Source organism: Camelina sativa, chromosome 9, assembly GCF_030686135.1.
Source record: "Camelina sativa cultivar CO46 ecotype springtype chromosome 9, ASM3068613v1".
Taxonomy (NCBI): Eukaryota; Viridiplantae; Streptophyta; class Magnoliopsida; order Brassicales; family Brassicaceae; genus Camelina; species Camelina sativa.
Window position 1 is genome coordinate 5101056 of NC_141888.1, and position 140885 is coordinate 5241940.

Sequence of the window (140885 nt, forward strand, 5' to 3'; positions counted from 1 at the left end):
ATAAGTTAATAAAATTAATATTTTTAAAAATATATAAATAGCTTTTTGTAAGTGAAATATATTTTTTGAAAATAAATAGATAAATATTTTTAGTTAGAGAGAAGTTTTTATTTTAATACACTAATTTATTTTTTATATTTAAAATTATTATTAAAAAAATTCTTACAATAAACTAAAGCTAAATTATCGACCACCAAAATATTTTTCAAAGATTAACCATTACGAATATTACTATTGTCAAATTTCAAAAATGTTCAACAATTTATTCACAGAATGTTTTATATGCAATCAACCGATCAAAACGTCATTTTATTAGCATCCACATACAATTTAACTTTAGGTTTTACCACTAATAATGTGTTCTTATGCCCTGAAATATTTTATTGTTAAAATATGCTCTTTATCACCACCTGTAAAATGTATATGTGAACAAATTAAACCAATTTTTGTCTCTTTACTTTCACTTTGACGTAATTTCTTTTCACTACCAAAATTTGTAGTGACAGTTTGTTTAACCACTAAATTATTTACACAAAAAATATTTTGGGTGAAAATAGAGGAAAAAATATCTACAAAATCGCAATGAGTTTATGAGCAATCCACTAAAATTTGAGAAATTAAAAAAGTTCAAAAAATAAAAAATTCTAACCACGATGATATAGGAGTCTTAGATAATTTATAGCTATAGTATATAAACTAAAATAATAAATCTAAAAATACTATAAGAAATTTAAAATACTTATTTTAAAAGGAATAAATAAATAAAGATCTTACATATCTTTAACTTAAAAAATAAAAACGAAACTTAAAATAATTGAAAAATCTTATTTTAAAATATCACGAATTTCTAATAAAAAAATCAAATTTAACTAAATAATATAACTAAAATCTAAAAATGCTAAAACATAATCAAATTAAAATATTAAAAAAAGGAATAAAAAAATATTGATAGTATGTAGATTCATTATCCAAAATTGTATAAGAGAAATAGAATAAAAGTCCTTACCATCATCTAAGTTGCGAAGTTGTAATTTGGGAACTCTGTATTTTGGTAAACTATGTTAGACAATAAAAATAAATAAAAATTTAAAATAATATGATGTCTCTTATTCATATATGTGAAAATAGTCAGATATGTGGAAGTAGTCGAAGATTTATGTCTAGCATTATATAAATATTGTACTTACACATTGATTTAGTTTGTCTACTCAAACAACCCGACCCGCTTTTTTAATATAAATAATAACTAGTGGTCTCACACCCATTAGCCTCCTAACCACATTTAAATCAAACAACAGAAAAATAACCAAAAGATACCATTAAATAAATAACCAATAAATAATAAAACCAATAAACCAATATCAATAATAACCAACTAACAGCAACATTAAACATTAAACCAGCAGCCTAGCAATGCTATAATAACTCATCTTTAACAACCTAACAGAAGTTAGACCACAAACAACGAGACACTAGAACATCCTCCTCTTTATCGCATTGATTCCACGATCACACTTTGCCTTTACCTGCACCACAACACATATGAGATGCGTGAGTATTTTATAAACACTCAGTGAGGCAATCCTCCCATCTACTGGGCCATACACACAAGCAATTGAGATAACTCTAACCATCAAACAATAATCAACAAATAAACAACAAACCAGGACCACTGCATCGACCAAAACCAACCCATGCATCGACCAACACCAAACGGGGTTGCATCGACCGACACAAGCTTGCATTGACCGACGCAAGACTCGCCTGCATCGACCGACACCAACACTGCATTGACCGACACATGCTCGGTATTTCACAAAATCCCTAATTGCATCGACCGACACCTCCACATGGCATCGACCGATGCTCCTAAGTCAAATCGCGCCGTCCTCGCATTGCATCAACCGACGCATAGAGTGCATGGATCAATGCATATGCCGAGCATCATTTTCCCCAAAACTCCTCGCCGGATCTCCGTCAAAAACACAATCCAATGCCACAAGGAAGCTTCCCAAAGCCCCTTGCGACTCAACAACGTTCTAACAAGCCAAATAATACATAAAAACAAGCAAATCAGAGAAATCTCAAGCTTAGATAAGCCATGGTCATGCACTCACCTTTGCCAAGGAGATTCTGACCCTAAAACGATAGATCTACACTCCTAGCACGTTCCTACAATGTTCCTAGCTTCAGATCTCGCAAGAACAACCACCAAACTCCCAAGAACTCTTTCTCTCTTTTTTTTTCTCCTGAAATGGCCAAACTCGGCAAAACTCACGAGTTCCAGCTTTTAAACCCGATTCCAACATTTAACTTACTCGTTTCTCCACCAAACCAGGATTCCGGTTCGTGGATGTTACAATTCTCCCCACCAACATAGTTTCGTCCTCGAATCTCGAACAACCATCAGCTGAGGACTCTCGTGCAATCGTCTCCATGGCCACTCCTCCAACCAATCTACGAAGGTCACCTCTATGCGAGAAACTCATGTTCCAAGCATTATTTGCTCTCGACTTTCCTTTACTCATAGACCTCAACCTTGAGTTTCTATTGGCTCCTCATCAGGCCGAAACATGCCTGCCATAATATTGGCTCCTCATCGGGCCTAAGACCGCATGCCATAATGTATAAAGAAGTCCAATTTTCGTTTCTTGGGTTGCCTCTCTATAGAGCGCCCCCGGATCGTCATCCGAAGTCGATATACCAACAATACTCTCAAGCCACAAAGTCTCAGAATATGGCAGTACTAGGAGAACTAAAGTTCCCCAAGAGTCATTAATGACCATCTGTCCTTTGAGCAAACAATTCAGAACACGTGTCCTACCAACCACATATTCCCTCACTAGAATACCTCATGACCACACAAGGATCATTTACATGCCACAAGGGCCGCCACAAAGGCCAAACAAATGTCCTAAACATGACCGTCACAAAGACTACTTGTCCCAAAGGACCGTCACGAAGACCACTTGTCCCGAAGTACCTTCACGAAGACCACTTGTCCCGAAGGACCGTCACAAAGACCATACATCCCGAAGGATTGCCTAAACAGGCCACACGTCCCAAAGGACCGTCACAAAGACCACACATCCCGAAGGACCGCCTAAATAGGAAACATTGGCTAAACAGCCCGTGACAAAGGCCACACAATTAGCTAAAAAGCCCGCCACAAAGGCCACACAATTGGCTAAACATACCGCCACAAAGGCCACACAATGTCTCAAAAGACCGCCACACACGGGCAAACAATGACTCAACAGTCCGTCACGAAGGCCACACAAGCCCCTCCAAGGCCCACAACCACTAAAAATGGAAAAATTCTAACTCCCATAAGACTTTCCATTTTTAGAACTTTCCACTTTTGAAAACTTTCATTTCAAGAAACTTTCCTTTTTAATACCAGCTTCGCGAAAACTCGTACCCCAAACAGCACCTCATCTTGTTACTTAGTCGCACAACCAACCACCCCTAAGCGACCAAGTAACAAGAGAGATGAGCTGAAATACTTCATTCCCGCTCCAGCCACAGACTAAAACTAGGACCAGGCTAGACGAGCTCAAGTCTCAGCCTGCTTCTCAAACCACTTATTAAACCTTGTCTTCATCCTCGCCTATGGATCCCAAGTCTACTCCTCAACACCATCACAGTCCCACAAGACTCTCATCAAAGGAATCTTCTTCTTCTGAAGTTTCTTGATCCTCCTCTCGAGAACCCTCATTGGTCTCGCCTCCAAAGTCATGTTAGGCTGAAGATCCTCTGGAATCTTAGCCAACAACCGATCATCTTTGCTGAGACACTTACGCAACATAGACACATGGAAAACCTTCTGGAACACACACATAACCTCAGGCAACTCCAGCCTATATGCTACTGGTCCCACCCGCTCAATCACTCTGAACGGGCCCATATATATGAGACACAACATAGTCTCTGTCAATGACATGGCCGTACCCCGCAACATGGCCATATTGAGGTACACTCTGTCTCCCACCTAAAACTCAAGATCTTTTCTCCTCCTATCAACATAACTCCTCTGCCGGTCCTGAGTTTCCTTCATGTTCAGCTTGAGAACCCGAATCTTCTCTAAGGTCTCCTGAACAAAATTCGCTCCATACATGCTCCTCTCCCTCACCTGCGTCCAGCATAACAGTGTGCGATATGGCCTCTCATACAATGCCTCATAAGGAGCCATCCCAATACTTGTCTGGTAACTGTTTTTGTAAGCAAACTCTACCAAGCTCAGGTGATCTGCCCAATGGCCACCCCAGATCTGAGGTGTCTGCTCAGTTTCTATCAATCAGAGAGGACAATCCAGTCGTTGGAGGATTTGCTGAGGATGTGTGTGTTGGATTGGGGTGACTATTAGGCAGATCACCTGAACTTGGTAGAGTTTGATTATAACAACAATTACCAGGAGAGTATTGGGATGGATCCTTACGAGGCATTGTATGGAAGGCCATGTCGTATACCGTTATGCTGGACTCAGGTGGGGGAGAGGAGCATGTACGGGGCGAGTTTTGTTCAGGAAACCTCAGAGAAGTTTTAGGTTCTCAAGCTGAACATGAAGGAAGCTCAGGATCAGCAGAGGAGTTATGCCGATAGGAGGAGGAGAGATCTTAAGTTTCAGGTGGGAGACAGAATGTACCTCATGATGGCCATGTTGCAGGGTCTAAAATTAGGTGTCATGTGGCAGTGTTGGTCGATGCCATGTGGAGGTGTCGTTCTATGCAATTAGGGATTTCGTGAAATGTCGAGTATGCATCGGTCGATGTAGTGTTGGTGTCGGTCGATGCAGGCGAGTCTTGCGTCGGTCGATGTAAGCTTGTGTCGGTCGATGCAACCCCAGTTAGTGTCGGTCAATGCATGGCTTGGTGTCGGTCGATGCAGTTGTCCTAGTTTGTTGTTTGTTTGCTGATTGTTGTTTGATGGTTAGAGTTATCTCAATTGCTTGTGTGTTGATAACATGATTTTCACCCAGGGTATCAATTCCCTATGCAGTTGTAGTACAAAGGGTTGTCAATCCAAATGGTTGTTATGCTAGCAGATAGGATGCAATCAGAAACAAGCAAGTCAAGCCAAGTAATAATGGGGGTTTTATCTATCAACCTAAGGTGAACAAAAGTAAGAAAACAAAAAGAACAAAAATCAAGAACAACTCGAAGTACTACATGATGCAGGTGATCAAGTACCAGATCGGGTTGGTGGTCGGGTTGATATAAAAACAGTAAACAATTAAGATGCGAAAGCTCCTAAGGATGGGGTAATCGGTTCATAAGTATTCTTAATCAACCTAGAATGTTTTACAGGCCTCAAGAAAATATTCCCTAGACAATGAGTCTCTAAACCTTGCTAAAACACTCTCGTGATAGAAACAATCAACCTTAGTCACTTCCCTACCCAACTCTTGTTGAAGAAACATGACTAAGCAGACATTAAAATCCGATTCATTATTGCCAATAAACTCCTTACACATCTAATCTCCTAGGCTAAATGAGTAAATCTCTGGCATTAGCTAATTCAGGCATTTCATCGAACACCTCTCGGGCGAAAATGCCTAGAATCTTATCTCAACCTCTCGGTCTGAAACTAGCACTAAGAACACTAATCCAGAAGGGAATTTTCATAAATACAATCAAGCTAAAACATCCTAACCGATTAAGAATACATACTATCCTATCCCATCCCTAGAAACTTTGATTCACTACTCAGATCTAATGGCAAAGAACATAAACCCATAAATAAATAAAAATTGATAAATGTTTTATTAGAAAGAAGCAATAGCAAAATGTAAATAAAATTCAAGTTGAAAGAATAACAAAAACTGGAGAATCTGCTTAAAGAAAAGTGTGAAAACGGCTCTCGCCTCTTGTCTCTAGAAAATATGGTTAAGAGGGGGTATTTATAAGGAAACTGGTTGACCTAGCCACGTCAGCAGGTATCCGACCATGCTACACGAGGTGGAACTCGAGCTCCACTTCGGGTGCATGATCGGATAGACGATCGGGTGGTTCTATTCTTCGATCTGGATGTATATATGCTCACTAAAACAGGAATAATTATTGAACTGCACATCCGATTGGCCTGAAATTACTACCATTGGAAAGAGAACTCGATTTATTATAACTTAGATGAAGAACGCAGAAGCTGAATCCCAACGTAAAATCTTCATTCGAGTCGATATTTTAAGGTCTCGTCATGAACTCGACCAGGTACTATTTGGCAATGATCGGGTGGTATGGTCGGGTGCCTCCTTTTTCCTTCTTGATGCTTCAGATCCTTTTTGGTCATTTTAAGGTTCGGACTGTTCTTCTCACACGATCACTCCATTGGATACATCTCGGGTTTTAGCTCATTCTTGTCCTTATTGGGCTCTAAAGCACCTGTTTACATCCAAAATGCACAAATGCAACAATACAACACCCTAAGTAACCTAAATGCAAATTCCTACGGCTAAGAACCTAAAAATGCTAAGGTTAGGGTATATATAATGCAAAATATGGACAAAAAAAAAGGTGTCTAAAAATGTAAATTAGAGAGTTATCACACCCCCAAACTTATCTTTTGCTAGTCCTCTAGCAAGAAAGTAAGAGGATGAGGTTTGAAAGTGGGGACTCATAACCTCAAAGTACTAATCGAAGGATTCAAGCTATAGTCCTTAAAGATAGTTTAACGGTGCTAAGATCAATCAACATACTTACAAATATTTTTCCATGCTCATTGCCATGCATCGATCTAGTTCATCCTCCAACTATCAGTAAAGACTTGTGATTCCAATGAACATCTCTTTTAAATTCATTAAAATGTTTGGCGAATTCTTGCAAATGGAAAGTGAATCAAGCTCAATCGGTTTCAAGAGTAAGGTTTTTTGGTAGGTGGGTTTCAAACAATATCTTTGGCTGGCTTACTCTCAAAAGAAGGAATGCTAGACAGTTGTGAAAACTATCTAAGATTGAGAACAATTGAGACATACAAAACTTGACTCTTGATGATCTACCCTTTTTCTCATTCACTTTCTTTTAATTAGACACCCTAGAGTAAAACTGCCCACAACCTTGATTTTAGCTCCCTTTTTTTATTTTCTTTACAACCCCTAAGGTTTTAACTTTAAGCATCTAGCTCTCTTTTACAAAACTTTTTTTTCTTTTTCTTTCTTTGCTAAACTCCTAATATACCTATATATTTTTTTCCTTTTTTTTTTCTAGGAGACTATAGCAAGATCTTTCTCTCTGTTTTTTTTTTATTTTTTACTTAGAGACTTAGAGCTAATTAAACTGAAATTTAGAGACTTTCTTCTTTAGCTAGTACGAATGATTCTAAACTTAGCTAAAACAAGAGCCAGTTCTTTGTCATTCTCAATACTCTCAAGGTTTCACAACCTATAGCACCATGAAAAGGCCTCACTCAACAATTCACAACAAGGCTTAAAAGAAAAGGTTTGGGTTTAAGGGTAGGGAAAAACAATTTCGGGTTAAGCGAAAAGACTGGCAAAAGTAGAGTGTTAACCCGAGTTTAGAGTTACCATGAGCAAGCATTCAAATTCCATAAGCAAGATAATTTAAGTTCAGGTTAAGTCCAATAATATAGAGATGATGCAATGTTCAAGCAAGTTTCACACAACTGGAAGAAGCTTTCAAAAGACACAAGGTTTTAAACAAAAAATTTTCATTTTTTTTTCAAAGATTGATCTAGCAACAATGAACTGTGATTAAGGGCTATAACTTCAATCCTAAGGTTGGACTTTAAACAAGGTGGTTTTAATCATTGTCCCCTAAAATGCATATGCAACAATCCAATATGAAGCAATCTAGACTCAATCCTAATATGTAAATTCAACTACATGAACATTCTTTTTTTTTTCAAATTTTTTCGGTTTTTTATGCAAATAGATGCAGACTCAAATGAATAAAACTAGTATGAAAAAATTTGAAATAAGAAAATAAGAAAATAAAACACAATGTTAAATACATTCTAAGACCCTCCTCCAAACTTAAATTACACAGTCCCTGTGTAAATAAAAGTTTGAAAAAGAATCCAAGAATTACAAAATGGAACAAACTTTAATGCAATGTTATTTACAAAGGTTGGATGAATGTGGTACCTCATGGGTTGGTGAAGAAAGACGTCACAACAGCTTCCATACTTCCCAATGTACACTCAGGCTTGTTCTCAGCTCTAGTGGTTGCTGGATTTGACTCATCAGTGAGCTCACTGATGTGTGCGGACCTGTTGCTCGGACCAACATTCGAGTCATGCATCAGGTAGGGCATCGAGTACCCCATCGGGTTAGGTATCGGATAGGCTCTAGCTCATTCAAATATCCCCTTAACACTTAATGTCTTTTATTCCTGGAATTCAAAACACTAAAGAAAAGATATCAAAACCACAAAAATGTAAGCCATATTTATTTACAAGGATACTTTTGGGACTTCCTCCCAAGTGAGCTTGTTTAAAGTCTCTAAGCTTGACTGTGCACACTTCTCATTCTTTGGAAGGATCATAGAGAGGTGATGAAGTCCTCTCTATTCCCTGAGATTTCATTTCTCCTCTTTTTCCAGGGTCAATGCTAAAAAAGTATTTCCTCCTCTGTATACTCAGCCTTTGCTTTGCTTTCGTTGAAGAAGAGCCACTGACTTTCCCTTGGAGTTTCTTGATTTTTCCACTCATCTTCTTCATTGTAGCTGTCAACTCCCTCATAGAATCTGTGAGAATATTAGTAGTTTAAAGTGCTGACAAGTCATCAGATGCAGGATTACTTGACTCTAGCTGTTGGGGAAGCTTGGAGATTAAATATGGGCATTCTCGGAGAGCTGAAGTATGATCCAACCATGGACCCAAAAATGAACCCGACCATGGGGTCGTGCTCTCCTTGGAGCTTCCTCACATGCTGCGAAAATCTCTGCTTTTGGCTTATTTACACCCTCAAAGATTTTAGACTCAGTTTCATGATCTTTCTCTTTAATCCAGAAAGTCTGCCCATAAATAGTTGACTTCTTCTGCTCAAGATCATTAACGTGTGGTTTATCCTTCATTTCAGCATGTTCTAACAAAGGTTCATGAATCAAGACCATCATTGCTGGCTTATCAATATAAGCCTTGTACTTTTTCAGCATTTGCTCTTTAAACCGTCTTTGAAATGGCAAAGGTGTCTGATAGGGAGGAGGAATGAACCGAACTGGATTATCAGGATCTTGAGCAATGACTCGATCAAGCACTCGACCATGTGTATGGTCGAATGGTGGCTTAAGCTCAGTTCTCTTCTCATTCTGCACTTTTGGTTGGAGAAAATCCTCCCCATCTTGGTTGTCACTGTCCATAGTGAGCTTTTTAGGTAGTTCTTTGAGAGATATAGCTTGGGCAGTGGCAAACTCTTTGAGATTGTTAATTGCTGTCCTATTGAATAGTCCAGAAGAAGGAGATGCACTCTTGCTCTCTAGGTGAAGCATTCTACAGGTTAAAGCTTCAATCTTGATATTAAGAGCACCATATGTGCAGTCTATCTTGTTATTCATCTCTTTGAGCTTTTTACTTGTTTCCATAGCTCCATTAGCTTGGCCTTGTAGGAGTTGCTGAAGCATACTCTTCATCTCCTCATCTTGAGCAGGAGCCTGCTTGGGTTGTTGTGGAGGATAGTTTGGGACCATAAACTGCTCATTTTCAGAAACAACATGTACTTACATCTGTTGGGTGAGAAGGAGTTTATCTAGCTTCTCAAGCTTCTCAAGCTTCTCATTTAAGGCTTTTAGTTCCTTTATATGCCCTTCCTCAGAATCAACACCTCCCTTTAAGCTGGGATCATATTCCTCACTGTAATTTTCATTGCACTGAGTAAGATTCTCTACTAATTCCCAACCTTCAGCTACATCTCTATTCATAAAGCTTCCATTAGAGGTTGTGTCTAGAAGTATTCTCATACTGGGAAGAACACCAATATACAAAGAACTCAACAAAGATTCATTGCTTAATCCATGATGTGACCTGTTATGGTGCAGGTAAAGGAAAAGTTTGATCGTGGAATCAATACGATGAAGAGGATGATGTTCTAGTGTCTCGTTGATTGTGTTATAACTTCTGTTAGGTTGTTAGAGGTGAGTTATTATAACATTGCTAGGCTACTGGTTTAATGTCTTATGTTGTTGTTAGTTGGATTATTATTATTATTGGTTTATTGGATTTATTATTTATTGGTTATTTATTTAATGGTATCTTTGAGTTATTTTCCGATGTTTGTGTGATTGTGGTTAGATGACTAGTGGGTATGAACCACTAGTTTAGTAAATAATAGTACGGGCCACTTTTGAAGAACTTCTAAAACTTACATTTTGACGAGCTTGGTGACCGTGCAAAGCTGGAAGAGTCCTCTTTCTCCTCGAAGTGGTATCAAGTCAATCCGTTCGCTCATCAGGAAGTTATGCCCGATTTACCGGGACGTGTTATAAACCAACGTAAAGAGAAGCATCTAGCCGATGGGCTTTTATTGAAGGCCTGGCCAGCAACCATTACGGTGGCCTAGTCGAAGCCTTCAAAACGTTCTAGAAATTTTCTACGCCGCCCCTTGTTCTGCACTCAACAAAAGATGTTTTTACCCTTACAAAACCTTAAACCTTCAAAAACCCTATAGATACTCATCTAAACCTAGAGTTCAGAGTGTGCACAATTTGGAGCAGCCAAGAGACACGACCAGAGGAGCAGCCGACGACCAGAAGCTCACTCTCTCGTCCCTCTCTCAAAGCTTTGAAGTTCACTAACTCTTTTCTATTCTGTTTGCTTTGTTCTTTGTTTCTAAAGGGAGAAGATCCTACAACTTTGTTTTACAATCATTGAAGTAATATCTAAAACACTTTTCTCTATTTATTCTTTTATGTTTATGAATTATTTAAACCTTGCCTTGATGATTCCCTTAAACGTGCTAGAGTAGTTTTCTAGTTGGGTTTTAAGGGATAATCAAAGGGGGAGATGATCTTAGTTTATAAGGCAATTTTTAGGGTTTGTTAGACTTATATTCTGTTTATTCAATGCTTCAATTCTAAGTCTTTGCTTAATGCTTTAAGTTAGCCTCATGAACTAACTATGATCTAAAGTGTGTGTGTGTGTCGTAAAAAACTTGCATGTGTGCTTGACCTAGCTTAGATGTGTGTTGTGTCATAGGAAGGACATACCACTTACCTATGGAACTTCATGGATTAGAATTGAACCTGTTTTAAATGCTTTGATCTATGCGTCGTTGCCTGCGACAGTTGAGTAACGGAGTATAGGGATCTTATCTAGGAAAGTTCGTAGTCCGAGTCTTAGATAAAAAAACTAACCCTAAACTTTCCTAGATAGATAGATCATTGATCCCCTACGATTTCCCTTGATTTCCAACGCTTTTCTTATTTATTTTACTTAATCTATTTACGTTTATTTGCTTACGTACGACCGTGACAACCAAAACCCCCATTTTATTGAGTCCTAGCCTTACATCTCTTCCGACGGATTCTCTAAACAACAACTCTCTCTCTGTGGGTTCAATCCTTAAATACTACTACCGATTAGCTATGCAATTTCAGCCGTCGTGTGGTCTTTTTAAGGTAAAAGTTTTTGAGTGAAAAACCACACACATCAACGCTTTTTGGCGCCGTTGCCGGGGAGAGATTGTTGTTTACAAGAGTCTAGGAACTAGAGTAACTGAAACGACCTGACCTTATTTTTTTTCTTTAATAATAAATAATAGTAATAAATATTCTAAACTAGTGGTCCCATACCCACTAGTCCTCCTAACCCAAATCAAACCAAACAGCGGAAAGTAATTAATACCATTAAACCAATAAACCAATAACCAATATAAATTCATAACAATAAATAAATAATCCAATCATCATAAAACCAAAGAACAAGCAATCCTAAACAACATTCTAGGACTCAACTCTAGCATCCTAACAGAAACCAGACAACAACCAATCGAGCCACTAGAACATCCTCCTCTTCATTGCCTTGATTCCACGATCACACTTTGCCTTTACCTGCACCACAAACACAAATTGAGATGCATGAGTATTTTAAAAACACTCAGTGAGGCAATCCTCTCATCTACTGGGCTATACACACAAACAATTGAGATACTCTAACCATCAAACAACAATCAACAAACAAACCAGGAACTGCATCGACAGACACCAACAGGGGTTGCATCGACCGACACAAGCTTGCATCGACCAATGCAAGGCTAGCCTGCATCGACCGACACTAACACTGCATCGATCCACGCATGCTCAAAATTTCACGAAAAACTCTAGTTGCATCGACCGATGCTCCTAGGTCAAATCGCACCGTCCTCGCATTGCATCGACAGACGTACAAAGTACATCGACCGATGCACATGACGAGCATCGTTTTTCCCCAAAGCTTCTTGCTGGATCTTCGTTCCTACAACCATCAAAATTGATCCCAAGCCACAAGAAACCTTCGCAAAGCCTCAAGTAACGTTCTAACAAGCCAAACAACACATAAACAAGCAGTTCAGAGAAATCTAAAGCTTAGATAAGCCATGGTCATGCACTCACCTTTGCCAAGAAGATTCTGAACCTCAAACAAGAAGATCTACGCTCCTAGGAAGCTCCTACAACGATCCCAGCTACAGATCTCGCAAGAACAACCACCAAACTCCAAGAATCTCACCAAGAACACTCAAAAACACTTCCACTCTTTCTTTTTCTCCAAAAACGGCCAAACTTGGCCAAACCCTCGAGTTTCTGCTTTTATAATCGATCCTAGGGTTTTCCCTAACCCCAAAACGCAACGTTTAACTTAAACTCGTCCGCGAAAAACCGATCATGCATCGACCGACGCACATGATGCATCGTTTGATGCATCCCCTAAACCGTGATTCCGGTTCGCGGATGTTACAGTAACGTCTAGGAAACCTTGCTTTTTATTTTTCTTTTTGATTTTCATTGTTTCAAGAAACATTGAGGATGAACCTCGACGCTCTCCCTGGAGATTTTCAGAATCTCACAATCGCACAGCTCATGTCACACTACCGAGCCACGGACAGATACTCATCCGGTCCGTAAGCTTACTCGCTGCATGGTCCATGCCTTGGTCACTCTCGACCAGTCGATGTATCACCACTTAGGCGCCCTTGTTGCCGCTCTACCATCTCAAGGCCGAGCACTCATTGGACCAGCTCAATCACCCTATGACCCAGCTGCCCATTCATACACGCCATACCACACAGACGTACCATGCTTTGCAACGGACCAATACCTTGATCCGCAAGAATTCATGAATGCTGATGTCAATGAAAACGTTTTCTATGACACTCGAAAACTGATCACTTCAAGAAGCTCTCACACTGAAGACAAGCTCATGAAGATGATGGAAGAACTTATATCAAGTCAAGAGGAGGCTGATAAAGTTCTACATGCTAAATTGGATAAGATGAGTATCGAATTTGGAGCTAAGATCACAACTATCACCAAGGACGTTACCCGCTTGGAGGAACAAATCAATACTGCCAACAATCAATTTTTAAACAACATGGAGTTTATTGATGATGATAGGACGAAGATTATCAACATGGGTTACACCATTGACACCATTGAGAGCCGCCTTGAATGGAAGGTTGAAGCCTTCCAACAACTATTCAACAACCCGGATGAACGCAACAACTGGAGTTATGTATTGATCTAAGTTGTGACCGTACCGTCCGTACTGTACGGACACCGGATCAGGCCTACCATCAGAAGGGCCAAGTATGGTGACTAGAAGAGAGGTGTATGTGCTCGGCCCATCAAGAGAGTCTAGAAATATCTATTCTAGCCGTTGGGATAGAAGAGGACGAAGAAGTCACATGTCTCACAAGACAAGGACATGTCGCTATCACCTTGGGCACCTATATCTCTCTCTTAATGTCGCTATCCTTAGTTTCTAATTTTAGTCTTAAGGGGTTGCCCTACTTCTATTCTCTATCTAAAGTTGTATGCATACATTTGTAAGATTCTATTCTAGTGGAACCGATTCTATCTTCTCATATTCTCTTTGTTCTTACTCTCTTTCTCTCTCTTTACTCTACCAAACTCTCAAGTCTTCCGCTAATTCTAACATGGTATCAGAGCCATTGTTTCGATTCTCTACTCTTGTGTGTTGAAAATCTCTCTTTCCTTGGTTCTAAATCTTTTCCTACTCTTTCAAGTCTATATCCTTACACACGCGCTGAATCTCACCATGGAAAACACTAAGCCGATTGTTACACCGGTTGTTCTTAAGGGAACAAACTATTTGCTGTGGACAAGAACCACAAGAACTGCTCTTGGAGGTCGAGGGCTTTGGAGTCATGTCAAAACCGGCTATGTTCCAAAGCAAAACCCCAAAGGAAAAGATAAAGGTGCTTCCAAGGCGGAAGTAGAAGAAGAGACGGAGAGGGAGTCGAAGTGGTTCCAAGCAGACCAAGTTGTCCTGTCCGTTCTCCAAAACTCCTTAGATGCTCTGATTCTTGAAGCCTACTCCTACTATGAGACGGCCAAGGAGCTTTGGGAGACACTTAAGAGTGTTTATGGTAATGTCTCGAACCTGACCAGAGTCTTCGAAGTCAAGAAAACCATCAACAGCTTGAGTCAAGATGACTTAGAGTTTACTAAGCATCTTGGTAAGTTTCGGGCCCTTTGGTTGGAACTCGAGGCTTTGCGGCCAAGTACCCTAGATCCCACGGTTCTAAATGAGAGAAAAGAACAAGATAAGATCTTTGGTCTCTTACTCACGCTCAACCCAACCTTTAACGATCTCTTAAAGCACATTCTAAGAGCGGACAAGCTTCCCAGCTTTGAAGAGGTGTGCTCACAAGTTCAAATGGAACAAGGGACACTCGACCTTTTTAGTGGTAAGGGGTAGCTGGTCACGACCAACAAGGGGGTGTACAAGCAAGAAGACAGAAAGGTATGGGTGTGTGACCACTGCAAGAAGAGAGGTCACATGAAAGACAAATGCTGGATCCTTCACCCTCATCTTAAACCAGCAAAGTTCAAAGCAAATCTCTCTAAGGAAGCGGTAGGTGAGAAAAGGGCCGGGTCATCAAGGCAAGGAGAAGAGACAGCCATGACTGCATCTTATGGTGAGGTGGTGAGGAAGTCTGACATAGAGGCACTCATTCGGTCCATTGCCTCACTCAAAGATTCTGGTACCTCTTTTCTTGCTTCTAAACCAAGTAGGTCTCTTGTTGTTGACTCGGGTTCTTCTCATCACATGATTAGTAACCCTAGTCTAATTAACAACATAAAACCGGCCTTAGGAAGTGTTATTATTGCTAATGGAGAACAGATACCAGTAAAAGGGATAGGGGACTTGAAACTTTTTGATAAAACCTCAAAAGCTTTCTTTATGCCTACTTTTACTTCCAACCTTTTATCGGTTAAGAGGGCCACTAATGATTTGAATTGTTATACTATATTTGGTCCTAATTGTGTTTGTTTTCAGGATATTGAGACTGGAAAGTTCTTGGAGAAGGACAAGCAAGTGGAGATCTCTATGTCCTAGAGAAAACCTCACCAAACCTATCTACTTCTTTAAAATCTTGTTTTGTTGTTAGTTCGAATATGGTGTGGCATGCTAGGCTAGGTCACCCACATTCTCGTGCTCTTCGTTTAATGTTGCCTAATATTTCTTTTGATAACTCAAGTTGTGAGTCTTGTATCCTTGAAAAAAATTGCAAGTCTATCTTTCCTAAATCGAATACTATCTATGAGCATTGCTTTGATTTAGTTCATTCTGATGTATGGACTTCACCATGCCTATCTAAGGATAATAACAAGTATTTTGTGACTTTTATTGACGAAAAATCAAAATATACTTGGGTTACCTTGCTTCCATCTAAAGATAGGGTATTTGATGCCTTTGTCAATTTTCGAAATTATGTTACTAATCATTTCAATGCCAAAATTAAGGTACTGAGATCTGACAATGGTGGAGAATATACAAGTTCAAAAAACACCTATCTAAGCATGACATACTACAACAAAATAGCTGCCCATATACGCCTCAACAAAATGGTGTGGCAGAGAGGAAGAACCGACACCTTATCGAGGTCGCGAGATCCATGATGTTCCATTCAAATGTTACCAAAAGATATTGGGGGTGATGCCGTAATGACTGCATGTTACTTGATCAACCGGACACCAACCAAAATTCTTCATAACTTATCTCCATTTGAAGTATTAAACAAATTTAAACCCTCTTTAGATCACTTACGCGTCTTTGGCTGTGTTTGTTTTGTGTTAGTCTCTGGAGAACAACGAAGCAAGCTTGATGCTAAGAGTACACAGTGCATGTTCATTGGTTATTCTACCACTCAAAAGGGGTACAAGTGCTATGACCCAACCACAAGTCGGTTATATGTCTCAAGAGATGTACAGTTCATGGAGAATGCTGGTTATTTCGACAAAAAGGATTGGAACAGCCTTAAGGATCTCTCCAGCTCACCTAACGACTGGGCCTCTAGCTTGAAGTTTCTCCCTAGACCATCTCGGTAACCCGTCTCTACCGACAAGTAATGTGCGGCCCGAGCCAAATCGAACACCTACCGAGGAGGGGCCAGAACATGATGGTGAGCCAGAGGATGCCTCATCCCCGGATAATGCTACTACTGAGCTTAGCCCTGCCAAGACTGGCGGCCATAGTGCCCCTCTGTTATCTACCGAGGAACACTTGGATGGAACCAACAAGGATGGAGACACTAGTGAGTTACAAGATGCGGTGCAGCCCACACAACCTACCCTGCGTCGGAGTGAACGTCTTAAATCTCAAAAGCGTGTCTACTACAATAGCCAAGCCGTCGCTCATCCTATCTAGGCTGTTTGTTCGCTTGAGCTGTTACCGACTGAACATCAAGCGTTCTTCGGCCAAGTTGATGCTAACTGGGTACCTCAGACCTCTGACGAGGCTAAAGACCACAAAGTGTGGTTAGATGCGGTCGATGACGAAACTGGTGCCATGATTCGAAATCACACGTGGGATGAAGCCGATCTTCCTAAAGGCAAGAAGGCGGTTAGCTCAAAATGGGTGTTCACTATCAAATACTTGAGCACAGGCGCTATTGAACGGCACAAAGCTCGACTGGTCGCACGAGGTTTCACCCAAACGTATGGCACCGATTATACGGAAACCTTTGCACCGGTGGCCAAACTTCACACGGTTCGGGTTGTGTTATCTCTCGTGGTCAACCTCACATGGTACTTGTGGCAGATGGACCTCAAGAATGCTTTTCTTCAAGGCGAACTGGACAAGGAAATATATATGACGCCTCCCCCGGGTCTTGAAAACATAGTGGCTCCCGGGAAAGTCTTGCGGCTTCGTAAGGCCATCTATGGTCTCAAACAGTCTCCACGCGCCTGGTATCATAAGCTGAGCTCCACACTTAAGGCTCATGGGTTTTGGCGGTCGGAGGCTGATCACACTCTCTTCACTCTTAAAACCTCCTGTGGCCTTGTTGTGGTGCTCATCTATGTCGACGACATCATTGTGATAGGGGATGACAAGGATGGTATTCATGACATTAAACAATCCCTCAAGTCTTTCTTTGACATTAAAGACCTTGGTGAACTCAAATATTTCCTAGGAATTGAGATCTGTCGTTCTCTGGAGGGCCTTTTCCTTTCCCAAAGGAAGTATACTATTGATCTCTTGGATGAAACAGGGAAGCTTGGTGTATCCCCGACTCCTACTCCACTCGATGAGGATTACCAGCTCAAGCGAAAGGGGGAGAGCATTCGGGCCAAAGAAGGCAAACCTCGAGATCCTATGGACGAGCCGTTCACCAATGTCACACGTTACCGTCGGCTTGTAGGTAAGTTAATATACCTTACAATTACATGACCTGACATATGTTATGCTGCGAATCAGGTTAGTCAACACATGAAGGCACCAACAAAGTATCAATGGAGCATGGTCGAGAGAATCCTTAGTTACCTCAAGGGAAGCCCGGGTCAAGGCATATGGATGGGCAAGAATGATCACACCGAGATAGTGGGCTATTGTGATGCTGACTATGCTGGAGATACCTTGGATAGGAAGTCAACTACTGGGTATTGTACGTTCGTTGGTGGAAACCTGGTCACATGGAAATCAAAGAAGCAAAAAGTGGTGTCTTGTTCAAGTGTCGAGGCTGAGTATCGGGCGATGAGGAAGCTAACACACGAATTGACTTGGCTAAAGGGATTGCTCAAGGATCTTGGCATCGACGCAAAGCAACCGATAACCATGCATTGCGACAACGAGGCTGCGATCCATATAGCCACAAACTCTGTCTTCCATGAAAGGACCAAGCACATCGACGTTGGTGGAAACCTGGTCACATGGAAATCAAAGAAGCAAAAAGTGGTGTCTTGTTCAAGTGTCGAGGCTGAGTATTGGGCGATGAGGAATCTAACAAACGAATTGACTTGGCTAAAGGGATTGCTCAAGGATCTTGGCATCGACTCAAAGCAACCGATAACCATGCATTGCGACAACGAGGCTGCGATCCATATAGCCACAAACTCTGTCTTCCATGAAAGGACCAAGCACATCGAAGTTGATTGTCACAAAGTTCGTGAGAAGATTGAAGAAGGAGTGGTATTGTCGTGTAACACTAGGAGTCAAGATCAATTGGCCGACATATTCACAAGTCTGCATGTCCCTATTGAGCAAGAGAACGTCGAGTGTGATCGGTCTTGTTCGTACAACCGTCCGTACGGTTATGAGTTGGACCGTCCAGACAAGTCCATGAGCCCGATCACCAAGACATGAATAAGAGGCCGAGTGTCTCCTCTACAAAGGCCCATGAGAAGAGAAGGATCGAGAAGAATTCTTGTAGCCGTTGGAGTCACATGTTTCCTTAAGGGAAACCTCGAGATGTCACTATCACTATAGGGAATTGTCCTCTCTCTCTCTCTCTTTGTGTCGTTATCAAGCTTGTAAAGGGTGTAGCCCTATTATTATTTTCTATTAAGGCTTCTAGCCGACATTGTAATACTACTATTCTAATAGAATCTCTTTTCTTCATTCTCTTTGTTCAACCTTATCTCTTCCCTACTCTCTCAATGATTTACTCTTACCATACTAAACTCACAGTTCTTCACTCTTGTTCCGCTTAAACAAACATGGTATCAGAGCAAGTTTTTCGATTCACCACTCTCTAAACTCACTCTTTCCATACTATGTTCGTTTACTCTCTAGAAAACTATATTCTCTCTCTCGCCATGGAAGCTGCAAAGCCGATAGTTACTCCGGTGGTCCTCAAAGGCGCTAACTATCTCTTGTGGAAAAGAACAACGAAGACCGCTCTTAGTGGCCGGGGACTCTGGATTCATGTTGAAACAAACCAACTCCCTAAGAAAGCCAATAAAGAAGACGGCAAAGAAGAAAAGGAAGAAGACAAGGAGGCTGAGCTCGAAAAGGAAATCAAATGGTTCCAAGAAGATCAGACCGTGCTTGCTATCCTCCAAAACTCGCTAGACGCGCCCATCTTAGAAGCCTACTCGTATTGTGAGACGGCGAAGGAACTATAGGACATGCTAGCTAAAGTGTACGGGAATGTTACAAACCTAACCCGTGTGTTTGAAGTTAAAAAGGCTATTAACAGCCTTCATCAAGAAGACTTGGAGTTTACCAAGCACTTTGGGAAGTTTCGGTCCTTATGGGCTGAACTCGAGATGTTCAGGCTGAGTACCATCGATCCGGCGACTTTGAACGAAAGGAAGGAGCAAGACAAAGTCTTTGGCTTGCTTCTCACCCTCAACCCTGCTTTCAACAATCTCATTAAGCACATACTCCGCGGTGACAAGCTTCCCACTCTCGATGACGTATGTGCTCAAGTTCAAAAAGAACAAGGGTCCCTCGGCCTCTTTAGTGGAAAGGGTGAGCTGATTACCGCTAACAAGGGAGTATACAGGCCGGATGAGAGGAAGACTGTGGTATGTGACCACTGTAAGAAGAAATGTCACGTGAAGGACAAGTGTTGGATCCTTCACCCACATCTCAAGCCGGCTAAGTTTAAGGCGAACCTATCGCATGAAGGTACAAGTGGTCAAGCACCCGGAATGGTGAACCAGGGAGAGACCATGGCTATGACCGCATCCTACGGAGACTTTGTGAGGAAGTCGGACTTGGAGGCTCTCATTAAATCCATCGCCGCACTCAAAGATTCCGATACCACCTTCTTTGCTTCTAAACCTAGTAAAATGCTTGTCATTGACTCGGGGGCTTCTCACCATATGATTAGCAACCCGAGTCTATTAGAGAATATTCAACTGGCTCTAGGTAATGTTGTTATTCTAATGGAGATAGAATTCATGTGAAAGGGGTCGGTAACTTGAAATTGTTTGAACAAAACTCTAAAGCGTTTTACATGCCAACCTTTACCTCTAATCTCCTATCGGTAAAGAAAGCAACTAATGATTTGAATTGCTATACTGTTTTTGGTCCTAATAGCGTTCATTTTCAGGATATTAAGACCGGAAATATACTTAGAGAAGACTTCACAAAGTCCCTCTAATTCAATCTCTTTTACCTCTTGTCTCTCGTCTAATAATAATAATGCACTGTGGCATGCTAGGCTAGGCCATCTCCACTCGTGCTCTTGAGTTGTTGTTGCCTAATGTTTCTTTTAATAGTTCTAGTTGTGAGTCGTGTATTCTTGGAAAACATTGTAGAACTGTGTTTCCTAAATCCTCTACTATTTATGAAAACTGTTTTGACTTAGTTCATTCAGATGTTTGGACATCTCCATGCTTGTCTAGAGATAACAACAAATATTTTGGGACATTTATTGATGAGAAGTCAAAAAATACTTGGTTAACGTTGTTGCCCTCTAAAGATCACGTGTATGATGCATTCATAAATTTCCAAACCTATGTTACTGATCATTTTAATGCCAAGATCAAAGTAATTAGGTCTGATAATGGAGGAGAATACACAAGTCACAAGCTCAAAGAACATTTATCTAGGCACGGCATTCTTCAACAAACGAGCTGTCCATACACTCCTCGACAAAACGGTGTGGCGGAAAGGAAGAATAGGCATCTTATGGAAGTGGCTAGGTCGATGATGTTCCATATGAATGTACCAAAGAGGTTTTGGGGAGACGCGGTCATGACAGCCTGCTACCTTATCAATAGGACGCCAACAAAAATCCTAAGCGAATTTACTCCATTTGAAGTTCTTACTAAGACTAAACCTTCATTAGACCATTTACGAGTATTTGGCTGTGTGTTTTGTCTTAATTCCAGGAGAACAGAGGAGCAAACTCGATGCAAAGAGTACCAAGAGTGTGTTTATTGGCTATTCCACTACACAAAAGGGCTACAAGTGCTATGATCCAGTCAACAGCCGCATGTATGTGTCTCGAGACGTCAAATTCATGGAGGATCAAGGTTACTAAGAGACGAAGGACTGGAATAGTCTCAAAGACCTCTCACATTCAACTACTGGTCGTGCAACAAACCTTCGGTTCCTCCTCGATCATCTTGGTGTCACCAAACCACCATATCCCGAGGTGTCTCTACCAAAACCACCATCCGATGGGCCTACAATATTACCGGAACCTCAGGGAACTCATGATGCTTCTCCTCCCCGTTCGGAGGAAACTATTCAAGAGCCAAGAGAGACACAATCCGAAGGAGCCTTGACTACACCTCCTGATCTATCACCTGACGATAGTACAGCTGAGACAGGCCAGCCCACACCATCTCCACCACCACTTCGGTGCAGTGAACGTTTAAAACAACCGCGGTGTAGTGAAAGGTTAAAGAATCAACGAGTCTACTACAACAATCAGGCTGTCGCCCACCCTATTCAGGCCGTGTGTTCGCTTGTGCTTATCTCCTCGGATCACGCTGCCTTCCTCGGTAAGCTTGATGAGCACTTTGTTCCTCAAACCTACGAGGAAGCTAAGCAATATAAGGAGTGGCTTGATGCGGTGGACGATGAAACGGCGGCTATGATCCGGAATCAAACTTGGGACGAGGCCTCCCTAAAGGTAAAAAGGCTGTCAGCTCCAAGTGGGTGTTCACTGTTAAATTCCTTAGCACTGGAGAAATCGAGCGCTACAATGCCCGCTTGGTTGCACGCGGCTTCACTCAAACCTATGGGCTTGACTATACGGACACCTTTTCTCCGGTGGCCAAACTCCACACAGTCCGGGTCGTCTTGTCCTTGGCCACTAACCTCTCTTGGGAGCTCTGTCAAATGGACGTCAAGAACGCCTTTCATCAGGGGGAGCTGACCGAGGAAGTCTACATGCATCCTCCACCGGGTTTAGAGCACATTGTTGCTCCAGGTAAAGTTCTCCGGCTCCACAAGGTGATCTACGGTCTCAAGCAATCTCCAAGGGCGTGGTACCACAAGCTCAGCTCTACCCTACGCACGAATGGTTTCAAGCGCTCTGAGGCTGATCTTACGCTGTTCACTCTCCGCACCAACGGTGGCCGAGTCATCGTTCTCGTCTATGTCGATGACATTATTATCACCGGTGATGATAAGGAGGGTATTTGTGCCACTAAGGCTCTTCTTAACTCTACCTTTGATATTAAAGATTTGGTGAACTTAAATACTTCCTTGGGATAGAAATCTCTCGCTCTCTGGAGGGATTGTTTCTTTCTCAAAGGAAGTATACACTTGACCTTTTACATGAGACATGTAAGATGGGAGCCAAACCGGTGTCAACGCCACTTGAGGAAGGTTACCAGGTCAAGCGAAAGGGGGAGAAGCCAACACCCGGTGCTCCAGTTAACAAGTCGCAAGAGCCATATGAAGATGTGGGACGCTATCGGAGGCTGGTGGGCAAGCTTATCTATCTACTGATCACAAGGCCGGACATATGCTATGCGGTGAACCAATTTAGTCAACACATGAAGGCTCCAACAAACTTTGACTGGCAAACACTCGAGCGGATCCTACGTTATCTCAAGGGTAGTCCAGGGCGAGGCATTTGGATGGGAAAGAACAACCACACGGAACTTGTCGGCTACTGTGACGTGGACTATGCTGGTGATACAATCGATAGGAGGTCAGGAAATTGTACGTTCGTTGGAGGGAACCTAGTAACCTGGAAGTCGAAGAAACAGAAAGTTGTATCTCATTCAAGTGCCGAGTCGGAATATAGGGCTATGAAGAAGCTAACCAATGAGCTCACATGGCTCAAAGGCCTTCTCAAGGATCTTGGAGTGGAGTTTGATCAACCAATCACTATGCATTGTGACAATAAGGCGGCGATACACATAGCAACCAACTCGGTCTTCCATGAAAGAACTAAACATATCGAGGTAGATTGTCATAAAGTGCAAGAAAAGATCGAGGAAGGTGTAGTCTTACCTTGTTACACGCCCAGCAAAGACCAATTGGCGGACATCTTCACAAAGGCCACTAGTCCTCAAATTTGCGAATACATCTCCAGCAAGCTTGGACTAGTAGATCCTACACACCCATGAGAAACTCCTCTAAACCGTAGGGATCATACTCTTTTCCTTAACATGGTTTTGTCCCACGTGGTTTTCTATGTTGAGATTTTTAATGAGGTGATCCTTTACGGGTTACAAGCTTAGCCATTTCACTTGGCTAAGCTTGAGGGGGAGTATTGAGCAAGAGAACGTCGAGTGTGATCGGTCTTGTCCGTACAACCGTCCGTACGGTTATGAGTTGGACCATCCGTACAAGTCCATGAGCCCGATCACCAAGACATGAATAAGAGGCCGAGTGTCTCCTCTACAAAGGCCATGAGAAGAGAAGGATCGAGAAGAATTCTTGTAGCCGTTGGAGTCACATGTTTCCTTAAGGCAAACCTCGAGATGTCACTATCACTATAGGGAATCGTCCTCTCTCTCTCTCTTAGTGTCGTTATCAAGCTTGTAAAGGGTGTAGCCCTAGTATTATTTTCTATTTAAGGCTTCTAGCCGACATTGTAATACTACTATTCTAATAGAATCTCTTTTCTTCATTCTCTTTGTTCAACCTTATGTCTTCCCTACTCTTTCAACGATTTACTCTTACCATACTAAACTCACAATTCTTCACTCTTGTTCCGCTTAAACTAACAGTCCCAAGGTTTGTAACTACATTCACAACAAACGTGGCCTTGTAGACATCACACGACCTTGATCGACCTCTAATCCGTAGACATCACACTCTTTTTCCCTTGACTTAGTTTTGTTCCATGAGGTTTTCTAAGCCAAGGTTTTTAATGAGGTGATGCATCACGGGTTCCAAGCCTAGCCATTTCATTCAGCTAAGCTTGAGGGGGAGTATTGATCAAAGTTGTGACCGTACCATCCATACTGTACAGACACCGGATCAGGCCTACCATCACAAGGGCCGAGTATGGTGACTAGAAGAGAGGTGTATGTGCTCGGCCCATCAAGAGAGTCTAGAAATATCTATTCTAGCCATTGGCATAGAAGAGGACGAAGAAGTCACATGTCTCACAAGACAAGGACATGTCGCTATCACCTTGGGCCCCTATATCTCTCTCTTAATGTCGCTATCCTTAGTTTCTAATTTTAGTCTTATTACCCTAATTCTATTCTCTATTTAAAGCTGTATGCATACATTTGTAAGATTCTATTCTAGTGGAACCGATTCTATCTTCTCATATTCTCTTTGTTCTTACTCTCTTTCTCTCTCTTTACTCTACCAAACTCTCAAGTCTTCCGCTAATTCTAACATTATGATCAAGTCTATCACCCTAGTGAAGCTGAAGAAGGATATAGAGTCTCACATGAGTAGCCAACTGATCCTAACAAGTCCAAGGAGTGGACTAAGGAAGAAAAACCAATTGATGGAGATGAAGAAAAAAAGGAAATCCTTGACGAAAAAGGAAAATTCTCTTTTACAAAAACACAAGGTAGCCCTATTCCTCCTTTACAAGATCACGATTTGGGAGAGGCCCTAGAAGCCATAGAAGAACTTGAAGAAGATTTGGTGGGAGACAAGCTACAAGTTTCCTTGGAAGCCGAAAGCTTCAACCATAACTCGCTCAACCACTCTCGAGAAGAAGATGAAGCAAACCTTACAAAGGATTGTTTTGCTACAACCACACTCTATGCTCCACCACCACGAGACCTAGAAGGTCTAGGAAAGGGAGAAGCGGAGCAGCCAACCGCGAATAGTACTGCTGAAACAAGAGAAGAAGATGAACTTAAGGAACCACTAGATGCCCACATTGGAGAAAGATCCAAGAAATCTTGGATAAGGACAACCGAATCTCCTCACCTTGCTTGAGAAAGAGAGCTAGCGTCGAGCCAACGACGTTAAACAAGCGCGCTACTTGGGAGGCAACCCATGTCTAGTAAGTTCAAACATAAGGGTTTCATATTTTTACATTTTAGTTTCAGGTTTTTTTTTAAACAAAAAAAAAGAAAATAGAAAAGCAAAAAATAAAGGGAGAAGAAGAAGAAGGTCCATGGATTGGCAACACACTATGACTAGTGGCAAGTACCACCTATTGACCGGCCATGTTCAACATGTCTGAAGCAATCCGATGGCAACGGATCAATCACAATTTTTATGTGATCGATGCCGAGAGTCCCCACTAGTTGTACCAACCGTAGCCGATGCCATGTCCCACGCACCACGACCGACGTACTGTGTACCATGTCCAATGTACCGTGTACCATGCCCCACCGTGCCAGCAGCTATCGTCCGCGACCATTCATCCGTGTACCACGAGACAACTCGAACCACCAGCATTCTCACCACCAACCATCACCATCATCATTATTATTGATGGTTTTAGCTTTTTGTTTCAAGGAGGATGCATTTAGAGATATATCAAAACACAATTCGAATGAAATTAGCCTAGTTCATACTCGATGTCAAGCACCAAAGGAAGTACAAAGGTTAGTCACCACATTTTCATACCACAGCCGACCTCTAAGACAAATTTTGGGTAACTTTAAAATTTCTAAGAGTCGACACAACATCATTCCATCAAGGTGACATTGTTCTTAAACCCTAAATGTTTCTTTATAATTTTTAATTCTCAACTCTTTCTTTTTTCCCACCGAGGACAGTGTGATTTAAGTCTGGGAGGAAGGATGTTCCATTCTATACTAATGCTACTTTCTATTTTGTTTACTTGAGACATTTTTCCACCTTTTACATCTATAATTTTGACACTTTTATTGAGTCACATTTTTTTTATTGAGTCAAAACTAGTAGGAGATTATGATCTTATTCTAACGGTTTATTTGATTTGGATTAACACTCTTATGACTCTTGATTATGCTTGACAACAGAACCAAAGTTTGGAGAGACTGTGAGCCGACTCAACAATCTCCAAAGTCCATATTCGATGGATATTCGGATGATCTAACGTTGTGTCTAACTTTTATAGGACCTAAACCGGACTTAATTATCAAGCCCTGGGATTTGGTATACATTAGACTAGATCTATACATTCAAGCCACACAAGACATTGCACTTCTTCAAAAGTATGTTCCCCTCTCTCTTCCCTTCGAAACTATAAAAAAACAAAAGAGAAAAGAAAAGAAAAGAAAAAAAGAGAGAAGAAAAGAATAAGGATATAGGTAGCAAAGAAGTGGACCAATGGATGTCGCGTAAACCCGTGCATACTTTGGATTTCATGGAAACCTGTCTAAGAAAAAAAAAAAAAAAAGAAGAGCAAGAGATCTATAAAAAAAAATGATACCTTAGAAAATTATGGAGAAATAGATTCCTTGGAAGTGAGAAAAGGGAGAGGAAAGGAAAGGAATCATACGATTAAAGTCTTGGCTTGAAGAGAGTCAACAAGCCATTGATCGATCTTCCCTTGGTAAGATTTCACTTTTTATCATTGCTTAATTTATGTGAAGAGATGACAATGGAGATTCTAGAAACTCCAAAGAATTGTGGGATTAAGGAGCATTGATGATTCTCATGGGAGATTAAATATGTAAGTTCCAAATATCAAGGCGAAGAAGAGTGAAAAGACAATATCCCCAAAGATAAGTGAATTCCCATTATTTTCAAAACCTCTTTTCGATGACTTTATTTTGATTATTTGCTTGAAGATAAGCAAAGTCTAAGTCTGGGGGAGTTGATAACATCATTATTTTACCCATTTTAGCTATAGTTTTAGTATGCATTTAGGAAGAGTTAGATATGATTTCAAGGCTTTAATGTCTATTATCAAATATTTTATGTTTCAATAAGGTTTTTACAGGTTTTATAGCAAAAAGGACCAAAATACAAGGAACATACGTTTCAGGACAGATTTAGAGCTTTACAGTACGGGCCGCTTTTGAAAAACTTCAAAACTCACATTTTGACGTGCTTGGTGTCTATGGAAATATGGAAGAGTCATCTTTCTCCTCGAAGTGAAATCAAGTCAATCCGTTCACTCAACAGGAATTTATGCCCGATTTACCGAGATGTATTATAAACCAACGTAAAGAGAAACATCTAGCCGATGAGCTTTTAGTGAAGGCCTGACCAGAAAACATCACGGCGGTACATTCCAAGCCTTCACCACGTTCCAGAACCTTCCTACGCTGCCTCTTGTTCTGCACTAAACAAGAAAAGACGTTTCTATCCTTACAAAACCCTAAGCCTTCAAAAACCCTATAAATACTCATCTAAACCTAGGGTTTAGAGTGTGCACAATTTGGACCAGCCAAGAGACACGACCAGAGGAGCAGCCAACGACCAGAATCTCTCTCTCGTCCCTCTCTCAAAGCTTTGAAGTTCACCAATGATTTTCTATTCTATTTGCTTTGTTCTTTGTTTCTAAAGGGAGAAGATCCTACAACTTTTTTTTACAATTATTGAAGTAATATCTAAAACCCTTTTCTCTATTTATTCTTCTATGTTTATGAATTATATAAACTTTGCTTTGATGATTCGCTTAAACATGCTAGAGTAGTTTTCTAGTTGGGTTTAAAGGGATAATCAAAGAAGGGAGATGATCTTAGTTTAGGTGGCAATTTTTAGGGTTTGTTAGATTTATATTATGTTTATTCAATGCTTTAATTCTAAGTCTTTGCTTAATGCTTTATGTTAGCCTCATGAACTAACTATGATCTAAAGTGTGTGTGCGTCGCCAAAAACTTGCATGTGTGCTTGACCTAGCTTAGATGTGTGTCGTGTCATAGGAAGCACATACCACTTACCTATGGAACATCATGGATTAGAATCGAACTTGTTTTAAATGCTTTGATCTACGCGTTGTTGCCTGCGACAGTTGAGTAACAGAGTATATGGATCTTAGACGGTTAGCTTGTGATCTATAAGTTAATGGTTCATTCGTGTTTTGTAGTCCGAGTCTTAGATAAACATACTAACTCTAAACTTTCTTAGATAGATAGATCATTGATCCCCTGCGATTTCCCCTTAGATAGATAGATCATTGATCCCCTACGATTTCTCTTGATGTCCAACGCTTTTCTTATTTATTTTACTTGTTCTATTTACGTATATTTGCTTACTTACGATTGTGACAACCAAAACCCCCATTTTATTGAGTCCTAGCCTTACATCTCTTCCGACGGATTCTCTAACCAACAACTCTCTTTCTCTGTGAGATCGATCCTTAAATACTACTACCGATTAGCTGTGCACTTTCAGCCGTCGTGTGGTTTTTTTAAGGTAAAAGATTTGGAGTGAAAAACACACACATCAAAATTGTTTTTATGTAATCCGCTGTTGTTTGATTGAGGCTATGTTGCTAGTGAGTATGGGATCACTAGATATTAGGATATATATAAAAATAAAAAAAAAACGGGTTGGATTGTTTGAAAAACTTAAATAAACAAACTAAAACTACTATAACATGATAAAATTAAAATATTTTTAAAATAAATAATAAACAACTATTGATCTTACATATCCTTAATTAAAAAAATAATTCAAACGACAATCTAAAATTTTTTAAAATCATCACAAATTTTTCTATTTTTTTTTTGACAATTGTCAAATTCTTTTCGACCTTGTCTAGATCATGTTAAAGTCTAACTTTGAGACAAAGATTTATATAATAACATGTTTCATGATCACGTTAATGATATATTTGGCACTTGTTAACATCTTAAATTAAGAACTTGACATGTGTCATGAACATTAATCACTAACTTTGAAAACAAAATTTAACAATTTTTATAATAAAATTGTTAATTTAATTTTTCTAAATTTTTTTGACATGTTTCAGAATCTTATCGATAGACTCAACATGTGTCGCGTTCATGGTGAGGACTAACTTTGAAACCAAAGTTTATGTATATCTTATTATATAAATACAAAAAAAAAAATCTAGTAGAATTAGCTTAATAATTAGAATTTAGATTTAATATTTTTTTGAATAAAAATAATTGTCACTTAGCATTGGCTAATTTGAGTTAATGTTCTATAGTTCTTGACAAAAAAAATATATATATATGTTGTTAGTTATGTATAAATTTCTTTTTTTTATTATAAATCTAAAACTTTTATAATTTTTATTATTATATATTTTAGTAAAATTAGAATTGACACGTATCGATATCTTAATCAATACAATTGACAAGTGTCATAATTTTGTTAATAAGTAATTTTAAAGCCAAGCTTTATAATATATATATATATATATATATATATATATATATATCCATATAATTTTGTTAATAAGTAATTTTAAAGCCAAGCTTTATAATATATATATATATATATATATATATATATATCCATTTATTTATTTCTTATTACTATATGTTTTATGTTTCCATTAGAGTTATTATTACGGTAGCATCATTTTAATTTTTCTTTTTATCCCGATTATTATTTGTTTTACAATAATTTTCACCATTTGAAAACGGCCTATGCTCGAGACCTACTTCCGGAAGCAGAGATGCAACCCTTTGCGAAGGGCATTAAGAACAAGGTTTGGTCTCTTCAAACAGTTCCTAAGATAAAAGCGTTCTTGTGGAGGGCAGTTAGTGATGTGCTACCAGTATCTGATTTGATATCTAAAAAAGGAATTAAGCTGGATTCCAGATGCCAAGTTTTTGGTAAAGAAGGAGAATCAATCAATCATGTCTTATTACCTGTGTGTTAGCAAGGCAGGTTTGGGCTTTAATGGCTGCCTGTCTCCTCTAGATGGTTTTGACGAGCTTTCAGTGCACTCAAACTTTCACTATCTCTACACATCATCAAAGACCACAAGCATTCCTATTGAGATCAGAAGGCTCTTCCCTTGGATACTCTGGCGGCTCTGGAAGAATAGAAATTCTTTCTTCTTTGAAACAAAAATGTTTGATCCTCTTGATACAGTGACAAAAATTAGAGAGGATGCAGAGCAATGGAGTTTATCCCAACAGGTTGATCTTGAATGTGAAATGATAGAAGAAGCTGAGGATCAAAGGGAAGTTACTAATGTCAGTATATTTTTACCATATTTAAGGCCTTGTTTAGTTCATATTTTGCATCATATAGAAGTGTTTCCTTAGGTTTTATAGCCATTTATGTCCAAATATGCATTTAGGATGTTTAGAAGTATGCATTGCATACATTTGTGCATTTGGAGTATTATTAGGTGTTATGGAGCTCTAAAAGGGTAAGGAAGGACTTGGTGTTATTTCTGGAGCTAAACAAGAGGATTGGAAGTATCAGGAAGGGAAAAGTAGGCACTCGACCATACCACTCGAGCAGGCACACGATTGAGTACATGGTCGGATTCATAACGAGCTTCTCAAAGATCCATTCGAATGAAAATCTTCCGTTGCGATTCAGCTTCAGCCTTCTTGGTTAAAGTTGTTGTAAATCGAGTTATATTTCCAATGTCGGTGGTCTCAGGTCAATCGGAGCTGTCGTTCAAGAGTTATTCTTGTTTTACTAAACCGATATCATTCCAGATCGAAGACTGGAGTTACTTGACGGACCAACCACTCGACCATGCACTCGACCGAGCATGGTCGAGCACTTCCAACTACTGATCATAAATCACCAAGAGGCCGAGTCGTGTCCGTACAGTCGTCCGTACAATGTTCGATAAGGCCGAATCCTACCAAGACATATTAAAGGGAGTAAAGGCCTGGTCATCTAAGGCCCATAAGAAGGATCTAGAAATCTCATTATAGCCGTTAGAAGATAAGGAGGGAGCATAGTCATGGGTTGGCTTCATCCTAGGAGACCATGACCGGTCACTATCACCGTTGGGATCACCCCTCTCTCTCTATTTATGTCCTTATCACCTAGTTGTCGACTAAATGTGTGTAGCCCTAGTTTTTGTTCCTCTATTTAAAGGTTGTAGCCGACATTGTAATCCTTACACTAATGGAATTCTATTCTACCATTATTCTCTTTGTTCTTCACTCATTCCACTCCTCTCAATCTCACATTTCTATCTTCACTTCCGCTTAAACTAACATCAGCCGCCTTTGTATTTTGGCCTCTAGCTATTTTAGGGTTACCCCTTCCCCCTATGTAAAGCCTTTTACCCTGCAGCCGTCCAAGACATGTCATAAATAGATTTTTGCCATTTTAGCTGCTTTTACTTTATTGCATCATCTCTTATCTTTTCTAGGATTTTCATAGATTTGTAACCTTCATAACTTTGAATCTATTGAGTATTTGCTTTCACTTCTTTGTATTAAATTGTTCATCTCTCTCTTATCTATATGATCATGTCTGTTTTAGAAATTTCTGGGTTTGTGTTCTTCATGATGATTTTAGATCTGATTAGTGGCTTAGGATCTTAGAGATGGGATTGGTTGGTAAAGAGTTATGTTTATCTAGTTTGTTTAAGCTTGATTGTTTATAGATCCTTTCTGGGTTAGATGTGCTCTATGCTGTTATTATATCTGAGAGGGTAAGAATAGATCTTAAGCTTCCTTGCATCATACCAATGTTTAGGTTGTTAGATAAAGCTAATGATAGAATTTATCATGCTTAACCTAAGAGATTGGATGTTTAAGGTGATTTTTGACATTTAATGATCTGGAGTTTATTGCCTGTTTAGTATGGTTTCACCAATGAGAGTTGGGTTAGGATGTTACTAAACTTGATTGCTATTGTTATGAGAATGGATTAACAAGTATTAGAAGATCATTGTCTAGGGATAGCTTTTATGAAGTTTGTTAAACAATCTGGGGAAGCTTAGCTTGATACCAACCAATTAACCCCATCTCTAGGACCTATTTGCTCATTGTTTGTTACTGCTTTCATATTTAATCATTTGTCATCATTTATTTTGCATCTCTGTTCTTTGTTTTGCTTCTGTTCTTATGTTATGCATCACTCGACCAAGTGTTCGACCTTGCACTCGACCGAGCACTTACTCGAGCGCCAATTTACTTCCTTGTTCATGTTCTGTTTCATTCCAGTTTGCTCTTAATTGCATTTGTTAGTATTTTTCTCTTGCTTAGCATAGTTTATTGCACTTGTTCTATAGTTTAATTCTGCATTAGTATTGTCTTAAGTTGCCTTAGTTCATTGCATTTACATTTCTGTCATTAGGTTGTTAGAAACAAACCAACTTGATATTTGGCTTAACTTGAATGCATTGATCACATCTTGACTGCTTGCATAATCACTCTTTATGGATTGACATCCTTTATGCTACAACATCATAAGGGTATTGAAACACCTTGCATACATTCTGATCATCCATACTTATGTCTGTTTGTTTGATTGCATCATCCATTTATTCATAAGTAAGCCTTTAAAAAGTTCATGTTTCAGTTACTAAATGGAAAGCTCCACCTGCTGGCTGGTTAAAATGTAACATCGGCATCTCTAGAGGCCAAAAGAACTCTCTTTCAGGTGCAGCCTGGTTCCTAAGAGATGAGCATGGTAAGGTTCTTATCTATAGCAGAAAAGCAATCATGGGATCTTTGAATAGAGAAGAAGCAGATATTCAGGGCTTCCTATGGGCGATTGAAAGTATGATCAGCCATAAACATAAGGAAATTATTTTTGTCTTTAAATCAGCTGAGCTTGTTGGTGGGATCTTAAGACCTAAAGCATGGCCTTCTTTCGCACACTAACAATCAGAAATGTTGCTGCGATTAACTAGAATACAAGACTGGAGAGTACAGCTAGAGAAACCATCCAAAAACAGAGGAGCTTCTCTCATAGCTTAAAGTGTTGCATATTATGCTTTATCGCAATCTTATGTAGCCACTGGTTTTCCAACCTGGTTACATGAGAAACTCTTTTCCTCTCTTTAGTATTTGGTTTTTGTCTTCCTTTTAGCTAAAAAGTGTTTAGAACTTACTTTTTCGAGGGATAAGTTAGTTTTTTTTAATCACTTTCCTTTAATAACTTTTGATCAGACTACAAAGTTACCTATTGTAATCCTTTCTTATATGAATAGAAAATCTAGAAGACAAAAAAAAGAAACGGCGGAAAAGAAGACAAAAGTGGCGAACAAATGCCCGCCCATTACGCATTTGTTGTTTGCGATGATAGTCTCTTCTTCTGTAAGGCAGACAGAGATCAATGCCGGGTTATTTTAGATATCCTCAAACAGTATGAATCTGTTTCGGGCCAACAAATAAATTTTTCAAAGTCTTCGGTCCAGTTTGGTCACAAGATTGAGGAGCAAACAAAGGCAGAGCTCCAGGAGGTTCTCGGGATTACAACGTTGGGTGGGATGGGGTCATATCTAGGGTTACCTGAAAGTTTGGGTGGGGCTAAAACCAAGGTCTTCTCTTTCGTCCGAGAACGGATCCAGAGTCGGACAAATGGTTGGACAGCAAATTTGCTTTCGAAAGGGGGAAGGGAAGTGATGATAAAATCAGTTGCTACTGCGGTTCCGACGTTTGTGATGTCATGTTTTCGGACAGCAAACTTACTAGTGCAGTTGCAAATTTTTGGTGGAGCACTAATGGTCAGTCGGGGGGCATGCATTGGCTGGCATGGGAAAAATTGTGTGTTAGTAAACAGTTGGGTGGACTCGGTTTTAGAAATGTGGATGATTTTAATTCGGCTTTACTGGCCAAGCAACTGTGGCGTCTGATCACTGTTTCGGACTCACTGTTTGCTAGGGTCTTTAAAAGTAGATACTATAGGAATACGCATCCTTTGGATCCTATGAGGTCATACTCTCCCTCCTATTGATGGAGGAGTATATGTTCCGCTCGCTCTCTGGTAAATAAAGGGCTAATTAAACGGGTTGGCTCCAGGGACACCATTTCCATATGGTCTGACCCTTGGGTACCGGCTCAATTCCCGAGACCAGCTTTAAGTAAGGGCCTGATAAAGGACCCTTCTCTTCAAATGAATCAGTTAATTGATCAACAGACAAATTCTTGGCGCATGGATATGCTTAATAAGCATTTTGATCCACTAGATGTTGCATTTATAGGGGCTATTCCTTTGGGTGGTAACCAGAAGGATGATCCCTTCGGTTGGCATTTCACGAAAACAGGGTTGTATACTGTTAAATCAGGATACCACACTCCACGGCATGATGTGATTGGGACTTTTGCGGCACCTGGCTCTGGCCCAGAAATAACCGCTCTCCTTGCTACTGTTTGGAGGGTCCGGTGTCCTCCTAAACTTCAACATTTTATGTGGCAAGTTTTATCTGGATGTATTTCGGTTTCAGCAAATTTGGGGCGACGGGGTATTGCTTGTGATATGGGTTGTGCAAGGTGTGGGGCGGATGCAGAAACAATAAATCATGCACTCTTTGTTTGTCCTCCGGCCCGTCAGGTTTGGGCTTTAGCACATGTGCCAGTGGGGCCTATTTCTTTCTCGACGGATTCAGTGTATACCAATGTTGACAATTTCTTAGGGAAGCAGAATCCAGGGGCTCAGATCACGGCTTTCCCTTGGATTATGTGGTACATTTGGAAAGCTAGGAATGCATGCGTTTTTGAGAATATTAAGGAGCGACCGGAGGAAACTGCTAGGATAGCTGAAAGCGAAGCTTCAGCGTGGCAGCTGGCTCAGGTAGAGGTCGATCAAGAGGCTTTGCCCTCTATCCCGGTCTTTCCAAGGATATTAGGCAGGGGGGCTTCTGCTTCCCTCCCAACGGCCTTTTCAGGATATCGATGCTTCATAGATGGATCTTGGAAAGCAGGGGATACGTTTGCAGGTGCTGGATGGTGCTGTACCTCGATACATACTCCATCGCCGTTTTTGGGAGCCAAGAATTTTCGTCGAAGCTTGTATCCTTTACACGCTGAAGTTGAAGCTTTCCTTTGGGCGATGCGCTGCATGATCGACCATGACTTCAGAGAGGTGGCTTTCTACACAGACTGCTCAGATTTGGTGAAGATGGTGTCTTCTCCTTCCGACTGGCCAGCGTTCTCGGCATATCTCGACGACATCAGGATTGATAGGGAGGAATTATCTTCTTTCTCTTTATCTTTAGTTTCTAGAAATGCTAATGTAAGTGCGGATTCATTGGCACGCCAAGCGCGTATATCTCCGCATCATGTTATGTTTGTAAATAATTTCCCCCCTAATTGGCTCGTTTGAGCTGATCTGTTGTTGACAAAAAAAAAAAAAAAAACGCTAATAAATAAGTATGGAATATATCAATTTTTGGTATTTATGTATAAATAAATCGAAAGACCTTTTATTATTAAATTGGTTTTGACTTTTAACAATTAAAAAGAAGAAGAAAATATCCATTTTTGAGAATAAGAGTTTTATTTATTTATTTATATATACAAAAAAAATCTCAGCTTACACGGATATAAAAAAGCCACGGGTAGTAAACTAGTAATAAGTAGTCGATACTAGTTGCTTCGATTGATGTCGGCTGGTACAATTGTGATGTTCACTTTGTTAAGTAATTTAATCAGTTTACAGATTTCGAACTTTGACTCATATAAGAATATTTGACTAGAAAGATTGTTTATTATATATTTCTTAGTTTGCAAAAGTCTCTATTAATTATTTAATAATTTCTGGGATTATGAACAGTGATATCGTTTCTTATTTTCCATGCATTATTTAAAATATAGATATTGATATTATAGGTCTTATTAGAGTTGGTTTGCATCCACAAAAAATAGATGGGATTCTCATAATGTTAATAAGGGTATTTTGGTTATTTCGGCGACGAACCGACATAATATTCTATAAATACGAGCATACGACATTTGAGAGAAGGGGGAGGAGAAACTGTTAGAGAAACGATAGAAAATTAACGGCTAACTCGTTGATTTAGTAAATTGGACGAACCACAGAGTTCGTTCGACTTTATCGAAATTAACTCGCGTCTTGTTAGCTCGTCGAGACACATTTTGTAGTTTGGTCTTTGACAAGCCTCGGCTTATATTTATAAAAAAAAAATGGTACTTTTTACTCAGACACTATACTTTAATTGTGACTCGATTTAGACATCAACAATTTGACATGTCAGGTAGGAGGAACCAAGTCCAAGTCTTCTTTGAAATTAAAAGACATACCTACAAATAACTCAGTAAGATGATTGGACAAACTAACAACAGCAGATCAACCATGGAAACAGGATTGGCCGGAGGAACGACCACGCCTACAACGGATTAGGATGGACTAACTCTCCTTCCAACCCTGACTGCTCCCAGGGAGACTGCGACCACGGAAAGCCCGGGAATTCATTCAACAAGCCTTGCAAGCCCATCGGAAACCAAGGCAACCCTCAACCCAGCACCACTTGCGTTGTTCCAAGGCTCGTCCATTTCCAGCATTGACGAACTGTTACGCGGGATAATAAGATGCCTCGATCAGCAAAAGCAGAGAGCCAACAACTGTCTAGACGCCCTAACTGCAGCTTAGGCCAATTCTCAAGAGGAAATTAATCATCTACATGCTGCCCGACGAGTCCCAATCGACCCAAGCACGTCGAAGTGACAGCAAGGCCGTAGTTGAGAGTTAATAGACCGGAAGACCGTCCATCCGCAAACATTGGTGGGATGGTGGGATGAACGAAGATCCAAAAGATAGAGAAATAAGGAAAATCAAACAATAGATGCGGGATATAACGACAACGTTTCATAAAGCGACGAGTAAAGCCCCATAATTGGACTTGGTACTCAAAGCCTCTCGGCAAACACCTTTCTCTCGAAGCATGGTAACTATGCTAGTGTGACAAACGATTAAACCCAGGTTGGGGTACTACGATGGAACAATTGACCCACGTGATTTCCTCTTGACCTTTGAAGTGACACTTGGCCCACTTCAGTTCAGTCCCAAAGAGTACGATGCCGGTTCATGTCAAGTGTTTGCCGAGCATCTAACAAGATTGACGTTAAGTTGTTTCTCTCTTTTACCGTCCAGGTCGATCGACAATACTCAAGACCTAATGACCACATTTCTGAATTAATTCTCCGTCCTAATGAAAAACAAGAATTTATACACCGACCTTTGGTCGTTAACCCTAAGAACCAAATAAGTCACTCTCATTGTTCATTGGGTGTTTCAAAGACATCGTCGTCCTTATCTCTATACCGGATGCAGCGAGAATCGTCGCAGTCAAAAATGTGTAGGGGTACAAGTCTCGGTTTAAAGAGGAATTGGCGGATGCTCAGTGCCAAGCCTGAAAGCATATCAAAGTTGAAAAGAAAAAGGTCGTCTTTGCCAAGAGGCACACATCAGCAAAGAGTATGGTTGCAAAGGAGCAAGTAGTACCGGTGGCCAAAAATGAACATGTTGAGCCTCGCCAACATTTCAACCAAAACTAAGATCGCACTCGGCGAATCTTCGCGGTAAGTGGAGGAGCTCAGTAGGCTCAGCCTTGGAATAAGTATGTCCAAAGTTAGGACGCAGAAGGTAACACCTCCCAGTACTGTGAGTACCACAAAAGCAACACACATGCAACCAAAGAATGTCTTTACAAAAACGACGGAATAACGATAGTCAGACATAAGCAAGCCAACCAGGCCAGGGACCAGAAGTCAGAATCAGACAGCCGAGAGCATCGCCCGAAAGTTCATTCAAGATCAAAGGCAGCTCGATGATCAAGTTGACAACGAGCCGGAAGAATCAGACGAAGAAGGACAGGGAAAAAGACCTCATACCTATCCTCAACAAGAACAACTCCGACCAGAATCCAGGCGACAAATCAACATGATTATGGGAGGTCAGACAGGATGCAACGACTCAGTTCATTCAATTAGGAATTATACCAAAAATGCCGAGATGACCAGATCATGGCCGCCCAAGAATACGTTCCCAGATACAGCAGTATCTTTCAGAAAAAACGATTTGGAGGGACTAGACTTACTGCACAGTGACCTGCAGGTCATTGAACTCCTCATCAGCGAAAGTCAAGTAACAAGGATCCTCGTCGACACTAGAAGATTCTGGAACAAATTGGCACAAATGGAAATTAGCGAGCATGACATCAAATCTGACTGCCACTCTTTGACCGAATTTGACGATTACTTTATCTTGACTATCAGAACGATTGAAGGAATGGCAAAATATTCAGGCTTCATTGTCATCGACAAGCCAACGATAAACAATGTCATCTTTGGCACCTCATTGATCCATAAGATGAACGCTGTCCCATCCACGTACTACCAGTGCGCCAAGTTCCCAACTCAAAAAGACATATGCACTGTGCGAGGCAATCAGCAGGTCGCACGATAGTGTTTCCTTATCGAGCATACCTCAAAGAAGTTATAGCAATAACAATGAGGGGCTGGAGTCGATAATGCCGCACCGACCTACGGAAAACCGATTAATCCCGCAGAGGTAAACATCAATGAGACTGATTAATCCCGCTGCATACATATTGGGACAGAAATAACCCCAGAAATGTGTAACGAATTGCCCTGTTTTTTAGAGTAAATTTGACAACCTTTGCATGGCAGTAGCCGATATGACGGCCATTGATCCGAAGATCACTACAGATGAACTGAACACTGATCCGACATATAAGCCAACTAAGCATAAAAGACGAAAGTTGGGTCTGGAATCATTGCAATCAGTAAACGACGTGGTGGAGAAACTGCTCGGTGCCGGGTCGATCGTGGAAGTCAATTATCCCAAGTGGTTAGCAAACCTAGTGGTTGGCAAACCTAGTCGTCGTCAAGAAAACGAATGGGAAGTGGAGGGTCTGCTTTGATTTTACGGACCAGAACAAGGCATGCCCAAAGGGTAGTTTCCCACTACCAAGAATCAGCTCGTCGAAGCAATCGCGGGCAATGAGTTTATTACCTTCATGGATGTGTTTTCTCACTATAACAAAATTCTTATGCATAAGGACGACCAGGAGAAGACCTCATTTATCACCAACCGGAGAACCTATTGTTACAAAGTCATGCCCTTTGGCCTAAAAAACGTATACGCCACTTATCAGTGATTGGTAAACAAGATGTTTACGGATCAACATGGCCGAACCATGGAAGTATATATCAACGACATGCTCTTCAAATCACTACACGCTGATGAGCACATTGCCCACCTTCGACAGTGCTTTAACGTGCTGAATAAATATAGTATGAAGTTGAACCCGACAAAGTGCACCTTTGCAGTAAAGTCAGGTGAATTCCTTGAATATCTGGTGACCCAGCGAGGCCTTGAGGCTAACCTAAAGCAAATTAAAGCCATTATTGATCTACCATCACCGAGAAATGCGAGGGAGGTTCAACGCCTGACCGACCAGATCGTTGCTCTGAATTGTTTCATTTCAAGATCGACCGACAAGTTTCTTCCGTTTTATCAAAGTCAGGTAAAGTTTGAATGTAGTGAAGCTTGTCAGGACGCGTTAAAATGACTAAAAAATTACCTCTCTACTCTGCCGATCCTCACGAAGCCCGATCACGGCGAGAAACTCTTCCTTAATATCGCGGTATCAACATCTACAGTCAGCGGGGTGCTAGTAAAAGACGACCGAGGAGAGAAACGACCAATTTTTTGAGTAAGCAAGTCATTCGAAGACGCCAAGACCCGTCACCCAACAGTCGAGAACGCTTAACATCACCTACCGGCAATTATATTTGAGCATTCGTTCCGCCTAAGGTTCCAAGCAAAAAACAATGTCCCCAGCTACAAAGCTCTCATCGCCGGACTTAAGCTTGCGAACAGAATACAAATTAAGCGACTCCATGCTTTTTGCAACTCCCACCTCGTTGCTCGCCAGCTTCGTGGAGAATACGACAGCAAAAGTGAACCAACGGTGGCTTACTTGGATCTCGTCAAGATCATGGCTAAACGATTCAACGAGTTTGAGCTGACAAAGATTCCTCGAGGAGACAACTTATTGGCAGACGCACTAGCCTCGACCTCTGATCCTGACCTCAAACGATTAATCCCAGTAGAAAGCATCGACACCCCAATTAAGAGGTTGAATCAACTAGTCAAAGCAGACAGTTTGAGCCACCTTCTTTCGATGATAAGACAGACTGGCGGGTCGTGAAAAATTCTACCTGGCAGATTGAGACCTACCAATGGAGAAGTTGGCCGCCTGGCGACAAAAAGCCAAAGCCGCCCACAATACCTTGATGAATAAATTCTTGCTTCGTTAAAGTGCTCAGGGGCCCTGTTAGCCTGCTTACATGACGATGACAAGATACGAGTAATGACGAAGACACACAAAGGAGCAGGCGGCAACCATTTTGAAGGACGAGCCTTGGTCCTGCGCATCAAGAAGGACTGCCACTATTGGCCGACTATGATCACCGACTTCGAGAAGTTCATCGTGAAATGCGAGAATTGTTAACGACATGTCCCATAAATCATCAACCAACCGAGTTGCTACGCACCAGAGCTGCCACGTATTCCTTTATGAGCTGGGTGATGGACATCATCAGCTCGTTGCCACCATCAAGCAATGTTACATCCTTGGCTTAATCGATAATTTCACAAAGGGGGTCGAAGCCTAGTCTTATACCAAAATCAAGGACAAGGACGTACATAACTTCGTCTGTAAATATATTCTCTACACTACGAGCTGCCTTACGAGATCGACACAAAGAACGGTTCACAGTTCATCTCTCTTCACTTCAAAGATTTATGTGCAAGGTGGCAATTCAGGTTAAGCAAGTCAATGCCGAGGTCTCGATGGTTTAAAAAAGCGGATGGATGCCAAGAAAGGCACTTGGGCCAACGAGTTGGATGGAGTGCTCTGGTCTTACTGCATGACTCTACAATGGACGACAAACAAAACCCCCGTTCTCGCTAGCTTACGGGATGGAAGCAATGAAATCCGCAGAGGTTGTTAGTTCCAGCTTGCGGTGATTGAAGTTTATAAAAGATGCAAACTTCTATAACCAAATTGGACGAGCTCAAAGAGAAACGTCACAAAGCATTGCTACAAATTCAAAACTATCAGCTCGCCGCAGCCAAGTACTACAACAAGAAAGTCCATAATCATCATTTTAATGAAGGTGACCTCGTTCTATGCAAGGTTTTTGAGAACATGTTCAAGCCAAATACCAGAAAATGGGAGCAAAATTAGGAGGGGCCACACCAAGTATCAAAGGTCTTCCACCCCGGTATATACAAATTGCTTACTATGCACGGCGATCCTGTCCCGAGATCATGGAATTTGATGCACTTAAAGGACGGTTTTCTTGAGCTCGGCCACCTACAGTCCTTTGCTCTTTTATTTTGCGAACTATGTAATCTAAAATACGAGCGGCTTGAACCCATCTGATTGGAGGGTATGTAGGCAGTACGAGTGGCTTGAAAAGTACATTGTTGCGAATAAATTCAGAAGTCGAGCCTTCGCTCACAAAAGATATCAGGAACTGAACGATAATTCGAGTCGTAGCTGGCATTTCAGATAGCCTACCTAAAACAGGGTAAGTCGATCACCGTGCGTCGCACCTAAAAACTTATGAGATATATAAAATTAAAAGCCAAGCTATCGCTCGCAAAGGCTCTCAGGAACCAAAAAATAAGCCGAGTCGCAGCTTGCAGTTTCAGACAACCTAAGGCCAATGTTATAATAAGCCGATCATCGCGCATCGCACCTAAAAATATACAGCCAGATAGAACGATCCCGCTCGGATAAAAAGACGAGCCTAGGTAGGAATAACCTTAAGGCAAAAAGAAATAATAAAACAAGCAATATGGAATAAGTGAAGTTAAAATGGGCTAAACAATTCGAGATCAGAGTTCAAAAAAATAATACTATAAGAGGAGTCGACCCCCAATACAACATAATTAATCAAAACGAACGACATATCATTCCACAAGTCCCTGGGTCGGAGAGTTCTGCTCGGCAGCTGAAGGTTCATCCCGCTCGGCCCTGAGCTGCTCCATTGTAGTCAAAACCTTCTCTTCAACCTCATCGACCAAATACGCAATATGGCCATCCTCAGTCAACGTCTGCAACATTCGAACGTTCCCTGCAGCTTGATTGTACTCTAAGAACTTCAACTGAGACGCCTCGATCGCTTCAGCCTATTTCTTGTGCTTCGACAAGAGTTTTTGTGCACGACACGCACCCTTTGAGAATCCTTGATCTTCTCGTAGTAGTCGAACTCACCATAAAGATCTCTCAACCTTCTCGTCTCAGAGTTGAAGGTGAGCTGCAGCCTATTGCGCAAAGTTTCAGACTGTGAGCTTGTCACGAAGAGTATTCCACTCCGCAATTAAACCACTGCAATGATGGTCAAGCTTGGAGACCTCTTTGGACAACTTCATGTTCAAGCGAAGACATTCTTCGAGCTGGTCCTCAAGTCGTTTGATATATTCTTTCTTCAACAAGAGGATAAAAAGATGTTGCGAATGTAAGATAAGACGCTTCAAGCTCGCGGATACGACGTTCATAGCACATGGTCAGATGGTTGGTGAGGGCGACGAGCTACTTTGAAAAAGTGACGAATTATTAGAGAAAAGAAATTACCAAATGGATAAAGAAAAGGGGGAATGGAGAACCTCAAAAAGACGCTTTTGCCACCTCGGTGATGGCCTCCCCTTCTCTCATATGGTTGACCTCGTAAAGGCGACCAGACTCGAAATAGATTTTGCAAAACAATTTTGCACACGAGACCGAATCGTTGGAAAGAGCGCGGGCAGCAGTAGAGTAGTGGAAGTCTCACCGATAGTCCGCCTTTTCTGCCTCTTGGCAAGGTCGGAGCAACCAGGACTGCCATCTTCTTTCCTCGGCCGAGAAGGACTACCTGAGTTTGGTCGACAGAGAAGGACGACCTGAGTTGCTACTGTCTCTTCTCTTCTGGGGAAGAATTTTGACGGGCACGATATGTCGGTTGGAAGGGAGAGGAGTCGCACTCTAGACAACTTGTTTACCAGCAAAAACCTCCGCCAAATGCTTCTCAAGAGAAAGGGAAGGAGAAGCATCCCTTCGGGACAAGGAGGCAGTAGCACGTTCACACGTCTTTTCATGCAAGCGAGATGGATTAGAACGAGGAGAGGAGACGGCGCCAGAAGATCGGTGGTAGCAAGCAAAAACGTCATGAACACCCATATTAAGCTTTCCCATCTTCAAAGCTGAAATGACCGAGCGCGAAGATTAAGAATACATCAATCTTAGTGTTTCAACAAACGGAAACAATTGCGATAAACAGGGGGATAGCGATGAAGGCACCATGGGATAACAACTTCAAAAAAGAATAAGTATAAGGAGGAGACCAGGAACAAATCCAGAGTATAGAAAAAGGAGGGTGGAACAAGTTCGGCTACCCGGTGAAAGGTTTCACCCAGAGAAAAAATTGATTGAAATCCTCGACGACCCCCTAAGCGACTTTCAGAAAAAAATAAGACTTCTCCCAAGTATAAGTTTTCCCTTTCGCCCCTTCGACGAGCGGTGGCTTTGTTGCCGACCCCCACATAGTATTCCACTTTCTGTTAGCATGATTTAATTGCTTAAGCTCCTTGCAGTGGTCAGAGCTAAGTTCGACACGTCCCGTCTCAGCCAGAATTGAGAGACCCACCGCGTTATGAAAGGTTGCAGAAGTAAATTGGGAAATGGCCGCTTGCCTCCTGGCAAAGTATCTCATCAAAAAGGAGGGCAGGGGAAAAGTAAGTCCACAATCGGTAAAAAACTTTTCGAAAAGACAAATGAACCCCGGCGGTGTGTCCCACGGTATGTCGTTCTAGGGATCACGATGTTAGGTTGGACGGACAGTTTCCCAATCCTAACTGCTTTGGTAGTCAAGTTCAGCTTGGAATAAGTTTTAAGGATGTAGGAGAGAATATGTCTCCTGGCTCCCGGAGGGTTGGCGATGACGGGGAGAGAACCTTGTCTAACTTTTCGATCTGCTGGAATGTCGAGATCGTTTAACGGCTAGTGAATCAAAGAGAAACTCGTCTAACTATTCGATAGACGGAGACTCGCATGAAGGAGGGATAGAGTTACGAGTCTACCGACCCCAATGACAAAAAGGGATGGGTAGGTCATCAATGTGAGGGGTAGCTAGAGCCAGTCGAACTTTCTAGGATAACCATGGGACGAGCTAGCATTGACTTGTAGAATATGACGAAGTTCAAACTCTCTGCACCAAACTACGAACTGAAGGCGGGGCGGGGGACTAGTTTTAGGGGTTTGTTTGCATTCTCAAAAATGAGGCATGGCTCATGGATGCCTTCAAAGGCCCAAAAAAATAGATGAGATTCTGAAAATGTGGATAAGGGTATTTTGGTTATTTTGACGGATAAACCGACACAGTATCTTATAAATATGAGTGTACGACATTCGAAAGGAGGGAAAGGAGAAGTCGTTAGAGAAATGACAGAAAATTAATGGCTGACTCGTCGATTCGGTAAATTGGACAAACCAAACGAAGTAGTCCGACTTAATAGAATTTAACTCACATCTCATTAGCTCGTCGAAACTTACTTTGTAGTTCGGTCTTTGACAAATCTTAACTTATATTTATAAAGAGAACTTTCGATACTTTTCCCTTAGACAATATACTTTAATTGTGACCCGATTTGGACATCAACATGTCGACAATAATACTGTAAGCATTTCATGATCATTCAGGTCAATCATATATATTATCACTAAATTTGTTTCTTTATAATGATATATATATATATATATATATACATCTACCCATTTCTTCAATGAGGTCTAGTGGATTTGTATTTTTCGTTTTCCAGTCGTTTCCTCTATCCCCTATTTATTTTTCTTACTCTAATTATTACCCGATTACTGTATATTGAGTTATTGACTCTTAAACGATACTCCAAGGACCACATGAGATTACGCATGTGACATGTCGAATAATGTTTTGTTTTTCGCAATTAAGGAAATACTGAAGTTTTGTTCTTGGCTCGTTGGTGGGACTAGTTTTGTCACATTTCTGAGTATAAGCTAAATAGGAAACGGCTAAAACTCTCTATAGAGCTTCTCACAAATGGCAATCACGGTACTTCGCTCGACCTTGGGTCTCTGTACCGTCTCATCCTCATCAAACCTACGACAACAACGGACCTCATCCCCGAAGCATCGACTCACTTCGGTCAAATCTGTAACATCCACGACTCCTCCGCCTTCTAGGGGTGTTCAACGGAGGCGGAAGAATAATGATGAAAACGGAGCCACGGCGGGGAAGGTGGTGGAGAATCCGTATGCCAAAGTGGAGGCGGCCCGTTCTGATTTGAGGAAGAGCTTGTCGGATTTTTTGGAGGAAGCGAGAGATTTCGTGGGAGATGGAGGAGGTCAACCTCGTTGGTTCTCTCCGCTGGAGTGTGGCGCTCAAGCTCAAGGCTCTCCTCTCCTCCTCTTTGTACCAGGTTTGTCCTCTTTCGCCTTCCGATTTTGAATTTATATTCCAACCCACGTGTCGTGGTAGTAATTGGGATTTAAATGGATACCAACCCACGTGTCGTGGTTGAGGATCCGTTTCTCATAGACGTAAGTACTTGGAGTCTTGAGTTTAATCCGAGGTGGGCTTGCCGGAGCTTGCAAAAGGGCCTACGGATTAATCAGTCTTATTCTTAGAACGTCCCGCATTGGAAGTTGACACAATATATTAAGTACATGGTTTCTCCAACTCATTGTTAACTGGTTTTTGAATTGCAAGTCTTTAAGCCAATTACAAAAATATCATAATATGAATGGATCTTTAGAGGGACATGATAAATTTGTTTGGTTAAATTGTGATAGTTTCTACGGATTTACGATCTCTGAAACGTTACTTTTTTTTTCCTGTTTTTTTTTTTTTTTTCCTAAAGAAAACAACTGAGGATGTATAACCTGCAGGGATCGATGGGACTGGACTAGGGCTCATTCGCCATCACAAGAAACTCGGGGAGTGCGTATTTTCACATTATTTCTCTGTTTGTCCAAGAACTTCAAGTGTAGGTAGAGTGTTTGAAATATTGACATGTAAGGATCTTCATTCTTGATGTTGTTGTCTTTGAGTAGGGTTTTTGATATATGGTGCCTGCACATTCCAGTCAGCGATCGTACTCCTGCTGAAGGTACCTTTTTCTCACACTACAAAAAAATGGTTAACTGACAGAGAATACAGTTACTTGGAACTAAAGACTTTTTGTATTCAGACTTGGTGAAGCTTATCGAGAAGACTGTTAAGTCAGAGTACCATCGGTTCCCAAACAGACCTATATACTTAGTTGGAGAATCTATTGGAGCCTGTCTTGCTTTAGATGTTGCAGCCAGGAATCCCAATATTGATCTTTCTCTGATCTTGGTTAATCCAGGTGCACAGCACTCGTTCTGTATGATTCTTAATCAGTGAATATCACAAAATCTTTTCTCATCATAGCTACATTGTTTGTTGCAGCCACACATGTCAACAACTTCATATCGCAACCTCTATCAGGAATGCTTAATGTTTTACCAGATGGTATTCCAACACTATTGGAAGATATCTTCAGTGTTAAGCAAGGTACACTTTTATTCTCTTCTCATATTTCTTTCTTGAATCATAAGTTAACCAAATGATTGATTATCATGTTAAGTGTATAAAACGTAGATCAAGAACTTCTTCAAAAATGTGTTTCTTTGTTATGGTAGGCGATCCGCTGACTGGAATGTTAGAGGCTTTGTCAACTGAGTTTTTTAGCCAGCCAATGGGCGGAGTGGGTGGAGGGATGCTAAGAGATATCCTTGCTGTTTCAACTAATCTTCCTGTTAGTATTCCATCTTAGAAACTTATGATTACCGACTACACAATTCAATTTCAATTCTAGAGTTCAAAATATATTTGCAGACTCTTGGTAGGATGTTGCCTAAGGACACACTGCTTTGGAAGCTGGAAATGCTCAAGTCTGCTATTGCTTCTGTGAATTCTCACATATACTCAGTCAGAGCGGAAACACTCATACTTCTAAGGTCCAATAAATATCTGAATATCTTTTACTTGTAAAAAGGTATTCTAGCTTGGATATAAGTGTTCGTGATTATGTGGTTGTTGACTATTGCAGTGGACGCGATCAATGGCTACTGAATGAGAAAGACATTGACATATACTCGCGCACGTTGCCAAAATGTATAGTCCGTAAGCTTGATGAAAATGGACAGTTTCCCCTTTTGGTTAGTGATCTCTCTTCATCCAATAATAGAAGAAATATGCATTGATACATATTTGTAACCAACACAACACTTCAACAATCTCTTTTACATCTCGTATTAGGAGGATGGGGTAAATCTGGCTACGATCATTAAGTGTACTTCTTTTTATCGCCGTGGGAAGTCTCATGATCACATTACGGATTATATTATGCCTACCACATATGAGTTAAAACAACAAGTAGACGATGACCGGTAAAATGCCTCACTAATTGCTTTGTGACATATCAGACTATCAAGTAAAAAGTTATTGTGGATACCGAATGATAAATTCTGTAGTGCAGATTGGTAGTGGCTAGTACTTCCCCTGTAATGCTGTCGACTCTAGAAGACGGAACAATTGTAAGGAGCCTCGAAGGATTACCTTCAGAGGGACCTGTTCTGTACGTTGGCTATCACATGTTATTAGGATTTGACTTGGTTCCAATGGTAACTCAAATCATGAAAGAGAGAAACATTCACCTGCGGGGTTTGGCACATCCCATGTTCTTTATAAATCCCCAAGACTCGATAGTCGACATGAAGATGTTTGACAAATACAAGATGATGGGTGGAGTTCCAGTCTCTAATTTCAGTATTTACAAACTACTGCGTGAAAAGGCTCATGTGCTTTTGTATCCTGGAGGTGTCCGTGAAGCCTTGCATAGAAAGGTGATAATATTAGTCTGTGAACTTTTCATAGTTTCTGTGTTCTTGGAAATTTTTATTTTAGAGGCTTAAATGTACAGAGTGACTTTGCAGGGTGAAGAATACAAGCTGTTTTGGCCAGAACGATCCGAGTTTGTGAGAGTTGCATCGAAGTTTGGAGCAAAAATCGTTCCTTTTGGTGTTGTTGGAGTAGACGACATCTGCGAAGTAAGCTTCATCTACTCTGTTCTGCTTCATTCATGTTTACACGTTAGCAAGAGGCAGAAGCAGTGTCTCCGTATTCAAAATGATGATAACTCTACTCTATATCTCAGATTGTACTGGATTCCAATGATCAAAGGAAAATCCCAATATTGAAGGATTTTATGGAAATGGCAACAAATATTGCTGGCAACATAAGGTTGTTTCATCACACACTACTATTTATAGATTGTTCTCATAATCATTCAAGTAATACTCTTATGAACATTGATTTTGAACGTCAGGGAAGGCGACGAGAGCGAATTGGGAAACCAAGATATCTGTTTACCAGCAATTCTACCTAAGGTTCCAGGGCGGTTCTACTATTACTTTGGCAAACCAATAGAAACAGCAGGTACGTATTTAATCAAAGTGTATACTCTCTACTTCAAATCACTAACCTCAATACTTACAATAATGGCAGGTAAGGAGAAAGAGCTGAAAGACAAAGAAAAGGCACACGAGCTTTACTTGCAAGTCAAGTCTGAGGTCGAACAATGCGTCGCCTATTTAAAAATGAAAAGAGAGAGTGATCCTTACAGACACTTGTTGCCAAGGATGTTGTATCAAGCAACACATGGTTGGTCTTCTGAAATTCCTACGTTTGATCTCTAAAATCTCTCTTTTATTTTTAAATTACGATGTGGCTCTTTATATGTTGTACACATCTAATCATACGATATTTACAGGTTTTAAGATTCTGATTCTTTAGTGATCTAAAATCTTTTAACTGTTACATGGAATATAAGACAAGATTATTTAATTGAACGTCCATGACATGAATCTACCTACTACTTCATAAGATGTCAAGTTTTAACCAATTTGAGGGGACTTATGAATGCCGTCATATATATGTGATGTGGCTTAAGGATCAGACAAACATTTTAACTACTTTTTAAAAATGCAAATTAAGGATCAAGTTAGAGATTAATTGACGCTTGTGTTTATACATGCTAGTAGTATTTATAGAGACGGAGTCGATGGGCATCTATGTTTTCTAACTTTTCTAAAGTCTCTTCAATTATTATTTCAATAGGTGTGATTTGTTTGTACCATATTTTCAACTGAAAATGTAAATGCAATATCTTTCAAAAGTACTCATTTCTACCATAATTGTGAAATTCTAAATATATAACACCATATTGATACCTTCTTTATATATAAATCATTGATTTAATAATAAGGGATTATATATTATTTTATATTTTAGATAAATTCTATCATAAGATCTGGGAAGACATTTCAAAATCATCGTTTGAATAACAGAGAATTTAATATAGAAACACAAAAGTTCCAAAATACGTACTTAATCTAATAGAACCCTCTAAGAAGAGTGTGTGTTAGTTCATTTTGATACTAGTATATGCCTTTGGATGTAGATGCATATTCTTACAACAGAAAAAAAAAAACATGTGCATTTTAGATATTTTGATACAACATATGCATCCAGATGATGATGATGAATATGCATATTGTTAAAACAAAACTGCATTTAGATGGTCTATCTAAATGCACAGCTAAATACATATACGAATAGCATACATATACATTATCTAAATGTATCACATGGACCATTTGAATAATGCATTATCTAGATGAATTAACGAACATCTCCATTTTTTTTTTGGTTTGCATAATGGATCTTATATTGTATATATACTTTTCTAAAATCTAACTAATACGTTAAGAAAAAAAAATCCAAAGTGATACACATACATGTGATTAATAGTTTGTGAAATTTCTTTTTGTTTTGTAGAAATTTCAGAAGACGAACCTTGCACGTCTAAATTTAGATCCTAAATTATAACAAGATCCAAAAGGTCACTGTTGGTGTTGTATATATATCCAAATCTCTATATATTTTGACTAGCCCATATATAATTAATTAGTCAAACAAATTGTTATTTATTTATTTATAAAAACTTTTGGTCATTTCTCAAATTGTTATTTTTTTTTATCTATAATGTTAAGATATCTTCTTCTTTTTTTTTTTTTTTCTGGGATTACAATCAAATTTCTTTCTTATTTTCATGCATGATTTAAATGTGATAATGAAAAACATATATAGGTCCGCAGAGATATGATACCAAAAGCATTTCCTGATCATTCAGATCCAGTGGATTTGTATTCTTATTCAATCATACATAGTTGGCAAAAAATAATAATCTAGTATCAGTAAATTTGTTTCTTCATTAACCATTTTTGTTAGTCAAATGATTTACCAATTATTACCTCTTAAAACAAAATTATACCACATGTGAAACGTCCAATATAAGAAATATCTTTTCAAAAAGGATATAATAATGTTTTCTTTATGTCCGCGCAATTTCTTGGCTCTTTTGTTGGGAATAGTTTTGTCATATTCTGATTATAAGCAAATATACAAACGGCAAAAACTCTCTGTTTAGAGCTTTTCACAGATGGAGACTACAATGGTACTTCGCTCAACCTTGGGTCTTTGTGTCGTCTCATCTTCATCAAACCTACGGCAGTACCGGACCTCAGCCGCGAAGCATCGACTCACTTCGGTCAAATCCGTAACATCCACGATTCCTCCTTCAAGAAAACGGAAGAATAAGGATGAAGACGGGGACACGGTAACGAAGGTGGTGGAGAATCCGTATTCCAAAGTGGAGGCGGCGCGTCCTGATTTGAGGAAGAGCTTGTTGGATTTTTTGGAGGAAGCGAGAGGTTTCGTGGGAGATGGAGGAGGTCCACCTCGTTGGTTCTCTCCGTTGGAGTGTGGCGCTCAAGCTCCAGGCTCTCCTCTCCTCCTCTTTTTGCCTGGTTTGTCCTCTTTCCCCTTACGTAAATTCAAGAATTATAGTAATCGCAATTTAAAATAGATATCAACCCGCGTGTGGTGGTTGAGGATCCGTAGATGTAAGTGGCCACCTGGTGTCTTTATCCGAGGTTGGCTTGCGGGAACTTGCAAAAGGGCCTACAGACTAGTTTTATTCTTATAATGTCACATATTAACATTAATTGTACATAGTTTTTCTCCACTCGTCAATTGGTTTTTGAATTACAAGTGGATGATTCTTCATTAAGATTTGATCCGCACATCAGTGCCAATAAAGAAAATAATAATATAAATGGATCTTGTATTGTTGATAGTTTCTATGGAGTTTTTTTTGTGTCAAGCAACGTTAAGCTTATTCAAGGTAACGAAACTGAGGAAACTAAGAACTTGCAGGGATCGATGGGACAGGACTAGGGCTCATTCGCCATCACAAGAAACTAGGAGAGTGCGTAATTTCACATTATTTCCTTTCAAGAATATATATATATGGTTTCTCTTTTTCTGAAAATTCCTCATCATTCTCTTCTTGTTTGTCTAAGAACTTGGAGTTTAGGTAGTTTTTGAAGTATTAACATGTAAGGGGTGTTGTCTTTGAGTAGGTTTTTTGATATTTGGTGCCTTCACATTCCAGTCAGCGATCGTACTCCTGCTAAAGGTACCTTTTTATTTCCCCTTCGAAGCACTACAATAAGTGATTAACTGACCGAGAAGATAGTTACTGCGAATTAAAGCCTTTTTTGTTTGTGTTCTGTTTTATTCAGACTTGGTGAAGCTTATTGAGAAGACTGTTAAGTCAGAGTACCATCGGTTCCCAAACAGACCTATATATTTAGTTGGGGAATCTATCGGAGCATGTCTTGCTTTAGATGTTGCAGCCAGGAATCCCAATATTGATCTTTCTCTGATCTTGGTTAATCCAGGTACACAGCACTCGTTCTGTATGATTCTTAATCAGTGAATATCACAAAATCTTTTCTCATCATAGCTACATTGTTTGTTGCAGCCACACATGTCAACAACTTCATATCGCAACCTCTATCAGGAATGCTTAATGTTTTACCAGATGGTATTCCAACACTATTGGAAGATATCTTCAGTGTTAAGCTAGGTACACTTTTATTCTCTTCTCATATTTCTTTCTTGAATCATAAGTTAACCAAATTATTGAGTATCAAGTTGGATCTATAAAACGTAGATCAAGAACTTATTCAAACATGTGTTTCTTTGTTATGGTAGGCGATCCGCTGACTGGAATGTTAGAGGCATTGTCAAATGAATTTTTTAGCCAGCGAATGGGCGGACTGGGTGGAGGGATGCTAAGAGATATCCTTGCTGTTTCAACTAATCTTCCTGTAAGTATTCCTTCTTTGAAAGTTATGATCTATTTATCGACTACACAATTCAGTTTCAGTTCTAGTGTTCATCTAGTAATGTGATCAAAATATATTTTCAGACTATCAGTAGGATGTTGCCTAAGGACACACTGCTTTGGAAACTGGAAATGCTTAAGTATGCTATTGCTTCTATGAATTCTCACATATACTCAGTCAGAGCGGAAACACTCATACTTATGAGGTCCAATAAATTTCTGAATAGCTTTTACTTGTAAAGAGGTATTAATTATATAGCTTGGAGCATAAGTATTTGTCAATACCTTGTTATGACTATTGCAGTGGACGCGATCAGTGGCTGCTGAACGAGGAAGACATTGACAGATACTCGCGAACGTTGCCAAAATGTATTGTCCGTAAGCTTGATGACAGTGGACAGTTCCCCCTTTTGGTTAGTGATCTCTCTTCATCCAATAATAGAAGAAATATGCATTGATACATATTTGTAAGTTGTAACCAACACTTCAACAATCTCTTTTACATCTCATGTTAGGAGGAAGGAATAGATCTGGCTACTATAATCAAGTGTACTTGTTTTTATCGCCGTGGGAAGTCTCATGATCACATTACGGATTACATTATGCCTACCACATATGAGTTAAAACAACAAGTAGACGATCACCGGTAAAATGCCTCACTAATTGCTCTGATCTATATCTTACTTTTTCTTTATGCTTAGCAGAACAAATCAGACTATCAAGTATAAAGTTACAGTGGATAGTGAATTATATGTACTGGAGTGCAGATTTCTATTGGATGGTACTTCTCCTGTAATGCTGTCAACTCTAGAAGACGGAACAATTGTAAGGAGCCTCGAAGGATTACCATCAGAGGGACCTGTTCTGTACGTTGGCTATCACATGATATTGGGATTTGAGTTGGCTCCAATGGTACTTCAACTCATGAAAGAGAGGAACATTCACCTGCGGGGTTTGACACATCCCCTGGTATTTAAGAATCTCCCAGACTCTGTAGTCGATACAAAGATGTTTGACAAATATAAGATAATGGGTGGAGTCCCAGTCTCCAGTTTCAATATCTACAAACTACTGCGTGAAAAGGCTCATGTGCTTTTGTATCCTGGAGGTGTCCGTGAAGCTTTGCATAGAAAGGTGACAGTATAGTTTATATAAACCTTTTACGGTTTCTACATTCTTTGGACATTCTTATTCTAGAGGCTTAAATGTACAGAGTGACTATGCAGGGTGAAGCATACAAGCTGTTTTGGCCAGAACGATCCGAGTTTGTGAGAGTTGCATCTAAGTTTGGGGCGAAAATAGTTCCTTTTGGTGTTGGAGAAGACGACATCTGCGAAGTAAGCTTTATCTATCTACTCTGTTCTGCTTCCTTCATGTTTACACGTTAGCAAAGCAGCAACCTAGAATGACGATAATAACTCTACATATGCTGCACTCTATATCTACCCGAACCTCAGTTATGAGTTAACTTTGATTTTCTTAGATTGTCCTGGATTCCAATGATCAAAGGAACATCCCTATCTTGAAGGATTTAGTGGAAAAGGCAACAAAGGACGCTGGCAACATAAGGTGTTTCATCACACACTATTAATATATTGTTCTCAAAATAAGTAATACTCATATGAACATTGATTTTGAACGTCAGGGAAGGCGATGAGAGCGAACTGGGAAACCAAGATTGCTGTTTCCCAGGACTTGTACCTAAGATTCCTGGGCGGTTCTACTATTACTTTGGAAAACCAATAGACTTAGCAGGTACGAATATGATATAAATCTAAATATATGCTCTCTACTTCAAATCACTGACCTCAATACTTGCAACAATGACGGGTTTTGTTTTCTGGCAGGTAAGGAGAAAGAGCTGAAAGACAAAGAAAAGGCACAAGAGGTTTACATGCAAGTAAAGTCTGAAGTTGAACAATGCATTGCCTATTTAAAAGTAAAAAGAGAGACTGATCCTTACCGACATTTGTTGCCAAGGACATTGTATCAAGCCTCCCATGGTTGGTCTTCTGAAGTTCCAACATTTGATCTCTAAATTCTCTCTTTCATTATCTAAAGTATACTTGGCTAGATATGGTGTACACATCTAATCATATGATGCTTAGAGGTTCTAAGATTCTTTATAGGTTTAAGGTCATTATTTGATCATGCAAAATTAGACAAAATATTTTAAATTGATCATGTTAGTACTTTGATATGAATCTATCAAGAAGGTTTTTCTGGATGCAGTCATATGTGATGTGGCTTTACGATCAGATAATCGTTTCAACTACTCTGTTTAAAATGATGGATTCTTCATTTACATTGTAAAACTCACAACCCAAGAAGAACAATTCTGACTAAACATCGTTTGCAGACAAAGACAAAAGGTCTAATCTTCTCCAGCTGCAGAAATCTGTGTTATGGGAAATTCCCTTTGATTCTCTTATCTTCTATGCTTTGACATATTTGTCTACATAACCCTGCCAAAAACAAAAAAAAAGAACCACCATCACAAGTCTGGTTCGGTAATGATGGAATTTAAGGGGATTATGTGACTTACCATAACCAGTTTAGTCAGCTTCTGCCGTGAAGTGTCAATGTACCTATCGATCTTAGCTCTTGATTTGGGTATACGATGACCCTCCATTGAATTCGACACTTTATCCACAACTCTCTTCACAATAGTCTTAAACGCCTCTTTGCTCATGTTCCCTTGTCTCCAAGATGGTTTCAGAAGATCCTTGACGAATTTCGTAAGCACGACTTTGAAAAGCTTCATGGACCTTGACGAATCTCTCTCCTTTGATTTCTCTCCAGAGTTTTTCCTCATGTCATCATCACCTTCATGTACATTGTTCTCTACCTTCATATCCTCGTTATGAGAGTTCGGAGTCCCAGTCTCATGGCTGTTACATTCTCTTCCAATCTCCGCATTCTCACCAAACTCATCGTTATCACCAGAGACCACAACTCCAATATCATTTCCTGTAGTGGTGTTTTCTTCTTCAACATCAGGTGGTTTGTTAGAGGAAACACTGACCCGAGCTGTCATGTCAGACTCACTCAGAGCTTCTTTATCAACAACACCTTGAATGTTTTCTTCCATACTGAGTGGTCTGTTGGAAGAAACGCTCGCCTTCGGTACTGGTTCATGCTCTTGAGCACAATCTAATTCCACAGAAACTGGTTCAAAGCTGTCTACAAAAGGATCATACATGTCCCCACCAATACCACATTCAGAAACAGCCTTGGCTTTTCCAGAGTAAGGTGAAGAAGAAGCTTGCCTTGAACCATCATCAGGAAGCTCTATCTGAAAATTCATGTTCTAGAATTTGCTTTTGGAGATGATTGCTACTGCAACAAAAACCAAACCATTCATGGGTTACTTGCATTAAAGCCCTAAAACATGAATCATAACAATGCTGCAACACAAAATCAAAACCCTAAACCCAAAAATCAAAGAAATTGCCAAACTAAAACACAATCAAACAACATAATACTGAAATTGATAAAAACAAATAACAGAATCAGAAGCAAATGATGAGAACATAACATACTTCTTTTGCGAGATTGAAGACGAAAGAGAAGCTAAATCGCGTCTAGTGGTAGATTTACATGTCCCTTGTTCAACTCAAGGAAGAAACCAGTTTTCTCTACTTGTCATCTTCTGATTTTTTTTTTTTTTTCCTTTTTTTTCAATTCGTTACAAAATCGAATCCACCATTACAAGAGACGATTTAGTAGAAGATATAAGAGGAGGAATTGAATCAGAGAAGTAATGAGATGAGATTACTGATTGGTACCTCTAATTCTAATTGGTCTTTTGGATCGAACTCCTCAGACTGAAAATTGCGTTTTATATGTATATATAAAAAGAAGAACCCTAACCCTTTTATTTGGGCCTATGTTGGGTCTTAACTCTTAACGTTTGGGTTGGGTGTTGAGACTTAAACTTTGTCGCTACCTCATTAGCTACTACACATTTTTTACAGAAGTGTCCAGTCTAAAAACACTCTCCTCTACTATATTATTAAATAAAACATGTTATTTCAAAATCCAAGTGTTTTGATTTTTATAATTTACAATTTTACATGAATTTACAAATCATTCATCCAAATGAAACATTTTAAAATAGTTTGTATTTAATACCATGTTTTTTTGTGGAATTTTATGTGCTTGCACTTAATTACATCTCCAACTGATCGGGGTTTAGCAAAACTTTTTCCAACTTCATGTAGTGAATTTTTACATCTAAAAATTATATGATTTCAATTACACAAAATCTTATTATATATTCACAAATAATGAGATGAATAACACAAAGTTATTATATATATTTTTACATCTAAAAAACTCATAACTAGAAAAATTATATGGTTTCAATAACACAAAATGTTATTATATAGTTATAAATAATGAATTAAATAAGAAATGAACTTTTACAAGATTTTTAAATAAATGATAAACTCGACACAATACAAATAGTATTGTTTAAATCTTATATTGATCACCTTAAATATTGAAACTTCTTTTGATTTTCAAATAGCTCATAACGTTTTTAATATATCCAATCAAACACTTTATGCATATTAACCGCGTTTTTTATATGTTTACCACCTTCTTTCTTTAGATAGATGCCATCTTCTCTCGCTCTCCAATCCCATACGCCTCCATGATCAGAATGACTAAAAAGTTTAAATGCTGTAAAGTTCTGATAGTATCTGTAGTTAGGCCCTTGTTGCAAGGTACACATGAAACGAGTCATACCCTAAATGTTAGTGCCAAAATAGTTTTCAAACTGCTGTCCAATGGGTATTATTTTTGGACCTAGAACGTCATTTTTAGAATAACATCTCATCCAAAGGAGTTTTTTGAATTTAAGTTCGTTGGCGATCTTTTATTCCTGAACCAGATACATGACCAAGCATGCAAAGGCTACACACAAATAGAAAGATTGAGAAGTTTTTCATTATTATGTATTTTGGATTGTTTTTGGAAGATCCGTAGATCTTTTGTTTTATACATTTATGCCACTACTTTTCTGTTTTAAAGCTCTCTTTTTTTGGAATGAAATAGCTTATTTCTTCTTTTTTTTGTCTATTAATATAAGTTTGCTATTTAATAGTTGAGGAGGTACCAATCATCGGAGACTATTCAATCTGTGGTTGACAAAAATAAATATTTGAATTTGTAAGTACCAGATTAGCAAAGGTTATCCCATCGCGAGATTGTATTGCACTTGTATTCTATAAAATTAATTGACAAAGACAGCTTGGTCTTGTAGGTATTGACTAGACTTCGACATCGGACTGGAGGAATCTGGCAAGAAGGATTGGGACCGTTGTCAGGTGGTTGTGTTGTATGGTCTTTGAAAAAGCCAGCTGAATCCATCCAGATAATTGTCGAGTTCCAGTTGAACATCTAATAGACCAACCATTTTCTATCATGTGTAACATGTATTGGTTCATCGTTAAAATTAGTCGGATGACTCTTAATTATATTTAAGTCAATTATCAATTATGGTTGGACAAGATTTTAGCTAATCCTAGACCCTGAATAGATGTTTGCCCCAAGCAGCCAAAAACGTCAAATATGGCAAATAAAAAGATCGATGAGAAACAAATTAAATTATTTTGACTTAGTAACCGTGTTCAAAGACCTTGACAAACGAAAACAAAGAATTTAGTAAATATGCAAGCTGAGTCAGACGAGATATTTTCAAGCTGTAGTAATTTCTGTAGTAATTTCTCCGAGGATTTTACTTTGAACGTATCATAACATTTCTGGTGAGTTGTGTTCGGTGAGGCTTTTATTTGGCGCAACCCTATTTCCACCTTCCTCAAAGATCCAGCTTCTGTTAATACGTTCATAACCCTTCTTTTTTTTCGCTGGTAATAGCTAAGTAATTCACGGTTCCGATATTGTTTTCAAGCTTTGAGATTAAACTTCAAAAGAACAACTCTTCTTTCTTATTAAGGAAAATCACTCAAAACCTTAATCTCTCAATCTCAAATCTCCCTTAAGGTATGTCACAACTCAACATCCTTATTTATATAAACACCAATCCTATTCCTACTTGGAAAACCTTTGTTTAGATAACTCCTAAACTAAACTCATCCTTATCTCTTTAGTAAAACATAATCTAGTTAAGAATAGGATTACTTCTAACTTAGTTTATTCAACATTATCTCTCCTAAGTTTGAAGTCTTCTTCTGCAATCTCTCTCATGCCTATGAGCTCCCTCATTTCCTTGAATTTGTTCCTTCCTAGTGCCTTGGTTAGTATATCCGCCTTCTGCTCATTTCCGGGGATATGAACCACCTCCACTTGTCCGCTCTCCACACATTCCCTGATAAAATGATACCTGGTGTGAATGTGCTTACTACGCCCGTGAAAGACAGGATTTTTCGTTAGAGCAATGGCTGACTTATTGTCTATCCGAATCGTAACCCTCTCACATGGTTCTCCATTAACTTCTTCAAGTAAATCCTGCAACCAAATAGCCTGTCTTGCTGCTTATGTTTCTGCCATAAACTCAGCTTCACATGATGACAAAGCAACAGTGTCCTGCTTCTGTGAACACCAAGTGATCGGGCTCTCTCCAAGATAGAATATGTGTCCTGTAGTGCTCTTGCCATCGTTAGGATCTGTTTTTTGTTTTGTCTCAAAACAAGAAGTTGTGAAGAAATATATTGAAGATTAGGTTGGAGAGCATAATTTCATAAGAGTGGATTATCTTGTCAGCTTGTAAACAGGTATGTGTGATTAACAAAGTTCATAAAGAAAATTGTGTGATTGAAGAGATTAAAAGAGATGACAGAGAAAAATAGAGCTGATGGGAAAGAAACAAAAAAAGGAAGAGACAAGTGAGATATGATCTGCATTATCAAGGTTGAAGTATTTGATCTCTCTTTTGGATGGAAAAGAAAAGATGTTCGTGTTAGTGTATGGAAGAGCATAATAGTAAACAAGACACAAGCTTTGTTAACGGGGTTCGGATAACCTACATCCCCGGGACCTAGTCTAGAACAAATCCACTATAACATGATTACAATTACAATTACAATTGTATATCATATCAAGCAATAGTGGGATGACGCCACACACCTTGTGTGCATCTCTCGAGAATACCCTAGACGCGCAAGTCTTCATGAAACACCCTCTTGGTATTTATAACAACTGCTCAACCCTAGAGTTGACAACTTTCCATTTCTGCACCAATAGAATTTTCCTATTCTAAACCGCTAAACTAACATATTTAGATAACTCCTAAATAGAGCTAATCCTAATTCCATAACTTGGTAGGATTAGTATAGCTTGCACCTCAAGCTATCTTCAAGCTTATGCTAACAGGATCGACATTATGACTGCTATCACAATATCCTACTAACCGTGGTACCCTTGTTCTTCCACGACCAAACGTTAGACCGAGATTAACTGTTCCCTTCAAATATCTCAAACACTTCTTCATAGCAGCTCCATGAGAAGTCCTAGGGTCCTGCATAAATCGACTTAACACACCCACACAATAAGACAAGTCAGGTCTCGTATGCAGTAGATAACGCAGACAGCCAACATTTTTCCTGTAGCTAGTGGCATCGATCCTTTCTTCTTTCAACGCTTTGTCCAGCTTTAATCCTGTCTCCATCGGGATGTGTACAGGATTACAGTCATTCATGCCAGCTTCCTCAAGAATTTTTAGAGCATATCGCCTTTGATTCAAAGTAGTTCCTCCCTCATGTTGACAGACTTCAATTCCCAAGTAATATGTCAGCTTTCCCAAATCACTCATATCAAAATTTGTGGCCATCTCCTTCTTAAATTGACTAATAATACCTTTGTTTGTTCCTGTAACAAACAAATCATCAACGTACACGGCCACCACAAGACGCTCACCACTTACCTCCTTTCGATATACAGACGGTTCTTTAGAACATTTCTTGAATTTTAGCTCACAGAGTATCTCATTGAGCTTGTTATTCCACGCCCTTGGAGCCTGTCTTAGACCGTATAAAGCTTTATTCAGCTTGTACACCTTATTCTCTTTTCCTCTTTCTTCAAACCCCTCTGGTTGGTCGACATACACTGTTTCTTTTAGCTCACCGTGAAGGAATGTCGTTTTAACGTCAAGATGGTGCACTTCCCAACCATTGGACGCTGCAAGATTAACAAGGAGTCGAATGGTCTCCAGTCGAGCAACAGGGCGAATACTTCCTCAAAGTCAACCCCATGCTGTTGTACGTATCCTTTAGCAACAAGACGTGCTTTATGTTTGTTTATACACCATCAGCATTCTTCTTGAGTTTAAAACCCATTTTAAGCCTATCGGCTTCACACCTGCAGGTAGCTCAACCAAATCCCATGTGTGATTCTTATTAATTGAGTGAATCTCATCCTTACATGCCATAATCCACTCCTTGGTCTCACTTGCCTCTCCAAAAGTTCTCGGTTCATCATTGAGACACAAAAGCAATGTTTCCCCTTCTTCCTTCACTAGTTCTAAGCACTCCTTTTGCGTGATTAGAACATAATCTTCAAGATATTTAGGTCTTGACGACGGTCTCGTAGACCTTTGAAGACTTATCGAAGTGTCTTCCTCCTTGTTTATTGTGTCTGCATCAATTTCCTCTGTTCTGCTTATAATTCCTCTGTTTTCCTCTCTTTCGAGTCTGTGCTCTGCTTCGACATTCTCAGTACTCTTCATCTCATCAAAAATCCCATGATTGCCAAATTCACCAAGAGTTATACTAAAGTTACCATTATTCTCAGTCTCAGACACTGATCTTTCTGCACTCCAGTTCCAGCCCTTTGTTTCATCAAATACCACATCTCTGCTAACCACTATCTTCCGTTTCTGTGGATCATACAGTCTATACGCCTTTGAGCCTGGTTCGGTTCCCAAGTGAATGAGCATCCTTGACCTGTCCTCAAGCTTCCGTAAGTGAGGTTTATCCACCTTAGCATATCCAATACAGCCAAAAACTCGTAAATGCCCGATGTTTGGACTCTTGCTCTTATACATCTCGTACGGTGTTTTGTCCTACAAAGCTCTCATAGCTATCCGATTCAATAGATAAGTTGAATGTCGAATAGCCTCTCCCCACATGTAGTTTGGTAAGCGCATGTGTTTTAAGCAGCTTCTGGTCATCTCCAACAAGGTACGATTGCGCCTCTCAACGACTCCGTTTTGCTGGGGAGTATACGGGGCAGTGAGGTGTCTTCTGATCCCAGAATTCTCACAGAAGGTGTTGAATTCATGTGAAACAAATTCTCCCCCTCTGTCAGTCCTGAATGTTTGTATACGCTCCCCTGTTTCTTGCTCTACCATTCATTTAAAAATTTTAAACTTCCCAAGGGCTTCTCCTTTCTCCTTTAGCAAAGTAGTCCACATGTAACGTGTATGATCATCAATGAGAACAAAGATATACTTGTTTCCTGCAGCTGTGCCTGGAGTTATAGGCCCACAAAGATCCCCATGAACCAGTTCCAGTGCCTTACTTGCGCGATATGAGGTTGCTTGTGGGAAGACGCGTCTCACTTGTTTACCAAGTAAACATGAACCACAAATTTCTTTCTCAAACTTGACATCCGTAGTACCTTGAACAATCTTTTTATCAAACATGGACTTTAATGTGGCCGAGTTAATGTGTCCTAATCTCGCATGCCACTTACTGGCCTCGCTTGTTTGAGCTAGATGAAGGCTTGAATTTTCTCTAACCGTAGTATCTCTGATCCCCATTCTTACCTTGTAGAGGCGATTGAATGACCGTTCAGCTTTTGCAAGCAATTTCCCGTGTTGATCATGCATAGTTAAGATACCTCCTCTAATGTTGCTTTTCAGATTTGGTATGTAATACACGTCTGTCATCACTCGTGGCTCTCCCTACATATCAGTGAAAGCAATGGAGCCTTTACCTTTAATATCAATTCGAGAATCATCTCCAAAGCGTACCTTGCCAGTGATAGCAGTGTCAATCGAGTCAAAGTAGCGTCGATCTCCAGTCATGTGATTACTGGCTCCGTTGTCCAGGTACCAGATGTTCTCTTCCCTTGTGTTTGTTTCAAACTTGCTTGGTATGAATCGTTCTTCATTCAAGAACACAACCTCGTGCATCATAAGTTCGTCAGCGTCTTGTGTTTCACTTTTCTCGTCCTCATGTGTCTCTTGTAACTTAAGCAGTCGGTCTGGACAGTTAAAGGCAAAGTGTCCGGTCTTATCGCAACGGAAGCATGTTATCTTTGACATATCTCGACCTCCGCCAAAGCCTCGTCCTCCACCAAAACGCCCACGACCTCTACCTCTAAAAAAAGATCTTCCACCTCGTCCTTTGTTTCGATATTCTCCACTGTAGTCACGGTTTGATTAGTTAGATTGTCCCTCCATGTTCGCATATAGTAACTTGGTTTGGTCTTCTTGTGTGTCTTCTTCCTCTGAGATTCGTTCTTCATACGCTTTCAAGCGTCCAACAGTATCCACAAAGCTTGTGGTGTTGAGATCCAATACTTGCTCCAACGATGCAACCATGTGTTGAGATCCAATACTTGCTCCAACGATGCAACCATGTGTATAAATTTTGCCCTTGGAAGACACTTTAAAAATTTCTTCACCATCCTTGACTCTTCAAGGTTTTCTCCCAGTGCAGCCGTCTTGGCTGAGATCTCAGATTATCTTCCCACGAAATCGTCTATCTTCTCAGTGTCCTTCATGTGAAGACGATCGAACTCGGCCATAAGAGTCTGCAGACGAGCCTCTTTCACCCTTTCTGCTCCTACATGTCTTGCCTTGATTGCTTCCCACATCTTCTTCGCCGAGTCAAGTTCGCCGACTTGCAAGGTAAGTGATTCAGGTATGGATTGAACAAGTAAAGCAATCGCCATGTTGTTTTTGTCTGCGTTGATGGCATCTGTTGCAGACTCTGGTTCTATGACCTCCCAAACTTTATGAACTCTAAGGGCAATCCTCATCTTCATGGCCCACACGGTATAGTTGACTGTATTCAGCATCGGACATGAGATAGAAGGAGACCCTCCTCCTTCTTTTGGTGTGATGGTTGAGACGGTAAGATCTCCCATCTTTGATACTCGTCGGAAGCTCTGATACCAATTATTGTTTTCAAGCTTTGAGATTAAACTTCAAAATAACAACTCTTCTTTCTTATTAAGGAAAATCACTCAAAACCTTAATCTCTCTATCTCAAATCTCTCTTAAGGTATGTCACAACTCAACATCCTTATTTATATAAACACCAATCCTATTCCTACTTGGAAAACCTTTGTTTAGATAACTCCTAAACTAAACTCATCCTTATCTCTTTAGTAAAACACAATCTAGTTAAGAATAGGATTACTTCTAACTTAGTTTATTCAACACCCGATAAGCTCCTGATCATCAGATTTGGTTCTTTCTTTGTTCAAGGATTTTGCATTGTTTCGAGTTAAGATTTAGTGAAGAAAATTCCTTAATATATATGTTCTTTAATTACTTTTTTTATAGGAAGTGTCTTGTTTGAAGATGCAGTTGCTAGAACAGCTCGTTATGCGGAACAGAGAGCTGTGATGAAACATGACTCTGCATCATACCGCAGACCTACGAGTCCAGACAAGGAAGCAGAGCTGATGTGTTAGAGCAAGATTGGAAGAGGTGATGTGTCATGGGAATTTAATGATTCAGCTTTGAAGATAGAGTCAAAATATGGCGGGAATATATGTTGAATATTTGCCTCGACGTTTGACATTGGGGGAGCAAGCCATTGCCTAAAGAAGGATACTCGAAGATATTCTTGTTAGGATCTTGAGAGGCTTAGTATAAAAGGTATAGGGTTAGCCGCAGAAAGGTTTGAACACTAGAGAATCATTGTGGCAAAATTGTAAAATTTCAAGGCTGATAAAGAAGCTACGAAGGTGAGTGTTAGGTAGTTATCTTAGATCTACACAAATGTGTGTTTAGATATAATAGAGAAGAGTGCTTAGATTCAATCTTATATTCATTAACATTTGTGTGACAACCCGTCTCGTTGACTCCACTAGCCCCCCGCTAGCTTGCCCCCATAGGCCCGAAGGTCAATTGCTGACAGCTTGTCCTGTGGGAAGGTTGTTAAAGGGTGGGGACCAGGGTTTGAGGAACGCCTGATGCACCAATAACCTACTGGTGGATTTGGACATCCACAATGATTGGTTAGGATCGATGCCCTGCAGGGCCAGCCTATGGGGGCAACTAGCAGTGAGGCTAGTGGGGTCCACGGACGGGTTGTCACATAAAAATCAATTTTTATATGACAACCTGTCGTGCGAACCCCACTAGCCTCACTGCTAGCCACCCCAACGGACCCCAAGCTGGCCCTACAGGGCATCGATCCTAACCTCTGGTGACAGCTTGTCATGTGGGAAGGTTGTTAAAGGGTGGGGACCAGGGTTCGAGGAACGCCTGGCGCACCAATAACCTACTGTGGATTTGGATGAATAGTTCCATTTGCCCGGTGAGGGGTTAGGATCGATGCCCTGCAGGACTAGCTTGGGGTCCGTTTGGGCGGCTAGCAGTGAGGCTAGCGGGCTAGCAGTGAGGCTAGTGGGGTCCACGGGACGGGTTGTCACAATTTGATTAATAAGATTGAGTAGAAGAGCGTTTCTTTTGCGTCTTTCTAAGTATAATCATGTGTTGGTTGTTTTCTATACCTTAACAATTGGGATCCTTCACGGGATGAAGAAGATAAAGAACTAAATAGTTGAGGTCAACAAAGACAAGAGTTTAGTTAGTCTAATGGGACAATTTAGACTTTCAATTATATAATTTGTACTCAAGTAGGTAAGTTATATAATAAAATTTTGTTAAAGGCAAAATGAAAAGTCTCATCAAAGGAAAAATTGCAACAAACATTTTATTTAGATATGATTCATAACTTTGTATTACAAATTTAATATGTACTGTGCATGGGCGGATCCAAGAATAAAAGTAGGGAATATGCACTAGATACCACAATTTTCAAAAGTATTTAAGAAACTACCATAGGACCCACAGTGCATTCTCTCTCCTCATATACAATTACTTTTATACCCATTACATATATTACATGTTATTTGTTTAAATATCATGTAATTTTTGTTTTGTGAACGAAATTATATATCGATTTGGGTTCACAAATGAAATGGTTAGGATTTAAATTTTACAATTAGAACGAAATTATATGTCGGTTTGGGTTTATAAATGAGATGATTAGTGTTTAGATTTTACAATTAGAACGAAATTATATGTCGGTTTGGGTCAACAGATGAAATGGTTAGGGTTTATATTTTACAATTAGAACGAAATTATATGTCGGTTTGGGTTCACAAATAAGATGGTTAGGGTTTAGATTGTACAATTAGAACGAAATTATATGTCGGTTTGGGTTCACAAATAAGATGGTTAGGGTTTAGATTTTACAATTAGAACGAAATTATATGTCGGTTTGGGTTCACAAATAAGATGGTTAGGGTTTAGATTTTACAATTAAAACGAAATTATATGTCGGTTTGGGTTCACAAATAAGATGGTTAGGGTTTAGATTTTACAATTAAAACGAAATTATATATCGGTTTGGGTTCACAAATGAGATGGTTAGGGTTTAGATTTTACAATTAAAACGAAATTAGATGGTTAGGATTTAGATTTTACAATTAAAACGAGATTATTTGTCGGTTTGGGTTTACAATTAAACGTTATTTAGTTCAATATAACATGTAAAATATAAATATTACATGTTATTTTAAAAAATCACACAAAATATTTCACTCTTTCTATCTAACACTAAAACAGAAAAGGGCGATTAAGTCTTTTCACTCCAAAAAAAACGTGGGCCCTATGGTATTTTTCAATGAAAAAATGTTGTTGTGGTATTCTCTTAAATAACTTTCAAAATTGTGGTATTCTCTTAATTAACCCATAAAAGTATGGGTCAACTATTGATAAAAGAAAATAAAATTATATTATCACTTCAGTTTATTATAATGAATGAATTGAACAAAGAAAGTAGCTTCTTCGGTCCAAAACCTGTAAATCAAATTTTGTTTTTAAAAAGTGATCGCGTAAATTCGTTAGTTTTTAATTCAGATTATTTGTATGAATCCACAACAACAACCAAAACCCTGTAAATTTAATTTATTTAAATACAAAAAATATATAGTGCAAATCCATTATTTTTAATTCAGCTTATTATAATGAATCCACAAAGAAAAAAAACTTCTTCAGTCCAAAACTTGTAAACAAAATTTTTGTTCATTTTCTTTCAATATTTTGGTATCTTATTTGAAGAAATTTTGGTATCTCATTTAAAGAAATTTTGTTTTTTGTTCTAACGTTCTTTATTTTTTTGTCAACAGCCTGTTCTAACATTTTTCTAATCTTTTCTTAGTGTTTTGATTTGTATTGAGGATGAACTTGGATCTATTTATCCAAAATGTGTCCATGTGTAATTGTTTTATTTATAATATTTGTTGGGACGGTCTATTACCAAAAAACAACTCTTTTTAATACGGACAAAGCAACTATTCTAAGTTAACTTGAACAATGAGCTTCTTTGTACAAAATGACAAAATTCTCATAATAAAATTTATATAGTTTGAATATCCCAAAATTTTATTTTATATTCACATATAATAGAATGACTAACAAATAAAGTTTACAAAGTAAATGATAGAATCATACATCAAAAAGGTTTATTTACATTTTATTGTAGTGCCTCCTAGTATATAGATAGTATCTTATACTATCCAATCTAGCTCTTTATGCAGATCTTTTGTACTGTTAGTAAATGGATAGTTGGTTCTTTTTAAATAGATCTCATCTTCTCTGACTTTCCAATCCCAAAAACGATCTCTTTTAAATGCTCTAAAATTTATAATACGTTTAAATTCAGGTCCTTATTTTATTGTACACATAGAACGGGTCCTATCAAAAACGTTAGGAGAAAAATTATTTACAAATTCTCCTCTGTTTGGTATTATTGTTGGGCCCAATACATCTTCTTTAGAAAAGCATCTCATCCAGATAGTTTTTTTATTTTTGAGTTTGTTCTGACACCGGATACAAGCCCAACATACAAAAGACCAAAAAAAAAGAGGAAGATTGTGAGATTTTTCATTTTTCCTTTTCTTTTTCTTGTAGAGATGTATATAAGATCTCTTGTTATATTTTTGATTTTTTTTAAGGAGTTTAAATAATCAATTTTTGCATTTAAAGTTTCTTGTTTTCTATTAATATCAGTTTGCAATAAATAATTGAGGTAACAAATTATGAACCACTATTATTTATGTAAAATCATCAGCCATGAGTTGAAGATCTCCAACCTGTCCTGTTTCAGCTTTCCCTCTAACCAATTAAGTGTTTTATTTTCTTAACATGAAGAAAATATTTATTTTACTACATAAGTATATATGGTCTTTGTGAAGTGATCTTAGTGCAGTGGCAGGAGGTAAGTCCATTTGTAGAAGGCACCACCACACCCGGAATCGAGTCTCGGCTCCTATGAATGTAAGAATTTGGCTAATGGGTCGGCCAGTTGTGGCCCAATAATTGACAAAAAAAAAGGTATAGATGGTCTTTAAAATGAATTTTACAATGATTAATTAATTATTATGATTGTATTTGTTATACAAACTATCTAACTCGAACAAAACATATCCAAAATATACTTTTCAATTTGATTAATTCATTTCTAACTTACTTGCACTATATAGAAGGTCTTTCATACAAGAAGAATTTTGCTCAAATACACATGCCCATAGTGAAGATGCAGATTTTGGACATAGCTCGTTGTTTGGATCAAGAAATTGCATCAAAACACATCAAGTTTATGTAAGTTGTGATGGACGCGGGAGCTAACATGGCGCAGAGGTAGAGAGGATAATGTGACTTGTCAAGGAGGTGAGAGCTGACTTGGCCAAGTGGTGGAAGACAAAGTGGGTATGATTGTGACGAAGTATTTTCAACGCACGGAGAAAGGTAAACAAATCGACATGTCAACACATGCTAGAACTAAGTTAGATAAGGAGAATGTCTGTCAATGTGTTGAGTGTGAGGGCGTTGGTTATCTTAAGTCTGAATGTCTAACAAGAGGAGAAGCTTGTAAAAATGTCATGAATGTAATGGCTATGGTTATTGTGGATGTCGGATCCCACACTCAATGATTTTAATGGTCAAAGAAATTGAATATCTTGAGAATAACAAAAAACTGAAGTTACTTTAGATAAAAAAAATAAAATATTTGAAAATATATAAATTGCTTAAGAAATGTATTGTATAAATATCCAAAAAGTCCCCTCCTGAGGTGTACAAAATTTTGTATTTATACTAAAACAAGCAATTATTTAGGCATTCAATTATATAATTTTTCATTAATGCATTCATGCATTTACTTTATAACGTTCGGAATTCAAATTGACTAGATCTTCCTTGGTCCCTTTATCTCAAGGCCCATCTCGGAACTCTTTTGCCTTGTTTACTTCATCTTCACGAGCTCTCCAGAACTCATGAACACTTCGTATTTCTCTAAGCAGGGCCATCTTGTTTCTCGGGCTTTTCTTCCTCTGGCACCTCGGGTGATCACACGTGTTATTCCTCTCTTGGTAATAAAATTTGACAGAGGATCCATGTATGTTAGTGGGGAATCTGGGCCCAACAATCATACAAGAGCTGATTGTCTTGGAATGACTAGTAAAAAATAGTCTTATGTAACATGGAATGAAAGTGATATTGAAGTAGATGAGCTTGACGAAAAAGAAAGTTTCAATAACTTTGTATCTTACTTGGGTAATATAGAAGAGGAAGAAAATGGAGTTATCTTGAGTACCCAAACTAATGAGAGTCTGCTTTGACATTGGAAAATAGACTAATGCTCTGATCAAAGAGTTATCGCTAATTAATGAGAAAAAGAGCTTGTTGAATAAAGCATGTATTCTAGAAAGAGATAGAAAACTAGTCAATCAGGTTTGGACTTAGAAAAAAATTTATATTGTCAAGTTGCCTGCACAGCTGAGCCAGAACAGAAGTCAGGAAAGAAGATTTGGTATCTTTACAAGAGAATCTACAAAACTCTAAGGAAGATTCATGTGGTCATTACTTTTGGAGATGGGGCAAAAGGTAAAAAGAGAAAGGCAAATATATCACTTGCGGAGAGATCACTTAACCCGAACTCTAAAATGTTTATATGGTCGATGGATTGAGAGCTAACATGATTAATTTAAATCAATTTCATGAAGATGGATTGGTTGTTCCTTTCATCAAGGAAGACTAGAAATTTTGTGTGAAAATTGAAATTCATCACTCTGAAAAGAACTACTACATATTGAAAATACAAACTTTATCTTAGCATTGTCGTAGAGAATGAAGTTGAACTTTCGCATTGCAAGTTAGGAGATCTGATTGTTCGGACAATGTTAAAACTTGCAAATCATGATATTTCCGAGGAATACTAATGTTAAGACTAGTTACAAATTTTGTGTGTGTCCATGCACCAAAGGGAAGTAGGTTTGCTATTATAACCAAAATTTCTCTAGAACTGGTACTGGTTCATATGAATCTGATGATAATAATAACCTTCATAATATATGTACTTGATACATGTTATGGTCTTATTAGTTGGTTATTAGGATTTCCTTTTATTATTATATTATTTTTTGGTATTTTAAATTATTTAAATTAGAATAAGTTGTTTATAAGAGTTCTCTACGAAAGGAGACTGAAAACATCAATAAGAGGGAAACCTCCAATAATTAACCTAATTCTCTAGAAAGAGACTTGGTTTAAAGGGAATGTTTGGCTTAAACCTTTCGTTCTAGTTTCAATCACAGCTCCAGTTACTACATGAATTATGGCTCATAACATCTTGGTATCTGTGACACTACGGTTTGCGGACAGGTTTAAAAAGAATTGATTTGGCCACCTATGTCATCAAAGTGCACTTATTATTTCCTTCAAGGGTCTTCCAGAGTTAAGCGTGCTTGAGCTGGAGTAGTCTTAGGATGGATGACCTTCCACGAAATGATTGTCGGAACTGTGCGAGTGAGAAAAAAACACTGTGAAAGATCATGTGTTGATTTGTAGAGATGGTAAACAATTCTTTAAAGCCTCCCAAGCGTATCAAACCGACCGTCGGATATGGATGGGCTCACGGGTCTAGTGAGAAGACGTGAGGACCATTAAGGAAGGTGGGCCCATGGAATGGGAGTTGAAATAGGGCTCACTAAAAGGTGGCGGTCAGGGCGTTATAAGTGGTAATAGAGCCAAACACATACGAGTGTGGAGTCGAGTGGACTCACACCCTTGTTGCGATCTGTTAGTGGGGGTGAATTGTGACACTTTGGTTTGTGGAGAGGGTTAAAAGAATCGATTTGGCCACCTGTGTCACCAAGGTGCACTTATCTTTTCGGTCAAGGGTCCTGAGAGAACTCAAGATTTAATTAGCGTGCTTAAGCTGGAGTAGTCTCAGGATGGGTGAACTTCCGAGAAGTGATTGTCGAAACTGTATGGGTGAAGACAAAACACTAGGAAAGATCATGTGGTGATTTATAAGGATGCTAAACAAGTCTTTAATGCCTCCCAGACATAGCAAACCGACTGTTGGATATGGATCAGCTCACGGCCCTAGTGAGAGAACGTGAGGTCCATTAAGAAAGGTGGGCTCATGGACTAAAAGTGGAAATGGGGCTCACATTGAGGTGGTTGTCGGGGAGTTACAGTATCAAAGCCGTTTTCTGATCCGATGGGAGAAGAGCCAATAACAATTTCTCAATTTAAGAAATTATTTAAGGAGGCAGAGATTAATGAGGGTTTGAAGCAGCTAACGGAGACCATGGTAGAGCTCCAAGAGAGGAGGAGGCCTTGGAGATGACGATGGCTTCACAACAAGAGGGACTTCAACAAACAAAGGCGTTGGTGGAAGAGATTCGTGAAAGGAGAAGTTAGAAGCAGCCCTAGCTGCTGAGAAGGAAGAGAAATCCAACAGATCTCAAGCCCTTTATGCGGCTGTAGGTGGGGATGAGATGGTGGAGAAAGAAACAACTTTTGTGTCTAAGGTGAAGCAAAATAGCAGTGCAGCTCTTATCGACGGATGCAGAGCAGGTGGTCCATGGTCAAAACGCTCGATGGGAAGGGAAAGAGGCCATCGAGTGACTGATGGAGGTGGAGAGTGGGCTGTGCGGCAGATTGGAGATGATATGGCCTGTGAGGCATCAAGTTACCCAACAGGAGATATCAGATGCAAAAGAAAATTGGTTCGATGAGAAGTTTGGTGGAGGGAAGAGAAAGTGGTGGCAAAGAGAACGAGAAGATTATGGTGCCACCATCTAAGACGGAGTTTCCACTCTATGATGGTACAACTAATGCGGTGGAATGATTACAAAAATGTGAAGATTATTTTGAGGATCAGAGAGTGTTTAATGATGATGCAAGAGTACGTCAAGCTACTTTGTACTAACTGGAGAAGTGTATCATTGGAACCACAATCTGCGGAGGCTGACTAAACATAGGCTTGGATGGACCGAGTTTAAACGAATATGCAAAAGTAGGTTTGGGCGAGCAGATGCGGTGAATCTCGTGGGAGAGTTATGTAATATGCGACATACAGGGTCAATAGATGATTACTGTAACCAGATTGAGGAGTGTTTGGGAAGATAAACAAGATTGTCTGGGGATCAACAATTGTGGCAGTTTTGCGCGGGACTAATAGTCAGCTGGCGAAAAGAAGTGGAATATCTTCAGCCTGTAACGTTCTTTGAAGCTATGGAGTATGCATGGAATAATGAATACAAGATTCAGGGCGATATATATACTCGAACGCTTGGAGGGCACTTTGCGCCACCAACTCGATATTCAACTTTTTCAACTAGGTCAACATTGACAGGAAATGGTGGGAGCCAAAGCAGTAAAGACAAGGAAGCTCTTTTGCCTCAAGAAACAGAAGTGAAACAAGCTCCTCAACAAACTCTTTCTAAAGAAATTGACGAGCGCAAAGATGGCGGAACGACGTGCAAAAGGTCTCTGCTTCAACTGTGATGAAATCTTCACAAGAGAGCATGTTTGCAAACCGGTCTTTTTTCAAATCACGGTAGTCAATGATGGGGCTAATCAAGAGGACGAACCAATTGAAGATAAAGACATGGTGGAAGATGTGAGGCGGCGCAGAGCAGCTGCAAGGAGCACACCATGAGCTGAAACTTGAGGACAACCTTCAAGTCGACGTGCTATATTCTTATTAGTTGGTTATTAGGATTTTCTTTTATTATTAGATTAAGTTTGGGTATTTTAACTTATTTAAATTAGTATAAGTCGGTTGTAAGAGTTCTCTATGAAAGGAGACTCAAAACATCAATAAAAGAGACTCAAAACATCAATAAGAGGGAGGTCTCTAATAATTAACCTAATTCTATTCTCTAGAAAGAGGCTTGGATTAAAGGGAAGGTTTAGCTTAAATTTTTTGTTTTAGGTTTGAGAAACCACATTGTTTTGTTATTAACGGATTCTCATTAACGGCTAATTAATAACGGATTCTCGTTAACGGCTAATTAAGAGTTACTAATTAAGAGTTACCAATATACTAAAACTACAATGGTATAAATGCAGATTCTTTCCAATATACTGTTTTAATGTAAAAGAAACTCAAATAGCTTCAGTAATCGATAGCAACTTTTAATATAACTTTTTCTTATTCAGTTTTCCATATTTTTTTTTTGTTCATGTAAACGAAAACCCTGAAATGGTAACTGTACAAAGTGGGTCAGAGCCATTGTAACTAAATTTGTATGTACAAAGAAGTCCATTGATTTCTTCCTTCTTGGACAAGAAAACCATAAAGCTTATGTAACCATGCAACCGAACCAGTTAAGTTCTCAGTCGGTGATGTCGAAGTATCTTGGGTTTTCTGGATAATGGTACTCCACATTCAACTGCAACACAAAGACAAGTAATGGTTTTTTATATCACTTACGATAAGACTCAACTATATTTAGCTATTTGCAAAGCGAAGTTCAAGACTCAAAAACACAAATCTCGTACGTACCTTTCCTTCATCAGAATCTGTGTGGCGTTGAGGAAACACAACTCTCAAATCATTGTACAGATAGAATCTCCTCTTCCCATCTGAATCCAAGTTTTTATTTTGTCCTGTAGTTTCGGTTTCATCAGATTTCTTTGAAGCTTTCTTTGGTAATGGGCAAAGAAATCTCAGATGAAGAGCGTAGCGTAGAGCACCAGAACCACCATTACATTCTTTGGACAACTTTATACAGCTTTTTTCACTTTCATGTAACTCATCAAATTTCCCATCTCCTTCCACTGCATCTACTAAATCAGATCCTTCACAACTCTTTTTGTCCCTATATCTAGAGTTTTCATTTACCAAGCTTTTGGCTTTTCTAGCGTTCTCCTCTGTTGCTTCACTAGTTGGATTTGATGATCCCAGAGTAACCTTTTGGCGCAAGAACGTCTGCATAAAAACCAAATATTCAAAAAACTTCTGACGTATCATTACAGCAAAACATGCACTGATGAGTTTAAAAGGCGAAGCAATGAGTGGAAATGAAAACAGTGACTTCCATGTTTTGCTTGAGACCTTATGCCTTCCTAGAAGCTTAACAATTACTCTTCTGACTATGGCAGTTACACTCTATCACTCCCTAATGTTTTTAGTTCTTGAACACAATATCATTTCCTCTGCTTAAAATGAAAAGAAATAAATAAAAAAAGGTTGATATCGTTATGTTCTATATTACCTTTGTACCAGCTGGCATATCAGTCAAGTCATAGTTACAGAGGAAGGTGTGAAGAGGTGTTTTCTCAGGGTTACTAAGAACCTGCATAGGAGCAGTTCAATCATATGAGTGAATATTTTAGAGCTTTTCAGAACTACCTATTAGCAACACTGACAAACATAGTAACTTAGCCTATTTTCTTCATAAGCACTTGGCTATTTGGAATTCAGGGAGAGTAGTAGCTGTTAAACCGCTATTTGGTCTATCCAAATTAATTACACAAGAAAAGTACGGTTACAATCTACTGCAACCATCAAATAAGTTTTTAGCCATATCTTTATAATCCAATAGCATCAATGCAAAATGCAAAATTAATAGCACCAAAAGAAAAGAAAAAAAAGAGAGAAAGGGGATACCAGTTGAATCCGGCCCTTCATAGGAATCCGCAGTTGGCTCTTCGAACTCTGACCATCAGAGTTCACTTGACTTGCTTTCATTTTCTGGCCCCAGAATTTGTTCAATATAGATCCTCCAGCGAGATCTATGGAGGCATAGTATAGCAAGAAGCAATCATCACCAACACTAGTTACTGAGAATGGAAGCTTCTGTGATTTTGGAGAGATGTTTCCCCCAGCAATACTAAGAACGGCAAGAAAACCGTCAATCTTCTGTACATAAAAAGCAGACAGAAGTCAATAATCTAAATTACAAAACAGAAAGCAAAAGAAAACTTTTTTTTTTACATCTGAGGTTACAGCTTTTGCATAACGATTTTTTCCTTTCAGTTGTTGCATATATAAGATTAAATCTATAGACAGTCGTCTGATATGAGCCAGTTTTACCAATCCTCAATTTCTAAGGTTACACATATTTCTTTCATGAAATGGGGACGAACACTAGTTAAAGAATGTGACTTTCTAATGACCTATAAAGTGAGTTATCAAAGCATCAACGTTGAAGATGAAAACCTGATTTGTTGGCCCGCATGACAATCTTCCTGTCAATAGTGACTCCTCAAAAGAACCAACTAATGACCTCTGAATGGGGCGTCCACTCAAGCTTCTAACGAACCTTTTACATGGAGATGCCGGAGCTGATTCAGTACTTCTCTCCATTGAAAACGTTCTCCTAACGGCATATGCATCATCAAATAATCTATGATCAATTCTTAATTCTGCTTCTTCACTAATATTCCTTAAATCTTCCAGTATCTTCCCATTTTGGCCACTTGTTACAGCTTTTATTCTCTCAGAAAACTTCGGACCAAGTGGTGACATACAAAGCGGCGGAGAGACAGATATTTCCTTATCACAAGGTAAGGGCTTATTGGACATGCCATACGTTTCATATTGTGGTGAATATAAGCAAACCTCACCTTTGGTGGGTCGGCGGAGGTTTACAGAGTCAAGCAATGGACCATCAGTGAATACCATGGACGAGAGTCTACCACTGTTTGAGGCATTCTTCCGATCCCAGCAACTAGATGAAGTTGTGGTCGTAGGAGTGGTAGAGAGATGTAACATACTAGGGGCATTAGCCTTTCTGTGATCTAATGCGCCAGAGTTGCTGAATCCATTAGACTGAGCAGAATAAATAATTTGTTGGTGGTTACCACAGCTGATATCAAGCAGATCACCTCTGAATTTTACAGGGAAAAGAGTATTCAGGGGGGAGAGTACTCGTTTCCTGACTAACGCTCCACCAATATCTACTCCTGTAACTCCACCAGTGGATGATAGAGAGTTATCAACATCGACACTCGTTGGTTTGTTGTCCAGCGAGCTAACTTCGCTTGATGCAAAACCAACTATCCTTCTAGCTCCAGTTAGACTCGAACTAACCTTATTGGCAGCATAACTAGTCGATCCATGAGCACTTGATGAGGTAACAACACGAGTGCCATGGAACCTACACGAATCATCTGTGAACTCCAGAGGCTCCAATGATGTTTTTCTATCAAATTCTCCAATGGAAGAGCAGATACCTTCTTCACTTCCACTGTTAATGCCATCTGAATCATGGGAAGTAGCATACACAGGCAGACTTTGTGAAAGGCTACAACTAGGAGCAGACAAAGCTTCCTGGGATTGTTCACTTGAAGCAGTCTGTGGCAGACCCATAACCAATGCTCAAAGGAATTTATCAAGTAAAAAGAGAGGTTATGGTCACTTGAGAGATGTCAGTTTCCAAATCCCTACTTGTCTAGAAACTCCGACTACAAACCACCAAATCCTAACAATACAGACTACCTCTCTATCTCTAGCAGAAGAATAAATAAAATAAAAATCTAGAACTATGTATCAGTCACAGGCATCCACAAGTTATGCATTGCTTGACTACAGACCCGCATACAAGAAACCAAACAATTAACATTTATCCGACATTGGTTTATGGCAGAGCAGTCAGCTGAAGCTACATGAAATGTGAGGGTAACGGGTACAGAGTTCATTGCAGTTACCCTTTCCTGAAACAAATGAAACAGAGAAAGCTAAATCAGTTACATATTCAACACAGTAAGCACATAACACCCGAAGTTATTCTGCTAAACTCAATAGAACACACAAAATGGGCAGAAGTTTATCAGGAATGGTCAAAAGAAGTTATGACTGATTCCAGTTAAAATAATAAAGAAACAATCAAAACATATCAGAATTTGTAAACAAGAGTTTAAACTTGAAGCAAGAAGAAGAGATCAAACAATGCCACAGGACAAGCTATTCCAACAAAATCAGGACTCGGAAGCAGTAAACTAAAATTCTCATAATTATAAGCTTAGAGCATACATAACTAGAAAACACACACGTATGCAAGATTTGAGCAAAATCTATTAAAAAAAAAAAAAAAAGATGATCGAACACTCCTACAAAATCTTCCTAACACTCCTACAAAAATTTCCTGAAGAAACAAACCAAGTGATCAAACATATCAATGATCCAAGATCACAAAAACATGCACTTCACAAACGAAATGAACCGAAGACCACACGAAATAAGCTTGTGATCAAATCAATCTGATCAACAAATACTTTAAGGAAAAAAAAAAGTTTCTCATATATCAAATCCGAAGAAAACCCAGCAGCTGCTCATCAATCATCATAGACAACAACATGGTAAAACTCACAAAACCGATGCAATCACCAAACTCCGAAAAATAAATAAATAACACGAAGAACGGCAGATAAAAATCCCCGTTAGAAGACGCACCGGTGAAGCAATCCGTTCAACAAAACATTTTCAGACGAACAAGTCCAAAAACTGAATCATTCACACAAATATATATACTAAACCCTCCTGGTCTGGATCCAAAATTAGAATCAAACGAAGAAGAAGAAGAAGAAAAGGTAAGAGAGAGATTCTTAAAAAGGGATGAGAAAGAAAGAAGAAGCAAAGAGGTACCTCTCTCTTCTTCCCTTATCTCTCTTTCTTCTGTTTATATAAACAAAAGAAAAAAAAACAAATCCCAATAAAACTCATCATCGCCATTAACATCGCTCTTTTTTTTTTCTTCTTAATTAAACATTTTTTCAATTTTATCAAAACTCTTTTATGTCACAAAAACATGAATTTTCGTACATTATTTAATTAAAATCATAAATTAATCTATAAAACCTTACCGTTTTTAATTTTTTATTGTCCTTTTTTTACCGTTAATAATAATAACTCCAACGAACAGTAAAAATGGAGAAAACATAATTGTTTTTTTTTTCTTTAATGACGAGAGAGACAAGAAAGCTGTTGGGAATTGGGATGATTTTTCTTTTGGTGCCCTTTCACTGTTTTTTTCTTCCAAGTCTTATCTCTTAGTGGGCCATAACATCAAGGCCCACATACTAGTGGATCAAATACATTAAGCCCAGCACGTGATCTATCTCGCGTGAGAGAGAAGACGACAGACAGATGATGATGACTGATTTGATGATAATGATTCTTCTCCTCCACCCAAAGCTGAGCCTCTCGTCCCTTGTACAACACATGTCACTGCTGCAGTTTTAGTTTCCTTCACTAGTTGGAGAATGGAGAGTATACATATGAAATAATATATATAAAAAAAACCTGAAAACACTAAATTTTATGCAAAAAAGCTACATTGATGTCGAGACGATATACATTACATACAAGATAAATCATATGAGTGAGAGAGTAAGATCGACCTAGAAAGGTCGTGAAGCTTCTTCCATCATTTTCTTCACTCTCGTTAACTTCTCGATTTCTTTCAGAACCTGATGAACCATTGTTCACAAATTTTTCACATTTGTCATCATAAGTCGAGATGGAGAAAAGAAAGAAAAGCTTACGACTTACCTCCAAAGCAATGTCTTCAGAAGTTACCGCTTCCAAGTCTTCGAATTCCAGCTTTGTGGCTATTTCTGTTTATGAGTAACACAACAGAATCAGTCATAAAATGAAAATTTTGAAGAATAGTATTTGACTTATGATTGATGGATCCTTACTGTCAAGGGAAATGGATGCATCTGCTGTTTCGTAACCCTTTCTTGATTTTTCGTAACTCGCTTTTAGTGTGTCAAACAACTGTGTTATTCATCCATCATATAAGTCAGTTTCTCTGTAATAACATACTAGTAACTTTAAGCAGTTCAGTGCAAAGAAAGAAGTAAAACCTCACGAGAAGATTCCGAGTTGAATGAATCATCATCCCCTTTAGCTGCGATATCCAGAGGAACATCAATCCATATGGAGATTCCGTGTCTTAGAAGTGAACTGTTGAAATGAGAACAGACAAGGTGTAAGCAGCGTGTGTATGTCTTCCAAAAGCACGAACTGCTAGAGATAAACACTAGTGAAACTGATATAGAACATACAGATTTTTCACGCTCTGTACCGCACCATCTCCAGCGCAAACTACAAGCCGACCCATAGATGATAGCTGCTTCAGCACTTCAGTCTGCAGAAACATATTAGAGAGTCATCATCGTCAGAAACAATTATGTAGGCATTCAGATTGGTTTTGACTCAGTATCTTGTAACTGAGATCAATCCTCGATCAGAAACTAGACCAGGGATGCATTTGTACGATTGAAAAATGCAGATCAAAGTAACGAATTTACCTCTGATTCTAGAAAAGCCTTCTCATCAGCTTCCTTTAAAGCTTGAGCGGACACATTTCCACCAGCCGCCTCTGTGATCAAATTATCACTACACAATAAAAAGTAAACTAAAATTTAGGGTAATGCGAAAGGACTTGAGAACATTCAATGTGAAACTATCAAGAGGAGAAGAAGAATAAAGTGGCAACCCTGAGCTATGAAGGTAAAGAACCCAAAAAGAGAGCTTAGAGCTTAACACTAATGCTCGGATAAAGCTAAGAAACTAGATTCCACAAGTAAGTCACTATACGTAGAGTAAACTAGATTTAAACAAAGATAAGTACATATAAGTAACAATGAGAATGCCTGAGATTCTGGAAACTCTAAACAACTATAAGGGTTCTAAAAAATATAAAAGCAGACTGAGGTTCTGGTTCTGCTATGATGAACTTATGAGTGCTTTACCTATCAAAGTAGTAATATCGTAACGCCTCAGCCAAAAGCTTCCCCGCGTTTGCTTTAATGGGGTTATTAATCCCTGTTCCAGAGTGTCAAAGGCTCACAACATCAGTGTCTGTGTCTGTCCATATGAAGTACACAGTTAGTTTTAAAAATATTGGGGCCTAGCTAAGTCCACCTTACCAACCAGAAAGATCGAAGCTCCTTTGAGTGCAGGGGCTATGTCCATAGCTTTCCTCTGTGTTTCAGACGGAAATGATTAAGGGAAAAGGTAGTTCTGAAATATGAAGGAAGCAAAGCTAGTAACATATGTAAGGTCTTTAGTTCTTATGAAAACTCTAACCTTGACAGCATCTATGGGATCCGAATCAACAACACTGACCCCTATGCAAAAAAAGGAAAAACAATAAAATCGAAAAGATAAAATAATCTCATCACTTCGTTTCTCGAGCCGCCATTACTCGTTGCATCAATCTAAGAAAGAATTAGGGCAAAGAGTACAACAATTTAGACTAATTCACAGCATCAGACATATCGTCGAACACTTTGTTCACAATCACACGTATATGCAATTGAAACTAACGGTTTCGGTAGACTTAGAGGCATCTCCTCAAATACCAAAATTAAGGTTTGCAAACTAACCGGTGAAGGCAGATTGATCGGCGAGACACAGAGACGGAGCTATAATAATACGTCTCTGAGAAGAAATGAGTCCAATAGAGGAAGAAGAAGACAGCAACGGCTTGACGGAAGTAGTCAGAGCATGAGGATAGAGCAAGGGAAGAAGACGAGGGACTAGTCCAGAGGAAGTTAGAGAAGCAGACGCAGAGATCTCCATTGACGACGACGATACTGGTCTAGCTCCTTCTCTAGTCCCAAGATATCCACCACGCAACTCAACTCAACGTGATAACTTTTCTTTTTACCAGATTTTTTGGTTTGTCCGGTTTGTGTGGGATGGCCCGGTTTGTTTGGTTTGTCTAAATAATTTTTCACGTTTTATGAAATTTTCATTGTAATTTAGAAGGGGGGATAAAAGAAGAAAAATTGAAAGGATTGAAAGGGAAAATGGAATAAAAAACAAAAGGCTTCAGATTTACAATGGGTAAAAAGAAACCTAGAAAAGAAAAAGAAAAAACGAGATTAACCAACTAAAAAATAGTAATACATATAACCGACTTCTTCTCTATATTCACTTGTGAAGATCTCTGAATTTGTACAACCAGCGACGCAGACGAGGCAGTAGCTTCATTCATCTTTCGATCAGCTTTCCTACTCCTGCATTATTAATAACCTAAGGAGGTTTCAATAAATCCACAAGCAAACAAAAAAAATCCATTTTACGAAATTAATACATTTCAACTTGTTTTGCGTGTATAGTTTGCGAGTGTCAATCTATACGCCAAACGCAAACAAAAGCTAAACAAGAACTTATCATTTGCGTCTTATGGAAAACTGAACATGCTTTATATTTGCTCTATAAGATTATTTTCATGTAAACAAATAATATGAGATGGAAACAATTGATTTTACCTCTGATTTGACTGGTCTGAGCAACTCCCGTAGCTTGAGGAAGTGGCCGAGACAGGCTCATTGGTGTTAACGGCGGGGACGCTACTGCTACTCTATCATCGCTCCTTTCGACCGGCCGTTGAGAAACAGCTCTCTGGTTTCTTGAAGGTATAGAGTAACTTCTGGGGACAATCAACGGAGGTACCGGAAGTGGCGAGGCCACAATGTTGGTGGAGAATGGAACAGCAACAGTTACGGTGTTTCTTTCTTGGTTCCATGCGGTTAGAGGCGCCGAGTGACCAACCAGACTCGGGGATTTTGCTCGTCTTGGTGGTGGTGCAAAGTGGCCTGGGGGTCTTGGAAGCTCGTGAAGCTCATTCAGCCTCGGGGAAGAACCAGGAGGAGGTGAAGCCGTAGGGGAGACCTTTGGAGAAGATGATGGATGAGGATGAGGATGAGGTTTGAGTACTGGAGGAGTCGGCAGAGGACAATACATGCCTGAGTAATTTTCCGCGGTAGTGACGGGTTTTGTTGAGGACGGTTTCAGGGGTCCGGAAAACGCATGTCTTCCTGCTGCTTGCTGCGGATAATGATGCGTGTCTGTTGTAGAATGACGAGGGAGGCGGCCGTATACGCTGTTGTTTTCAGTGTCTTTCCCATCTTTCCCGCTTTTTATTGGCTCTAATGGAGATGAATGCCATATGTTTCCAGTACTGTGGTTTGCTGGCCTCGGATTTAAAGCTTGGGAAGCTGGTTTCGAGTACCTTGTATCGTTTGGTGTTGGTAATACGTAGGCATTAAAAGATGGATTCACCTGTCTTAACCTCTCTGATAAATCAGGTTTCTTTTCTGGGAACAACGGAGCTGAATGGCTGCTCAAATATTTATCACGGGTTGAAACTGGATATTCTTCTCTATAATCAGCATTTACCTATGCAAGAGAGAAGTAAATACTTATCACACTAGTCTCTCACCAACCAGATTAATTGCAGTTGAGAGCATTTGGTACACATATATTGAAAAAACATACCGCTGCTGGTCGTGTTACAGAAGGGCGAGGAAACGAGAGGTCTGTATCATCCACCTAGATAAAATGAGAAGAGGATAAGAACAATTTTTTTAGGTGATGTGTGTATGTAACATTTTACCGTCACAATCAACTTACCTTCATTGAGCCCCATGGTGTAGAGAGAGAAGCAGCTTCGATCTTCTGCTCATTTGTTCTGTAATCAAAACTCAGTTCTCCTTCTCTGTTCATATATCGGCCGTCATTATCATCATCATCATCATCCTCGCTAGCTTCCACCTCATTCCCATGAACAGATAGATCACAATCAATGTGTTGTTTCTCTGCAGCAACTTTTACATGACGCTCAACTGCCTCTAGCGATTTCAGTCCAGTGTGGAACAAACGCATCTACAAAGAGTTATAAGAAACAAAGTCAGAAAAACATACGACGAACACCAAAGTTCAATGAGCAATATACAGACGAAATTTGAACGCAAGCTTTACCTGAGCAGTGTGGTGACGGACTGCTTGTGTAAGGAGACTACGAGCTTGTCCTTCTTTAAGAGATTTCAATCGAAAAATGCACATTGTTGCTTCGTCATGAAACTCACTGTAGGCAGGTCGAGAGTCAGGAGGAATATGTCTCTCTCCTTTACTGCTTTTAGGTCTTCCTTTATCTTTCACTAGCGACATTTCAAACACATTCCTGAGAGTTTACATGTAAAGAAGTTGTTGAAGGAAAACTTTAACCGAACTATAAAGTGAAAACTTCAGTAGTAGAAAATTAACAAACCTTTTCTCGTCGCATTGTTGCTTCATATCCTGCTCATAATATGAAGATCAAAAGATGAGTGAAAAAAAAAAACAGTAAAAGCATTTCTTCAAAACAAGAATAGCAAATAATGGTATACCTCAACAGTTCTGAGATCCTTGAGAAGCGCCTCTGATGGGGTTGTAATAGTTTTAAAAATATGACTACGCTGAAGAACAAGAACGATGACCAAGTAAGTTTTTTTTTCCAGAGAGCATTTGCGGAATTCATGTTTGCAACAAACAACTTACATATGTATCAAGAAGTCTCTGAAGCTCAGACTGAACTTTACCTAACATAAACAAGATTCTACCTACATAAGAAAGAAAGAAAAAAAACAATGTTACACTACAGTCTTGTACACAGTAAAGTAAAATTCTGTAAGTGACTAAATCTTAAACACTTACTGCTTTCTTCGTCGCTATCAGGCGCGATTTGCTCCAAACAAGAACCCATCTCTCCCAATGACTCAGAGAACTCTAAAATCCACCAAAGTATAACAACAAAAGCGTAAGAATGTTTTCTCTTCAGTAACCTAATTGCATTTCCCATATGACAAGACAATTGCATGTTTTCTTTACCATAAGCGCTATTTGCCGTGGCAGCAGCTGCAGAGAGTAGTCTATCGTAACAGTCTCGCATGTCTTGCATATCCTGAGAATCCCAATACAGTTAAAAAGTCAAATTCAGTAACTTCTTCCATAGCACTAAATCTCATGTAAGTGATCAGATTTGCTACCAATTGAAAAAAAAAGTTTCTAAATTTGTTCATCACTCTCAGAATCAGAAACTCGATCGAACATCAGAAAATTTTCCTAAAAACTAAACTAAACCACAAGCATAAACCCTACTAAAATCTCGTCGATTTCAGCAACAACAAAAAAAAACCAGGTTCGTGAGAACATTAAATTACAATAATTTCCAAAATTTAATGAAGTTTAGCGTAATTGTTTACCTTCCCGGCTCGAGCGAGTTCGTCGATTTGTGTGGTAGACACAATCTCTCCTTTATCCTTTGCATCGACCTTATGCGAATGCGATGTAAACCTCTTTAACTTCTCAATCGAAGCTTTCATCTTTAGAATGAGATCAAATCAAAAACCCTAATTCAAGCAATCCCTTCAGTCAAAATTAACAGAAAGCTTCGGATCGAAATTTCCAAAAGCAAATTGAGAAGAGATGATGAATTGAGTCGGGGAAGAAACAGAGAAGAGTGAGATTCAAGTATCCTCAGATATGTTGAACGACATTGAATGAAAAGAAGAAGAAGAAAAAAAAAAGTTTTCTTCTATGTGAAAAAAGTTTTTGGTCAAAAAAAAACAGATCGGAAACAGAGAGAGACGGAGACGGAAACCCAGAGAGATAAACAGCAAAGATATTATGATCCAACGGCGTTAAACCTCTGGTTGGATTTATACATGGAGAGAAGAAAAGACACGTGTCGAAATCGTAACGGATAATAAGGAAGAGTCAAAGTTCAAAGATTGATGACAGGGAAAGAAAGTGATTATCATTATTTGGGTTTGACCGCCAGTGGGAGGGTCAAACATCTCTTCCCTTTTTTTGACAAGTTATTAATTGTTTCTATTGAATCTCAATAACACACATTTACAAAAACTATACAATGGTCTTTTTTTAAATTGCTTTAAGATATTTAATATACTATCCCCTTGAGTTAATTCAAAGCATCTTAATAATCTGTTTTAGATACAAATATCAAACCAGTATGTTTTTTGCTAGTTTTAGGATTTTGTCCATGATAAAAAAAATAATAATTATTTGTTTTACACTCTTTGATCTTTTGCTATATATGCATTAAACATGTTTCGGTAGTTTACATCTTTAACGCTTTCTTTTTTACATAGCTTCTGTGTTTTATACTCTATATCGAGGAATAGAAAGAATCCATTTACATGTTTTACGGAAGCTTCTGTCTTTTATATATGCGTTAAACATGTTTCGGTAGTTTACATCTTTAACGCTCTCTTTTTTACATAGCTTCCGTGTTTTACAATCTATATCGAGGATTAGAAAGAATCCATTCACATAGCTTTCGTAGTCTACACTCTATATTGAGGATCAGGAAAAATCCAAAGATGATAAAGTACTTTCCGCCAAAGAATCCGTCAACATACTGACAAATCACGGAAACTTTTAAAAAGACTTATAGAACATATCTCGTGAAGGAGTAGTGTAAACTCATTTAAGCTAAAGACGAAAATAAAGATCTCTGAATCCGACAAAATTTAGATGTGGAAAACTAGGTTTTACAACTTACGTGGTTTTACGATATAAAATATCGCTTTTAAAAGAGAAACTGCTAAACTTGTATATAAAAATGTAAAAATCACATAAACAAACTTCTAATAATCCATCAAATTCCACTTCAGTTTCAGGGGTTACATAATCTAATATACATTGTGTTGTTTCCACCTCGTTGGTCTCAGAATGATTTTTGGAGGGAAGATCCAGAGGCCTATATGAAATGGAATAAACCAAAATATGTTCCAAAATGTTTGTTGCTCCATCTCGAGACATTAGTGTGGGAAAAATACCTAGGGGGGATCGAAGATGAGAAAGAGGTTGCGAAATACATCCTAAGGAATGCAAGTCGTCTGAAAAAGGCGACTTTCTCCAATGCATATATTCGTCCTGAAAACAGTCGTCTGTGGTTGAAGGAATTGGAAAATGTGGTCATGGCTTCCAACTCATGCAAGCTTGTGTTCAAAGGACCTCGTTACTAAGTATTACAAATGTCTTACTTCACTCAGTTTTTTTTAAAACATATTGGTTTTAGCCTTTTAGATGTTTAGTTTTAGTATGGCACTATGTTAAACCCCGTACGAAGTTCTGAACTTTATGTGTATTGTTAAGGTTATACAATCTTGGGTTTGTGTTTATGCTTTTTATCTAGCGATAACTTCTTGCCATTTTTGGGGGAAAACGGCCTATTCCCCCACAAACTATGTTACTTTATCGCATTTATACATGAAACTTTTATGTGTGCTTAGAACTACATGAACTTTTATAAAATTTGAATTTCATACATAAACTAAACAAATCCAGCCTAAACCCATAAATTTCTAAACGCTGTTAATATTCCGTTAATACTATGCTGACTAGGATGCCACGTGGATAATAAGGGAAAAAAATTACATAACATCTGTAAACTGGGTACTCGAACTGTTGACAATGAAGACATGATAACATATACTAAACCAAATGAGCCACCTCGACTTACGACATTATTGAAAACAAATAAAGTTATATAAACAATTTTATAGTGACTTTGTTTTCCCACATATCGCTAACGATGACCTCCATCGCTAACGAGCTTCCAAGTTCCAACGACGACGGTTCCTTAGCGTCAACCTCTGAATCCCTTGGCAAATTCGATATTTCTGGAATTCTCACTCAGTCACTATGTTTGTAACTTTATCCGCGCGAAAGTAGCAGAGACTGAGAGAGAAATGATTGAGCTACGGATTGGTGCGTGAGTGTGAAAGTTGCTTTTATTCGGATAAATGAAAACGTAAATTTGAGTTATTTTTATTAATATTTGTGCAAAAATAATGAAAATAGAGATGAAAACCTAAATAATAGAAGAAGAAAACGCAAGACCCATGGAGGCGGCTAGGGTTTTACTGTGGAAGAAGATAATGCTAGTGAAATGACAATTTTGTCCTTCTCATTTAAGTGAAAATAAAACTTATGGTCCTCCGTTTGGTTCGAACCTTGGGCTGGACCAGATTTAAAACATCACCGACCACTACACCAAGTTTAACTTCTGATGTAAAAGCTAACTTTAATAGTATATAGTCTATCTATTTGTCTTATTATCCACGTTGCAGCCTAGTCAGCATAGTATTAACGGGATAGTAAACGGCGTTTGGAGATTTGTGGGTTTAGGCCGGATTTTTTTAGATTGTGTATGAAATTCAAATTTAATAAAAGTTTATGTAGTTCTAAGCACATATAAAAGTTTCATGTATAAATGCGATAAAGTAACATAATTTGTGGGGGAATATGCCGTTTTCCCCCATTTTTGGAATGATAACTAGATTCAGAAAACTTTTTGATGAGTAAGAAATTAAGAATGGCATAACATAGATTAAATGAAAACTAAGAGTCGTAGGAACAGAGAGGCATTCACACAATCTCTGAAAAATCTTCTGATTTCTTTTGAGATTTTGTTGTGGAAGCATATATTTTAGTCGGTTTCCATGTTATATAATTCATAAAACCGGCTAGCTAGTTTTGCAAGTGGGGGAACACACACACACCAAAACATGATTTTGATTATTTATGTTAAAATAACTAAAATATATTTAAACCGAAACTAAATCGAACCGGTTTGTATCGGTTAAATAAGTCTCTCTGCTTCCTCTGAACTGAAACCCTTAACATCCCCTGTAAAAGTCTGCTGCTTTTTCTCACAGGCTTAAACGCCGATTTGAATTGATTCGTTCTCTATTGGTTTGGAGTTGAAAACAGGATTTGCAAATGCGATAATACCTGCACCGACCTGATTTCTTCACTTCGATTTTTTTTTTCTCTATCAACGACACGACAATGAAACGATGGTATGTTTCTTCTATGTGTTTTTAGGGTTTCTTTTAACCGTAAGCTCCAAACTAACTCAAGTTTTCCTTCGTTACTTCAATTAAAAAGGGTTTTTTTTTTTTTTTTCTTTTTTTGCTTTGTTTTATAGCAAAAGTTGTGGTCAGAGTTTGAGCAATGAGGACAAGATCAGTGACTTACCTGAAGCTCTGCTTCTGCAGATATTGTCTTTACTTCCAACAAAAGATGTTGTAGCCATGACTATCTTGGCTAAACGATGGCGGTATCTTTGGAAGATGGTGCCTAATCTTGAGTTTGATTACAATGGCAGGACTACTCTCGAGACATTTTCCAATAATGTTTGCAGGTGTTTGCTTTCGCATCAAGCTCCGGTTCTACAGAGTTTGCATATCAGTATTAGTATTGAGGAAGCTACTAGTATAGATATCGCAATATTACTTGGAATTGCATTTGGACTCCATGTGCGTAAGTTGGTACTCACTGTTTACATTGAGGAAGAGCCGTTCAAATTTCCAAGCAGTTTGTATAACTGCGAAACACTAGAGACCTTGGAATTTGGAGCTTCTTTTGGTTCCATTCTTGTAGATGTCCCTTCTCCGGTGTGTCTGAAATCCCTTAGAACTCTACACCTTCTCCAAGTGGAATACAAAGGCGATGAATCAATACTTAACCTTTTATCTGGCTGTATTAATCTTGAAACTTTGGTGGTTAATCGAAATGGACATGACAGTGTGGATACTTTCACTATTGCCTCGCCATCCTTACAGAGGCTAACAATTATTGATGATACTAATGGTTCGGTCTTTGAGATATATGTCCCTTCTTTGAAATACTTGAAGATTGAAGGGCGTCTTGGTGGAGGTCGATATTTGTTGACTGAGAATGTGCCTGAGCTGGTGGAGGCAGATATTGACATCGATGGTGCAATGTACGAGAACATTCTGGGATCTCTCACTTCAGTTAAACGTCTTTCCTTGAAGGTATCACCCTTGGAGGTAAGGTTTTCATGTGGTTAATCGAATTACTTGTTGTTGTTGCACATTGTTTCTCTACTAATATTGCCTTCATGTATGTATAGATTACACTTCCTATCAGTAGTACCTTTTATCACTTGACTTATTTGGAGCTATGTACATATAAATCTGATTGGTGGAATCTACTTACGTTCATGCTCGATATTTCTCCTAATTTACAAGTCCTCAAGCTCATCGGTTTCAAGATAGTAAGTTCATCTTTCAACAATGTTTCCAGCTCTTTTTTGGGTTTGATGATCATATTTATATGTGATTTTATTTTGTGTTTCCTCCTCGTTGGTCTCAGCAATGGGATAAGTTTATAGATCAGGAGCCTTGGGGGAAATGGAACAAACCGAAGAATGTTCCTGAATGTTTTTTGCTCCACCTCGAAACATTGCTGTGGACATGTTATGAAGCGAGACTAGAAGATGAGATAGAGGTGGCAAAATATATCCTAAGGAACGCAAGGCGTTTGGAAAAGGCAACTTTCTCCAAACTTGAAATTTGTTCGGACAAGAGAGTTGAGATGGTTCAGGAACTCAAAAGCGTGGTCAGGGCTTCGAAGTCATGTCAACTTGTGTTCAAATGAAACTTACACATATATATATTTGTAGAGTTTTATTTGTCATGATGGGCAGGTTTGGTACTCTTTCATTTGGTAGACCCATTTATAATTTTCTGATTTGGTTGAGTTTGATGTTGGAACGCATCTAAGATGTTGCAATCCATAGAGACTAGTGTGGTTATCATGCATGCTCGTGTTATACTGCCACGAAGCTCCTGTTCAGTCCTTGGTTGTGACTTTGAAGCCTGATTCTTGGGATTGAAGGAACATTACTTAATCGAAGTTTAATTACAGATTATAATTTATGTATATCACTTGTATATGTGAATTAATCTTTAGTTTATGCAATTCAATATTGAAAGCGCTTTTTCTAAATACTAAATTTTCAAATCCAAAACTACAGACTTTAAAACACTTTTAATTAGATAGTCTTTAGATTTTCACGGCAGCGAAGACACATGTAGATGTAGTAATACTCCTCCTCTTCAAAACCCTAATATCCAGCCGAACAATCTCTCTAGACTCTAGCGTGGAGGAAGGAAAGGCCTTTCTATATCGTTCTGAGCGTTTAAACGCGCGTCTTCTTTTGGAGGCTGAAACAGCGTTTGTAAATGCGATCACTATCAACAACAAACGATGGTATGTTTTTATGAACACATATTGTTATTTCTCTCCGAATCCATTTTTTTAAATCAACCAATAGGTCCAAACTAATTCATGTTTTATTCTTTTTCTTCGGGTATCTCGAAGTTTGAGAAATGGAAGTGGTGTTAATGAGGACAGGATTAATGACTTGCTTGCCTGAAGCTCTAGCTTTTGCACAGTGCTAATCAAAGTGAAATCGGTGAATATTCGGTTCGAAAAACATTGATTTGTAGTCTTTTAGATGTTGAATTTTAGTATGGCACTGTGTTAAAGAAATACTTAAATCTGTTCGAAATATTAATTGTTAAGGTTAAACAAACAATCTTGGGTTTGTGGTTTTTTTTGTTTTTTAATCTTGCCGTAACTTCTTGCCATTTGCAAAAGGTAAATAGATTCTGAAAACTTTTTGATACATTCTATAATTAGATTTTTTGTGTTTATTTTTTTTTTTGTTAGTTTCACTGAATATATAAAAACAAATTGACAAAAAAAAAAAAAAACTCATATAGTATACAATATCAGTAAATCATTAATATACAAGTTGACAGAAAAAATATATATATATATATATATATATATATATATCTATATATATCATTAGAGGTTCAATGCGGCAAGAGTCAACTAAACATACTCCTCCGAAACCCTAACTCTTCTACCTCGCCTTACTCGTTGGGATGTCGAAAAAACCCAAGGCTATAACAGCAATGGAACCATGGTAAGTTTCGATCTATATATGTTTTAGGATATTAACTGTTAGCCTCCAAAACTCGAAACTAAACTCGTTCATGTCTTTTGTTGTGGTGTTTGGCAGCAAAAATGATGGCGAGACAATGAATAATCGAGATGTTGCGAAAGAGGACAGGATCAGTGAGTTGCCTGAAGCTTTGATTCTGAAGATATTGTCTCTGCTTCCTACAGAAGAAGCCATAGCCACAAGTGTTTTGTCAAAACAATGGCAGTCTCTTTGGACGATGCTGCCTAAACTCAAGTTTGATTCTTCCTATCATCACAAACGTAAACGCGGAACATTTTCAAAGAACGTCTGTAAGACTATGCTTTCTCACAAGGCTCCAGTTTTACGAAGTCTGCATCTCAAAGTTTTTTTAGATAGATGTAATGCAAAAGATATTAGTGACTTGATTGGGATTGCATTATCTCGCAATGTGCGTAAGCTGGTACTCCAAGTTGACCTTGTGAAATGTGTTAGAATTCCTGAAAGCTTGTTTAACTTTGAAAAACTAGAGACCTTGAAACTCAAGTTCTTCATTCGTATGGATGTCCCTTCTTCAGTTTGTCTGAAATCCCTTAGAACTCTGCATCTTCGCTTCATAGACTTCAAAGACGATGAATCGGTTATTAACCTCTTAACTGGTTGTCCTAATCTTGAAAATTTGATGGTGCATCGATATCCATCCAACAGCATGGAGACTTTCACTATTGCCGTGCCATCCTTACAAAGACTCACAATTTATGATTACACTAGCGAGCATTCAGGCTATGTGATAAATGCTCCTTCATTGAAATACTTGAAGATTGAAGGGCTTAGGTCTCTTGTGATGGAGAATGTGACTATGCTGGTGGAGGCAAATCTCATTTATGTCTCTAATACAATCATTGAGAACCTTTTGGGATATCTAACTTCAGTCAAACGTCTTTTCTTGGAATTATCATCTTTGGAGGTATAGATTTTCAGGTTTCTTGCAATTAATTAATTTAGTTGGTTATTATATTTGTTTATATGTACTAATACTATGCCTAATGCATAGATTAAGTTTCCCACCGGTAACATCTTCTATCAGCTGGTATATTTGGAGCTACTTACATATAAAGCAGAGTGGTGGAATCTACTTACCCTTATGCTTGATAGTTCTCCGAAATTGCAAGTCCTCAAGCTCAATGATGTAAGCAATTAATGTTCATTTGTATCAAAAAAAAAATTCAGTAGGTTTGATGATCTATTAATAACATATATTGCATGTGTTTCTCTCTCAGCGACGGAGATCCCACACGGCTTGTGGGAAATTATGGAATCAACCCAAGAATGTTCCTGAATGTTTATTGTGGAACCTCGAGACATTCATATGGGAAGGATTTGAATGGAAACGAGAAGGTGAGACCGAAATGGCGAAATATATTTTAAGTAACACAAATCCTTTGAAAGAGAGCAACTTTTTCCTCAAAACCCATCACTGATCCTAAAGAGAGAGATAAGATGGTCGAGGATTTGAATAGTGTGGTCAGGGCTTCAAGTTCATGCCATATTCTGGTCAAATGAAAATGATATATTATGAGAGTCTTTTATATATAACTTTTAGTTACTATGCTTTTTGTTCAACCGGTTTCTAGGAATGTACAGTATATCTGTTTTGGATGTTGAATGAATGTGGGAAAAAAAATCCGTACTTTTGATTTGGTGTCATGGTGATACAATTTTGGGGTTTTATATCTTGGCATTTGGAAGAGGAGATTCAGAAATAAGTAGGGCTAGAAATAAGATGCTAAGGCCGGCCTAAGAATTGCTAAAACCAGAGCAGTCTTGATTTTGGTTAAGAACATGTATTTTTGAGGTGAAACACAACTAATGATATCATATCTAGTTCATAAAAAAAAAATCAAAGATTTTGAGAATTAACCACATGTAAGTACTAGTATTATTTAGAGCTAGGTACATATAAAGCAGAGTGGTGGAATCTACTTGTGATCATGCTCGATAGTTCTCCTAAATTGCAAGTCCTCAAGCTAATTGGTGTAAGCAATGCTCATCTGTTAGAAATTATTTTGCAAGTTGGTTTTAAAGATCTAATAATAATAGTATACATTGTGTGTTTCCCTTCGTTGGTCTCAGAAATGGCGTAGTGAAAATAATCGTTTGGCCATTAGGAGTTGGAATCAACCAAAGAATGTTCCTGGATGTTTGTTGTTTCATCTTGAGACATTCGTGTGGGAAGGCTGCAAAAGGCTAGGAGAAGATGAAAAAGAGGTGGCGAAATACATCCTAAGGAACACAAATAGTTTGAAGAAAGCAACTTTCTCCAGAATAATTTATGAAGAGAACAATTCTCAAGACATGATTGAGATGGTTGAGATGGTGGAGGAATTCGAAAGTGTGGTCAGGGCTTCAACTTCATGCCAGCTTGTATTCAAATGTAACTTAGATTCAATTCGAATGTAACTTAGAAAAATAGTCTTTGCTATTACATGTAACTTTTTTATTGTTATGATGTTTGATTTGATACCGACTTCTAGTATGGCCTTTGTTTGACTGTTTGATTATGCAAAATTAGGAACATTTTTATGTATTTTGTTCAGGTGATACAATTTTGGGTTTTGTGAAGAGGTTTTGGTCCTTCTGGAGAAGCTTTTGGTGGAAACCGTAATTGATAAATTTTTCTTTATATTAATTTTTTCAAAGAATGTTTGCAAACTTGCAAGGGCTCCGGTTCTACAGAGTTTGCATCTCGAAATTCTTGTATATAGGTGTAATGCAGAATGGATACTGGATGTCTGGATCTTGATTGGAATTGCATTTGCCGGCAATGTTTGGAAGATGGTATACTCCAAGTTGAATATAATGGACAATCATATTTCCGAAAAGTTTGTACAACTGTGAAACACTAGAGACCTTGGAACTCAAGCATTCGGTTCTTTTAGATGTATAATCAACCAAAATATATGTTTGTTCATGAAGGCTTGTTGTTAAGCATCCTATGTCAACTATCTGCGAAACATTATCATTCATCATCCCCAACAGTGCCGTACCAGTGACTTGAGAGTCTTTGGGCAAAATTTTATAATGCAAAATATTAGAAAACTCAACTAACAATATATTATCTAAAATTTATGTTAAAATAAATATTTATAGAATTTTTGAATCAAATACTAAGATAAGAATTGTAAAACATGATAACAAAAAGATAAATGATAATAATAATAAAATTCAAATTTGTAGTTAAAAACACTTAAAACATTGAAATTAATTGAATAAACCTAAATAAAATATTTGTCAAGTGTGGCATAAAAAATATAGTATTAGAAAAAGAATATGCATATATTAATTTTCCATTTTTTTTTGGGTCAACATATTTATCTTACCTATTCCAAACTGGAAAAAAGAAAGTAGGAGTATATTTTGGTTTAAAAAGATAAGGATAATTTGACTTCCCATATTAAAAGTTTTACCAATAGAACAAAGTTGAAAGCAATATTTTTGAATAAATTTTTTTTTTTCTAAACATGTTAATATCATTAATAAATGAAGTTGAGGTTTACAACCTAAAGAAAGTAGCCAAGGCAAAAAAATAAAACAAGGCTACAGTAGAATTAAAAACAATTTGGAGGTTTTAACGGATCCATAAAAACATAAGCTTACGCCAATGCTTTCTATGCCTTCTTGCGGTGATGATGTTGCGGAGTTCACGATCTATCCATTTGAAGACTACTTGTGACGACAGGCACACAGAGTTGTGAAGAACATTGTTACGCTGACGCCAGATGTTGTATACTACCACTTGAGCTGCGAGCTTCCGGAGGAGAGTTGGTGCTGGAGTAGAGGAGAGTCGAGTCCAGGAGAGCAGTTCAGCCCAAGAGCTAAATAGACGCTGTCGGGGACAAAGTCTAGCGAAGACCAAGGTCCAGAGTTGGGAGGAGAACTCACAAGCCAGAAACAGATGGTCGCGGGATTCCGTCGCAATGGTGCATAGAAGTGAATATTTTGTTAGTATAATAATATGAGACGAAATATGTTTATATAGAAGTGAATATTTACATTTTTTAGAATTAATAATTTTCTGTATATTTTCCTTAATCCATTTTCTATTTTTCTTTAGGATTAATAACTTAAAATTAAAATAAGTGAATTTTTTTATAATTTTGAATTTTACGAATCTTATTATATAAAGAACAGTGATGTGTCAAACAAAAGGTTAATAAAAAACAAAGAATAAAATTTTACCAAGAAAAACAAAGCTAGTATAAATTATTTTGTTTGGTGAAAGATATGTCATCATCTATTTGCTTATTACTATTTTAAACTTTCAGAAATTTGATGAATTCAAACCAATATAAGTTTAAATGTTATATAGAGGGGTGTATTTATTTTGTTTGGTGAAAAATATGTCATCACCTATTTGCTTATATAGAGGAGTGTATTTACAATCACTAGGATATTACCCGCGCTACACCGCGAGATTGATTTTTGTTGCTTTTTTTATTATTATTTTGTTGTGTTTTTTTTTTTGTTTTTGTTAATTTTTTTTTTTGATTTTTTTCTTTTGATTTGGTTGTGTAGTATTTTTTGTTATATTGTTTTGTTTTTGTGGTTATTTTTGTGTTTTGTTTTTGTAGGATTTTTTTGTATTTTGTTGGTCATTTTGGTTTTTATTTATTTTTTATTGATATTTACTGTTCTTATTTGTTTTGGTTTTTATTATGCCGCATGTATTTTATTTTTGTTATTTCACACAAATACAATTTATAAACTTGTAATTGATCTCTGTATTACATGGAACTTTATAGTTGATTATATGGTCGCTTTAATCGGCACAACCAACCAAAACTAAATATCTTTTAAAACATTATATACTATGATTGCTCATATAAATAGTTTATCACTTTCACAACCATTCAATATTTGTTACTAAATTAAAATTTTTCATTTTGCAAACATCGAGTCGACTACATAAAATTTTCACAGTCTTTGTGACTGAGATTAGGGACAAATCACAAAGAAATCTCAGACTTTGTGACTGAGATTAGGGACAAATCACAAAGAAATCTCAGACTTTGTGACAGAGATTAGGGACAAATCACAAAATAATCTGGTTACCAACGACTTAAAGAAATTTTAGTCTTTGTGACTGAGATTAGGGACAAATCACAAAGAAATCTCAGTCTTTGTGACTAAGATTAGGGACAAATCACAAAGAAATATCAGTCTTTGTGACTGAGATTAGGGACAAATCACAAAAAAAATATTGTTACCAATGGCTTAAAGAAATCTCAGTCTTTGTGACTGAGATTAGGGACAAATCACAAAGAAATCTCAGACTTTGTGACTAAGATTAGGGACAAATCAAAAAAAATATTGTTACCAATGGCTATAAAGAAATCTCAGTCTTTGTGACTGAGATTAGGGACAAATCACAAAGAAATCTCAGTCTTTGTGACTGAGATTAGGGACAAATCACAAAAAATATTGTTACCAATGGCTTAAAGAAATCTCAGTCTTTGTGACTGAGATTATGGACAAATCACAAAGAAATCTCAGACTTTGTGACTGAGATTAGGGGCAAATCACAAAATAATATGATTACCAACAACTTAAAGAAATCTGAGTCTTTGTGACTGAGAATAGAGATAAATCACAAAGAAATCTCAGTTCTTTGTGACTGAGATTAGGGACAAATCACAAAGAAATCTCAGTCTTTGTGACTGAGATAATGGACAAATCACAAAGAAATCTCAGACTTTGTGACTGAGATTAGGAACAAATCACAAAGAAATCTCAGACTTAGTGACTGAGATTAGGGACAAATCACAAATTAATCTAGTTACCAACAACTTAAAGAAATCTCAGTCTTTGTGACTGAGATTAGGGACAAATCACAAAGAAATCTCAGACTTTGTGACTGAGATTAGGAACAAATCACAAAATAATCTGGTTACCAACGACTTAAAGAAATCTTAGTCTTTGTGATTGAGATTAGCGACAAATCACAAAAAAATCTCAGACTTTGTGACTGAGATTAGGGACAAATCACAAAAAAATCTCAGTCTTTGTGACTAAGATTAGGGACAAATCACAAAAAATTATTGATACCAACGGCTTAAAGAAATCTCATTCTTTGTGACTGAGATTAGGGACAAATTACAAAGAAATCTTAGTCTTTGTGACTGAGATTAGAGACAAATCACAAAGAAATCTCAGTCTTATTGACTGAGATTAGGGACAAATCACAGAAAATATCGTTACCAATGGCATAAAGAAACCTTAGTCTTTGTGACTGAGATTATAGACAAATCACAAAGAAATCTCAGACTTTGTGACTGAGATTAGGGACAAATCACAAAATAATTTTTTACCAATGGCTTTAAGAAATCTCAGACTTTGTAACTGAGATTAGGGACAAATCACAAAGAAATCCCAGTTTTTGTGACTGAGATTAGAGATAAATCACAAAGAAATCTCAGTCTTTATGGCTGAGATTAGGGACAAATCACAAAGAAATCTCAGTCTTTGTGACTGAGATTAGGGACAAATCACTAAAAATCTCAGACTTTGTCACTGAGATTAGGGACAAATAACAAATAAATCTCAGTCTTTGTGACTGAGATTAGGGACAAATCACAAAGAAATCTCAGACTTTGTGACTGAGATTAGGGACAAATCACAAAATAATCTAGTTACCAAAGAGTTAAAAAAATCTCAGTCTTCGTGACTGAGATTAGAGACAAATCACAAAGAAATCTCAGACTTTGTGACTAAGATTAGGGACAAATCACAAAGAAATCTTAGTCTTTGTGACTGAGATTAGGGACAAATCATAAAGAAATCTCAGACTTTGTGACTGAGATTAGGGACAAATCACAAAAAAAATCGCAGTCTTTGTGACTGAGATTAGGGACAAATCACAAAGAAATCTCTCACTTTGTAACTGAGATTATGGACAAATCACAAAATAATCTGGTTACCAACAACTTAAAGAAATCTCAGTCTTTGTGATTGAGATTAGGGACAAATCAGAAAGAAATCTCAGACTTTGTGACTGAGATTAGGGACAAATCACAAAGAAATCTTAGTCTGTGTGACTGAGGTTAGTGACAAATCACAAAGAAGTCTCAGACTTTGTGACTGAGATTAGGGACAAATCACAAAATAATCTGGTTACCAGAGACTTAAAGAAATATCAGTCTTTGTGACTGAGATTAAAGACAAATCACAAAGAAATCTTAGACTTTGTGACTGAGATTAGGGACAAATCACAAAGAAATCTCAGACTTTGTGACAGAGATTAGGGACAAATCACAAAATAATATGGTTACCAACGACTTAAAGAAATTTTAGTCTTTGTGACTGAGATTAGGGACAAATCACAAAGAAATCTCAGTTTTTGTGACTAAGATTAGAGACAAATCACAAAGAAATATCAGTCTTTGTGACTGAGATTAGGGACAAATCACAAAGAAATCTCAGACTTTGTGACTAAGATTAGGGACAAATCAAAAAAAATATTGTTACCAATGGCTATAAAGAAATCTCAGTCTTTGTGACTGAGATTAGGGACAAATCACAAAGAAATCTCAGTCTTTGTCACTGAGATTAGGGATAAATCACAAAAAAATATTGTTACCAATGGCTTAAAGAAATCTCAGTCTTTGTGACTAAGATTATGAACAAATCACAAAGAAATCTCAGACTTTGTGACTGAGATTAGGGGCAAATCACAAAATAATATGATTACCAACGACTTAAAGAAATCTGAGTCTTTGTGACTGAGATTAGAGATAAATCACAAAGAAATCTCAGTCTTTGTGACTGAGATTAGGGACAAATCACAAAGAAATCTCAGTCTTTGTGACTGAGAATATGGACAAATCACAAAGAAATCTCAGACTTTGTGACTGAGATTAGGAACAAATCACAAAGAAATCTCAGACTTAGTGACTGAGATTAGGGACAAATCACAAATTAGTCTAGTTACCAACAACTTAAAGAAATCTCAGTCTTTGTGACTGAGATTAGGGACAAATCACAAAGAAATCTCATACATTGTGACTGAGATAAGGGACAAATCACTAAGAAATCTCAGACTTTATGACTGAGATTAGGAACAAATCACAAAATAATCTGGTTACCAACGACTTAAAGAAATCTCAGTCTTTGTGATTGAGATTAGCGACAAATCACAAAAAAATCTCAGACTTTGTGACTGAGATTAGGGACAAATCACAAAAAAATCACAGTCTTTGTGACTAAGATTAGGGACAAATCACAAAAAATTATTGATACCAACGGCTTAAAGAAATCTCAGTCTTTGTGACTGAGATTAGGAACAAATTACAAAGAAATCTTAGACTTTGTGACTAAGATTAGAGACAAATCATAAAGAAATCTCAGTCTTATTGACTGAGATTATGGACAAATCACAGAAAATATCGTTACCAATGGCTTAAAGATTTCTTAGTCTTTGTGACTGAGATTATGGACAAATCACAAAGAAATCTCAGTCTTTGTGACTGAGATTAGGGACAAATCACTAAGAAATCTCAGGCTTTGTGACTGAGATTAGGGACAAATCACAAAGAAATCTCTGTCTTTGTGACTAAGATTAGGGACAAATCACAAAAAAATCTCAGACTTTATGACTGAGATTAGGGACAAATCACAAACAAATCTCAGTCTTTGTGACTAAGATTAGGGACAAATCACCAAAAATTATTGCTACCAACGGCTTAAAGAAATCTCAGTCTTTGTGACTGAGATTAGAGACAAATTACAAAGAAATCTCAGTTTTTGTGACTGAGATTAGGGACAAATCACAAAGAAATTCCAGTCTTTGTGATTGAGATTAGCGACAAATCACAAAAAATATCATTACCAATGGCTTAAAGAAATCTTAGTCTTTGTGACTGAGATTATAGACAAATCACAAAGAAATCTTAGACTTTGTGACTCAGATTAGGGACAAATCACAAAATAATCTTGTTACCAATGGCTTTAAGAAATCTTAGTCTTTGTGACTGAGATTAGGGACAAATCACAAAAAATATCATTACCAATGGCTTAAAGAAATCTTAGTCTTTGTGACTGAGATTATAGACAAATCACAAAGAAATCTCAGACTTTGTGACTCAGATTAGGGACAAATCACAAAATAATCTTGTTACCAATGGCTTTAAGAAATCTTAGTCTTTGTGACTGAGATTAGGGACAAATCACAAAGAAATCCCAGTGTTTGTGACTGAGATTAGAATCTTAGTCTTTGTGACTGAGATTATAGACAAATTACAAAGAAATCTCAGTCTTTGTGACTGAGATTAGGGACAAATCACTAAGAAATCACAAACTTTGTGACTGAGATTAGGGACAAATCACAAAGAAATCTCAGCCTTTGTGACTGAGATTAGGGACAAATCACAAAGAAATCTCACACTTTGTGACTGAGATTAGGGACAAATCACAAAATAATCTGGTTAACAACGAGTTAAAGAAATCACAGTCTTTGTGACTGAGATTAGGGACAAATCACAAAGAAATCTCAGACTTTGTGACTTAGATAAGGGACAAATCACAAAGAAATCTCAGTCTTTGTGACTGAGATTATGGACAAATCGCAAAGAAATGTCAGACTTTGTGACTGAGATTAGGGACAAATCACAAAAAAACCGCAGTCTTTGTGACTGAGATGAGGGACAAATCACAAAGATATCTTAGACTTTGTGACTGAGATTAGGGACAAATCTGTAACATCCGCGAACCAAAAATTTGTTTTTGGGGATGGGTGTCGATGGACACCAAGGTGGTGTCCGTCGACACCACTTATTTCCGGTTTGACCAGATTGGATTTTTGATCGATTTGGTTCGGTTTGGTTTAAGGAGAACCATTAAACCGTGATATTTAAGTGGGAGAACGACCTAGGTCGTGTTTTGTTGTGGTCCAGCCGCTGAAAACAAAGGGAAAGAGGAGAAAAACATCGTTCTTGAGTTTTTGGAAGTTTTGTGAGATTTCAAGGCTTTGTGGGTGAGATCTTGCTGTGGGAGTGAGGATTCAAGGCTAGGAACGTGTGGGAAGCTTGCTGGGGGTGTGGATTCATCCATTGTTGGTCATAAACTTCCTTCAAAGAGGTGAGTGCATGACCATGGCTGATCTAAGCCCTTGATTCCCTTGTTCTTGCTTGTTGTTTCTTGTTTGTGTGTTTTTCTTGCTGGGATTGGTTGATACAGGTTCCTACGGTGGTATAAGGCCTGGGTTTCGAGTATTGGACGATTTGGAGGAGATATGGGAGTCAGATTTGAATCTCAACTTCGCGTGGATTGTAGTTGCAGAAAGGGTGTCGATGGACACCACTTGGTATCGATAAACACCACTTGGTATCGATGGATACCACTTGGTATCGATGGATACCACTTGGTATCGGTGGACACCAGCAAATTGGGCATCGATCGACACTGTGGGGTAGTGTCGGTCGACACCATTGAACCAGTGTCGGTCGACACTAGGCTGGTGTCGGTCGACACCTCCCTTCCAGCGAGACGATGTTTGATTTCCTGGTTTGTTTGCTTTGTTTGTTAATTGTTTGGAACATTGGAATCATTGTTGTTTGTGTGTATAGTCCAGTAGATGGGAGGATTGCCTTACTGAGTGTTTATCAAATACTCATGCATCTCAATTTGTGTTTGTGGTGCAGGTAAAGGCAAGGTGTGATCGTTGAATCAAGGCAATGAAGAGGAGGATGTTCTAGGGACTCGATTGGATGTTGTCTGGCATTGCTAGGTTGCTAGAGTTGAGTCATTAGAAACATTGCTAGGTTGCTGGTTCCTTGTTTCTTGTTGTTTGGTATTTGATTATTGTTGATGTTATGGTTATTGGTTATTATTGGAGTACTATTGGATATTTAATTGGTGTTGTTATTTCCGCTGATGATTATGATTGTGGTTAGGTGGCTATTGGGTATGGGACCACTAGTTGTAGTTATTTATTATATTATATTTATTATTAAAAAAAAGGTCGGTCGTTTCATTTTGGTATCAGAGCCGTTACGGTTCTAGGTTTGGGTTCGCTAGGTTTCTGTTGTAGATGTTTAGGATGCATGCTTGATTGATTATGTGAGTTAGTCAATTGTGTGTGGCATGGAGTCCTAGAACATCCTCTTCGAGCCTTCAATGAGATTCCACGGTGAGTTATTGTTATGTTTCTTTGTGTGGTATTGATTTGTTTTCTGCTTGTTAGACTCTGTTCTTGGAAGATCAGTGGTTAAGGTGTTTGAGTTGTTGGTCGTGGACGAGGACGTGGTCGTGGTCATTGTCGGGCGGGTCCCGAGGCCAGCGAGTGTGTGGTCCAGAGTTCCACGAGGAGGTACGTCAGAGGGTCGCAAGCGTATCAGGAGGGACCAGAGAGGGTTAGCCAGTGAGCGTGCAGGGGGTGATGGGAACCCAGGTGTGGGGTTGCAGCAGGTGGAGCCTAAGGTTGAGATGATCGCTTGGCGGATCTGTTGGCGTGCTATTGGAGCGGTTACCGAGAGGGGTACCAGTGTAGGCTCCAGTTGTGCCGCATGTGGCGGGGTGCAGCCGAGGGCTGTGGATGTTAAGGACTTTCCACCTTATGTTAGGAGGATGGAGCGGTTGTAGATGACCAGTATGAGATTATTCTCAAGGGGTATCGGGCCTAGAGAGGCGGATAGGTGGAAATATGCAGTTGGAGCAGATATTTCTCTGCTTGGTGGTTAATCCAGTTGGATATTATAAGTTGAGTGGGCAGGTGTAACATTGCAATGTTATACTTGGACCAGAGGAGGTACTTATGTCGAGAGATGTTTATATTCGTTAAGGATTGTTGCTCCCGAGGGGATGGTGATTCCCCTGAATACCGATAGCTCGAGGGGTTGAGGGCTCCGAGAGTGGCAGAGGGGATGTTTTTCTCCTGAGGGGATGAGTAGTTCCCCTGATATCGAGATCTAGAGGATTGTGGTCCAAGAGTGAGATGGTATAACTCGAAGACGCTGGTCTGAGAGTGAGATCGGTATAACTCGAAGGTTGCGACCTAAGAGTGGAAGAGTTGGGAGCAAGCAATGTATAGAACGTGAGTGTAAACATAACGACGGAATGTAGGCCTCGAGAGTGATGGTGGTTTAATCTTGGATTTTAGGATTATGTTGGCCGGTGGGCCAGGGTTTTATGACCGGTGCGGTCAAGAATGTGTGGCTGATGTGCCGGGATTGTGTGGCCGGTGGTGCCGGAGTCCCGGAAAGGGGAGTTGCAGCAGGTATGAGCCGGAAAAGGCATGTTTGCCAGGTACATAAGATTCACGAGAAGCCATGGCAGGATAAACTAATCGTTGCGACGATGGTGGATGAAGTTCATTGGAAATGGACAAGGTTACTAGATTTAAGGTTTTGGTAAGCTTGCTGGGGGGAAACAAGTCAAGTAGGTTAAGTTGGCGGTCTACAAAGCATTTGATACAGTGAATCGAAATATGCGAACGTATGGTACTTGTTTGTTTTATTACGCTCGTATTGATGATTTGCTGTGGAGAATAGCTAAGCGGAAAGCTAATTTTGGATTAATCTATCTTGTGGAAGTTTTCCCTAAGAGACAAGTTACTAGAGGTTCTTGGACGAACAAGAGGGTTGACATTCAGGTGGCTTCGAGTTGATGTCGGCATACTTGAGTGTTTGTTTGGCAGAGCTGAAGAAGCAGCTAGAGGATTTGTTGAGTAAGGGATTCAACCGTCCTAGTGTATCATTGTGGGGAGCGTCAGTGTTATTTGTCAAGAAGAAGGATGGGAGTTTCCGGTTGTGCATTGATTATCGGGGTTTGAACCGGGTCACTGTGAAGAACAAGTACCCTCTTCCTAGGATCGATGAGTTGTTGGATCAGTTGAGGGGTGCTACTTGGTTCTCTAAGGTAGATCTGGCGTCGGGTTATCATCAGATACCGATAGATGAGGCAGATGTGAGAAACATGGCTTTCAGGATGAGGTATGGGCATTATGAGTTCGTGGAGATGCCTTTTTGGGTTGACTAACGTACCAACAATATTTATGAGATTGATGAACAGTGTGTTTCAGGAGTTTCTAGACGTGTCTGTCATCATTTTCGTCGACGATATCCTGGTATTTTCTAAGAGTCCTAAAGATTATGCAGTGAATTTGAGGGCAGTTCTGGAGAAGCTGCGGGAGCAGAAGTTGTTTGCTAAGTTGAGCAAGTGTAGTTTTTGGCAGCGTGTTATGGGTTCTCTGGGTCACATTGTTTCTGCAGAGTGAGTTTCTGTAGATCTGGAGAAGATTCAGGTTATCAGGGATTGGCCTAGACTACAGAATGTCACTGAGATCAGGAGTTCCTTGGTTTGACAGGTTACTACAGGACCAGGAGATGAAGTCTCTGGTAGGAGAGATCAGTGCGTTGAGCTTATGTCCGGTTTCTCGAGAACGATTGGGTTAGGTGGCGGCTTATGGAGCGGATCTTCTGAGCAGGGTGTGGTTGGCTCAGGAGAAGGATTTGGGGCTGGTGAATGTCTCTAAGGATATTGATTTAGAGTATCAGGTCTCAGCTAATGGTACTATCTTGGTGCGCGGTCGGATTTGTGTGCCCAAGGATGAGGATTTGAGATAGGAGATCTTGAGGGAGGCTCATGCGAGCATGTTTTCTATTCATCCAGGAGCGACTAAGATGTACCGTGATCTCAAGAGGTACTATCATTAGGTCAGGATGAAGAAGGTTGTAGCTAGTTGGGTCGCGAGGTGCAACGTGTGTCAGCTGGTGAAGGCTGAGCATCAGGTTCCAAGCGGATTACTAAAGAGTCCATCCATTCCAGAGTGGAAGTGGGATATGATCACGATGGATTTTGTAGTAGGATTGCCAGTGTCACAGACCTTTGATGCTATCTGGGTCATTGTGGACCGGTTGACTAAGTCAGCACATTTTCTGGCCATTAAGAAGACTGATGGAGCAGCGGTCTTGGCTAAGAAGTATGTGAGGGAAATAGTCAGATTGCATGAGGTGCCGGCGAGCATTGTGTCTGATAGGGATTCTAAGTTCACTTCGGTGTTCTAGAAGGCATTTCAGGCAGAGATGGGCACTAAGGTGCATATGAGTACAGCTTATCATCCCCAGACTGATGGACGATCAGAGAGTACGATCCAGACGCTGGAAGATTTGCTGAGGATTTGTGTGTCGGATTGGGGTGGCCATTGGGCAGATCACTTGAACCTGGTAGAGTTTGCTTACAACAACAGTTATCAGGCGAGTATTAAGATGGCTTCTTATGAGGCTTTGTATGGGAGACCATGTCGTACACCATTATGCTGGACTCAGGTGGGGGAGTGGAGCATGTTTGGTGCTAGTTTTGTTCAGGAAACCTCAGAGAAGATTCGGGTTCGAAAGCTGAACATGAAGGAGGCTCAGGATAGGCAGAGGAGTTATGCTGATAGGAGGAGGAGAGATCTTGAGTTTCAGGTAGGAGACAGAGTGTACCTCAAGATGACCATGTTGCGGGGTCCGAACAGGTCATTGGCTGAGACTAAGTTGAGTCCGAGGTATATGGGTCCGTTCATAGTGATTGAGTGAGTTGGACCAGTGGCATATAGACTGGAGTTACCTGAGGCTATGCGTGCGTTCCATAAGGTTTTCCATGTGTCTATGTTGCGGAAGTGTCTCCGTAGGGATGATCAGTTGTTGGCTAAGATTCCTGAAGATCTTCAGCCTAACATGACGATGGAGGCGAGACCAGTGAGGGTTCTCGAGAGGAGGATCAAGGAACTTCGGAAGAAGAAGATTCCTTTGATGAGAGTCCTGTGGGACTGTGATGGTGTTGAGGAGCAGACTTGGGAGCCTGAGGCAAAGATGAAGGCAAGGTTTAAGAAGTGGTATGAAAAGCAAGCCGCGACTTGAACTTGTCTAGCTTGGCCCCATCTGTAATCCGTGGCTGGAGCGGGAATGGAGTATTCCAGCCCATCTCTCTTGTTACTCGGTCGCTTGGGGTGGTTGGTTGTGCGACTCAGTAACAAGATGAGGTGGTGCTCGGGGTACAAAGTTTCCGTGAGGCGGGATTTTTGGAGGAAAGTTTCTTGAAATGGAGGTTTATTAAAGTGGAAAGTTTCCAAACATGGAAAGTGCCAAATATGGAAAGTTTTACGGGAATTAGAATTTGTCCATTTTAGCGGTGGGAAGCCTTGGAGGGGCTTTTGTGGCTTTTGTGGCGGACTTTCTAGTCAGTGTGCCTGTGTGTGGCGGTCTTTTTAGACATTGTGTGGCCTTTGTGGCGGGGTTTTAGCCAATTGTGTGGCCTTTGTGGCGGGCTTTTAGCCAATTGTTGGCCTTTGTGGCAGGTTGTTTAGCCAGAGTGTCCTTGTGACGGTCATTCGGGACTGATGGTCTTTGTGACGGTCCTTCGGGACAGATGGTCTTTGTGACGGTCCTTCGGGACGGATGGTCTTTGTGACGGTCCTTCGGGACAGATGGTCTTTGTGACGGTCCTTCGTGACAGATAGTCTTTGTGATGGTCCTTCGGGACGAGTGGCCTTGGTGGCGGTCCTCTTTAGGATATTTATTTTGGCCTTGGTGGCGGTCCTCGTTAGGACATTTTGTTGGCCTTTGTGGCGGCCCTTGTGGCGTGTATATGATCCTTGTGTGGTCATGGGGTATCCCGGTGAGGGGATATGTGGTTGGTAGGACATTGAGATGTTTTTACGCGAGCCACGGGAAGGAAACCTGGATAGGGATAGGACTCAGACGTGTTCAGAATCGTTTTGCTCGTGACTCTTGGGGGACTTAGGTTCTCCTAGTACTGCCATATTCAGAGACTTTGTGGCTCGGGGGTATGGTTGGTATATCGACTTCGGATGACGATCCGGAGGCGCGCTATAGGGTGGCAACCCGAGAGACGAGTTTGGACTTTTCCTTATATATTATGGCATGCGGGCTTCGGCCTGATGAGGAGCCAACATTTGGCATGCAGACTTAGGTCTGATGAGGAGCCAATAAAAACTAAAGGTTTAGGCCTATGAGTAAAGGAAGTCCAAAAGTCGAGAGCAAATGACGCCTGGAGCGTGAGTCTATCGCCTAGAGGTGACCTTCTGTAGATCAGTCGGAGGAGTGCGGGCCGTGGAGACGGTTGCACGGAAGTCCTTGGCTGATGGTTGTTTGAGATTCGAGGACGAATCTAGATTGGTGGGGGAGAATTGTAACATCCGCGAACCAAAAATTGGTTTTTGGGGATGGGTGTCGATGGACACCAAGGTGGTGTCCGTCGACACCACTTATTTCCGGTTCGACCAGATTGGATTTTTGATCGATTTGGTTCGGTTTGGTTTAAGGAGAACCATTAAACCGTGATATTTAAGTGGGAGAACGACCTAGGTCGTGTTTTGTTGTGGTCCAGCCGCTGAAAACAAAGGGAAAGAGGAGAAAAACATCGTTCTTGAGTTTTTGGGAGTTTTGTGAGATTTCAAGGCTTTGTGGGTGAGATCTTGCTGTGGGAGTGAGGATTCAAGGCTAAGAACGTGTGGGAAGCTTGCTGGGGGTGTGGATTCATCCATTGTTGGTCAGAAACTTCCTTCAAAGAGGTGAGTGCATGACCATGGCTGATCTAAGCCCTTGATTCCCTTGTTCTTACTTGTTGTTGCTTGTTTGTGTGTTTTTCTTGCTGGGATTGGTTAATACAGGTTCCTACGGTGGTATAAGGCCTGGGTTTCGAGTATTGGACGATTTGGAGGATATATGGGAGTCAGATTCGACTCTCAACTTCGCGTGGATTGCAGTTGCAGAAAGGGTGTCGATGGACACCACTTGGTATCGATGGACACCACTTGGTATCGATGGACACCACTTGGTATCGGTGGACACCAGCAAATTGGGCATCGATCGACACTGTGGGGTAGTGTCGGTCGACACCATTGAACCAGTGTCGGTCGACACTAGGCTGGTGTCGGTCGACACCTCCCTTCCAGCGAGACGATGTTTGATTTCCTGGTTTGTTTGCTTTGTTTGTTAATTGTTTGGAACATTGGAATCATTGTTGTTTGTGTGTATAGCCCAGTAGATGGGACGATTGCCTCACTGAGTGTTTATCAAATACTCATGCATCTCAATTTGTGTTTGTGGTGCAAGTAAAGGCAAGGTGTGATCGTGGAATCAAGGCAATGAAGAGCAGGATGTTCTTGGGACTCGATTGGATGTTGTCTGGCATTGCTAGGCTGCTAGAGTTGAGTCATTAGAAACATTGCTAGGTTGCTGGTTCCTTGTTTCTTGTTGTTTGGTATTTGATTATTGTTGATGTTATGGTTATTGGTTATTATTGGAGTACTATTGGATATTTAATTGGTGTTGTTATTTCCGCTGATGATTATGATTGTGGTTAGGTGGCTAGTGGGTATGGGACCACTAGTTGTAGTTATTTATTATATTATATTTATTATTTATTATTAAAAAAAAAGGTCGGTCGTTTCAAAATCACAAAATAATCTGGTTACCAACAACTTAAAGAAATCTCAGTCTTTGTGACTGAGATTAGGGACAAATCATAAAGAAATCACAGTCTTTGTGACTGAGATTAGGGACAAATCACAAAGAAATCTCAGACTTTGTGACTGAGATTAGGGACAAATCACAAAGAAATCTCAGTCTTTGTGACTGAGATTAGGGACAAATCACAAAGAAATATCAGACTTTGTGACTGAGATTAGAGACAAATCACAAAGAAATCTTAGTCTTTGTGACTGAGATTAGTGACAAATCATAAAGAAGTCTCAGACTTTATGACTGAGATTAGGGACAAATCACAAAATAATCTGGTTACCAACGACTTAAAGAAATATCAGCCTTTGTGACTGAGATTAGGGACAAATAACAAAGAAATCTTAGACTTTGTGACTGAGATTAGGGACAAATCACAAAGAAGTCTCAGTCTTTGAGACTGAGATTAGGGACAAATCCCAAAAAAATATTGTTACCAATGGCTTAAAGAAATCTCAATCTTTGTGACTGAGATTAGGGACAAATTACAAAGAAATCTCACTCTTTGTGACTGAGATTAGGGACAAATCACAAAGAAATCTCAGTCTTTATGACTGATATTAGGGACAAATCACAAAAAAATATTGTTACCAATGGCTTAAAGAAATCTCAGTCTTTGTGACTGAGATCAGGTACAAATCACAAAAAAATATCAGACTTTGTGACTGAGATTAGGGACAAATTACAAAATAATCTGGTTACCAATGAGTTAAAGAAATCTTAGTCTTTGTGACTGAGATTAGGGACAAATCTCAAAGAAATCTCAGTCTTTGTGACTGAGATTAGGGACAAATCAATTCCTTTTGTTACCAATTTTTAAAGAAATCTCGGTCTTTGTGACTGAGATTATGGACAAATCACAAAGAAATCTCAGACTTTGTTACTGAGATTAGGGACAAATCACAAAATAATCTTGTTACCAATGGCTTTAAGAAATCTCAGTCTTTGTGACTGAGATTAGGGACAAATCACAAAGAAATCTCAGTCTTTGTGACTGAGATTAGGGACATATCACAAAAGAAATCTTGTTACCAACGGTTTAAAAAAATCTTAGTCTTAGTGACTGAGATTAGGACAAACTTGGTAACGTCGGCTTAAAGAAATCTCAGTCTTTGTGATTGAGATTAGGGTCAAATCACAAAGAAATCTTGTTACCAACGGCCAAATTGCCCTTTGTTACCAACATCATAAAGAAATCTCAGTCTTTGTGACTGAGATTAGGGACAAATCACAAAATAATCTGGTTACCAGTTGCTTAAAGAAATCTCAGTCTTTGTGACTGAGATTAGGGACAAATCACAAATAAATCTCAGTCACAAAGACTGAGATTAGAGACAAATCATAAAAATATTGTTACCAACCTTGTTACCAACGGGTTAAAGAAATTTGAGTCTTTGTGACTTAGATTAGGGACAAATCAATTCCTTTTGTTACCAATTTTTAAAGAAATCTCAGTGTTTGTGACTGAGATTAGGGACAAATTATAAAGAATTCTCATTCTTTGTGACTGAGATTCGGGACAAATCACAAAGAAATCTTGTTACCAACCTTGTTACCAATGGGTTAAAGAAATCTCAATCTTTGTGACTGAGATTAAGGACAAATCACAAAGAAATCTTAGTCTTTGTGACTGAGATTAGGGACAAATCACAAAGAAATCTTGTTACCAACCTTGTTACCAAAGGCTTAAAGAAATCTCAGTCTTTGTGACTGAGATTAGGGACAAATCACAAAGTAATCTCAGTCTTTGTGACCGAGATTAGGGACTAATCACAAAGAAATCTTGTTTCCAACGGCCAAATTGCCCTTTGTTACCAACGGCTTAAAGAAATCTCAGTCTTCGTGACTGAGATTAGGGACTAATCACAAAGAAATCTCGGTCTTTGTGACGGAGATGATGGACAAATAAATCCCTTTTGTTACCAATGGCTTACAGAAATCTCAGACTTTGTGACTGTGAGTAGAGACAAATCACAAAATAATCTGGTTACCAACCTTGTTACCAAAGGTTTAAAGAAATCTTAGTCACAATAACTGAGATTAGGGACAAATCACAAAGAAATCTCAGTCTTTGTGGCTGAGATTATGGACAAATCAATCCTTTTTGTTACCAACGACTTACAAAAATCTCAGACTTTGTGACTGAGATTGGGGACAAATCACAAAATAATCTGGTTACCAACCTTGTTACCAACCTACTACCCCAGCTTATAGAATCATTCAAGTCTTTGTGACTGAGATTGGGACAAAACTATTACCGCAGCTTATTGAATTATCAAGTATTTGTCACTGAGATTGGGACAAAACTATTACCCGCAGCTTATAGAATCATCAAGTCTTTATGAGTGACAATGGGACAAAACTATTCATTTAGCCACAGCTTATAGAATCATCAAGTATTTGTGACTAAGATTGGGACAAAACTATTACCGCAGCTTATAGAATCATTCAAGTCTTTGTGACTGAGAGTGGGACAAAATTATTACCGCAGCTTATTGAATCATCAAGTCTTTTTGACTGAGATTGGGACAAAACTATTTCCCGCAGCTTATAGAATCATCAAGTTTTTTTGACTGAGATTGGGACAAAACTATTACCCGCAACTTATTGATATCATCAAGTCTGCGTGATTAAGATTGGGACAAAACTATTACTTTACCCGCAGCTTATAGAAATCATTAGTCTTTGTGACTATTGGGACAAAACAGTCCCTTTTATTACCCAGAGATTAAAGAAAGGACAATTTTTGGGGGTGAACCTCTCTTATTCACCTCTCTTAATTAAAGAAACAAATTACTTCCAAAGAGTGTTATTTTGACACAATTCACACAAATTAAGAATTTATCTAAATTTCTATTTTATCTTTTATAAAAACAATTTCTTTGTAATTAATAAGCTAAAATAGTAGGGATAAAAATGAGATTTAATATCAAAACTTGCATTGAAAATATAAAATGACATTCTTTTTGTAACAAGAAAACTAACTATGTCAAAATGACAAACCAGAGGAGTATTAGTTAAAGAAACAAAATCTGTATATCATTCAATTTTAAAGTTATTAATTCTAAACATTATATTATAGTTTTTAATCCTAACATCGAAATCCAAATTATTTTCTTATAAACCCAAACCGAAATATAATTTTGTTTAATTGTGTAATTTAAATCCTAACCACTTTTTATAAACCTAAATTGAAACACTATTTTAATTAATTGTAAAATCTAATTTGTGACCACTTTTTTATAAACCTAAACCGACATATAAATTTGTTTGATTGTAAAATCTAAATCTTAATCACTCTTTTGTAAATCCAAACCGACATATAAATTCGTTTAATTATAAAATTTAAATTCTAATCACTCTTTTGTAAATTCAAACCAACATATAAATTCGTTTTATTGTAAAATCTACACTCTAATCATTCTTTTATAAACCTAAACCGACATAATGTCCTTATTAAAAACTCTACAGAATTTGTTTTTTTAATTTGTTTTGTCTTTTTATTTTATCTAGGACTCTGACCCCCTGCGATGTTGCAGGAAAGTATTTTAGAAAAAAAAGTAAATAAAATTTAAAATTATATATTATAAAATCATTTGAAGGTAATAAAATAGTTTGAATACATAAACATTAAACATAAACTGTTAAAAAAAACACAACCATCAAAATGAAAATTTATAACAAAAAATTTGTAGAATAGACGCAACTTTGCAAAAAAATATTGTTTAAAGTATTATAAATATAAGGTTTTTTATGAAGAATTATGGTAAGCTACAAATAAAAAAATCATTATAACAAAGTAATCCTAACTGAGAATATTGAACTAATAGTTGTAATGAGTAAATATAATTTTCTATTAAATAAATATAATTAAAAACAAAATAATATTCCCTCCGATTCAATATATAAGATGTTTTGGCCTCTCTTTTTTTTTCAAAATATAAGATGTTTTGTAATTTTCCATGCAAATTTTAATATATATTTAATAATTTGTAATCATTTTTTTACAGTCTTCTTTATGATTGGTTGAAACTTTTTTTGTTTAAAATATATGATACTTTTTAAAAGAAAAATAAACTATCTTAATATATATGCATATACCTCAAACATCCTATATTTTGAAACGGAAGAAGTATAAATTTTAAATATTAAAATAATTTTTAACGAAAAATTACGATAATTAGATGCAACACAACTATAAATTCTATATTAAGTTTTAGTAAATTTCTATAGTCCTATAATTATTTCTAAAATTTTAGTTAGATTATAGAATAACGTTGAATATTAGATATTAATATTCAAATTACTAAAAAGAAAAAAAAGTATTCAAATTATTTAGATGAAACATAAAACCGGAAAATTTGTTTCAACTAATGATTTGTTAGTTATTGATGAAAAAGACAAATATATAGAAAGTTCAAAAGACATGACTATTTAAATAGACACACCTATTAGAACGAAAAGTTGTGATAATAAAATATGAATTAAATACAGTGAAAAGACACAACTCTAAAATAAACAGATACAACTGTTTGAGTTTAAAAAAATGAATAAAAACAATTTTCTTACAAAAAATACTAAGGAAAGTCGCAACTATTGTTTGTATTTATTCAGATTGTTATTCTTATTTTTAAATATTAAACTTTTTTTTAACAAAAAGTTACGATAAAAATATACGCAATTGTTAATTCTATATTAAGTTGTATTAAATTTCTCTATTGCTATAATCATTTCTAAAATTTTAGTTAGTTTATAGAATAACGTTGAATATTAGATATTTAATTTTTTAGATTCAACATAAAATGGACTAAATGACATGACTAATTGAATAGACACACCTATTAAACCAAAAAGTAGTGATGAAAAGATATAAATAAAATATAGTGAAAAGACATAACTTTACAATGAACAGATACAACAGTTTGAATTATAAAAAAAATTATGAAACGGTGCTACGAAAAATCGCAAATGTTGTGTCTGCACTTGATTTCACCTAATAACTCATATAAACTGCTTTTAAATAGAAGACATCTTTATTACCATATTGAGAAGTCAAATTCAAAAACTCACTATATAATCCATCAAACTCTTGAATAAAAAAACTCTAGTATTTTCATGAAATTTTTATATTTAAAATTAACTAAAAGTTGTAAATTAGTTTCGCCATTCTAAAAATCTTTTGTTAAATCAAGAATTGGAGGAATATTTTTACTTTTAAAAGAATGAATGCCAGAGAACAATTTAGAAAACTATAAAAGCTGTTGATATTGAAATTTTGTATTATTGTGTCATGACAAAAAAATGAAAACAGTTCAAAAAGATAAATATATCTAAATTTTAAAAGAGACAAATATTCGAATAAACACAACTCTACAACGAACAATTGCAACTTTACAAAAAAACCGTTACAATGAATAATCGCAACTTTTTGTAAAACACACAATTTAATTTCTCAAAAGATTTTTTTAAAAAATATCCAAAAGGTGGTTGAAAAAACACAATTTTTGGTGCCATTTATTTGGATTGTTATTGTATATAGACATTAGATTTTTATATTTAAAATTAACTAAAAGTTGTAAATTAGATACATCATTCCAAAAAACTTTTGTTAAATCAAGAATTGGAAGAGTTTCTTTACTTTTAAAAGAAGGAATGCTAGAGAATAATTTAGAAAGCTGTAAAAACTGTGATATTAAAATTTTATATTATTTTGTATCATGGCAAAAAAATGAAAACAGTTCAAACAGATAGATTTCAAAAGATACGAATATTCGAATAAACATAACTCTACAATGAACAATCGCAACTTTACAAAAAAATCTGTTACAATGAACCATCACAACTTTTTGTAAAACATACAATTTAAATTTTCACATATTTTTTTAAAAAATATTCAAAAGGTACCATTGAAAAAACACAACTTTTGGTGGCATTTATTCAGATTGGGTTTAACTATATTGAAATGTCAAATCCAAAAACTCACTACGTAATCCATTATAGATTCTGGGAGGCAATTCTAATTGGTCAATAAAAATATATTGAAAGGCTAGTTCTTTTGTTTTTTTCTTAGGTTAACTAATCTATTATGAAAAGGAAAAAAGGGTAAAGTTGAAACGACCGACCTTTTTTTTTTAATAAATAATAAATAATATATATATATATATATAAATAAACTACAACTAGTGGTCCCATACCCACTAGCCACCTAACCACATTCACAATCAACAGCGGAATAATAACAACCAATATCCAGTAATAATCAATAATAATCCAACATCAATCCAATATCATAGCATAACAATAACCAAATACCAAACAACAAGAAACAAGGAACCAGCAACCTAGCAATGTTTCTACTGACTCAACTCTAGCAACCTAGCAATGCCAGACAACATCCAATCGAGTCCCTAGAACATCATCCTCTTCATTGCCTTTCATTCTACGATCACACTTTGCCTTTACCTGTACACCACAAACAACAATTGAGATGCGTAAGTATTATCACAAATACTTAGTGAGGCCGTCCTCCCATCTACTAGGTTATACACACAAGCATTTGAGACCCTCATATTCAAGCAACAAGCAAACACACAACAATACATCAAACCAGGAAAACGAGTCACGGATATAAGCTAGTGTCGACCGATGCTACATCGGTGCCGATCGATGCTCCTTGACCTGGTGCCGATCGATGCCACGATATGGCGCCGATCGATGCCTCACTAGAAGGTGTCGACCGATGCCACAAGGTGCCGATCGATGCTCCTTCTGCAACCACGAACTGCACGACGCGAAAACACGTTTTCTGAGTCTAATCACTCCAATTTCGTCCCCAAACTCGCCCAGATGATACGCAAACCTGTAGGAAACTCAAGGACAACACACCCAAGCAAGCAAACAACAATAACAACAAACAAGTCACCCAAATACAAGAGATCTCATGCTTAGATCAACCATGGTCAAGCACTCACCTCTTTCCAGGAAGATTTAGACCAAAGGAGACGAAATCCTCACTCCTAGCAAGCTTCTGGCTCCTTCCCAGCCTTAGATCTCCCAAGAACAGCAAGAAATCTCACCAATCTCTCTCAAAAGCTCAAGAACACTCTCTCTTTGGTTTTTCTCTCAAAAACGGCGACTACAGACCAAAAACACGACCTTGAATCGTTTCCCCTCGTTTACACTCGATTTAGGGATTCCCTAAACCAACTACGCTAACCGGACAATTAAAATCGAACCGACCAAACCGGCTACAACTGGTGTCGATCGATGCCCCACAAGGAGGTGTCGATCGACGCCCTCACCAAAATACCTAAGTCCTCCAAGAGTCGCAAGCAAACGATTTTGAACACGTCTGAGTCCTATCCCTATCCAGGTTTCCTTCCCGTGGCTCGTGTAAAACATCCCAATGTCCTACCAGCCACATATCCCCTCACCGGGATACCCCATGACCACACAAGGATCATATACACGCCACAAGGGCCGCCACAAAGGCCAACAAAATGTCCTAACGAGGACCGCCACCAAGGCCAAAACAAATGTCCTAAAGAGGACCGCCACCAAGGCTACTCGTCCCGAAGGACCGTCACAAAGACCATCTATCCCGAAGGACCGTCACAAAGACCATCTGTTCCGAAGGACCGTCACAAAGACCATCTGTCCCGAAGGACCGTCACAAAGACCATCCATCCCAAAGGACCGTCACAAAGACCATCCGTCCCAAAGGACTGTCACAAAGACACTCTGGCTAACACAGCCCGCCACAAAGGCCAACAATTGGCTAAAAGCCCGCCACAAAGGCCACACAATATCTAAAAAGACCGCCACACACAGGCACACTGACTCGAAAGTCCGCCACAAAGGCCACAAAAGCCCCTCCAAGGCTTCCCACTGCTAAAATGGACAAATTCTGACTCCCGCAAAACTGTCCATATTTAGCACTTTCCATTTTTGGAAGCTTTCCACTTTTGGAAACTTCTCTTCACAACCCCGCCTCACAGAAACTTTGTACCCCAAACACCACCTCATCTTGTTACTGAGTCACACAACCAACCACCCCAAGCGACTGAGTAACAAGAGAGATGGGCTGGAATACTCCATTCCCGCTCCAGCCACGGATTACAGATGGGACCAGGCTAAACAAGCTCAAGTCGCGGCTTGCTTCTCATACCACTTCTTGAACCTTGCCTTCATCTTTGCCTCAGGCTCCCAAGTCTGCTCCTCAACACCATCACAGTCCCACAGGACTCTCATCAAAGGAATCTTCTTCTTCCGAAGTTCCTTGATCCTCCTCTCGAGAACCCTCACTGGTCTCGCCTCCATAGTCATGTTAGGCTGAAGATCCTCAGGAATCTTAGCCAACACCTGCTCCCCCTCACGGAGACACTTCCGCAACATAGACACATGGAAAACCTTATGGAAGGCACGCATAACCTCAGGTAACTCCAATCTATATGCCACTAGTCCAATCCGCTCAATCACTCTGAATGGACCCATATACCTCGGACTCAACTTAGTCTCTGACAATGACCTGTTCGGACCCCGCAACATGGCCATCTTGAGGTACACTCTGTCTCCTACCTGAAACTCAAGATCTCTCCTCCTCTTATCAACATAACTCCTCTGCCTATCCTAAGCCTCCTTCATGTTCAGCTTGAGAACCCGAATCTTCTCTTAGGTCTCCTGAACAAAACTAGCACCAAACATGCTCCTCTCCCCCACCTGAGTCCAGCATAATGGTGTACGACATGGTCTCCCATACAAAGCCTCATAAGGAGCCATCTTAATACTCGCCTGATAGCTGTTGTTGTAAGCAAACTCTACCAGGTTCAGGTGATCTTCCCAATGGCCACCCCAATCCAACACACACATCCTCAGCAAATCCTCCAGCGTCTGGATCGTCCTCTCAGACTGTCCATCTGTCTGGGGATGATAAGCTGTACTCATATGCACCTTAGTGCCCATCTCTGCCTGAAATGCCTTCCAGAACACCGAAGTGAACTTAGAATCTCTATCAGACACAATGCTCACTGGCACCCCATGCAATCTGACTATCTCTCTCACATACTTCTTAGCCAAGACCGCTGCTCCATCAGTCTTCTTAATGGCCAGAAAATGTGCTGACTTAGTCAACCGGTCCAGAATGACCCAAATAGCATCAAAGGTCCGTGACACTGGCAATCCTACCACAAAATGCATGGTGATCATATCCCACTTCCACTCAGGAATGGGTAAACTCTTCAGTAACCCGCCAGGAACCTGATGCTCAGCCTTCACTAGCTGACACACATCACACCTCGAAACCCAACCCGCTACATCCTTCTTCATCCCGACCCAATGATAGTAGCTCTTGAGATCACGGCACATCTTAGTCGCTCCTGGATGAATGGACAACTTGCTCGCATGAGCCTCTCTCAGGATCTCCTGTCTCAACTCCTCATCCTTGGGCACACAAACCCGACCGTGCACCAAGATAGTACCATTATCTGAGACCTGATACTCTGAATCCATATCCTTAGAGGTATTCACCAGCCCCAAATCCTTATCCTAAGCCAACCGCACCCTACTCAGAAGATCTGCTCTATATACTGCTTCCAAACCCAACGGTTCCTGTGAAACAGCACACAAGCTCAAAGCACTGATCTCCCCTACAAGAGACTCCATCTCCTGCTTCTGAGCCGAAGCTACCCTCTTCCGACTCAGAGCATCTGCAACCGTGTTAGCCTTACCAGGATGATAGGCTATCTCCAAATCATAATCCGCCACAAGCTCCATCCACCGCCTCTGTCTCAAATTCAGCTCAGGCTGAGTGAATATATACATTAGGCTCTTATGATCTGTAAACACCTGTACCTTTGCACCATAAAGATAAGATCTCCAAATCTTCAGGGCAAAAACTACAGCACCCATCTCCAAATCATGAGTAGGATAGTTGCCTTCATGCACCCGCAACTGCCGCGAAGCATAGGCAATCACCTTCCCATGCTGCATCAGAACACACCCTAAACCAACTATAGATGCATCTGTATAAACCACATAGGGTTCTCCCTGCTCAGGCAAAGCCAACACTGACGCAGTAGTCAACATCTCCTTCAGGCTTGCAAAGCCTTCCTCACACTCTTCTGACCAGACAAAAGGAACATCCTTCCCTGTCAACTTAGTCATAGGACGTGCTCTGCTTGCAAACCCCTGCACAAACCTCCTGTAGTAACCTGCCAATCTAAGGAAACTTCTGATCTCTGTGGCATTCTGCGGTCTAGGCCAATCTCTGATAGCCTGAATCTTCTCTGGATCTACAGAAACCCCCTCTGCAGAAACAATGTGACCCAGAAAGCCCATCTCACGCTGCCAAAAACTACACTTGCTCAACTTGGCAAACAACTTCTGCTCCCGCAGCTTCTCCATAACTGCCCTCAAAAGCACTGCATGCTCCTCAGGACTCTTAGAATAAACCAGGATATCGTCAATGAAAATGATGACAGATACATCCAGAAACTCCTGAAACACACTGTTCATCAATCTCATAAACGCTGCTGGTGCGTTAGTCAATCCGAAAGGCATCACCACAAACTCATAGTGCCCATACCTCGTCCTGAAAGCAGTCTTCCTCACATCTACCTTATTTATCGGTATCTGATGATAACCCGACGCCAGATCCACCTTAGAGAACCAAGTAGCACCCCTCAACTGATCCAACAACTCATCGATCCTAGGAAGAGGATACTTGTTCTTCATAGTGACCCGGTTCAAACCCCGATAATCGATACACAACCTGAAACTCCCATCCTTCTTCTTCACAAACAACACCGGCGCTCCCCACGGTGATACACTAGGACGGATGAATCCCTTACTCAACAGATCTTCTAGCTGCTTCTTCAGCTCTGCCATCTCCGCTGGAGCCATTCTGTAAGGAGCCTTGGATAACGGTGTCGTCCCCGGTTCCAGTTCAATGGTAAAAGGATCCGACCGAGATGGTGGTAATCCCTGCAAAGATTGAAACACATCATCAAACTCCTCCACTACCGGAATACCGCTAACCGTAGACTTCCCCACTGACTCTGGCATAGATATGGTAACCAGATAAGCCTCACGGCCCTTCTCGATCATCTTCCTAGCCTGAATGGCTGAGATCACGAGACTCCCCGAAGTCGGTCTAATACCCTGAAAAACCAACTTCCCTCCTGAACGCTCAAACTCCACTCTACCCCGATGGCAATCCAAATGCACCCTATGCCGATGCAACCAATCCATCCCGAGAATAACATCATACAGCTCCATTGGACTGATAAGCAAATCCGCTGGCCACGACTCCCCTGCGATCTGAATATCAATTCCTCTAGCCCGTCCAATCACTCTCAGGAACTCACCTCCCACAACCCTGACAACTCCTGCACGCTCTCCAGGATCCCCGCTGATCCCCGCACACTCTGCACACTCTGGAGTAATGAAGCTATGCGAAGCTCTAGAATCAAACATAACATGGGACTTAAACCCGCCCACCAACAAGGTCCCTACACAAACCTCATGTGTTGAGAACCTAACACTTTATCACAGGAAACATAAAATCTGACCCTACTAAAATTCACAAAGATTAAGTACCAGAAATTATACCTGTGATCGCCCCGGCACTGGTTCCACCAGTCTCCACTGTCGTGTAAACCTGAGGCCCCTGCTCAATCCGTGCCACCTGCTGACCTCCAGGCTGCACCTGCTGCAACGCTGCCACTGCTGCCAGCTGCAACTTGGGACAAAAAGGCCTGATGTGCGCTGTCTCCCTACAATGATAGCATACACGGGCCGCTACCGACGGAGCACTCCTCTTGGGACAACTAGCAACCTTGTGATCCTTTCTCCCACAACCGAAGCAACTCGCACCACTTGGCCTCTGCGTAGCCTCCCACTTCCTCTTGGTTCCCTGTGCAGGCCTACCGCCCCTGCTCAAACCACCCTGCTGCTGATCCTTACTAGGCTGAACTGCTGGAGCTACCGCCACTGACTGTGCCCGGATATCCTCCTCAATCTCTGTTGTAGTCTCAACTAGCTCTGCACGCGTAGCATAATACCTCCCTCTACAATGAACTCTCAAATCATCACCTAGAGCCCTCATAAACCTCCTGACCTGAGCCTCCTCAGGCTCCATAGCCCGACCTCCATAACACAGAAGTCGACTGAACTCCAAGTCCAGCTCCCGCACTGACCGTGTCCCCTGAGACAACTGAAGGAACTGCACCTCCAAACGATCCAATGCCTTTCTAGGAAAATACTTGCGGTTGAACTCCAAAACGAAGTCAGCCCAAGTCATCTCCCGCTGCACCCTCCTAGCAGCCACAGATCTCCACCACAACTCAGCATCACCACTCAAAAAGTAGACCCCTATATCCACCCAGAACTCCTCAGGACATCTCAGAGTATGGAAGTTACGTTCCACTCTCGTCCTCCACGCATCCGCAGCAGTAGGATCTACACCTCCTAAAAACTGCTCAGTACGCAACCGACCCATCTCTGTCAACATGTTGAGATAACGAGCATGGACCCTCACATCCGCAGCCACTGGCTGCTGCTCCTCCGCCACCACTGGTGGCACTACCTGAGCCTGAGCCGGTACCACTGGTGGTAACCGCTCTAACACCTGTGCTAGCAAAGCCGCAACGTCAGTACCAGGGACTCCACCCGCTGGGACTCCCACACCCGGGACCCTAGCATCACCGGCCACTGGATCATCAACACCGCCCCCTCCTGCCACACTCACGGAATCCCCCGGAACACCCTGCGACTCGCCAACACCCTCAGCTGTCACACTCTGGTCCTCGGTCTCACTAACCACTGGGACTCTGCCCCTACCACGACCACGTCCACGACCACGTCCGCAACCACGTCCGTGACCTCGACCAGCTACAGCCTCACCTCTAACCATCTGCACTACCATGAACAGACGGCTAAGCAAACAATTACTAGTTAACACAGAAAATAAAAACTCACCGTGGAATCATAAGTAGGCTCGAAGAGGATGTTCTAGGACTCCATGCCACACACAATTGACTAACTCACATAATCAATCAAGCATGCAAATCCCAAACATCTACAGCACAAAGCCTAGTGAACCCAAACCTAGAACCGTAAGGGCTCTGATACCAAAATGAAACAACCGACCTTTTTTTTAATATATAAATAAACTATAACTAGTGGTCCCATATCCACTAGTCACCTAACCACATTCACAATCAACAGCGGAATAATAACAACCAATATCCAGTAATAATCAATAATAATCCAACATCAATCCAATATCATAGCATAACAATAACCAAATACCAAACAACAAGAAACAAGGAACCAGCAACCTAGCAATGTTTCTACTGACTCAACTCTAGCAACCTAGCAATGCCAGACAACATCCAATCGAGTCCCTAGAACATCCTCCTCTTCATTGCCTTTGATTCCATGATCACACTTTGCCTTTACCTGCACACCACAAACAACAATTGAGATGCGTAAGTATATATCACAAATACTTAGTGAGGTCGTCCTCCCATCTACTAGGTTATACACACAAGCATTTGAGACCCTCATATTCAAGCAACAAGCAAACACACAACAATACATCAAACCAGGAAAACGAGTCACGGATATAAGCTAGTGTCGACCGATGCTACATCGGTGCCGATCGATGCTCCTTGACCTGGTGCTGATCGATGCCACGATATGGCACCGATCGATGCCTCACTAGAAGGTGTCGACCGATGCCACAAGGTGTCGATCGATGCTCCTTCTGCAACCACGAACTGCACGACGCGAAAACACGAATTCCGAGTCTAATCACTCCAATTTCATCCCCAAACTCGCCCAGATGATACGCAAACCTGTAGGAAACTCAAGGACAACACACCCAAAATAGCAAACAACAATAACAACAAACAAGTCACCCAAATACAAGAGATCTCATGCTTAGATCAACCATGGTCAAGCACTCACCTCTTTCCAGGAAGATTTAGACCAAAGGAGACGAAATCCTCACTCCTAGCAAGCTTCTGGCTCCTTCCCAGCCTTAGATCTCCCAAGAACAGCAAGAAATCTCACCAATCTCTCTCAAAATCTCAAGAACACTCTCTCTTTTGTTTTTCTCTCAAAAACGGCGACTACAGACCAAAAACACGACCTTGAGTCGTTTCCCCTCTTTTACACTCGATTTAGGGATTCCCTAAACCAACCACGCAAACCGGACAATTAAAATCGAACCGACCAAACCGGCTACAACTGGTGTCGATCGATGCCCCACAAGGAGGTGTCGATCGACGCCCTCACCAAAATACCAAGAAAAGGTTTGCGGGTGTTACAAAAGTAACTTGATGTTGATTGTTCTCTAAATAGAACGTTTCTTCTTCTACATGTAGAAAATGAATAAATAAATTAATCAAATTCCGGGAGGCTTCATGAAGTGCTTCTTTAGGAGTTAAACTTCCATTTGTCCATATTTCTAGAAAAAGAATCTCTTGTTTTTCATTCCCATTCCCATAAGAATGAATACTATGATTCGCGTTTTGAACAGGCATGAATACATCATCGATAGGATAACTTATGTCTTCAAAGTTATTTGACATTTTTAGACTATATCCGCGATTCCTCTCGATTTTTAATTCAATACACAAATCTATTGGTTCCGTTAAGGTAGCTATATGCTGTGTATTATCAATGATTTCCACAGAGGGCGGTAAAATTATGTCTCGAGCAGTTATATATCCAGGACCTTGGACACAAATCAGCGCGTTGAGCATTCCATATAGATTACTTCTTAATACAATCTCGTTCAAGTTCATTAAAAATTCATGTACTGATTCTTGAATACCTACTATGTTAGAATAGTCATGTGGTATGTTCTCAGATTTTGCACGTGTAATACATGTTCCTTCTATTTCGCCAAGTAAAGCTCTTCGCATCGCAATGCCTATTGTGTCGCCTTGACCTTTCATAAGTGGAGACAGAATAAAGCGTCCATAATAAAGATGTTTACTGTCTCTTCTTGATTCAACACACTTCCACTGTAGTGTCCGAGTAGATACTTTGACTTTCTCTCGAACCATAGTAATTTTATTTGATCAGATCATTGAATCGTTTATTTCTCTTGAAACCCTTTCATCCTTTAGTTAGTTCTATACACGTCTTTTTTTAGGGGGTCTACAACCATTATGTGGCATAGGAGTTACATCTCGTACAAAACTTAAAAGTATACCGCTTCTACGAATAGCTCGTAATGCTGCATGTCTTCCGAGTCCAGGGCCTTTTATCCTTACTTCAGCTCGTTGCATCCCTTGATCCACTACTGCTCGAATAGCATTTCCTGCTGCGGTTTGGGCAGCAAAAGTTGTTCCTCTTCTTGTACCCCGGAATCCACAAGTACCTGCGGAGGACCAAGAAATCACCTGACCCCGTACATCTGTAACGGTCACAATGGTATTGTTGAAACTTGCTTGAACATGAATAACTCCCTTTGGTATTCTACGTACATTTTTACGTGAACCACTACGTGTATTTTTACTTGAACCAATTCTTAATTTAGGTTTTGCCATATTTTTTCATTTCACAAGAAATATATGGATATATCCATTTCGTGTCAAAACAGACCTTTTTTCCAGCTCTTTGGACGTGCCTGCCGTTTCCTTTACGTGAGTTCGTTTAGTAAGATTATCCTTGTCTTTGTTTATGCCTCGGGTTGGAACAAATTACTATAATTCGTCCCTTCCTGCGGATTAGTCGACACTTTTGACAAATTTTACGAACGGAAGCCCTTATTTTCATAGTTGTTATTCCTTAATTCTGTGAATATATTTATTGGTGGACGAAAAAAAGGTTTCTTGATATTTTTGAATCTTGAATTGTATCTTTGTGAAAGGAATGGTTGAAATTAAAAAAAACCACTTACTCATTTGAATCCTTGTTATGGAGTCTACAAAATGGCTGTCCCCTGATTAATTTATTTATATCTAAGAACTTACTCAAAATTTTACTTTTTTATCCTATAGGTATACCTAAAATATGTTGAATCCTTTCAGAAGCATGAAAAAAAATCTTTAGTATCTAAACAAAATCTAAACATGCCGTTCTGAAGTTATTCAGAAAGAAAACTTTCATTAATTCATTTTTTCTTTAATTTCATTCGAAGTAAAACATCCGAAACTTTTTTGAACAGGGTTTTTATCACGCAACCCCCCCTTTTTCACAAATCGTAAATTGCAGATATCTAATTTTTATATTAGAAGGATTACCATATATAACACAAAATTTCTCCGCCGATTCTTTTTAGTCGAGCTTCTCGGTCTGTCATTATACCTTGAGAAGTGGAAAGGATTACAATCCCTATTCCGCCTAAAATTCGTGGAATTCGTTGAGAGTTAGAATAGATTCGTAGACCCGGTCGACTTATTCTCTTTAAATTTAAAATCGTTTTATAGGATTCTTTCTTATTTCGTCTGTGTCTTAGGGTTAAAATCAAAAAATATTGGTTGCTTTCGCGATGTTTCCTCACGTTTTCGATAAAACCCTCTCGTAAAAGGATTTTAACAATGCTTTCGGTGATGTTAGTCGATCCTATCCGAACCGTACCTTTTCTATTCATGTCAGCATTTCGTATAGAGGTTATTATATCAGCAATAGTGTCTTTACCCATGATAAGTTAAAATTCCTTCTTGTTCTATAATTTTGATATAATCAACATGTTCTTTTTCTTTTAATTATATATAGATATAGAGGAATTATATATTAATATATGAATTAAATTCTTAATATTTTATTATTAAGGGTATATGCGTGATACACAATCTATTAATTAATTTTATTTCAATACCAGTTTTTTAATCCTATACTAAACTATTGATATTTAGATCTTATAATACCTCAGGAGCTAATGAAACTATTTTAGTAAAGTTTAATTGTCTCAATTCCCGTGGGATCGCCCCAAAAACTCGAGTTCCTTTTGGATTTCCTTCTTGATCAATGACAACTGCGGCATTGTCATCATATCGTATTATCGTCCCATTGTTACGTTTGAGTTCATTACAAGTATGTACAATTACATCTCTAATCACTTCTGATCTTTCTAGAGGAGTATTTGGTATTGCTTCTTTGATTACAACAACAATAACGTCACCAATATGAGTATATCGGCCATTACTAGCTCCTATTATTCGAATACACATCAATTCTTGAGCCATGCTGTTGTCTGCTACATTCAAATAGGTTTATGGTTGAATCATATCATTTTTTTTTGTATCTCTTCTTTTAATGCAAAGGACGAAGTAAAAAAATATTGTTTGTCAAAAAAAAGAAAACTTATAATCTTTTTATCCTTAAATGTTATTTAGCTTTTTCATTCTATACTCCTATTCAGAAATAATGAATTGGGGTTTTATAGGCATTTTTGATGCCGCTATTGAAATAGCTTTTCTGGCTATATTTTTGGGTACACCACCTATTTCATAAAGGATTTTACCTGGTTTAACCACAGCTACCCAATACTCGGGGGATCCTTTCCCAGAACCCATACGTGTTTCCGCAGGTCTTACTGTAACTGGTTTATCTGGAAATATACGTACCCAAATTTTTCTACCGCGTCGTACATTTTGTGTCATTGCTCGTCGCCCTGCTTCTATTTGTCTAGATGTGATCCAAGCGGTTTCAAGTGTTTGAAGAGCATATCTGCCAAAACAAATACGATTCCCACGAGAAGATATTCCTTTTAGTCTTCCTCGATGTTGTTTACGAAATCTGGTTCTTTTTGGGTTATAGTTGATGGGTTTTTTTCTAAATTAGAAATTCCATTTCTACTACAGAACCGAACGTGACAGTTTCTTCTCATCCAGCTCCTCGCGAATAAAAGGACTAAAAAAGTTTGTATTACGATATAGATGTAGTTAATGATTAATTCTATTAATCATGGTATTAAATTTCATCTGATTTCTTCTAAATTTGTGTATGTCTTTTTCGAAATGGAATCCAAGATGAATTCTATTTATTTAAAAATAGCGTAATATCATCATCTTGAATGTCGTTTTTGTTAGAGTTAGAATATTCTAACAAATCCTTATTTTCTTTTATCTTTTTAAAAAATTTTTTTACTTGAAAAAAAAAGATTCGCCGGCGAATATTTACTCTTTCAATATCTAAACCTTGGAAAAACATTGTAGGTATTTCATTAAATTTTTATATTTAAAATAAACTAAAAGATGTAAATTAGATTCATCATTCCAAAAATCTTTTGTTAAATCAAAAACTAAAGGAATTTCTTGACTTTTAAAAGAATGAATGCTAGAAAATAATTTAGAAAAATGTATAAATCGTTGAAATTTAAATTTTAGTTGATTTTGTGTCATGGCAAAAAAATGAAAACAGTTCAAACAGACAAATATATAGATTTCAAAAGATACGAATGTTCCAATCAACACAACTTTACAGTGAACAGTTGTAACTTTTCATAAATAACCGTTTTAGTGATCTATCACGACTTTTCAGAAAATATTCAAAAGGTACAATTGAAAAAACATAACTGTTGGTCGCATTTATTCGGATTGTTATTATTATATAGATTTTCCTTTTAGGATTAACAAAATTTTTGAAATATAATAAAATTGCAATTATCTTATACATCGTTTTACCAAGCTTGAAAAATGTGATTTATGATCGTTAAAATTGACACTTGTCACGATCTGATGAGTTAATAACTTTGATATGTGATTTTTGATATTTAAAATTGATATGTGTCACGATTTGATGAGTTATTAACTTGGATATTTAACCGTTAAACCGATACGTGTCACGATCTGATGAGTTTTTAACTTTAATATCTGATCGTTAAAATTAACACGTGTCACGATCTGGTGAGTTACTAACTTTGAGAACTAAGCTTTATATAATATGATCTTGGGTTTGTGATTTTTACTTTAAGGGGTGTTATTAGATTCTTATTTATAAAGAACTAGATTAGGACCCGTACATCTTTAACAATAAAATTAAATTTATCAAAACATATAAAGTAAATATTTTTAGTAAGTAAATAGATACACCAAGGTGTCCAATGTGATATTTGGTGTAAAAGATGCGACTCTACGGTTGGAACTATTAATCACGTTTTTTATTTTGAATGTCCTCGTTCATGTGAAGTTTGAGATTTATCTTTGATTCCGGTCTTGTCAGAGGGTTTACCATATTAGTCGCTGTACTCGAATTTGAAATTTGTTTTCTAGAGAGACACCTCTTAACAGAGTGATTCTGATCAACTTCTTCAATTAACATGGATTTTATAGGCAATCTAGAAGGCCATAAAAAAAATCAAGGTTAATAGATATAGGCGAATGATATAATTACTCAGACTTTGGGCGATAATTTAGCCTGGGAATAGGCGTTCTCTTTTACGACAGTCATGTCAGCTCCATCTTCGTATTCAGATGTCCAGGTTTCTTCACCTCGTTGTCAGATTGATGGTTTTTGGAAAGCAACCAATGTGCATTCATGATTGGGCTGGTGGTGTTGCATTGGTGAGGAGAGAAACTTTCTGTTGGGGGCCAAGTGTAACGCTCCCGAACCGCTCTATGCCCCGGACGAGGACATGGACGGCCTATGGAACGCTACGTGTGGGAGATCGCACCCCAGTGGTCCGGCCGAGGGACGGAAGCTGCAGCTTCCCGACCAGTCCTCCTGGACACGTCTCCGCCCGTGGCCGAGGTTCGCTTAGGCTTTGCAACCCTCGCGACCCTGGCGCGTTTTGTTGGCCTGGACAAGGCCAATGTATCGGATGCAACTTGCCATGTTTCCTTGAAAACCAATTATATTACTTAATAGTTATTACATTGAAAATAGTTTATGAAGCAATACACATAAATAGTCGGATACTTCATAGAATACATCTTTGAAAATATAGGGTTTTTACAAAAACACATGAAAACAAGTCCTATCCAGTAACCTAAGTTTGCTCCAGCACTAGACTCCACCTAAACTACCTGCGAGACAAAATATTATCATGAGTAATCTAATATTACTCAGTGAGCCTGGGCACCCCAACCTAGTTATGCATTCTACTTTTCCCCACCCCAACTACCCCAACAACCAAGGAAACAAGCAAGCAAATCAATCAAAGCAAACGCAACGGAAACATTAGCTGAAGCAATACAATAAGTAAGAGAGGGTTAGTTCTATCAAGAATAGAAATTCAAGCAACCTAGATTGTTCTATATGCATGCAACCGATCTATCTATTTTTAAGCAAGAATTTATTGATTAAAAATCTATCAGTTCTCTCTAATATGCAAAATTTCTAGTCCAAATTTTAAGCAAGTCCAAATTGCTAAATTATTGCATCAAATTCATCATGAAGATATGCGGTTCAATTCTACTCAATTCTCACATGCATGGTGATCCTAGCATAATTCTATATGTTTTAACAAGAATTCTAGCATAGATCCTACCATATTAAGCATGCAATATCTACCTAGTTCTGACATGAACCTAGACTAAATGCAGCAAGCAATAGGTACGCACATGGTCCGTAGGATCCATGCGGTATCCCACACAAAACTACCACAGAACTCACAGTGATTTGGCGGATCGATGTCTTGAGCTTCACGGCACCATGGATCAGACAACTCCTCCTTGCGTCTGCTTCGTCTCTGATCAGCGTCCTCCTTTGTCTCAAACCGCGTCTTGCTTCGTCTTCGATCAGCATCTCGCCTTGCCTTCGATCAGCGTCTCGTCGTCTCTATCTCTCTCTCTCTCTCTCTCTCTCTCTCTCTCTCTCTCTTGATTTAGAAGAGCAAATACTTAGAGAATTTTGTGAGTTTTCTTTTGTGTTTGAGAGAATGTCTCAATTGAGAGGTGAACCTCTCCTTTTATAGAGGTTTGTGGGCGGTTCCTCTCGCCTATGCATGTCGAACACATTGCTAGCTTCTCTCCCACTCCTTTGGTATACACGCAGCTAAGTCCTCCTCCACTCCTTGTAAACTTGGTGCCCAAGCTGTTCACTACAAGGAATCTCTTCTTCTTCTTGTATGTAATGGTATTGGGCGATTTGTAGGAGATGAATCTTCTTTGCCTCCTTCACTTTCCACCTTCAATCCTTCTATTGGCCAACTCCTTGAAACACAATGATTGTGTCCTCCTCCTTAAGTTTCAACAACACAATGATCACACTTTTAAGGTTGCATGAAAATTGATTGGTTGATTCAAGAGAATAAAAATATTTTCTCCTCTTTGCGCCGCCAACAAACGCTGCAAAAACTGGAACGCTGTCGGCTCCTCGGCGTTGCGTCCGTTGTCCATCGGCTGCTTCCGGCAACCTCGGTCTCGTCCATAGTCTATTTTCATTACCGCAAATCCTTGGTACTTTTGGTACGTCTCGGCATTCTTCGACGCGTCTCGGTAATCCTCGGTGCGTCTCGGTAATCCTTGGTGCTCCTCGGTGCGTCTCAACACTTTTTGGTAATCCTCAGTGCGTCTCTGTACTCTTCGGTAATCCTCGGTAATCTTCGGTGCGTCTCGGTACTCCTTGATATGCCTTGGTATGTCTGATGCGTCCGTACCGTATTTTGACCATCTTTTTTGTTTTTGGCTCGAACCTCCTTCTGCTTTGACTTTCTTTTCGACTTAGCCTCTTGACCACCAATCACCGGCTATCTCCCGACTTGTTGATTTTTCGTCGGTCTTCCCTTCGGTAATTCTTCTGATTTTTTCTTTCTCCCTCTGGCTGAGTCCTTTTTGAGTCTATTTTTCCAAAAATTTTAATTTGGATTTTTACTCTTGGTGAGGGTCATTACACTCTCCCCCCCCCTTATTAGAATTCGTCCTCGAATTCCAAACTCTCCTCCTTTGGTTAAGGTGATGATGCTTCTTGTCATCTGTGTCTTCATCGTAGTTCCACCGTCATTCGGCTACTCTGCTGCGATGATCTTGGAAATATCCTTTTCTTGGTCTTTAAGAATCTCTTCGATCTGATTCTTCTCTTTCTTCAGCTTTTCTTGACTTCTCCACTCTTCGATATAACTTGGTTTACTCCACTCCCTTGATAGGTTTATCTTGTGCTGTCGTATCCTCCAAATCTTAACTCCGCACTCCAAATAACTTCACTTCTTCGACTCCCTTTTGCCTCGTACTCCACATGACTCGGCTTCTCTGATTCTTTGGCTTCTACGTTCTGGTCTTCTCCGGTTTACTTGACTGTTGACTCTTCTCCTCAGAACCTCCATGTCTTCGCCTTTCATCCTGTCTTGTTCGAATGATCCTGGTAAGGGTTTTCGACTTCTCCTTCTTCATCGTTCAATCTCCATCTCCAACTCCTTGTTCGTCCTCCAGGCTTTGCTGAACTCCTTCGTCCTTCCACTAGATTGGATCGATGGAACCTTACTAGTTCCGCCACTAAGAATCGATTTGCTTTATCTCCTTTGCCACCATTATTTTCTTGCACCCTCTTGTCTGTACGGGTTGATTTCTTTGGCCATGCATTATCTTCTTGCACTCTCTTGCTTGCATTCTCTTGGTTTTTCTCCTCAGTTTGCTTCGCCGTTCTTTGTTGATTTACAACATTTCTTGTTGTTTGATTTTTCCCATTTTGGTTTATTCTCTCTAAGAATTTGTTCTAATTCTTCTTTTTGTCGCTCTCTCTCACATTCTCTTCGTCTGATCGGATTCGTCACTTCCCGGCTGAATCTTCTTCGAACTTCTTCATTTGTCTGATCGCGCGTTGTGGTGTCTTATATGAATTCTCAATCGATCTGATATTGCAAGCTAATTGTAAATTAACTATGCAATCCTACACAATGCTAAAAACAATCAAGCAAGTAGTTAACAAGCAAAGATTAGTTAGCAAGCACACAAACAAGTAGATATCCGCCGCTAGGAATGTTACACAAATATTTTACACCACAAAGGGAAAAATAAGTGAGTTCATCCTCTCCACCTAGCCTTCTACTAAACAGGGTTCGGAACCTAGGGTAAAGTCTAATGGCTTAAACAAAAAGAAAAACCTATCCGACCCTTACAAAAGCCCCAAAAGAAAACTTCCCTTTTTCCCCAACTATCCTATTGGTTTTGGCGACTCCTACACTCATCACATGGGCACTCCCTAGATGGCTCCTCAGGTCGCGGTTCAGCGGGAGATTCGGTTGAGGCAGGGGTAGCAGACGGTGTGGTTCCGGCTTGGTTCGACTGGTCTTCGGCTTGAACGTGTCGTCCTGACGGGTTCTTTTCCGTACGCACGGCTTGGTCTAATGGTTCCTCCTCCGGTTGGACATCTCGGCTTGGACAGCGATACGCAAAGTGTCCTCGTACTCTGCACTCAATGCATATGACGTACTCCGGTGATAGAAATCGTGGGAGCGTCGTCTTCCAACAATCCTTGGTTCGGTGCCCTAGTCCTTCGCACACCTCGCAGAAGTAGTTGTTCTGAATTCAAACTCGGTCCGGGTAAGTTACTCTCTTCCTTGCAGTAGCTCTCGTCCTCGGTCGGCCTCTCGGCTGCGTAGTCACGGCTTGCGCTCCATGGTCGATAATCCTCGATCTCTTGGTGCTACTCTCTCCTTCTTCGAACCTCACTGCTTCTCGGTTCAGCCTCCTCGCTTCGTCCATCTTGTCAATCATCTCCATCATCGGATCCTTCGGTACTTCCTCCATTTCTCTGAGACGGTCTAGTGATCTCTCATTACTTAGATCCTCCTCCAGCATCGTCGGGTTCCACCTTTGGTAGTTTGGTATTTCTCCTTCCTCCAGTTCGGGTTCTGGCTGTGGCAACACCATCCTTAACGGTATGGCTCGAATCGGCCTGACTTGTTCTGGTACAACTCGGCCAGGGCTGTTCCTCTCGTGCACGTCTTGATCTGATTGATCTGGCTCCAGCCCAACTTGGTCTGATATGCGCACTAGACTGTCGTCGTCTCCTAACTCCGTGCTTGGTTCGGCTTCCGGCATATTATCTTGGCCACCTCCTAGTTCGATTACTATGGTTGGTATGCCATCCTCCTCGTATGATGATATATTGATCACTTCCACATGCTCTTCCTCTTCTGACATTGGTTCGTAAGACTCGTCACTTGAGTCTCCTTCTTCCTCGGTCTCTCGCACTTCTCCGTCGTTCACAGCTACATTTGTCGGGTATACTTCGATCAAATAGTTGAGAATCCTATCGATCGCCTCTGGGTGCTCTCTCATGTAATCTAAGGGATTATCGTCGGCTATCTGATCTTTTACCAGGTCCAACAGCAAATGTTGTAATTTGTCGGCAATCTCGACATCTTCTTCGGCATGCTCTCCGACTGGAACAGTTTGGAAATTCCCTTGCGCGTCCATTCTAACTTGAATTTGGCTCGGCTCTACTAACTCCAATACAATGGTCTGATCGTTCTGACCTCCTTCCACCTCCTCCAATTCTTCAAGGCATTCGGATGGGTAGGTCTCGATAGACAAGTTCACGTCGTTTTCGTCCAACACTCCTTCTACACTCCATGTGTCTGGTTCGTGACTAGTTTATGTCTCTGTCGATAAATAACCGTTGTGATTCTCGTAATCTCCACGCCTCGGTGACTCTCCTTCTGAACCATCCCCATGTCTCGGCCACCCTTCTCCTGAACCATCCCCACAACCTGATTCACCTAAAGACATCTAACACACACACACAATGTAGGTAAGTTGCTAGTCTATTCTAAGGGTTACACTCAAAACTAGACCAGCAAACGACCGGAATCTAAATGTGTTTTTGCGACTCTTTTACTCGATAAAATCTTGAAAAGCACAAGTGCCTGCGGGTTCGAAAACACCGCTCTGATACCACGCTTGTAACGCCCCAAACCGCTCTATGCCCCGGACGAGGACACAGACGACCTATGGAATGCTACGTGTGGGAGATCACACCCTGGTGGTCCGGTCGAGGGACGGAAGCTGCAGCTTCCCGACCAGTCCTCCTGGACGCGTCTCCGCCCGCAGCCGAGGTTCGCTTAGACTTTGCAACCCTCGCGGCCCTGGCGCGTTGTGTTGGCCCGGACAAAGCCAATGTATCGGATGCAACTTGCCATGTTTCCTTGAAAACCGATTATATTACTTAATAGTTATTACTTGAAAATAGTTTATCAAGCAATACACGTAAATAGTCGGATACTTCATAGAATACATCTTTGAAAATATAGGGTTTTTACAAAAACACATGAAAACAAGTCCTATCCGGTACCCTAAGTTTGCTCCAGCACTAGACTCCACCTAAACTACCTGCGAGACAAAATATTATCATGAGTAATCTAATATTACTCAATGAACCTGGGTACCTCAACCTAGTTATGCATTCTACTTTTCCCCACCCCAACTACCCCAACAAGCAAGGAAACAAGCAAGCAAATCAATCAAAGCAAACGCAACGGAAACAAAAGCGGAAGCAATACAATAAGTAAGAGAGGGTTACTTCTATCAAGACTCGACTCGATTAACTTAGACGCTCTACTCCTACTCGATAACCTAAGATGACTAGAATAGAAACAAGGTATTCTCGACTATCCTAGACTCTTTCACCTATGAAACAAACTAAGACGACTAGAATAGAAACAAGGTAATCTCGACTATCCTAGACTCTTTCACCTAAAGGCCCTCGATAACCTGTTCCGTTCCAAACCTTCCCATGCTGAAACCACACATGTAGCCAGCATGAGCCCCGATAAGCTACAACGTCTTGTAGCAGTCATTCTAGTAGCTAGCTAGACATGACTTTGTCCCGCGCGAGTGGTCGTTGAGAACTCTCGCGAGACAACCAAACTTTACTTGGAACAGAAGATCGACTAACCTATCCTAGCTACGACTCGAGAAGAATAACTAATATAATTCAGGAGACTAGCTAAGACGCATACTACAATTCGAAGGGTTAGTGGAAAATAACTCTAAGAATCTAGTACTAAACTACACGCAATTCAAGAAACGAAAATCAAGCAAGCAAGCAAGAAAATCAAGCAAGAAAACAAGCAACAATCAACAAGCAACAAGAATAGAAATTCAAGCAACCTAGATTGTTCTATATGCATGCAACCGATCTATCTATTTTTAAGCAAGAATTTATTGATTCAAAATCTATCAGTTCTCTCTATCATGCAAAATTCCTAGTCCAAAATTTCAGCAAGTCCAAATTGCTAAATTAATGCATCAAATTCACCATGAAGATATGCGGTTTAATTCTACTCAATTCTCACATGCATGGTGATCCTAGCATAATTCTATGTTAACAAGAATTTTAGCATAAATCCTACCATATTAAGCATGCAACATCTACCTAGTTCTAACATGAACCTAGACTAAATGCAGCAAGCAATAGGTACGCACATGGTCCGTAGTATCCATGCGGTACCCCACACAAAACTACCACAGAACTCACAGTGATTTGGCGGATCGATGTCTTGAGCTTCACGGCACCACGGAGCAGACAACTCCTCCTTGCGTCTGCTTCGTCTCTGAACAGCGTCCTCCTTCATCTCAAACCGCGTCTTGCTTCGTCTTCGATCAGCGTCTCGCCTTGCCTTCGATCAGCGTCTCGTCTCTCTCTCTCTCTCTCTCTCTCTCTCGATTTAGAAGAGCAAATACTTAGAGAATTTTGTGAGTTTTCTTTTGTGTTTGAGAGAATGACAATTGAGAAGTGAACCTGTCCTTTTATAGAGGTTTGTGGGCGGTTCCTCTCGCCTATGCATGTCGAACACATCGCTAGCTTCTCTCCCACTCCTTTGGTATACACGCAGCTAACTCCTCCTCCACTCCTTGTAAACTTGGTGGCTAAGCTGTTCACTACAAGGAATCTCTTCTTCTTCTTGCATGTAATGGTATTGGGCGATTTGTAGGAGATGAATCTTCTTTGTCTCCTTCACTTTCCACCTTCAATCCTTCTATTGGCCAACTCCTTGAAACACAATGATTGTGTCCTCCTCCTTAAGGTTCAACAACACAATGATCACACTTTTAAGGTTGCATGAAAATTGATTGGTTGATTCAAGAGAATAAAAATATTCTCTCCTCTTTGCGCCGCCAACAAACGCCGCAAAAACCGGAACGCTGTCGGCTCCTCGGCGTTGCGTCTCGTCCGTAGTCTATTGTCATTACCGCAAATCCTCGGTACTTTTGGTACGTCTCGGCATTCTTCGACGCGTCTCGGTACTCCTCGGTGCATCTCGGTGCATCTCGGTAATCCTCGGTGCGTCTCTACACTTCTCGGTAATCCTTGATGCGTCTCGATACTCTTCAGTAATCCTCGGTAATCTTTGGTGCATCTCGGTACTCCTCGATACGCCTCGGTACGTCTGATGCGTCCGTACCGTATTTTGACCATCTTTGTGGTTTTTGGCTCGAACCTCCTTCTGCTTCGACTTTCTTTTCGACTTAGCCTCTTGACCACCAATCACCGGCTATCTCCCGACTTGTTGATTTTTCGTCGGTCTTCCCTTCGGCAATTCTTCTTATTTTTCCTTTCTCCCTCTGGCTGAGTCCTTTTTGAGTCTATTTTTCCAAAAATTTTAATTTGGATTTTTACTCTTGGTGAGGGTCATTACACCAAGTGTCTAAAACAGAGCCCCTCCCCCTGCATTCGGAGTTAAAAACGTTGTTGTGGGCCATTGAGTGGATGCGTGTTGAAGGGATCGCTTGTCAACGTTTTGTGACTGATTGAGCTGAGTTACTCACTATGGTGCAGTCTTCTGAATATTGGCCGTCCTTCTCCAACATGCTCGATGAGTTTAACTCGCTGGAGTCTTTCCCACTATTCTCCATCTCTTGGATCCCGAATACGAAGGTGGATTGTCTTGCCCTTGCTTCATGTTCTCTTATCTCCGAAGTTTCTTTTGTAAATATTTTCCCTCTGGTTTGGGCAGCTAACCGAGAAATTTCCTTTTTAATTGTTTGTTTGAAAAAAAAAAACAGTAGATAGATACACTTTTAGTTAAAGAAAATAAATGTAGATGAGTTCAAAATTATTAAAATTAAATTAAATTTAACAAATAATATATATTTAGTTCTTTTCATAAGTAAAAACAATATATAAAAGTAAAGAGATAAACTTTTAATTGCAGAATTTTTTTTTTTTTTGCTATAATACACTAATGTATATCCATTTACAAATCTACTATCTACATCACCACTAAAAGTATATTTGTACACACAAATATATTTTACTGTTAAAATATACTCTTTAGTCTTTACTACTACCAACAAATTGTCTTTATGAACACATTAAAGAATATATTATATGTCTCTTTACTTAAACATTTGTGTAGTTACAAAAACGCATATGTTAAGCAAACATACTCCTATCTTATATATTACAATAGTAGTATTTTTTAATAAATTATTTGATTGGTGAAAAAAATATGAGACAATCTATTTTTTTACTTTAACAATATTTTTCTTTGTGTAAAGGTGAGTATTTACATTTTTTAAAACAGTAATTAATTGTATAATTTTCACAATCATTTTCTTTCTTGTAAAATTAGCAACTTAAAATTAAAATAAGTAAACAATATTATAATTTACTACTACCAACAAACTGTCTTTATGAACACATTAAAGAATATATTGTATGCCTCTTTACTTTAATATTTGTGTAGTTACAAAAACGTATATGTTAATCTTATATATTACAATAGCAGTCTTTTTGAATAAATTATATGATTGGTGAAAAAAATATGTGACAATATTTTTTTATGTTTTTTTTAACAATATTTTTCTTTGTGTAAAGGTGAGTATTTACATTTTTTTAGAAACAGTAATTAATTGTATAATTTTCACAATCATTTTCTTTCTTATATAAAAAGTAATATTTTTTCTTGTAAAATTAACAACATAAAATTAAAATAAGTAAACAATATAACAATTTACTACTACCAACAAACTATCTTTATGAACACATTAAAGAATATATTATATGTCTCTTTACTTTAACACTAGGTTTTGAATCCATGCTACGCGTGTGTTTATTTAATATATTTTGGTGAAATTATATATGATTGATGACAATTATAAAATATTATCTTATAAAAAGTATTAAATTAATATTAAGGCAAAACTTTTATTTCAAATACACAATTTAAAAAAAATATAAAAATCAGTTGTGCTAAAAATTTAAATCTGATTAAAAAAATCATGAATTTAACTTATAACTTAAAAAATCATGAATCAAATCATTTGTTTTTAATCTAGATTAGTTGGGTTTTCTACAGGTTATTAATCCCTGCTACACACGGGTATGCTTTTATTGATTATCATAAGAATGTATTAGACTTAAAAATCATTTAAATAGCTATACATATAATATGCAAAAGTATTATAACGTATTGGTTTTTTTTTTAAGACAAATGTTCATTTGTTTATATTAAGCATCATTTATGTTGTTTTTAGAAAAAAAAAATAAGAAAGCAAAATTAAAAATTACATACAATTATTTAAAATATATTTTTTTATAAACTGGTACGTGTTAAATAACAAAAAAAATCAAATTTTTCATACTATAATTTTTGTGATTTTTTTGAGTAATAACTTTTTTCCAATATCTGCTTTCAAACACGCCCTCTCCTAATTTTTTTTCTTTCAAAAATGCTCTAAAAGTCAGAAACCTAAAAAAATATGTGTGTTATAAAAGTACACAAAATTACAATGTAAAACCTTATAATTATTTTATAAAACTTCATAAATCTCACATATTATTTATCTTATCATCTCTCTACCATTTGTTTATGTTCTTTGGTTTTCAAGTTATTTTCAATTACTTAACTGATAGTATTGTAATTTCTCACCCTTATGATATTCTATTTTTATCTCTAGGATGCCACAAGGTTGCATGTACATATATGCTCGTTATAAGTGTTTGTCATTGAAGAACTTTCTGATGCTAAGGATTCTGCCAGCGCACGTGAAGCATCAAGATCCCTTTGCAGTGAAAATTTTTGTTGTGTTAAATCCTCAATATGCTATTAATGAAAAAACAAAACCGTAGCTTGGTCTTTGAAAGCAATGAAAGCTAACATCCTTCTAATCAAAGTAAGAAGATTATTATAATCAAGGACAATGCAAGACAAAGTAAGAAGATTATTATTCACCAAAAAGGTTTCAGCTCAACTCGAGATTGTTTGCCCAACCCACAATACAACTTGTCATTGTACATTCCATATATACAATGCCTCCATAACAACCCTCGAATAATACACAAACTAACAATTCAATTTGCAATTCCACTGTTGCTTATGGAGCTTATAGTACCACGAGTCTCTCCAAAAAATTTCAGCTCGATCAAACATCCTTACAACCTCATAAAGATGCTCTAAATAACCCATCTTGGAACTGTTCATGTTTCATACTTAGCAAAAATTGCACCACTTTCCAGCAGTTTCTTCGCTAGGAAGTAACACACATAACTCCTTGAGTTTAATGCCTATTGAGGTTCTTGGCTTGTTGGATATCAAGCCGGTATATTTACCTTTCCTGAAAGAGATCATATCAACCCCCAAATTTGGCTACGGCTACTCAATACAGCCTTTATCTCCATCTTCCTTTCACTTTCTTTCTCTTCTTTCCCTTTCTCTTCTCAATCTGACCTGTCTTGGCTCCACCACCACAATCAGGACTTGCCACAACCACGACATGAGTCACAGACCAGCTAATGGTTTTCACCACCTCCGCCGCGTCACTCTGTCTCCTCTCCGTCACAATTTTCTCTTTTCTTCACATCATCTCAACCAAGGAGCATAATAGTCCTCGCCCTATGCTCACGTCTCTCTGCTAATCCATGTCCTTTGTTTCTCTTTTTTCATTCGATGGAGTCTGATGGAGAACTCACAACGGTGAAACAAACTCAAAATAACGGCAACGACGGCAACAACGCAACATACAACAACGGTTCAAACTCCCATATGTCACGAAGGAGACAGTTTCAATGACTCTGCCACAACTATAATCTGAAGTTACAAAGACTTAGAGTTGCACATGACAATAGTTTATACAGAAGCACATAACAACTTTTATTTATTAAAATAAATATCACAACCATCACTATGCACCTTTCACATATTGACTACATATTCACCGGTTGAAGCGGCATCTAATTAAATTTCCATGCATCAATTCACGACGTTGATTCCATACAACCTACAAAGATTAATGGATTAGTATGTATATTTTTTTTTTAAAATTAGCACAATTCAAATAAGAGACAATAGGTCGCCATGATAATAAATATAATGTAAAATATTTATAAGAAAGTAATATACGTTCATAATTTAGGGTTTTACTTTTTTACAATTTTTAGAAACACACAAAAGAAGAAAATTTATATTTTTTTAAAAAACACTCCCTATTATGTCAATTAATATTTGCAAAGTTACATTTAATGATATAATGATATATACTATATAAAGATATGATTAATTTTAGAGATTAAATATTATGTTTAATATGAATATTATTTTATATTTACATTTTTCTTATTTCCATGTGTTATAATTATAAAATTTACATTAATTTTATTTCTGTAATTATTGTTTTTCCTTTTTTACAAAAATTCTTAATATAGAAAATTATTATAATTTTAAAAATGTTAAATGTTGATATGTCAAATCATGATTGGCGATTTTAAATCCTATGTGGACAGTCTTAGGAGCTTATAGCTCCTACTTTTATTTAGTATAATTTGTGTAGTTACAAAAACGCATATGTTAATCTTACATATTACAATAGCAGTCTTTTTGAATAAATTATATGATTGGTGAAAAAAATATAAGACAATATTTTTATGTTTTTTTAACAATATTTTTCTTTGTGTAAAGGTGAGTATTTACATTTTTTTTTTAAAACAGTAATTAATTGTATAATTTTCAGAATCATTTTTTTCTCTTATATAAAAATGAATATTTTTTCTTGTAAAATTAGCAACTTAAAATTAAAATAAGTAAACAATATTATAATTTTGAATTATATGATATATATATATATATATAATTTCCTTATAATGATTTTTTCTAAATTTTAAAACTGTTTAAATATTTTAAATTAAATTAGGTTTTCTTTTCTCTATTTTACTTTTATATAAAACTTTTTTATGGTAGGTTTTGAATTTTTACATTTTTATTTTTTATAATTTTAATAAATTTAAAATTGACATGTGTCAACATCTGAATGATACATTTGACACGTGTCACGATCCCATTAATTAGTAATTTTGTCATCGAACTTTATATAATAAGATTTTGATGACTTCAGTAAAATCATAGAAAGTGAATAAATATGTGAATAAAGGATTTTAGAGAGTTTTCTATATTGTTGATTAGTTTTTCAATAATTTTGTTAAGTTTCCCAAACAAACTCTTTATTTCATGATATTTTCCATGACTTTTTTTGTAAAGAAAAATGTATAAAATCATAAGCCATTTATACATTTTATTATTATACCAAAAGGATATAGGATTTGAGATACACCATCACACCAGGGATCGAGTCCCGCTCCCTACGAATGTAGGGATTTGGCTAATGGGTCGGCCTGTTTTGGCCCAATGGTTAACAAAAAAAGATATAGGATTGAATTGTAAAAGATGATAACAAAACGATATATATATATATATATATATATATATATATATCATAATAATTGAATTTTATTATTAATTACAAATTTGTTATAAAAGTTATGATTTTATAATATTATTGGATTCATGAATTTATAAAGTTAATAATTATTTTTTGCTATTTTACTAAAACAAAAGAATCTATGATTGTTAATGAATGCAATTATTATGATATATATATATATATAAAGAATTTATTAGAAATGCCCTTTTTGGCATACCCTTTTTCAAAAATGCTCTTTTTGAATATTTTCAATTTTACCCTCTTTTACATAATTACCCTATTTTAGAATTTGTTT

The 140885-nt window shown here is 38.7% G+C and overlaps 13 protein-coding genes and 1 pseudogene across 24 annotated transcripts; 7 read left to right on the top strand and 7 right to left on the bottom strand.

Annotated features, from left to right (window-relative positions):
- The first annotated feature begins 14202 nt into the window (after positions 1 to 14202).
- Positions 14203 to 14865, top strand: LOC147937742 (uncharacterized). The gene has a single exon (XM_087465242.1). It carries the CDS (start codon positions 14203 to 14205, stop codon positions 14863 to 14865), a length of 663 nt encoding a protein of 220 aa, XP_087321368.1.
- A 15134-nt stretch (positions 14866 to 29999) lies between these two features.
- LOC147937743 (uncharacterized) lies at positions 30000 to 32951 on the top strand. The gene is made up of 2 exons (XM_087465243.1): positions 30000 to 30345; positions 32647 to 32951. The coding sequence occupies exons 1-2, from the start codon at positions 30000 to 30002 to the stop codon at positions 32949 to 32951; spliced, it is 651 nt and encodes a 216-aa protein (XP_087321369.1).
- Positions 32952 to 33337: 386 nt separating this feature from the next.
- On the top strand, positions 33338 to 36596 carry LOC147937744 (uncharacterized). The gene is made up of 3 exons (XM_087465244.1): positions 33338 to 33796; positions 34195 to 35304; positions 36378 to 36596. Exons 1-3 carry the CDS (start codon positions 33338 to 33340, stop codon positions 36594 to 36596), a joined length of 1788 nt encoding a protein of 595 aa, XP_087321370.1.
- An 8292-nt stretch (positions 36597 to 44888) lies between these two features.
- On the top strand, positions 44889 to 49010 carry LOC104710498 (phytyl ester synthase 2, chloroplastic). The gene is made up of 14 exons (XM_010427108.3): positions 44889 to 45558; positions 46028 to 46079; positions 46193 to 46248; positions 46330 to 46488; positions 46572 to 46676; positions 46805 to 46920; positions 47001 to 47122; positions 47215 to 47323; positions 47424 to 47554; positions 47644 to 48010; positions 48101 to 48214; positions 48322 to 48407; positions 48493 to 48602; positions 48672 to 49010. Exons 1-14 carry the CDS (start codon positions 45180 to 45182, stop codon positions 48860 to 48862), a joined length of 2097 nt encoding a protein of 698 aa, XP_010425410.2. The 5' UTR covers positions 44889 to 45179; the 3' UTR covers positions 48863 to 49010.
- A 1184-nt stretch (positions 49011 to 50194) lies between these two features.
- On the top strand, positions 50195 to 54654 carry LOC104710499 (phytyl ester synthase 2, chloroplastic). The gene is made up of 14 exons (XM_087464196.1): positions 50195 to 51034; positions 51444 to 51495; positions 51650 to 51705; positions 51812 to 51970; positions 52054 to 52158; positions 52287 to 52402; positions 52504 to 52625; positions 52724 to 52832; positions 52935 to 53065; positions 53187 to 53553; positions 53646 to 53756; positions 53903 to 53988; positions 54065 to 54174; positions 54267 to 54654. Exons 1-14 carry the CDS (start codon positions 50668 to 50670, stop codon positions 54455 to 54457), a joined length of 2082 nt encoding a protein of 693 aa, XP_087320322.1. The 5' UTR covers positions 50195 to 50667; the 3' UTR covers positions 54458 to 54654.
- Positions 54655 to 54679: 25 nt separating this feature from the next.
- LOC104710500 (uncharacterized) lies at positions 54680 to 56270 on the bottom strand. Of its 4 annotated transcripts, none has more exons than XM_087464197.1 (4): positions 56208 to 56248; positions 55962 to 56091; positions 54965 to 55755; positions 54680 to 54884 (listed from the first exon to the last, which is right to left on the bottom strand). In XM_087464197.1, exons 3-4 carry the CDS (start codon positions 55724 to 55726, stop codon positions 54855 to 54857), a joined length of 792 nt encoding a protein of 263 aa, XP_087320323.1. In that variant the 5' UTR covers positions 55727 to 55755; positions 55962 to 56091; positions 56208 to 56248; the 3' UTR covers positions 54680 to 54854. The 4 variants fall into 4 exon arrangements, with proteins under 4 accessions (XP_087320323.1, XP_087320324.1, XP_010425413.1 ...); XM_087464198.1 differs by having other exon boundaries at positions 54965 to 55758; positions 56208 to 56247; XM_010427111.3 differs by having other exon boundaries at positions 54965 to 55758; positions 55962 to 56270.
- Positions 56271 to 56880: 610 nt separating this feature from the next.
- LOC147937745 (S-protein homolog 17-like) lies at positions 56881 to 57169 on the bottom strand. Its single transcript, XM_087467770.1, has one exon. It carries the CDS (start codon positions 57167 to 57169, stop codon positions 56963 to 56965), a length of 207 nt encoding a protein of 68 aa, XP_087323896.1. The 3' UTR covers positions 56881 to 56962.
- Positions 57170 to 57172: 3 nt separating this feature from the next.
- Positions 57173 to 57374, bottom strand: LOC109126602 (S-protein homolog 17 pseudogene; annotated as a pseudogene).
- A 15764-nt stretch (positions 57375 to 73138) lies between these two features.
- LOC104710501 (uncharacterized) lies at positions 73139 to 77699 on the bottom strand. 4 transcript variants are annotated; one of them, XM_010427115.2, is made up of 6 exons: positions 77328 to 77699; positions 75093 to 76588; positions 74541 to 74792; positions 74146 to 74226; positions 73434 to 73859; positions 73139 to 73320 (listed from the first exon to the last, which is right to left on the bottom strand). In XM_010427115.2, the coding sequence occupies exons 2-6, from the start codon at positions 76242 to 76244 to the stop codon at positions 73264 to 73266; spliced, it is 1968 nt and encodes a 655-aa protein (XP_010425417.1). In that variant the 5' UTR covers positions 76245 to 76588; positions 77328 to 77699; the 3' UTR covers positions 73139 to 73263. The 4 variants fall into 4 exon arrangements, with proteins under 4 accessions (XP_010425417.1, XP_087320097.1, XP_087320096.1 ...); XM_087463971.1 differs by having other exon boundaries at positions 74541 to 74789; positions 77520 to 77688; XM_087463970.1 differs by having other exon boundaries at positions 77520 to 77688.
- A 103-nt stretch (positions 77700 to 77802) lies between these two features.
- Positions 77803 to 80579, bottom strand: LOC104710502 (putative inactive shikimate kinase like 1, chloroplastic). Of its 5 annotated transcripts, none has more exons than XM_010427120.3 (11): positions 80270 to 80579; positions 79971 to 80011; positions 79811 to 79865; positions 79634 to 79706; positions 79190 to 79277; positions 78944 to 79026; positions 78743 to 78842; positions 78575 to 78653; positions 78426 to 78490; positions 78275 to 78343; positions 77803 to 78083 (listed from the first exon to the last, which is right to left on the bottom strand). In XM_010427120.3, exons 1-10 carry the CDS (start codon positions 80463 to 80465, stop codon positions 78275 to 78277), a joined length of 849 nt encoding a protein of 282 aa, XP_010425422.1. In that variant the 5' UTR covers positions 80466 to 80579; the 3' UTR covers positions 77803 to 78083. The 5 variants fall into 5 exon arrangements, with proteins under 5 accessions (XP_010425422.1, XP_010425421.1, XP_087320098.1 ...); XM_010427119.3 differs by having other exon boundaries at positions 77803 to 78101; XM_087463972.1 differs by having other exon boundaries at positions 77803 to 78104.
- Positions 80580 to 80681: 102 nt separating this feature from the next.
- On the bottom strand, positions 80682 to 84622 carry LOC104710503 (uncharacterized protein At2g33490). 2 transcript variants are annotated; one of them, XM_010427121.3, is made up of 11 exons: positions 83915 to 84622; positions 83541 to 83613; positions 83367 to 83438; positions 83211 to 83272; positions 83060 to 83128; positions 82942 to 82970; positions 82653 to 82854; positions 82305 to 82556; positions 82170 to 82223; positions 81161 to 82070; positions 80682 to 80905 (listed from the first exon to the last, which is right to left on the bottom strand). In XM_010427121.3, exons 1-11 carry the CDS (start codon positions 84032 to 84034, stop codon positions 80880 to 80882), a joined length of 1869 nt encoding a protein of 622 aa, XP_010425423.2. In that variant the 5' UTR covers positions 84035 to 84622; the 3' UTR covers positions 80682 to 80879. The 2 variants fall into 2 exon arrangements, with proteins under 2 accessions (XP_010425423.2, XP_010425424.2); XM_010427122.3 differs by having other exon boundaries at positions 80682 to 80921; positions 83915 to 84526.
- A 2729-nt stretch (positions 84623 to 87351) lies between these two features.
- LOC104710505 (F-box/FBD/LRR-repeat protein At3g26920-like) lies at positions 87352 to 89495 on the top strand. The gene is made up of 4 exons (XM_010427123.2): positions 87352 to 87541; positions 87670 to 88534; positions 88618 to 88761; positions 88860 to 89495. The coding sequence occupies exons 1-4, from the start codon at positions 87531 to 87533 to the stop codon at positions 89142 to 89144; spliced, it is 1305 nt and encodes a 434-aa protein (XP_010425425.1). The 5' UTR covers positions 87352 to 87530; the 3' UTR covers positions 89145 to 89495.
- Positions 89496 to 90586: 1091 nt separating this feature from the next.
- On the top strand, positions 90587 to 93378 carry LOC104710506 (putative F-box/FBD/LRR-repeat protein At4g13965). Its single transcript, XM_019229863.2, has 5 exons — positions 90587 to 91447; positions 91535 to 91669; positions 92614 to 92936; positions 93053 to 93077; positions 93181 to 93378. Exons 1-5 carry the CDS (start codon positions 90599 to 90601, stop codon positions 93376 to 93378), a joined length of 1530 nt encoding a protein of 509 aa, XP_019085408.2. The 5' UTR covers positions 90587 to 90598.
- A 730-nt stretch (positions 93379 to 94108) lies between these two features.
- On the bottom strand, positions 94109 to 117503 carry LOC147937746 (uncharacterized). The gene is made up of 2 exons (XM_087465247.1): positions 117486 to 117503; positions 94109 to 94417 (listed from the first exon to the last, which is right to left on the bottom strand). Exons 1-2 carry the CDS (start codon positions 117501 to 117503, stop codon positions 94109 to 94111), a joined length of 327 nt encoding a protein of 108 aa, XP_087321373.1.
- Positions 117504 to 140885: the final 23382 nt, after the last annotated feature.

What these genes read in the sequence shown, in the direction of transcription:
- LOC147937742 (XM_087465242.1), top strand. Translation starts at nt 14,203, where the DNA reads ATGGAAAACACTAAGCCGATTGTTACACCGGTTGTTCTTAAGGGAACA.
- LOC147937743 (XM_087465243.1), top strand. Translation starts at nt 30,000, where the DNA reads ATGTCTTATTACCTGTGTGTTAGCAAGGCAGGTTTGGGCTTTAATGGC. An exon ending in AAGGGAAGTTACTAATGTCA is followed by an intron (nt 30,346 to 32,646) that starts GTATATTTTTAC and finishes TTCATGTTTCAG; the next exon opens with TTACTAAATGGAAAGCTCCA.
- LOC147937744 (XM_087465244.1), top strand. Translation starts at nt 33,338, where the DNA reads ATGCCCGCCCATTACGCATTTGTTGTTTGCGATGATAGTCTCTTCTTC. An exon ending in TTTTTGGTGGAGCACTAATG is followed by an intron (nt 33,797 to 34,194) that starts GTCAGTCGGGGG and finishes CAAATGAATCAG; the next exon opens with TTAATTGATCAACAGACAAA. An exon ending in TAGTTTCTAGAAATGCTAAT is followed by an intron (nt 35,305 to 36,377) that starts GTAAGTGCGGAT and finishes TAACAACAGCAG; the next exon opens with ATCAACCATGGAAACAGGAT.
- LOC104710498 (XM_010427108.3), top strand. Translation starts at nt 45,180, where the DNA reads ATGGCAATCACGGTACTTCGCTCGACCTTGGGTCTCTGTACCGTCTCA. An exon ending in CATCACAAGAAACTCGGGGA is followed by an intron (nt 46,080 to 46,192) that starts GTGCGTATTTTC and finishes GTCTTTGAGTAG; the next exon opens with GGTTTTTGATATATGGTGCC. An exon ending in TCTGATCTTGGTTAATCCAG is followed by an intron (nt 46,489 to 46,571) that starts GTGCACAGCACT and finishes TGTTTGTTGCAG; the next exon opens with CCACACATGTCAACAACTTC.
- LOC104710499 (XM_087464196.1), top strand. Translation starts at nt 50,668, where the DNA reads ATGGAGACTACAATGGTACTTCGCTCAACCTTGGGTCTTTGTGTCGTC. An exon ending in GTGAAGCTTTGCATAGAAAG is followed by an intron (nt 53,554 to 53,645) that starts GTGACAGTATAG and finishes GTGACTATGCAG; the next exon opens with GGTGAAGCATACAAGCTGTT. An exon ending in AAAACCAATAGACTTAGCAG is followed by an intron (nt 54,175 to 54,266) that starts GTACGAATATGA and finishes GTTTTCTGGCAG; the next exon opens with GTAAGGAGAAAGAGCTGAAA.
- LOC104710500 (XM_010427111.3), bottom strand. Translation starts at nt 55,726, where the DNA reads ATGAATTTTCAGATAGAGCTTCCTGATGATGGTTCAAGGCAAGCTTCT. An exon ending in AGCTGACTAAACTGGTTATG is followed by an intron (nt 54,885 to 54,964) that starts GTAAGTCACATA and finishes TGTTTTTGGCAG; the next exon opens with GGTTATGTAGACAAATATGT.
- LOC147937745 (XM_087467770.1), bottom strand. Translation starts at nt 57,169, where the DNA reads ATGACTCGTTTCATGTGTACCTTGCAACAAGGGCCTAACTACAGATAC.
- LOC104710501 (XM_010427115.2), bottom strand. Translation starts at nt 76,244, where the DNA reads ATGGGTCTGCCACAGACTGCTTCAAGTGAACAATCCCAGGAAGCTTTG. An exon ending in ATATGCCAGCTGGTACAAAG is followed by an intron (nt 73,860 to 74,145) that starts GTAATATAGAAC and finishes GTTTTTATGCAG; the next exon opens with ACGTTCTTGCGCCAAAAGGT. An exon ending in CAGATTCTGATGAAGGAAAG is followed by an intron (nt 73,321 to 73,433) that starts GTACGTACGAGA and finishes TTTGTGTTGCAG; the next exon opens with TTGAATGTGGAGTACCATTA.
- LOC104710502 (XM_010427120.3), bottom strand. Translation starts at nt 80,465, where the DNA reads ATGGAGATCTCTGCGTCTGCTTCTCTAACTTCCTCTGGACTAGTCCCT. An exon ending in CGATATTACTACTTTGATAG is followed by an intron (nt 79,278 to 79,633) that starts GTAAAGCACTCA and finishes TTTATTGTGTAG; the next exon opens with TGATAATTTGATCACAGAGG. An exon ending in GTACAGAGCGTGAAAAATCT is followed by an intron (nt 78,843 to 78,943) that starts GTATGTTCTATA and finishes TCATTTCAACAG; the next exon opens with TTCACTTCTAAGACACGGAA.
- LOC104710503 (XM_010427121.3), bottom strand. Translation starts at nt 84,034, where the DNA reads ATGAAAGCTTCGATTGAGAAGTTAAAGAGGTTTACATCGCATTCGCAT. An exon ending in TCCGTCACCACACTGCTCAG is followed by an intron (nt 82,557 to 82,652) that starts GTAAAGCTTGCG and finishes AACTCTTTGTAG; the next exon opens with ATGCGTTTGTTCCACACTGG. An exon ending in CTGTAACACGACCAGCAGCG is followed by an intron (nt 82,071 to 82,169) that starts GTATGTTTTTTC and finishes TCTCTTGCATAG; the next exon opens with GTAAATGCTGATTATAGAGA.
- LOC104710505 (XM_010427123.2), top strand. An exon ending in TGAAGGTATCACCCTTGGAG is followed by an intron (nt 88,535 to 88,617) that starts GTAAGGTTTTCA and finishes ATGTATGTATAG; the next exon opens with ATTACACTTCCTATCAGTAG. An exon ending in AGCTCATCGGTTTCAAGATA is followed by an intron (nt 88,762 to 88,859) that starts GTAAGTTCATCT and finishes CGTTGGTCTCAG; the next exon opens with CAATGGGATAAGTTTATAGA.
- LOC104710506 (XM_019229863.2), top strand. Translation starts at nt 90,599, where the DNA reads ATGAATAATCGAGATGTTGCGAAAGAGGACAGGATCAGTGAGTTGCCT. An exon ending in TGGAATTATCATCTTTGGAG is followed by an intron (nt 91,448 to 91,534) that starts GTATAGATTTTC and finishes CCTAATGCATAG; the next exon opens with ATTAAGTTTCCCACCGGTAA. An exon ending in TTTTTATGTATTTTGTTCAG is followed by an intron (nt 93,078 to 93,180) that starts GTGATACAATTT and finishes ATTTTTTCAAAG; the next exon opens with AATGTTTGCAAACTTGCAAG.